Raw genomic sequence first — 144,179 nt, forward strand, 5'->3', positions numbered from 1 at the left:
AATGGCTGAGGAATGAAAAAATGCAGTTGATTTAGAAAAGCCTCCTCTGAAGGCAGGAAAGAACTGTCACTTCCATTCTACAGACCGAACCACACAAGCTCTCTTTTGTGGGGATAGTCATTAGAAGAGGGGAAGAAACAGTGCTTAGATTTAGCAGAGAGTCTTTGCCTTGTTTCGTTTCATTTCGTTGAGAAGGGCCCAGGTTGTCAGAGCATAAAAGATGGATGGACTCCTGAGATGGACCGAGTGGGAAAACAGTGACTCTGCAGCTCTTTGGATCAAGATGTTTGCTGTTTGGAAGTACATCAAAGGGAGAGACGTGGACGATTCTGTCTGTGGGTTACTTAAGATCCAGAACATCCTTTAGGGTTTTGTTTTTTTCAAAGATTGATAGAAAGTCTCGCATTATGTGTCTCCAATCACATTGTGAGTTCACTAAAATGAGACAGACAAATATTTCTTAAATTGTGTTCCCTACATAAGAGGCAGTGCTTTGGGAATCTATTACCTTTAAAAGAAAGCAGAGTTCTTACAAATGCTAAGAGCCATCTGGCACATCACCTCAGCATGCTGCTTGAATAAAAGTTAGTTCCAACAACATTGATAGGATCACAAACTTAGTTTTTATCTAAAAACACATAACCTTTAAGCAAAGTTTACATAGTTTCAAAAAGTTAAATCAAAAACACAAATTTTCTTTTCTTCCCCAATCAATTCAATTCAACAGACATTTACCAAACATTATATATGTGCAAGACATCATTAAATTGAAAATCAAACTCAACCTACTTAACTTAATTTTTTAAGCAGGGTTTTCTAGTATATACTACCCTCATCATCTTTCTAACAAAGACTTTAAAGAAGATCCTCTTTAATATTTCATTTGTCTTCCTCTTCATTAATACATCATTTTTATCATTGTTATGCATAGTTTAAGCATTGTGGATAAGAGAAAGTAAAGAAGGAAGAAAAGGAGGGAGGGAGGAAAGAAAGGCCCTTAGCTTCCAGAAGTTAGCAGCCTAACAGGGAGCTAGGAAAAGTATGAATGGCACAAGCAGAAAGCAATTAATTATTCTCTCACTAGCTGAGCTTTGCGTGCACACAGACACACACACACACAATTTGTTTGCTATGGCAGAAACCATCTTGGCAAATAACTGAACTTTATTGTATCTCAGTTTTCTCTCTGTATAATGAGGAAGTTGGATTAGATGATTGCTGAGATTCTTTATAGCTCTAACCTCCGATAGGTCATTCAACATTTATTGAGCATTTGTTGTGTGTGAAATGGGAAGTATTTCACTAGGAGAAACGGGATATACAGCCTGAGTAAAACTCATTTGGCTTTAAAGTGATTATCATTTATTGGCCAAATGCAAACAACTACCTGTACTAGAAGATGGCACGAATAAAGGTGCTGGGAACATGCGAAGAAGGAAGACTTGATGCAAATGCAGGACGGAAGGGGATGGAAAAATGAGGGACCAAACTAATTAGTTTAAGGACAGCAGACAGATGAGGCTACCCTAGTATGAAGGGCAAGTGATGTTAAAGGAAAGAGCAAGAAAGGTAGGGAGAGAACCTCAGAAAGGACTGGCTATTTTAAAAGGTCAATAACAAGCTGATCTAGCTGGGTTCTTGGAAGGAGATGAAAAAGATGACTTTGGGATGAGCTAAACCAAACAGCCCAAGGTCTTGGGAAATGGCCTAAAAGTCAATTTCACATTGAACTCAGAAACTGGCTATCATAAACTCATAAAAGGATCCTTGTTTTAGTGCAGAAGAAATGGGTCAAGAGAGATTGTATGGCTGACGTTGGCGTGTTGAAAATGAGGATCACTAAGGAAGCTAGAAGGTTGTAATGTGCTCAGTGTGGACAGATGGATATAGAAAAGCCAGAAATGAGGAAATCTCAACATGGTCATCCAGACAACTTAAGTATGCTCCAAAGGAGTCATTTCCTAACCTACGGGCTGTTTCTATTTCCAAGGCTTCTCACAATGTAGCAAAGCAGTTCATTTCATCTTGAAAGGGCAGGTTGATTGGGATGTTCTGGATGATTCTCTCCAGAGGAGGAATTGTGAAGAGGATTCAGGGATTATCTCATATCACTGAGGCTAGAAAAACCCAATGAAAGAATCCACTTTAAAATCTGAGTAGTGTCAGCCACCAGGAAGACAGGGGGCATAAGTTTGAGGTTAGCCTCTGATGTCATCAGCTAACACACCCCCTTACAGATAAAGAATGGGAAGATGGGGTTGGGATAGGGGTGGTGAGCCAAGCCTTGGTAGGGGAAGGCTGAGATTTAGATTGACAGGAAGAGGATGATGGTGGTGGTAGAAGCAGATTCAGAGAAGGAGGGGTAATGGCGTGGAAGATGGAACCAACAGGATTTACTAGTGAGATGACACAGAAGACAGTCCAAAGAGCAAAGATACCTCCCGGGCAGGTAGGAATCAGGAGCATTGATGACATAAGAGACAATGGCTGACCTTCAATTCTGAAGCACAGGATTTTTTTTTTTTTAAACACACACGAGAAAAAGCCTTTATTTTTTTCTACAAAGGACATCAGAGGCTAAAAACACAGGACCCAGAGACCACGTGTGGAGCACCAAGACTCCTGTCGTAGCCAGTACTTCTTAGATACATTGTCTCCAACCTAGCCCTCTGATGCATACAATTTTGGGGGGCAAGTGCAATCATTTCCAACAACAGGGCCATTCAGAAACACTTCATTTATCCAAAAGCTCTTCAGAGAGGATCTCTGCTTGACTGCTTCAAGGAGCTGTCTGCCAGTGACAGCTTTTCTGTGGTTGTAAAAGGATGGTCTAGTTGCCTCCAGGCTAATCTGTTCCAGTCGCCAATCCCCCAGAGAGCCCAGAGCATCCAAGACCCAGGAGCATCCATTGAAGTCTGGGTGGGTTTGCTTTAGGATTTCCCCCATATAACTAAAATAAGCCTCATTTTTCCTCCTCTTCTTCCCAAGGGCTGAACTGGTACACTCATACTTCTTTGTGTCTAGACTATACATTTTAGTCTTCTTCCTAGGGAAGACCATGTAAGCACATGAAGTACATGTGGAGGTTTAAATCCTTTGGAGTGCACAAAAAAGGTGCCTCTCCAGGTGGAGACACCACAACAATACTTACTAAGAAATGGTAAGTGGCCCCTCCTTTTATGGGTCTTGAACTACTTACAGGAGTTCCTGTACCTATTTTAGGGGACATTTATAGGACTAAGATTTTTTTTTTAACCTCTTTATTGGAGTATAATGGCTTTACAATGTTGTGTTAGTTTCTGCTGTATAACAAAGTGAATCAGCTATATGTCTACATATATCCCCATATCCCCTCCCTCTTGCACCTCCCTCCAACCCTCCCTATCCCACCGCTCTAGGTGGTCACAAAGCACCGAGCTGATCTCCCTGTGCTATGCAGCTGCTTCCCATTAGCTATCTATTTTGCATTTGGTATTGTATATATGTCCATGCCACTCTCTCACTTCATCCCAGCTTGCCCTTCCCCCTCCCTGTGTCCTCAAATCCATTCTCTGCATCTGTGTCTTTATTCCCTTCCTGCCCCTAGGTTTGGCAGAACCAGTTTTTTTTTTTAGATTCCATATATATGTGTTAGCATACGGTGTTTGTTTTTCTCTTTCTGACTTACTTCACTCTGTATGACAGACTCTAGGTCTACCCACCTCACTACAAATAACTCAATTTCGTTTCTTTTTATGGCTGAGTAATATTCCATTGTATAGATGTGCCACATCTTCTTTATCCATTCACCTGTTGATGGACACTTAGGTTGCTTCCACGTATAGGACTAAGATTTTTTTTTTTTTTTTGGCTACACTGTGCAGCATGCAGGATCTTAGTTCCCCAGCCAGGGATCGAACCCAGGTTCCCTGCATTGGGAGCACGGAGTCTTAACCATTGGACCACCAAGGAAATCCCAAGGACTAAGATTTTTAAAAATTGTTTTCTCTAATAAATTTTAAAACATATATAACAAAAGATTAATCCCGTGTTTTACCCAGATCATAGCTCTAGAAACTAGACCGAGACACGTATTTGGTAGGCAACAGTGACTGAACAGCAGAGTACGTCAAGCGCGTGGACTCTGGAGAACCAGGATGCCTGCATTCAAATTCCACCTCTAGCACTTTCTACCAGCCATGAGAGCTTCAGAAAGCTACTCAAATTCTGTGTCTTGGTTTCTCATGTGTGAAACTGGCACCATAATATATTACCTTCCTCATGGAGTTGTGGAAATTAAATGGGTTAACACACATGGATCTCTTCGAATAGAGATCAGCACCTAGTAAGCACTTAGTAAGTGCCAGTAGTTACTGGTGGTTGTTACTGGTTGTTGTTTGTTGTTGTTCTAGTTGTTATTTGATTATGAATCCTAGGGGCAGGTGCATCCCCACAGCAGGTGGAACCACTTTTCTCAGCCACAATACGGAGTGAGTCATAATAAAATCATGCTGCCAGCTTCCTGAACTATTGAAATACTTGAGCTTCTACATACAATCCCTATTTTTTTTTTAAAAAGTTACCCTTTCTTTTTGAAGTTTACAGATTACAGAGGCTCTTTCCTCAACTCCACCTTTCCTTTTCAAGGACATTAAAACCCAAAGAAAGGGATTTGGAAGTGATTTCTTTTACTGCCACATTTTTGTAGCTCCTTTTTCCCCATTCATTCTCCCACCTCATTTGTACCTAAAGAAAAATGATACTTCATTCATTATATTGTCACACCTGGCAGCTTATAACTGCTTTGTATAAATGTACCTGCCTTTCATATCAAAGACTTAATGTGTACTATCCCTTCCCTTCACTTACAATGGGGGTCACCCTACATTAGGGGAATAGTGAACATTTGGTGAGCAGCATATGAGCTAATGGGCACTTTCTTCATAGTCCTAGAAAAAAGGTCTTGGATACACACAATCAGCCTCTAAGCTTAACTTTTGTCTCATCCTTGGTATTATCTTAATTACGCGCACTTTCATCAATGTTCAAACTCCCTGTTGGTTGGCAAAATAAAGCCCTCTCCTCCCAAAGACATCCACGTTCTAATCCCTGGAACCTGTGAATATGTTAGATTACATGGCAAAGGGGAATTAAGGCTACAGACAGAATTAAGGTCATTACTCAACTGATCTTCAAATAGGGATATTATCCTGGTGGGCCCAATGTAATCCCAAGGGTACTTCAAATTGGAAGAGGGAGGCAGAAGTTAGAGATCAGAGTGATGCAATGTGAGGACTCAACCTGCCATTGCTGGCTTTGAAGATGGAGGAACGGGACCATGAGCCAGGGAATGGGGGTCGCTTCTAGAAGTTGGAAAGGGCTGGGAAACAGAGCCTCCCCTATAGCCTCCAAAAAGGAACACAGCCTTGTTGACATCTTAATTTTAGCCCAGTGAGACCTGTGTTAGACTTCTGACCTACAGAACTGTAAGGTAATAAGTTTGTGTTGTTTAAGCCACTAAGTCTGTGGTAAGTTTTATGGTAGCAATGGGAAACATACACGTTCCATGTCTGGAGATCTGCCTGGCATCCTCATCTCATGGGACTCTGCATCCCTGCTTAGACTGCCCCCCTGCTCTGTTTTGTCTTTGCCTATTAATTCAATAGAAGTTATCGAGCACCTACCCTGTGCCAGGCTCTCTGCTAGATCTTGGAAATGCAAGATGAATAAGACATAGTCCATGCCTTTTCATTTACTCAACAAATATTTGTGTACCCGGGCTAAGTTAGATGTGGTAGAGATGAAAAGAAAATGGTCGCAGCCTTTCAAGAGGCTTTCAGACCGCTGAGAAGACAGTCAACATAAATTTAAAAATTATGATTTGGTGTAATAAATGCATGTTATTGGAGTGTAGAAGAGAGATCACCTAACCCAGCTTGATGAAGTCAGGAAAACTTCAGAGAGAGGAAGAAATGGAGCTTGGATGAATATGAGTTTGCCAGACAGACAGGATGGGGAGAGAGATTTAAGAGCTTTGAAGCAATGTGGCACTTGAAATCTGGCTAGTGGATATGAGAAACAGAATTTAAAATTGTATTTCATTTTAGTTACTTTTTTTAAATATAAATTTATTTATTTTTGGCTGCGTTGGGTCTTTGTTGCTGTGTGTGGGCTTTCTCTAGTTGCGGCGAGCAGGGCCTACTCTTCGTTGCAGTGCATGGGCTTCTTATTGCGGTGGCTTCTCTTGTTGCGGAGAGTGGGGTCTAGGCACGAGGGCTTCAGTAATTATGGCACACGGGCTCAGTAGTTGTGGCGCACGGGCTTAGTTGCTCTGCAGCATGTGGGATCTTCCAGGACCAGGGATAGAACCCGTGTCCCCTGCATTGGCAGGCGGATTCTTAACCACTGCGCCACCAGGTAAGTCCCATTTTAGTTACTTTTAATTGAAATGGAAATAGCCACGTGTGGCTGGTGGCTACCATATTGGACAGAGCAGATTACGCCAGATTATACCCTTGAAAGGAAGGCGATTGTCTTCTCTTTTCTTTTTTCCACTTCTTATGGACTGGAAAGCAGATGTTGGGGCAAGTCACCTTGGACCATGCAGACGGGGCATCAGGATGAAAGTAAGAAAGTAGAAGGCACTTGGGTCCCTGACCCCTTGCAGCCATCTTTCAGTTTGGCTCATGCTCAGATTGTCATGTGAGAGAGATATAACTTCCTATATTGCTTAAGCTAATGCTATTTTGGATCTTTGTAGATCAGACAAATCTGTATCCTAATACAATGTCTCTTAGACTAATGAAAAGCAATAGTCATAATCTTTGCTAAGATTTTTTTTTTTTTTGAGCTCTTTCTGTGTACCAGCCCCTATGTTAGCTGTTCTAAGTACACGGTCTCATTTAATCCCCACACATTCCAATAAGGGAGATAATCGTTTACCCCCATTCTGCAGATAAAATGGAGCCTTGCAGAGTGGCTCATTAGTGGTAGGATTAGGCCTGTTTGACAGGAAACTGTATTCTAGTGAGCAGATACATAATATCTTAACATTAAAGACCAGGCAAATTGAATGTAAACCAGAGTTTTAAAATGCAGAGATAATATTTATGTCTGTGGCAGACATTCTCAACTGTCTACCCGGCACCCACTCCCTCCCTCTTCCTGAAAACAGAAACTCAATTTGTTCAAATAGTGGGCAGAGATTCCTTGACATCAGGAAGGCTGTTTCTATCGCAGAACCCAGGAAAGAAGTCCTGACTGGTCTAAACTAGTCATGGTAGTCTCATTCCCCTTGGCCAATAATTGGTCTAAGGATAGGTATGTGGCACCGTTCTGGTCAACAAGATGTAAGCACAAGTTTGATAGGGAGGGTTCCAAACCAAAAGCCAAAACCAAAAGCCAAAACCCTGCCCAGAATGAAGATGCAATGCCGGAGATATGGCATCCATCTTGCAACCATGAAGACAAAAGTCTACATCGTAAAGAAGGCAGAGTGGAGAGCTAACTGAAGTTCTTGATGACATTATTGAACTGCTGCTCCTTGCCTGGACTCCAGACTTCTTGTAATATGAGAAAAACTAACCCCAGTTTACTTAGGTTACTATCAGTCGGGTTTCCAGTTACTTATAGCTGGAAGTCTTCCTAACTGATACACATATATGTATACGTATCTTTTGTTTTCTTAGGAAAGACAAGGAAAAGTCACACGGCTTACAGTGCTATTCTGCATGTTCTTGGCTGACGGCTGGAAAACAGTTCCCACTGGCTCACCCACAGTAAGCATCATTTGTCTCTCTCAAAACACACATTTTGGTGGGATATGAAAAATAACCTTAAGTAGGTAATAGAGCGCAGGCAAAATGCATATTTACCTCTTTCCCACTCTCCAACTGAAACTAAATTTCCCCTCAATTGCAGATGTTTCTTGAGTAATGCTAAGGTGTGAAAAGCACTTATATTCTGTTGTTTTAGACTGTTAATATTCTGAAATTTTAAAAGAAATCTCTGGGGACTTCCCTGGTGGTCCGGTGGGTAAGACCCTGCGCTCCCAAGGCAGGGGGCCCGGGTTCAATCCCTGGTCGTGGAACTAGATCCCGCATGCCTCAACTAACACCTGGCGCGGCCAAAATAAATAAATAAATAATAAATGAATGAATTTTTAAAAAACTATTTAAAAAATAAAAATAAAAAATCTCTGTAATCTTTCTTAACCTCTGAAGTTTTAGAGAAAAGCAGAAACACTAAACCTAATGCACAAAAAGGATTCATTCAATGGGTATGCCTATCCACACCAAAGATATATGAAGAATTGAGGCATGTTGCAGGATGATGAAGGTTTAAAAATTGGCTTAAATACATAGATAAACAGAAGAGGCAGAAATGCTGTTTTGCCCTTGGATTATATTGAAAGCTGATTTAATTCTCCTGAGTGTGCAAAAAGCAATAAATAATATTTATGCAATCAATTATCCAGAATTGCAAACAAATTCTAAAATATTTCGGAACGCTAGATACTTCCAGTTGAAAGGAGAAAGAACAGATAGTTTTCTAGCCATAAAGGCACTCATACACAAATACACACCATGCCACTACATTAACTATGCTGTTAATCTCTAATCTGATTCATAACTGAAAAGATCATGTGGTAGCTGGTTTTATACTATTTCATTCACAAAAAGAGATTATCCATTAAACAAGCACATTTTTCCCTGGGATTTCACAGAATAAATGCGCGAGACACATTTTTCTTTCAAACACCAAGCTATGTAAAATATTTCCCGATATAATCAGAAAGGTATGAAACAGCAAATTAAGCAATATCTGGGCAATCCTCGGCATTATTTTGTGTTCTTGACAGATCTGACAAAAGTAGAAAAAGCAATTTCAATAAAGACAATATTGGAAAAAGAAACATACCTTAGAGATGATTAATGGTTCTCCATGCTCCAGGCCACCTTTCAAAGTAAAACCCCAGGGAGCTCCTCCCTGCAGGAACGCTTCCAGATAAACGTACCTTCCCCTGGGGGTCCTGTTAGGGTTTAGGGTGGCACTGGTCTCATTGAAGTTCTCTGTGGTCCTCATCATGCCAAACACATGATCCCTCAAGTTAAATTTTAAATGCCTGCAGCAGATTCAAGAAAGCGGTGCTTGTATAGCACATTATCCCATCCTTCATGATCCACGCTGGCCGAAAAAGAGGTTTTCAGGAACAAATTCTTTCAGATGTAAAGGGTTCTTCCGAGCTTAACTCCAAGATGCTGAGCCAGGAGGATTTTTCACTTCAACATTTCTGAATGTAAACTCTCCTCCTGGAATTCCCGGTTCTCACTGAAGCCCCCGAGTGGTGTATATCTCTCTACTCTGTTCAAAAAGAAACTTCTTTCAATGTCACTCTCAAGACTGCCTTTATTTCACACACACCCACACCAAAACTCTTCCAGCAGATTTTACAGAGAAACTTCAAGTCATCTTACAATGTAGTAAGAAAATTGCAAAAACTCAACTGAATCCCTCAATTCTGATTGATTATCAACCCTTTCTTCCTCTCCGAGTGAAATTTACCATTACAATAGCCCCCCCCCTCTCCCCAGAAGTGGCTTTAAAAGAAAGAAAGCACTTACTATGCTTCTGCTCGCTTCAGGAGTTTCTAACTTGTCCCAAACTGAGAAGCTGTGCTAAAACTTTTTGCCTCTGTTTTTCAGCAATAAGTTCAGTTTGTTTCTTGTAAAAGAAAAAAAAAAGTTTTTTCCAGGATGTAGAGAAAAATGGAAAACAGCATGGTAAATTAACCTTCCCTGGAAAAAATATCCAGGAGGCAGCTCAGTGCTTTCTTTGGTCCTTTCAGTGATGATCAGCCACCGCAGCTGCCGAGGCAGCCACTTGCCTCCTCTGAGAGAAAGAGTAAGGAAGTGAGAGGAAAACGGATCAAGGCGAACAGAGGCACCGCAACCTTTCTGCACAGTAAGCGCTGCTATGCGGAATTCGGTTCGCCACAAAGACCTGACCAATCAAAACAGTCTTACAGCTGATAAAACGGAGACAGTTAAAAATACCATACAGATGGCTAATTAGCAAGGAGTAGAAAAATAGTTGATAGATTAGCCACACCTTGTTCCAGTTAAAGCAGAATCCCTGGGGGTGAGCACAGACATTGACATTTTTAAAAAAACTCTGGGCAGTTCTGCTGTGCAGCCAAGTTTGCAAAGAGGATTTGGTAAACATTTAAGTAAGTGTCAAGGTGGTAGCACAAGGGCTTTATTTTGTTCTTTGGAAAAAAATGCCAAGTAAAATATATGACCGGTCAGTCATCTTGAAATAGGGCTCTCCAGTCAAATTTCTCCTTATTTGATTCAATACAAATAGGAGGCAGGCTTTCTTCTGTATTTTAATTGTTATCTACTCCAAGACAGTTTGTTATCCATTCTTTAAATGAAAAGAAATACTTAATATCTGGCAAGTAATAGACACTCAAGGAGGAATGTTGTTCTGATTTCAGGTTAGCAATGGAATTTTGTAATAATGTTATATAAAATTTAACATTAATACTTTCTATTAACAATTTAAACAGTGCAAGGTAACTATATCTTTTACCCAGAAGCTTCAGTTATCAAGTTATTGGAACAATTTAGAATTATTTCCAAGAGATATTTTGCTAAAACTTTTTCTGTTTAAAAGTACTTGATAATGTGAATTATGTTGGAAACTGACATTTTGATATCAATTTAATTTGGGTGTTTGTACCTACAGTTAATGAAAAATTAATATAACAGAGAAGCAGATATAATATGCAAAGAAGTCTAGATGGTATTTAATGTACAACACATGTCAAGTGTTATTTGCTTTTCAGTAGTAACTTTATCTGCAGGGCTCAAAGACCAAAAAAAAGTAAAATCTCATTTTAATGTAATGATAGTACTTTAGTGGAAACAAAAGTTGTACAAAATGAAAGTAGATGGTAAATGTTGTCTGATTCTTAAGAGTAATTATGCAGTTTTTATTGGGGCTTCCTTTTCCAGCTTAATTTATAAATTAAGAATAAAAGGAGAAATGCTGGTTTTCCTTTCACTCCATCATTAAAATATATATGTATATACATTTAAATAAAATCCTAAGTAAATGAAGTGTTTTTCTGAAAATTATTTTTTATGGCACTTACGATCTTGCTCCTGATTCATTTTGTAAAATATGGGATTTCACAGAATCAACATTTAATATTAAAAGTAATACAGCCAAAATCAAAAGGCAAAGGAAAGAAGAACAAGGTAAACAGTGATGAATAGAACTCGGTGCTTGTGGACTAATGAAACCTCTATTTTACATTATCACCAAAAATATTTGACATAAATATTTAATGAAAATTTATATACAATCTGAAAAATAACCCTATAGAACTTCATTTGGTGGGCATTCATTGTAGCAACTGATAGATCAGACTTAGAATAACTTTTTCCCCATCTTCCATTGCTCACAATCAACGAACGTATCCTTTTTTAGAGGTAAGGACATAGAGGCCATGAAAAGCCTAAATAATCTGACCAGAGTCATCCTGCAAGCAGCATAGCAGCATAAGTGAGCATAAAATTAAAATTGTCAGACACTCAGGAATGGAATCTCAGTTTAAGGTAGGTCTCTTGCATAATTTATGTCTCTGCCAGCATTGCTAATTCATAAGAATAACTTCTGTTAGGGTATGTGATTTGGACTCAAACTCTAATTGGAGTATGAAATTGGACCCTCTCTCCTCACTAGAGAGAGAAAAACGACCCTATTGTCTCAAGGTGCTGACAGTGGAAGGCACTAAGACTCTGTCTTAGTATTATTATGAAAATGGCTTTGACCTTGCAGACCCAAAAGGGTCTCAGGGAACTCTCCAAGATCCCCAGACCACACTTTGAGAATTGCTTTCCTTAACCAGATACAGCCATATCTGAAGCTACCCCATTCTTACCAGTTTGGTGAGCCTATAAACACATGTGTACTTTTTCCTTAAATAGCTGGAGTTGGGTTTCTGTTACTTGCAACCGAAAGAGTTCCGAGTAAACACAATGAAACCCTTCATTGTTCTTCCTGGTTTAGGAAAAAGTTTAGGGAAACAGTGCAGTCTCAAAGAGGTAGCTTCCAATCTTGTTTTCTCTCTACTTCTTCCCTCCTTCCTTCTGCCACTAACTTAGGATTACTCCTACCTTCTTATCAAGTTCTTCCCTTCATGGTAAATAGATCCAATGTACCTCACAACTTTGCTTTCTGTCTCTATATGAAAAATTCCCAGTGTTGTAATTGAGTTCATGTTGCTCTGTTACTGTGAATATGGTCCCAAAGCAGAAAAATACTTCAATCTTATTGCCTCTCCTATTCTTCTGGCACGCCTATACCAAACACTGTTTTAGATGTCATTTGCCTAAACACTGTTTTGACTTCTTAGAAGTCACTCATCACTCTATTTGTTAACATCACCTAAGGAAAAATTAATTTGTTCTTTTCAAAATTCTCATTTCTTGATTTTAATTTTTCATAGCAACCTATGTGTCTTTACCTTTTTTAACATTTTAAATGTGATTTAACTTATTGGATTTTTTGGAATGCCTTTAAATTTAGTATTTCAAAGATTGAAAATGTCACTAGGTTGTCTCTGAAAATAAAAAATAATAAAGTCAGAGTGACATCTAGTGGCTCTTCTGGCTTACTAAATCATCATCAAAGTAACTAGACAATAAGTTGTTAAATTGTAGGTTTGGAAGTTTATTCAGTTTTTCTTAAAAGGAACGTCTCAGAACCATCCCCAATAGACAAAAATCAACCTTATTTTAAACTTTTCAAGTCTCTCTAGGCAACCTTTCAGAGGCAAAAAGAATTATCTCTTCATGTGTCTCCTTCTTAAGAGTGAGGAAAACTTCCAAGCCGACCTTCCCTCATCGCTAAATGCCAAGAAGCCTCACCTGAAAACAGTCACTTGATAGAGGACTGAAAGCCCAAAGATTAGTTTAAAAATCATCAGGATGCACCTGCTAGACCTTCCCCTGAAGCAATGTCATGGTTCTGTAGAATGCTGTGTTGAATATGCAAAGTGGGATTCTCCTAGAAAAGAGGAAGGGGAAATGCATGTTGGTTATGCAGTTTACAGCACCTGCTTCACTAACCATCCTGAGGGCTTTCATAAAATTATCAGAGCACGATCAATTCAGGTCTTTTGGGAATGATGAAAATGTTATGTCTTGATTGAGGTGGTAGTTTCACAGGTGTACACAGCTGAACAACATGAAGGTTAGGGGCACAGATTCCCCCCACCCACGCATTCGAAAAGCTGCGTTTAACTGTCTAGTCAGCCCTCTGTTTCCTCGATATTGCGCCGAGGATTCAACCAACCGCAGATCGTGTAGTACTGTAGAACTTACCATTGGAAAAAACTCCACGTATAAGTAGACCCGCGCAGGTCAAACCCTTGTTCAAGGGTCGAATGTGTATCTATGGAAACTCATCAAACGGTACACTTTAAATAAATGCAGTTTAATAAACAGAAATTATACCTCAATAAAATTAGTTTAAAAAAAACCTCAAGAACTCCATCAATGGATGAATGGATAAACAAAATGTGATATATGTGTGTATATATATATATATATATATATATATCTCACACAATAGTGGAATAGTATTCAGCCTTTAAAAGGAAGGCAATGCTGACACATATTACAACATAGATGAAACTTGTGGACATTATGCTAAGTGAAATGAGCCAGTCACAGAAGGACAAATATTGTATTATTACACTTATATGAGGTACCTAGAGTAGTCAATTTCACAGAGACAAAGTAGAATGGTGGTTGCCAGGGGCTGGGTCGAGGGCGAATGGACAGTTAGAGTTTAATGGGTACAGAGTTCAGTTGGGGGAAAAGTTCAAGAGATGGACGGTGGTGATGGTTGTCAAGCAATGTGCATATACTGAACTAAACACTTAAAATGGTCAATTTTATGTTACGTACATTTTACTGCAGTGAAAAGGTTTTTTAAAAGGTACTTGTAAAGGTGAAGAAAGATTATAAAATATGACACTATAATTAATTAGTTCATCACTTCACCATGCTGAGCATGGTTATGGGTGGATGTCCCCAAGACTGCCAAATGCATGAAGAACCAAAGAATAATAATACCTGATAGCATATACTACATGTTAGATACCTGGCAAAAAGTATAACTGTTCTAGGAATTAGTAGTAAGCTATTATTCTAAAAAACTGGTAGAAATATATCCATAAACTTATGAGAAGTAAAGGATTTTAATAAGAATATAGCTCAGCAGAAACAGCAGTATTAAAATCTTAAACAATAGATGGTTATGATAAAGCGCATACATTTATTTTGGAAGAACCGGAGCCAGCTTCAAAAACGCTAGTGACGGGCTTCCCTGGTGGCGCAGTGGTTGAGAGTCTGCCTGCAGGGTTCGTGCCCTGATCCGGGAAGATCCCACATGCCGCAGAGCGGCTGGGCCCGTGAGCCATGGCCGCTGAGCCTGCGCGTCCGGAGCCTGTGCTCCGCGGGAGTGGCCACAACAGTGAGAGGCCCGCATACAGCAAAAAAAAAAAAAAAAAAAACCAAACCCTAGTGACAACGGTGATTGACCACAACCACAACGGCAGAAACAGCCTAGAGGAGAAAAGGCAATCTGCCTTCATTTTATTAGTTATTTGGCTTCAATCTCCTACTTCTATCCCTTTTAATTCTTCTATAAAACAAAGTCTTTATCCTCAAAACTCAAGGACTTGCATTTTTAAAAAACTTAACTCATATCAGTGTTGGGGGGAGAGGCTGACTGCAAAGGGATGCAAAGGAAATTTCTGGGTCAATGGAAATGTTCCACATCTTGACTGGAGTGCTGTTTACTATGTATGTATATTTCTCAAAACACATCAATCTGTACACTTAAAATGAATGAATTTTATTGTAAGTGAAGTATATATCAATAAAGTTGATTTTAAAAACCTCAATCAACTCTAAAGAATAAATACATTCCTGCACTTAGGATGGTATATGAAAGTCTTCTTTTAAAACTCGTTTAGAAAATAACCACAAGTTAGAAATTGCTCATCTTCCAGTCCACCCCGTCAGGCAATATTTCTAGAAATCTAATCACAACCGCACCTGGGAAGCAGGTGGATCCTTCTCTGCTCTATCTGAATGTCCATACATCCCATGCTCCCTCTTCCCTGTCTCCATAGCACTCACCATGTTCTAATATGTTAATTAGGACAAGTGTTTATTTATGATCTGTTTCTCCCAACTAGAATAAGTTCCATGAGGGCAGGGTTTGTCTCTTTTGTTCACTGATGTTCTTGGCATATAGTTGGTGTTTAATAAATATTTGTTGAATGAGATCAAACTTTCTTTTTTAAAATATATTTTATGGAAGTATAGTTGATTTACAATGTGTTAATTTCTACTGTACAGCAAAGTGATTCAGTTATACATACATATATATATATATGCATTCTTTTTCATATTCTTTTCCACAGGTTTATTACAGGACACTGAATATACTTCCCTGTGCTATACAGTAGGATCTTGTTGTTTCAAACTTTCTTACTAAATACATTTCTTTTCTTGTAGTCTTAGTGGAAAGAAAGTGTTAGAACATTAACTATACAGTCTCTAATGTTTTATACCATGTCTACTTGAAAAAATTATTGGAGGTGATTTGCCATTTATTTCCTCCACAGTATTTATTGAGTCACTTCTATGTGTCTGCATTCTACCAGGCACTAGGGAAATATGGCTGTCAAATAGCACTTGAAATAGAAATTTTTAAACCATAATCAGGAGGAGAAAATATCTATATCAAAATTCAGACTACTCCGTAACTCTGGTTTAGCATTGCATTTAGTTTTGAAGACCTTTGGCAAAAAATCTTTAAGGTTGAAATTATAAAGCAAACACATGGTTAAAAATTTTTATATAGTCTACGCTATATTTTTTAAACTACCACTCCTTTACAAAACTGATTGTGTTGGTGAAACAAGGTTTTTTTTTTTAACTAAGCAAATCATGAATTAAATTTTAAGTGACCCTACATGTACATGATGTATGTGATGTCTGAAGTGCTTTCCTAGTACACTTTTAATCAGTGCTACTGTACGAACATAAAGTTCTATTTTTTGGTTTTATACAATCATAGTGGGGTTTTGGGGGGGCTTTTTGAGTTAGGAATATCTCTTCTGATAATTTCTACATCTAGCGTTTTGCAGATGGAAATACTAATGCTCCAACAGGTTGAATGGCTTGCCCAAGGCTGTATAGTTAGTGACAAAGCTCAGACCAGCTCTGGGTTCCTTATTCCTGAACCATCCTCTAATCAACCAACAGTCCTTAACTGCACCTCATAAAGGCCAGCAGCCATTCAACAATAAGAAGGACACTGGTTATTTGAGGGTGGAAACTGAAACTTCTTTGTATCTTCCCCCAGTGCCCAGCGTAGGGTCTGGTCCAGAGTAGAAACCCAAAGAAGGGAGGCAAATAACAACCCTGGATCGAGGCATGGACTCTTACTAACAAGCTCTTGTTGAGAGCTTACTAACAAGCTCTTGGTGACTTGGGCCCTATATGACCAGAACCCCCAACCTCCTCTGGCTGGTCCACTCTGCGCAGGCCAAGCTGGCTTTCTGGCTGATTCTTAAATACACCAAGCACACACTTGGGGAGCTGTGTTCTACAATATGGCTCCTCCCTCTAGGAGGAGGCCTCTGTTCAATGTCACTTTATCAATAAGCCCTTCTGAGACCACACTACGAAATTAACCTCCTTACATGTCTCATGAACACTTATCCCCATCTGATATATTTGAACTTGCCTCTCTGCACATTACTCATCTTCTTCTACAAGAATGTAAACTCCACAAGGATCGGGACTTTTTTTACATTCACAGCTATATTTTCAACACCTTTCCATCAGGTGCCCTGTGAATATATGTGAAATGACTGGATGAAGGGTAAATTAACTCTGGACCCCTTCCTTTATTTCTAAATTATTTTGAAAGCTAAGAAGCTCTTCTATATTCAATATCAGAAAAATACCATGAAGTAAAACTGCAAAGATACTTCAAAATGAAAAGAATGTTACAATGAAGTTATAATAAAATAATAAGAGAGGGCAGAAAGCAGAAGCAAGAAGAACTACAATCCTGCAGCCTGTGGAACAAAAAACACATTCACAGAAAGATAGACAAGATGAAAAGAAAGAGGGCTATGTACCAGATGAAGGAACAAGATAAAACCCCAGAGAAACAACTAAATGAAGTGGAGATAGGCAACCTTCCAGAAAACGAATTCAGAATAATGATAGTGAAGATGATCCAGGACCTCGGAAAAACATTGGAGGCAAAGATCGAGAAGACGCAAGAAATGTTTAACAAACACCTAGAAGAATTAAAGAACAAACAAACAGAGGTGAATAATACAATAACTGAAATGAAAACTACACTAGAAGGAGTCAATAGCAGACTGAGGCAGAAGAACGGATAAGTGACCTGGAAGACAGAATGGTGGAATTCACTGCTGCAGAACAGAATAAAGAAAAAAGAATGAAAAGAAATGAAGACAGCCTAAGAGACCTCTGGGACATTAAACGTAACAACATTCACATGATAGGGGTCCCAGAAGGAGAAGAGAGAGAGAAGGGACCCGAGAAAATATTTGAAGAGATAATAGTAGAAAACTTCCCTAACATGGGAAAGGAAATAGCCACCCAAGTCCAGGAAGCGCAGAGAGTCCCATACAGGATAAACCCAAGGAGAAACATGTTGAGATACATAATAATCAAATTGGCTAAAGACAAAGAAAAATTATTGAAAGCAGCAAGGGAAAAATGACAAATAACATACAAGGGAACTCCCATAAGGTTAACAGCTGATTTCTCAGCAGAAACTCTCCACGCCAGAAACTCTCCAAGCCAGAAACTCTCCAAGCCATGTGGCATGACATATTTAAAGTGATGAAAGGGAAGAACCTGAAACCAAGATTACTCTACCCAGCAAGGATTTCAATCAGATTTGATGGAGAAATCAAAAGCTTTACAGACAAGCAAACGTTAAGAGAATACAGCACCACTAAACCAGCTCTACAACAAATGCTAAAGGAACTTCTCTAAGTGGGAAACACAAGAGAAGAAAAGGACCTACAAAAACAAGCCCAAAACAATTAAGAAGATGGTCATAGGAACATACAAACCGATAATTAATTTAAACGTGAATGGATTAAATGCTCCAACGAAAAGACACAGGCTTGCTGAATGGATACTAAAACAAGACCCATATACACTGCTGTCTACAAGAGACCCACTTGAGAACTACGGACACATACAGACTGAAAGTGAGGGGATGGAAAAAGATATTCCATGCAAATGGAAAAGAAAGCTGGAGTAGCAACACTCATACCAGATAAAATGACTTTAAAATAAAGAATGTTACAAGAGACAAGGAGAGACACAACATAATGATCAAGGGATCAATCCAAGAAGAAGATATAACAATTATAAATATATATGCACCCAATATATGAGCACCTCAATACATAAGGCAACTGCTAACAGCTATAAAAGCGGAAATCGACAGTAACACAATAATAGTGGGGGACTTTAACACCTCACTTACACCAATGGACAGATCATCCAAACAGAAAATTAATAAGGAAACACAAGGTTTAAATGACACAATAGACCAGATAGATTTAATTGATATTTATAGGACATTCCATCCAAAAACAGCAGATTACACTTTCTTCTCAAGTGCACATGGAACATTCTCCAGGATAGATCACATCTTGGGTCACAAATCAAGCCTCAGTAAATTTAAGAAAATTGAAATCATATCAAGCATCTTTTCTGACCATGACACTATGAGATTAGAAATCAATTACAGGGGAAAAAACATAAAAAAACAAACACATGGAGGCTAAACAATACGTTACTAAATAACCAAGAGATCACTGAAGAAATCAGAGGATATCAAAAAATACCTAGAGACAAATGACAATGAAAACAAGACAATCCAAAACTTATGGGATGCAGAAAAAGCAGTTCTAAGAGGGAAGTTTATAGCAATACAATATTACCTCAACAAACAACAAACATCTCAAATAAACAAACTAACCTTACACCTAAAAGAACTAGAGAAAGAAGAACAAACCCCAAAGTTAGTAGAAGGAAAGAAATCATAAAGATCAGAGCAGAAATAAATGAAATAGAAACAAAGAAAACAATAGCAAAGATCAATGAAACTAAAAGCTGGTACTTTGAGAAGATAAATAAAATTGATAAACCATTAGCCAGACACATCAAGAAAAAAGAGGGAGAGGACTCAAATCAATAAAATGTAAAATGAAAAAGGAGAAGTTACAATGGACACTGCAGAAATACAAAGCATCCTAAGAGACTACTACAAGCAACTCTATGCCAATAAAATGGACAACCTGGAAGAAATGGACAAATTCTTAGAAAGGTATAACCTTCCAAGACTGAACCAGGAAGAAACAGAAAATATGAACAGACCAATCACAAGTAATGAAATTGAAACTGTGATTAAAAATTTTCCAACAAACAGAAGTCCAGGACCAGAGGGCTTCACAGGTGAATTCTATCAAACATTTAGAGAAGAGCTAACACCCATCCTTCTCAAACTCTTCCAAAAAATTGCAGAGGAAGGAATACTCCCAAACTCATTCTATGAGGCCACCATCACCCTGATACCAAAACCAGGCAAAGATACTACAAAAAAAGAAAATTAGAGACCAATATCACTGATGAATATAGATGCAAAAATCCTCAACAAAATACTAGCAAACAGAATCCAACAACACATTAAAAGGATCATACACCATGATCAAGTGGGATTTATCCCAGGGATGCAAGGATTCTTCAATATATGGAAATCAATCAATGTGATACACAATATTAACAAATTGAAGAAGAAAAACCATATGATCATCTCAACAGATGCAGAAAAAGCTTTTGACAAAATTCAACATCCATTTATGATAAAAACTCTCCAGAAAGTGGGCATAGAGGGAACCTACCTCAACATAATAAAGGCCATATGCAACAAACCCACAGCAAACATCATTCTCAATGGTGACAAACTGAAAGCATTTCCTCTAAGATCAGAAACGAGACAAGGATGTCCACTCTCACTACTATTATTCAACATAGTTTTGGAAGTCCTAGCCACAGCAATCAGAGAAGAAAAGAAATAAAAGGAATACAAATTGGAAAAGAAGAAGTAAAACTGTCACTGTTTGCAGATGACATGATACTATACATAGAGAATCCTAAAAATGCCACCAGAAAACTACTAGAGCTAAACAATGAATTTGGTAAAGTTGCAGGATACAAAATTAATGCACAGAAATCTCTTGCATTCCTATACACTAATGATGAAAAATCTGAAAGAGAAATTATGGAAACACTCCCATTTACCATTGCAACAAAAAGAATAAAATACCTAGGAATAAACGTACCTAGGGAAACAAAAGATCTGTATGCAGAAAACTATAAGACACCGAAGAAAGAAATTAAAGATGATTCCAACAGATGGAGAGGTATACCATGTTCTTGGATTGGAAGAATCAATATTGTGCAAATGACTATACTACCCAAAGCAATCTACAGATTCAATGCAATCCCTATCAAACTAACAATGGCATTTTTTTACAGAACTAGAACAAAAAAATCTTAAAATTTGTATGGAGACACAAAAGACCCCGAATAGCCAAAGCAGTCTTGAGGGAAAAAAATCGGAGCTGGAGGAATCAGACTCCCTGACTTCAGGCTATACTACAAAGCTACAGTAATCAAGACAATATGGTACTGGCACAAAAACAGAAATATAGATCAGTGCAACAGGATAGAAAGCCCAGAGATAAACCCCCGCACCTATAGTCAACTAATCTATGACAAAGGAGGCAAGGATATACAATGGAGAAAAGACAGTCTCTTCAATAAGTGGTGCTGGGAGAACTGGACAGCTACATGTAAAAGAATGAAATTAGAACACTCTCTAACACCATACACAAAAATAAACTGAAAATGGATTAGAGACCTAAATGTAAGACCAGGCACTATAAAACTCTTACAAGAAAACATAGGAAGAACACTCTTTTACATAAATCACAGCACGATCTTTTTTGATCCACCTCCTAGAGTAATGGAAATAAAAACACAAATAAACAAATGGGATGTAATGAAACTTAAAGGTTTTGCACAGCAAAGGAAACTACAAACAAGACGAAAACACAACCCTCAGAATGGGCGAAAATAGTTGCAAACGAATCAATGGACAAAGGATTAATCTCCAAAATATATAAACAGCTCATGCTGCTCAATATTAAGAAAACAACCCAATCCAAAAATAGGCAGAAGACCTAAATAGACATTTCTCCAAAGAAGACATACAGATGGCCAAGAAGCACATGAAAAGCTGCTCAACATCACTAATTATCAGAGAAATGCAAATCAAAACTGCAATGAGGTATCACCTCACACCAGTTAGAATGGGCAACATCAAAAAATCTACAAACAACAAATGCTGGAGAGGGTGTGGAGAAAAGGGAACCCTCTCGCACTGTTGGTGGGAATGTAAATTGATACAGCCACTATGGAGAACAGTATGGAGGTTCCTTAAAAAACTAAAAATAGAATTACCATATGACCCAGCAATCCCACTCCTGGGCATATACCCAGAGAAAACCATAATTCCAAAAGACACATGCACCCCAATGTTCATTACAGCACTGTTTACAATAGCCAGGACATGGAAGCAACCTAAATGCCCATCGACAGATGAATGGATAAAGGAAATGTGGTACATATATACAATGGAATATTACTCAGCCATAAAAAGGAACGAAATTGGGTCATTTCTAGAGACATGGATGGATCTAGAGACTGTCATACAGAGTGAAGTACGTCAGAAAGAGCAAAACAAATATCGTATATTAACACATACATGTGGAACCTAGAAAAATGGTACAGATGAACCAGTTTGAAGGGCAGAAATTGAGACACAGATGTAGAGAACAAACGTATGGACACCAAAGGTGGAAAGCCGGGGGTGGGGTGGTGGTGGTGGTATGAATTGGGAAATTGGGATTGACATGTATACACTGATGTGTATAAAATGGATAACTAATAAGAACCTGCTGTATAAAAAAATAAACAAAATAAAAAGAAAGTTATATAAAATAATTTTCATACATATATGCGGGTTTAAATAGTTTTATCGTGTTCTAATTAACATACTATTTCAATTAAAGACTTCAAAACGTAAAGAAAACAGAACTTTCTTTGTTCGTAGAGCCCAGGGTACAAACACGAGACACCAATGGAAATCACATATTAGGAACTAAAATATTTTCTTGCCACACTCATGCTTTCATAGAATAAAATTTGAAACAATTAAAAAATGCTTTCTGTCTCGCCACAAAACTTAAACCATTCATCCCTCCATTTAATACGATTTCATTCCCTATTAAAATACTTGATTCTATAGGCAATCTTAGCTCTCTCCCAGTCAATAAATGGAATAATTTATATCATAGGTACAATAAAAAGCAATCTTTAGTGGTATTTAATACTAATTTTATTAAAATTTATAACTACATTATATAATGTAGGATTTATTAACACTTCCAATAAACTTGCACATAAAAATTATTCACTGTAGGTGTCCGTATAACGCAGCAGCCAATAGCATTAACGCGACAGGTTGTATCTATCACACGCAGGCCTTTCTGGATTCCTTCCATCTGAGCACTAATTTAGGCAGCACCGAGAGGTCTAAGTGTGTAAATCACATTATGTGATAAGTTCTATATTAGGGATAACGACAAAGAGCAAGTGAAGCACAGCGGAAGAAACAACTCTCCGGAGGCAAGAGGGTCAGCTACCCCGAGAACACTTGTGAACCTTGAAAATCATTCCGTACAGAGGATCGGCGTAAGCGAAGGCAGAGCTGCAGAATGTGAATCGTTAAAGGAGATAGTCAAAGGGGAACTGAGGGGTGGGTTGGCGGAGGGGGGTACGGAGGCACTGTCAGAAGCCGGGCGGGGAGACCTGACTGGCAACGCCAAGATTGGGCTTGACGCTTAGATTGTGGGTAGAGATAGGATTTGTGAGGGTCGGTAAGAATTGGGGAAGATCATTTGCGGAACAACTTCGAGAATAGCCTGGGGCGTTCGGGTGCTGGGAGGTGGGGGAGGGGGGGGAAGAGTAGGATTTGGAAACCGGCTAAGTGCCCGTAGAAGAAGAGAGAGGCCTTGAGAGGCAGACAGTGTAAGTGGAGGCCCGAATCAGGGTCGTTTCTGGGGTAGGGCTGGCAGCATTTGACGCTTGCGGGGTGCAAGCAGCCTCCTTAGGGCTTCTGGGGTCGGAGAGGAGGGCGGGAGAGGGGGGGAATGGCGCTCGGTTGCCCGGGCGACGGCGTCTGGGGACGCAGTCCGGGTCTGGCGCCGGCCCCCGCGGAGTAGTCCAGCACCCCTTCCCCCTCCCCAGCCCGGCTGAGGTGCCCTACCGTTGCCCGCGCGGCTCGCTTGGAGCAAGCGGCGGCCGGAGCCCGAGCGCACGAGGAGAGGGCGCAGGGGTGGGCGGGGCAGCGTCCGCGCCCCCGCCGCCCCGCCCAGTCGACGCAGGTGCGGCCGCCGCGCCCGCCGGCGTCCCCCCGGCTGGGGTCGGACTCTTAGGATGAGGAGTTGGTCGCAGGTACAGGGGCGGGCGCAACCCTGGGACCGGGTGAGGGGGTGGGTCGTTTTCCTGAGGACCCGAAGCAGCGCGTCTTCATTTCTGGAACCTTCCAGACCTTTGTGTCTGTTTTGCACGTGGTGGTAGATGGCCGATAAATTGTTTATCAGAACGGACTGCCGTTGTTTTCGGGGATCGCAAGACCTCCGGGGACGGTGGCTGAACTCTGGGACCATACTATTCCTTTTGGTAGAAATAACAGGATCCTGTCCCAACATTACTGCTAACTCCTGTTCCTACCCCGCTTCCGGCGGACGGGGGGAGGGGTGGGGAAGACAGAGGTATGAAGAGGAATGTGTAGCCTTGGACAGTCTCATCCAGAATGAGATTGTATTAAGTGCTGTGCAGGGGCCCTTTCAGCTGGAGCCTTCCCTGTTAAGTGAGGAGTCTGGTTCTGCATCAGTTAGAAACAAGAAGTTCTCAGATGAGACCATCCTTTTCCACAAAACTGTGCTCCAAGTCCCCACTGAAGCTGTTCCAGGTTGTGTTCATTTATCTTGGTGTACTTTAAGGGCAAGGAAAAGTAGAAGAAAAGTGAAGTCGGCTATTTCTCAGGGTTTTTAGACTGGCAAAACCACTTCTTGCTTTCTCAGCAGCCGATTCGGGAAGGACAGGGCTAGCACTTTCCACTGTCCCAGAGACCAGCCGGGCAGGACTGTTTCCATGTGTGTAAAGTCGTGGGATGGAGGTGAGGGAGTGGTGGGAGACAGTCTGATCCTCCCAACTCTGTACCACATTTATTGTTTTAAAACTTATACAGTTATCTTTATTTGTGTTGTGGGTAAAGTGGTTTTTAGGCCGTAGAGATATTATTATACTCCTGAATTGAGGGCAGAAATTGACAAGTTATTTGGCATGTGCATAGGCCTTACTGTTGTGTTCTACAAAGAGGACTCAGTGTTGTCTATCTAGTATGTTAGGGCCACTCACTGTAATAATCCACAATTCATTAAATAGGGGCTCTGTGAACCACCTGTTTCCAAACTAGATGGCTCCAAATTATATGGTATAGTAGGCTGAATAAGGGCCACCCAAAAATATCAGGTCCTAATCCCTGGAACCTGTGAATGGGGTAAGGAAAGAGGGTAAAGTCAAAGATCTTGTTATGGGAGGTCATCTGGGTGGGTTCTAAATGCAAACACAAGTATCCTTGTAAGAAGGAGTCAGAGGAGATTAGATACAGAAGAAGAGAATGCAGTGCGATCACAGTGATGTAAATTGGAGTGATGCAGCCACAAGTCAAGTAATGCCAGCAGCTACCAGAAGCTAGAAGAGGCAAGGAATGGATTCTTTCTTAGAGCCTCTGAAGGGAGCACAGACCTGCCAATACTTGGATTTCAGCCCCGTGAGGCTGATTTTGAACTTCTGTCCCCAGAACTGTGAAAGAATAAATGGCTATGGTTTTAGGCCACCAAACTAGTGGTAACTTGTTATGGCAATTACAGGAAACTAATACACACAGTTATACTTATAAATCACATAGAATCAATCCTGTATTGATGAATACAGTAAGTCTTCTACATACGAACCTTCAAGTTACAGGCTTTCAAAGATGTGAACGTGCCCCTGGATGCCAGCTGTTGTACTGTACTACCGTACTTTTCAAGGTACTGTATTGTAAGATTAAAAATGTTTTATTTTTTATGTTTGTTTGTTTTTATGTATTATTTGTGTGAAAAGTATTACAAACCTAATACAGTACAGTACTATATAGCCGCTTGTGTTAGTTGGGTACCTAGGCTAACTTTGTTGGACTTACGAACAAATTGGACTTACAAACACGCCCAGAACGAAACTCGTTCATATGCAGGGGACTTACTGTATTTTAAAGCTCTCCAGCTGGGGCAGTGGCAGGTGTAGTAGTGGAGACCACTAAATATTTCCTGAACCCCGTAAATCCTAAGGAAAAGACTGAACAAAGAATTTGGTGAGAAAAGAAATTAAAAAGTGCATAAGAAAGAGGTGGTCTAGCACTTCAAAGCAATGTTTTAAACTTTTGTTGTATTCCTATTAATATATCACCGCATTTGTTCTGGTTAAGAGAATAAAGGTACAAAGTGAATTAGGCTTGGTCCTTAGCTAAGACATTGTTGGATAGCTGTCATGTGTATATCAAATAATAGTTGCAGACACTTGGGGATTGAGTTCCAGGCTCAATCCAGGGGAAAAGAGGTAATGCCAAAGTGCTTCCATGTGGCGGGGAGTTAAAAACAACCTCTAGTCATCTTGAAATAAAGACCCTTTGGAGTATTCAAGATGCAGGAAAAAGCCAGTGTTCAGGTTTAACTGATTGACTTCTGGGTCCCAGGCAGCTAATTAGCACCCCTATTCTTACCCCACAAAACATCACAAAAACGTACAAAGAGTAGCCAATCTGCTTTCTTTTTGAACTGCTGTTTTGAGGTATAATTTGCATACCATAAAATTCACCAATGTTAAGTGTAAAATCCAATGATATTTAGTAAATTTAGAGTTGTGCAATCATCACCACAAATCAGTTTTAGAACATTTCCATCACCCAAAAAAGATCCCTGGTACCCATTTGTAGTCAATCGCCATTCCCAATCCCAGCACCAATCCGCTCTAGATCACTGGCCTCCTTTCGAGTTAAGGTTTTAGTTCCTCTGCTGTACTGCTCCAGTGGCCTCATAACTGGCGCCTTCTACTCAGTATATTTCCCACCCAGCCGCTAGAGGTTTATATTCCCCTGGTTAAAATCCTCCAGTGGCTTTCCACTGCAATTATAGAATAAACCCCAAAGTCATTAGTATGACTTTTTCAAGGCCCCGTGAGCTCTACCACCAGCCAACCTCACCAGCAACTTCTCAGGATAATTTAGGAAAGGAACTGCTCATAAGCACAGAATTTCTTTGGGCACAGTACACAGTTGGCTGTCTATAAGCAGACCTCCCATTCTCCCTGGACTACATGCAGCTTCAGTAGCCTCCTTCCTGGCAGTCAGTGAACCCTTAGCCCTCTCATCTCAGGACCTTTGTATGTGGCACTTCCTCTGAAGATCTTCCCCAGTCCTCTGCAGGGCTGAATTTTTGTCGTTCAGCTCACATGTCACTTCAGGAAGTCTTTCCCTGACCTACCCTAACTAAGTAGTCTCAACTCCTTCTCTCTGTATATTATTACTACCCTGTGTTATTCTCATCATTGCACTTGACCCATCTCCAAAATTATGTTTTTGATTTGTTTTGTTGGTGTCTTTCTCCGTTAGAATATAAGATCCACGAGGGCAGAAACTTGATTGGGCATGATCTTCGAAAGTTCTATCTCCAATATTTACAGAAGCACTGTTCATAGCAGCAATACATTGTAAACCATCAAAATGCTAACAACAGTAATGAAATAATTACCAGAGGTCTACTTTGTACCAGGCCCTGTGCTAAGTGTTTTATATGCATGAATGATTTAATTAAAGCTTACTACTTTTGATGTGAGAAGAGTAAGGGGAGCATGTCCTCCAAATATAGTCCCCTACATTAAATTATATGTTTCAGAGGCATTGGGAAGTTTTTGTTCCCTTTTTATTAGAACACTGATTTTAAAGACTGGATCAGTGTACATTGCTACCAGCTACATAGTTTTGAACCTCTTTCTCCACATCCCTAAAAGCTAAACTGGAGAGGATTTTGCTGGGAAGAAAGGAGGAAGAAAAAGAAGAGTATAGATACAAGCAGGGTCCTGAAAGAGCAGGACACGCTCAGGACACAGCTAGTAAACATTGAATGGTGCACAGTGTGTGTCAAGGGAGTGAAGATGAGGCTGGGAGGTTGGTTAGGCCAGATGGTAAAGGGCATTGAGTGCTGGTCTTAGTTCAAAGCTTTGTTTTGGGGCAAGGTATGGCAAGATGGCTCTGATTTTAAAGGAAGATTGTAAGAAACTGAAACTAGAAGAATCATTTTGAGGTATTTTGTAACAGGTCTAGTAAGAGTTGATTAAAGCATGAAAGAATATGATAGGACTAAAATGAACTAAACTGCATATTCCAGGATTCCTTCCTTATAACTTTTGACCACACTTAAGTCTCCTTCACTGAGTTAAAAGGTATTACAGAGATAGACTCAACAGAATGTGGAGTTTGAATAGATGAAGAATGAAGACACTGAAATGTCTGACTTGGGAAGTTGGGTTTATGGTATCACTATCTGAGAACGCCCTAGAAAACAGGTTAGGTGGGAAGGAAAAGAGACCAGATTTGGGATAAGATGAATTTAAGGTGACTGTAAGCATATATGCAGAGGTGTTAAAGGAACAGATTTCATTAAAATTTATCTAGAGCCAAAATTTTTAAACAAAAGAGCATGAAACTTGCTGGAAGCAGTGGAATTGTCCCTATCTGGCTTTGCTGTTGGCTGAAATCACCTGTGAGAAGTCAGTGTATTCTTGGCCGTCTTTTTGATGAGTGTTCTCCTTACAAAATCATAGAATGTCCAGACTGGAGAAGATTTTACACTTCTTCTAGTCCAATACTCTGCCCAAGGGAGGACAGCCAGTGGCAAGTTGGCATCCCAACGAATGCTCATCCACCCTCAGTTTGAACACCTCACAAGGAAGTCCACCATGTAAATATCCAAGGTGCTCTAGTTTTTAGAATGTCCATTTCCACCCTGAGCTAGAACCTACCTCCCTTTACTTCTGTTCATTAGTCCTCATTCTGAACACAGAATATTGTCATTCTTTTTTCAAATGAGGTATAATTGCTATATAACATTATATTAGTTTCAGGTGTATTTCACAATGATTTGATACTTGTATTGTCATTCATTTTTCCAGTGAGGCATCTGCTTACTTAGATTCCACTGAGATAGTCCAAAAATCCTAGTTGTTTATCTCAGCTCCATTGCTTAAGATTTATAGACCCATTTCTGACCTATTTCTGATTTATAGACAGAAGTTCCTCTGCTCAGTAACTTTTCTAACCAAGCATAAGAGCTGTTACCTGGTCAAAGTATCTCCAGCAGTGAAAAGCAGTTTCAATGGTCAGAAGACATTCAGGGGGTCTATTTAAGTCAGTTTGGACAGTACCTGGAGAAAGGTCAGGTCTGGGAATGTAGACACGGGCCTATATGTTTACTTGCTGCGCTATCTTGATAATGTCAATGAGACCTATACCAACAAGATTAGCACTGGGCCAATAAATAGGGAGCATATAATTGAACATGTTCTGTTGTATAAACATAGCCTAGATAAGTGCCATAGGCTATAATTTTAAAGCATACTTTCATATACAAGATAAGCCCAAAGGAAAAAGAATTTAGTTTTGTTGCTGCTGTGTTGTTGTATGTGTGTGTTTTAGGTGTCGTCAAGATCTTAAGTGATGAAAATTAACTTGCAAATTGAACTTTTTGAAAATAATAAATTTCAGATAATGAAGTATTCTATATATTAATAAGCAGATTTAAAAAATTTTTTTTCAGGTGTTAATAGTATAAGTGAAAATAAGAATATCCAGATTTTAAGGTATTTCTTGTTTTACTTTGAGTTATATTTAAGAATTGTGACTAAATACAACTGATACACTAATTTATTATATCTGTATCTAATTTTAGAGCCTGAAGTCTTAAACTTGATGAATGCCTAGGCTGGAGTATCTAAGATAATAAAGTTATAAGGGGTTTATCTCTGTGGTTTTCAAACTCTGCTCCATGGAGCCTTCTGAATTCCATAAAGGTGTTTGGGAGGCAGAGAGGAGGGTGTGTAGTCGGGGTTACGGTTGGAAAACACAACCGTAACCTCACTTAGTAATGGTGGAAATTGAGGCTCAGAGATGTGAAAAGATTTGCCCAGGCTTTCACAGGTAACCAATGACAGAATTACGTGCCCTGATCCTAAGTTCTGTGCTTCTTATGTGCTGCCTCCCTACAAGATGGTTTTATGTAATGGTGAAGTAGGGTCTAAATAGCTTAATTCTACATTATATTATAATGGTCCCTGTGTTTACTCAATGCATTTTAAACTCACTCTCTTTTCTGTTAGTGGACCTATATGAAACTTATATCTTCTTTCTAGATATATAGAAAGATATAGCCATTTATTATGGGCAAGTGAGGGGGTATACACTGCCTAAATTTTAAAAACAATATTGTTATTCATGGCTTACTGTGGCACTATGTACCTATAGATTGAGGCAAGTACTGTATAGTAAGGCTGACATGAGTTATCTCAGTTAACTCTTATTCTTTTGAGGTATATACTCTATCTCCATCTTAGAGTCTTACAGAGGTTAAATATAGTTCTCAAGGTCACATAGGTGGTAGATCACAGAGCTAGGATTTGAACCCTAACAGTCAACGACAACATCTAGAGAGAAAGAATGTGATTGAGAAAGCAGACAGTAAGAGTGATGTGAAGTTATTGGTAACAACAATAACTCAGGCAATAAAGGGTTATTCAGTAATAATTGCTCTCCTCATTGCGTTTCTGAGACTGTACCAGCCCAGATATGTGGTATTTGGATCAATCTTAGAATTTTCTAGGGGAATCATACCTGCAGACTGGTTCTACAAGAGTATGGACCAGTTTTATAAAATCACCAGTCTCAGGCTTCTGTGAAAGGTGGCACTCTAGGGGCTTGAGTCATTAGTTGACGAATCCAGTAATCTAAATATAACACACATTATACATAATCTTTCCCAATCAAAATAGAGCATGGATTCTAAATCACCTTACTGTGGAGGTTGTCACATTTTATCACAGTCACATGAGAGGTCCACCTTACGTAGCCATAAGGAAAGAAATCAAGGTGAAGACTGGTCACATTGGGGAAAGTAGGTGTACAGTCACCACGGCCTTTTGGAAGCCAAGGAGAAGGTGTAAGAACCCAGGAGATAGTTTTAAGTCTTTTAGCTCAACTATGTAGCAAAAGCTAAAGCCTATAAACTGTTTTCCTCCAAAAGCCCTCTTTTTATGGTCTGTGGTTTCTAAGGCCTTTTCTGCGACATTCCAATTAAATAACAAGAGTAGAGTCTTTACCTAGCTATTATTCGTCAGAAATTTAAGGCTCCTTTCAATGTGAACCTGTTCATAATTTTAAACCAGGTAGAATTGTTCTTAATAAATCTTGAGCGTACTAGAAGAGGCCAAGATCTTATGTGTGTACTTTACCCAGAGATTTAAATCAGACACATGCAAGTTCATGTTTTGATCCCCAAATCAACAAAGTGCAGCGTTTTCACAATTTTATGACTTACTGAGGCAAAAAAAACTTTCTTTTCCCAGGAATCCTTAGTAATTTAATAAGTTGTATGCCTGAAAATAGGAATTATCTTTCAGTTCTTACAATTCAATGCAAGTAGAGAAACACTGAATGATTTGACCAGTTTAATGATTTGGTCAGTCTAAAATAGTGAAAATCTAGATTACAAATACTTTTTTAAAGACAGATTTCATTACGGTACATAAAACAGCTAGCAGCATTGACAATAGAAGTGCTAAGCATCTTTACAAATAAATGGTTTTAAAATTCTTGTTTAAGTAGATAAACCTGTGCTGTCTTCTTTATTAATTTTCTAAGACAAAAAATTTCCCTCTGAAGGACTGTGGCTCCTAATATCCTACCAACAGTCAGTGGATACTGAATTAATGAGTTTATGACCATCATCTTATGCCAAAGTAGAACATGGTTTCCATATCAGAATAATTTGAAGTCAGACCTTTTCCTTTCTTCTCGTTTCTCCAACTTCTAGTACCCGTTCTGCTTATCTTGCTTGTAGCTTCTGTTTCCTTCTTGATACCCAGAACTCTGGTGTCAAGCAGAGTGGATTAGTGTATGATCTCGCAAGTCTGGGCTTTGATTCATTCAGCCTGTCCTGCTCATTCCTTCATGCTTTCGATCTAACTGTAACTTATGATAATAACATTACTCAGTAATTCACATTTTCTTACTGTCTTTCATCATCCTGAAGAGTCCCCAAATGCATCACTTTAGTGTGTAAGCTAAATTATACAGCAAACATTCATGATAACACTTGTTTAAATGAGAGGTTTTCCCAAATAGCAATTCCTTCCGTTAGAACATTTAAATTGCCTAGCAATCTTGAGTAACAGTCCATTTGTTATAATTCTTTATGGAATGTCTCCCTACCTACTACGTATTTCCTAAAAATGATAGCACAAAACATACTAAGGTAGAATTTATCTAATTGTTGTTTTGACAGATGGCACCTCAGTAATCTAAAGGGAGAAACTGTGAGTGAAATAAAAAGGAATTCTGTTCAACAAAAATTCTTTTTAGCTCAGAAGTTTTTTTTTTTTAATTTAACACTATGCTTACATTGTGCATTAATGTAAAAATGGTAAGCAGTATGTTATAAGTGATCTTCCTCTTTCCATCATTTTGATGGTCCTTGCCTATATTTTTTTTAAGAATCAGGATTCTGATTCACTAATTTGATCTGTTGTTTTTCTGTTTTCTTCATTAATTTCTGCTTTTGTTTTTATTATTTCCTACCATGTGCTTTCTTTTGTTATACTTTTTCCCCCTACCTTTTTGTGTTAGAAATCTAATTCACTTATTATCATTCTTTTTTTAAAATTGAAATAGGTGTTTAAGGCTAGGAATTTTCCTCTTTGCATTTTTTTTTAAGTCTGTTGTTTATTTTATTTATTTTTTTTGGGGGGGGGCTCCGTTGGGTCTCCGTTGCTGTGCATGGGCTTTCTCTAGTTGCAGCGAGCAGGGGCTACTCTTCGTTGCGGTGCGCGGGCTTCTCGTTGCGGTGGCTTCTCTTGTTGCGGAGCATGGGCTCTAGGTGCGCGGGTTTCAGTAGTTGTGGCTCCCAGGCTCTAGAGCACAGGCTCAGTAGTTGTGGTGCATGGGCTTAGTTGCTCCGCGGCATATGGGATCTTCCTGGACGAGGGCTCGAACCCGTGTTCCCTGCATTGGCAGGCGGATTCTTAACCACTGCGCCACCAGGGAAGTCCCTGCATTGCTTTAATGTATCTCAGATTCTGATATGTAGTGCTTTCATTGTCATTATTTTTCAGAAATTTTTAAATTTCTGTTTATATTTCTCTTATCACATGAGTTATTTAATACAAGGCCTTTTAATTTCCAAGTGGAAAGGCCTTTTTGCTTTTGGGTTTTACTTTTATTTTTATTTTCTAGTTTTATTACATTGTGACCAGAGGTGGATGTTTGTAACATTTCTATTTATGGAAACTACTGATCTTTTATTTGTGCCCTAAAGTATGATTGGTTTTTGTGAATATTCCATGTGCACTTGAGAGGAAGGTATAGTCTCTATTATCAAAATGTAGTGTTCAATATATATCCAAAAAGTCTACCTTAGTGATTATTTCATCTAAATCTTTTATATCCTTACTTATTTTTTGGCCGCTTGACCTATCTCATACCGAGTGGCCTGTTAAAGTCTCTCATTATTACTGTGTTTCTAGTTCTTATTGCGTTTCCTGTAATTTATGTTTTATCTTAGTGGTTGCTGTGTTACATGGTACATGGAGTCAGAGGTATTATATCTTTACTGTGGAATGCAGCTTTTAACTTTAAGTGCCGTTTGTCTTATTTAATACTCTTTGGCTTGAGGACTACTTGGTCTGGTATCAGGATTTTAACCCATGCTTTTTAAAAAAATTTTATTGAAGTATATTTGTTTTACAGTGTTGTGTTAATTTCTGCTGTACAGCAAAGTGACTCAGTCATACACATATATATATATATATATATTCTTTTTCATATTCTTTTCCATTATGGTTTATCACAGAATATTGAGTATTGTGCTGTACAGTAGGACCTTGTTGTTTATCCATCCTATATATAATAGTTTGCATCTGCTTATCCCAAACTCTCAGTCCTTCCCTCCCCCACCTCCCTCCCCCTTGGCAACCAGGAGTCTGTTCTCTATTTCTGTGAGTCTGTTTCTGTTTCCTAGATATGTTCATTTGTGTCGTATTTTAGATTCCACATATAAGACATATGGTATTTGTCTTTCTCTTACTGACTTACTTTGCTTATTTGCTTATTATGATAAGCTTATTATGATAATCTCTAAGTCCATCCATGTTGCTACAAATGGCATTATTTCATTCTTTTTTATGGCTGAGTAATATTCCATTGTACATTGTATAGCATTGTATACCACGTCTTCTTTATCCATTCATCTGTCAAGGGACATTTAGGTTGTTTCCATGTTTCAGCTATTGTAAATAGTGCTGCTATGAACATAGGGGTGCAAGTATCTTTTTGAATTAGAATTTTGTCTGGGTACATGCCCGGGAGTAGGATTGCTGGATCATATGGCTACTCTATTTTTAGTTTTTTGAGGAACCTCTATACTGTTTTGCATAATGGCTGCACCAATTTACATCCCCACCAACAGCATAAGAGGGTTCCCTTTTCTCCACACCCTCTCCAACATTTATTATTTGTAGACTTTTTATTGATGGCTATTCTGACTGGTGTGAGGTGGTACCTCATTGTAGTTTAGATTTGTATATCTCTAATAATTAGCAATGATGAGCATCATTTCATGTGCATATTGGCCATCTGTATGTCTTCTGTGGAGAAATGTCTATTTAGGTCTTCTGCCCATTTTTCAATTGGGTTGTTTGTTTTTTTGTTATTGAATTGTATGAGCTGTTTATATATGTATTTTGAAAGTTAATCCCTTGTCTGTCGCATCATTTGCAAATATTTTCTCCCAGTCCATAGGTTGTCTTTTCGTTTTATTTGTGGTTTCATTTGCTGTGCAAAAGCTTATAAGTTTGATTAGGTCCCATTTGTTTATTTTTGCTTTTATTTCTATTGCTTTGGGAGACTGACCTAAGAAAACATTGGTACGATTTTTGTCAGAGAATGTTTTGCATATGTTCTCTTCTAGCAGTTTTATGATGTCATGTCTTATATTTAAGTCTTTAAGCCATTTTGAGTTTATTTTTGTGTATGGTGTGAAGATGTGTTCTAACTTCATTGATTTACCTGCAGTTGTCCAACTTTTCAACACCACTTGCTGAAGAGACTGTTTTTACCCCATTGTATATCCTTGCCTCCTTTGTCGAAGATTAATTGACCGTAGGTGTGTGGGTTTATTTCTGGGCTCTCTATTCTGTTCCATTGATCCATATGTTTGTTTGGCCAGTACCATGCTGTTTTGATTACTGTAGCTTTGTAGTATTGTCTGAAGTCAGGGTATGCCTCCTGCTTTGTTCTTTTTCCTCAGGATTGCTTGGGCAATTCTCTGTCTTTTATGGATCCATATAAATTTTTTGATTATTTGTTCTAGTTCTGTGAAAAATGCCATGGGTAATTTGATAGGGATCACATTAAATCTGCGGATTGCTTTGGGTAGTATGGCCAACCCATGCTTTCTTACTGCTTTAATTTGCCTAGCAAATCATTGTCCATCACTTTATTTGTAGTCTTTTTGAATCTATGCCTATTAGTGTCCTCTTGTGTACAGCACAGAGTTGAATTTTTTTAAGAGCCAATTTGAAAATACTTCTCTTTGAATAGGCAGGTTAAGTCCCTTCAGGTTTATTGATGTGACTGTTGTGTTTGGTCTAAATTCTGTCACAGTGTTATTATGTTACTATCTTCTGGTGTAATTACTGCAAGTATTATATTTACTGTGTTTATTTGGTGTTTCTTCTTTACTTTTTCTTTTTAAAATTCTTTTGTCACTTAAGAAGATTTGTATTTTTATTCTAGTGGTTACCTTTGCCTTAGTACTTTCTATACTGCACCTATAACCCCCTTTTTTTTCTTTCTTTACCTTTTGCTTTTTGTCAGTTTTAAATGGTACCTTTTACAACCAATGGCATTCTACTTTCCCTTTTTTTCTCTTTTCCCGTCTTTAGTTACATCTGTTCTCCATTGTCACACATATAATATTTATATGTTATTCTTCAGTGCCATTATCCCACCCATGTTTTAGTCTCAACTTTGCAACTGAATATTTAAATGTTCACCATCAGTCTTTTTTCAGTGCTCTGTCATCTTTTTTCTTTTTTTTCAAATGTTCATCTTTTTTCCCAAGTTTTATTTTGAAAAATTTAAAACCTAGAGAAAAACCAAGATTTTCACTAGTTGTTACCATTTGGCCACATTTGCTGGTCATCTGTTGGTTGGATGAAGCTTCACTCCCTCTAGTTGATTTCTCAGAAGGGGCACTTAATGTACAGTGTTCTGGTGCATTCAAAACTGCTTTTCTGTGCCTTTGAATCTTTTGAAGATCTTGGCTGGGTATAATATCCTTGGTTTAAATCGATGCTTTCTTTCCTTAGATTTCTTGAAAATGCTGCTCTTCTGTTGCCTTGCTTTGTATGTTGTTTTTGAATAATCTGATGCCATTCTAATCTTCTTGCCTTTGTATGTTATTTCATCTTTTTTGCCTGAAGGCCCTGAGGATTTTTTCATAATCTTTAAAGTCTTAACATGGTTTATTAGGATGTATTTCAGAGTTGATCATTCTTGGTCGATTTTCCCTAGTGTGAAAAATGTGTAGATTTGGATCTTCCTTTATTTATAGGAAGCTTCCTTAGATTATTTTAAATAATAGTTCTGTTTCATTTTTTTTTTGACTTTTTTCTTCAGGGACACCAATTATGTTCAACCTTCTTTGCCTGTCTTCCATTTCATTCACTTCCTCTCCCACCCTTTTTATTTCTTTATCTCAGTTTTCATTCTCTTGGTTGTTTTCCTGATTTTCTTCAATGCCTTTTATTAAGTTTACATTACAGTCTCTCCTCCCTGTGTACTTTGTAATTTGGTCTTCATTTCTGATATAATTTTGTCTTTTTCTTTTCTTTCTTTCCTTACTTTAATCAACTCTCATTTCATTTCTTCCTGATTTTTTGCTTTTTTCATTGTTTCTTGTCCACTTCTGTTCTTACATTTACAATTCTCATTCAAGGGTGACTTTTAATCACCCCCAAATGCTTGCTTGAGAATATTTAGTTCAGTTTGGAGTGTTGTGTTACAATTTTCTTTGACTTCATGTTTGTTGGCGGGGAGGGTATGGGGGGGACTCTTCATAGGCAAAAAAGAGTTTATCCACATTTTCTGACATTTTGTTGTAGTTTTGTATGGATGTGTTCTACTTTTATCTATTTTTATTCATTTAGTGGACAGGATTCCTTGTCTGAGAGAGCCGTCTTCTACGTGTTCCCTTTTATGGATGGTGGTGGGGGCGTTGGGTGGGAAGGGTAGAAGGAGCACTGGCATATCTTGCTTCTTTTTGTTTCTGCTGGTTCCTGAATTTTCCCCTCTCATTTCCTTCTTCCCTTTACTGCCATGTCTCCATATCTGATTGTCCCCCAGAAACATTCTTCTCTGAGGCTGACACTCCTGGCGCCCACCCACTTTCAAGCCCTTACTGCATAGCCAGGGCTACAGACTATCATGTTCCATCCTGTGCTTAGTAACCTGGCCTTTCTTCTTCACTTTCTAGGGTGACTCTGTGCTTCCTCTCAGTCCTCTACTCCTTTTCAGTCTTTTCAGGCTCTCCTTTCCTGTTGTCCATACTCATAGGCCTGCAGTACTGGTTGGTAGAACATGGGAGAACTTTTCGAAAAAAATTTCCCTCTCCTTACAGACAATTTGAAGGCTGTGGTATTCTCTGTCTTCTGGGAATGCTGAAGGCTTGGAGCCCATGTGCTTTTATTTATTTGTCGTTCTTGTTGACTTTATGGGTATTCAGAGGATGAGGAGGAGATTTGGAATCAGGCCCCCAGTGTTTTCCAAACCCAGAAGACCCCTCTTGGCCTAATCTAAAATTATGAGCACTGTTTGATATCAAAGAAGTTTTTACCTTTTATTAATGATTTCTAATTTGCTGATTTGTGATCTCTTTTCCTAATTTGTGGCTTTTTACTGAGGAATTGTCTTCTTCCATTATTTGACAATGTAACGTGATGAGAGAGACTTAAGAAGAGGAAAAACTCTGCCCCAAATCAGAGTGCTAATAATCATAATAATTAAAGTGTTAGTTTTTTATTTTTAGATTGTCTCTAATAAGCCACTTGGCCTTTAAAATCAATAAGTTTTACAGTAAGATTCTCTTTACTTATTAATGTTAGATAATACTAAAATATTTCTGTGTAAATATTTTCCTGGTGAAAAACTGCTATTAAATTTCAAATGTGAATATAGTCAGTTCCTCCTCTATGAACGTTTTTCATGTAATACCTTATTAATAAAGATCGAATCCCTGTCTTTTATAGATAAGAACTAAAAGAACTAAATAGGGAAGCATTCATATTTCAAGATCTCTAAGAAGAGGTAGCAAATATTTAATATGGAACAAAAACCTTGTGAATCAAATAATGAGGATCTTTTATCAAGTAGTGGCCTTACATCCAATGCAGGTACGTGTTTTTTATAAAACAAAATGGGAAAAAAATTAGAACTAAGCAGTCTTCGTAATATTCATTCAAGCTGCTATTTTTTCAGTATGTTTTGATGTTAACTGTGCAAGGCACAGACCTTGTTCATGAATGTTTACCAGATTATTTATAATTCTGCTTTATAAGGAAGAAATTGTTTAGTCTTTTAAAAATAGCATATCTATTTTTTAGCATGTGTTTACATTATTTTTTGGTTTGAAGATTGTTTTCAAGTTGAGGAACTTGAAAACAATGCCATGCACATTGCAATGCCATTGCACATGAAAACATGCACATGCCATGTTTCTCTAAATGCCTCCCTTCTCTTCCTCGGTCTGCTCTAAGCCCAAATTCTGCATCATTGTGACTTCTTTTCTCTCACACCCCCCGCCCCCCCATCCAGTCAGGTACCAAGTCCTGCTTTCTCTATTCTCAGAAATGTGTCTTGAGTGCATTTTCTCTCTCCATTCCCATGACTGCTGTCCTAGTTCAGGCCCCCCATCAACTCTGATGAAAATTATTTCAGTCAACAGATAGCAGGCAGGAAAACAGAAACAGTAGGAATAAATAGGTGACATTTAATACAGGGAATTGACAACACAGGTGTTGAAAGAGCTGAGAAGGCTCAGAGATGAGCCACTGTAGGAAGCTGCTACCAGCTTTGGGGCTAGAAGGACCCTGAGAATGGGAACTGTCATAAGGCGTAGGTACAAGCAGGAGCTAGAGCCATGGGGACGGCTGCCTGTGGGAGCTGAAGCCACCCCTCACTGCCACAAGCCTGTCAGAGGCAGGAGAGAGGAGCAGTCCCTTAGCTTCTCCCTTCCTCTGGCCTTCTGGTCTTTTGCCGGTACCTCCCACTGCGAACCGTCTTGGAAACAAGTTGGGAACGGGGCCTAGGAAAAAAAGTTCTCTACAACACACAGCAGAATAGGGGCAGGACAGAGAATGGATTATCTAGCAGTCAGGCAGGTGACCTGCACAGCCCTAACTGCTTTCCCTGTCACGTCTGTCTCATCTGAAAGAATGCAGCCAGAGTTTATTCTCAGTTACAGGTGTTGTTTCACCGTTTCTAAGCGCAGTGAAACAGTGCTGAAAAACTTTTATTTTGGCACCTTTATTTTGTAAAAGCTTCTGCTCCTTAGGATGCTTATGCCATTGTCACCTCCATCCTACTATACCCATCAACCCTGCTCACCTCCCCACCTACACGATATCGCTCATCCTCAGGGACATGGGCACTTAGCTCATGGGCTGTCTCTCCCTCCCCAGGCACATCATCATCCCGTAATACCATCGCCCTCATGGACGACCCATCTAAGATCTTAGACTCAGGGCTTCTCCACCTTTTTAGTTCTAATTGTTTTGACCTGTACTCTAGCTACTCACTTTCCTATCTTGGATCTTATTGCCAAGAACGGTTGGACTTCTGGAATCCAGCCTGCTATCTTCTAGCACTCTCACTCTCTTATTCCTGCAACACTTATTTTTCTGCCTCATGAAGGTAGTGGTTCTCAACCATGGCTCCACGTGAAAATCACTTTTTGAGACTTTAAACTTTTAAATGGCTTAGAACCACACCTAGAGAGGCTAATTCGGGAGATCTGGAATGGGGCTTGGGCACCACTGGTTTTGTTTTTTTTTTTTTAAAGCTCTCCTTGTGTTCCTGGTTTACAACAAGGGCTGAGAACAGCTGCTCTACCTTCTGCTATTTTCTCCTAAACTATCCACCTCTTCCTATCTTCACTTTCTTTATCGCTTGCCAGTATCCTCAACTTCCTCTTTCTCTTATTCTTCTTTGCACTCTTACAGGAGAATCCCAGTCCTTTCAGGCTGACTGCCTTTTCCATTTTTGTCCTGGGCTGCTGGAAGAAAATACACAAATGTGGATTTTCCACCAATTTGCCACTTGAGAGTCATAGTTTGCCACCTCAGCTGGGCCCCCGAGGCTGCTGAGGAATCTTTCTCTTAATCTTAGCCAGTTCTGTCTCTAATTTCTCACCACACTTGTTTCAAAATTACACCATCCTCAAGCCCCTCACTCTGCCACCGTCTTCCTCACTCTCAGATGACGTCATTTCCTGACTTGCAGAGAAAATACGCCATTCGGCTGGCATTCTCCTACCCTCTCCTCTGCTGCCCCTAAGACTCACTGTTCTTCACAGTCCGTGCCTCTTCATAGCTCCGTGGAGGAGGTACCCTCCTAATTTGCTACTCATGCTTTAATTCCCACCCCCGCTCGCAGCAGCTCAGTCTCCTCGGAGGTTTGGCTCCAGGATCTCTGCAGAGTCCTGGGCCCCACTCACTCCGATACCTTCAGTCCCTCTCTCTCCGTTTGCACTTATCCATCAAAGTAAACATGCTAAATCTCTCCAAGCCTAAAACCACTAACAAGGAAATATAACAAACCAAAACAACAAAAATGAAAACCTCTCCTCAACCTGCGCCTTCCGTGCCCCTTCTTCCTTCACAGCTGTGCCGTCTGAAAGACAAGTCTGTGTTCACGTGTCCACATCTTCACCATCCATTCACTCTGTGAACCACTGCCTTAGGACTTTTGAACCTAGTATTCCAATGAAAGCACTCTGGCCATAATGACTAGATTTTCTCTTTTTTGCCAAATGCAGTGAACTCTTCCCCCTGCCCAACATTTTATTTCGAATTTTTTCAAAATGGTCGAACAATTGAAAAAATAGTACGTTGAATACATTAAATACCCTTCAACTGATGCACCAGTTGTCAGCATTTTATCATATTTGCTTTATCTCTATGCCTACAATTTATATTTCGTTCTGCTGAAGTTGAAGGCATCATTATTCATGCCTCAAAACCAGAATGTGCATCTCCTTAGAAAAAGGATGATTTCCTACATTGCCACATCATTGTATCTGAGAAGATTACTGTCGATGCAGTTATCATCTAATTCATATTCATATTTAAATTTCCCCAGTTGTTCCAAAAAAAGTTTTACTTAGTGTTTTAAAAAAATCTAAGATCAAAGATCATGCACTGTATTTGGTTGTTTGGTCTCTTTATTCTCTTTAAATCTGTAACCATCCTCCCTCCTTTTGTTGTTGTTGTTTCTCATAGCATTTTCCTTAAGAGTCCAGACCAGTTGTATTGTAGAATGTTCCACATTCTAGATTTTTTCTGATTGTTGCTCATGTTTAGATTCAGATGAAACTCATTTGGCAAGAGTTTTACATAGGTGACAATTTATACTTTTACATCATACTTTAGGGAACACATAATGCCAGATCCTGCTAATTTAGAGTCATATTTTCTCCTTTACAATAAATAAGTAACCTATAGGATGGCCCTTTGAGACCTTGTGAATATCCTAGTACTAAATAACCTTCCATTCAGTGGTTTTAGCGTCAATTGAAGATCCTTGCCTGAATCAGTTATTACATTGATGATTTCTAATTTTTTTTTTTTTTTTTTTTTTTTTTTTGCGGTACGCGGACCTCTCACTGTTGTGGCCTCTCTCGCTGCGGAGCACAGGCTCCGGACGCGCAGGCTCAGCGGCCATGGCTCACGGGACCAGCCGCTCCGCGGCATGTGGGATCTTCCCGGACCGGGGCATGAACCCGGTCCCCTGTATCGGCAGGTGGACTCTCAACCACTGCGCCACCAGGGAAGCCCGATGATTTCTAATTTTACCATAGTTATTAGCATACATTTTTCAGGAAAGAAAAACTTTTATTATTATCACTCTAGATACATAGGTTGTTTTTAATTCACAGTGCTATAATGTATTGTTGTCACTGTTGTTTTGATGCTCAGTTGTACCAAATTTGGCCAGCCCCTTTAAGCCAATTCTGTGTCTTTTTAAAACATGGCCCACTTCATTACTTTCTGGCACATCAGAATGTTCCAGGCTGTACTTTTCCTCCTGTTCCAGCAGACCCGGAATCAGCTATTCACTAAAGAGCCCTGGTTCCTTCTAGTAGGAAATAGTATTCACACACCAAGATCTCGTGTGCTTATTGCTACTGAAGTGTCACTGTGTCTAGGAGTGCTCAGTGTCTAAAGCTTGGAATTAGATTTTTTTCCCTTAAGTTCACACCGGTAATTCTCAAATCCAGTACCACAGAGTTCTTCCTCATCTTCCCCCCATTCCATATCTGTATTTCCCTTACAGTGAAAACTCAAGTTTCCAACAACTTCAGTGTGTTTACTTGTTTTCTCTCTTACACGGTACACACAAAATTGTTTCAGAATTGTAACGACACCTGTTATATTAACAGCTTACCTGCTAAGTTAAGTTCATGTGCAGTCAGGGTACTGTGTTCTAAAGTTATTTGAAAGGAGCTATTTTCTCTGTGAGGTTATGTTATCAACTTACTGTACACTTAGGTTTATTGTTTTCTGTTAGTTTTCAATTTTATTTTTTGAATATGTATAACATGTATATGGCTCAAAAGTGAAAACTTTATAAAAAGGTGTATTCAGTAGAGTCTTGCTGCCATCCCTATCTTTTCCATTCTATTTCCACCCATCCCTGTACTCCTATAGATAGCTGTTTTCATGAGATTCTGTCTTATTGTTCCAGTGTTTCTTTTGTGCAAAATTAAGCAAATGCCACACATACACACATATCCATATATGTACATACATATACACGTACACATACACTCTTGTTTCTCCTTTCTTACAAAGAAGAGGGAAATTAACCTCCACCTATTTAAGGGAGGAGTAGCAAAGAATATGTGGACATATTTTAAAACCACTGCAAGTTTACTTTCTGGTCACAGATTATCTATATTTCTCTCACATGCAAAATATATTCACTTTCCTAAGAAAGCCCCTAATAGCCTGATCACACTACAGCACTCACTGAGAGGCCAGAATACCTTTACCTAAATTAGATTCAAGTATGGATGAAACTCCTTAATTGTAATCCCTTAAATACAGCTCCTTGAGTAGAGTTCCTCATTCTCTGAAGACTTGTGACACCCAACATGCAATGGTAGCCAGGCGCAAGATAACCACTGTCCACTCCTATTGAGGAAGCAGTAAACAGGAAGCACATATGTCTGGAAGCACATATGCACACAGTTCTGCAATCCAGCTGGGCACAGGCTGACCACTCAGGACTAGCTGATGGATTAGGACCCAGGCCTGGGGATAAGTCTCCATGGTTCCTGGCACCATCCACTGGACTCTTGGGTCTGACTCTGAGTTCTCCTCCCTTTTGCATGAAAGGTAGCATATGTTTCCAGCTGGGTGGCTTTTTTCAGCCTGCTTGTAGAAAAGCCTCTCTCCATCTCATACTGTCTCTGTCCCTCAGTTCAAGCCAGCGGTGGTTCTTGAAAATCTTCGTGTGTCTTCTGTGACTCTTACTGGGTTTTACCTCCTTTGTCTTCCTTTTAAATGTGAATATTTCCTCAGAGTGCTCTGCTTGATCCTCTTCTCTTTTCACTCTGTACGCTGCCCCTAGATGATCCCCTTGACTCCAGGGATTCATTAGAACTTATATGCTGATGATTGCCAGAAGCTTATCTCTAAAGTAAAACACTCTCCCAGACTTCAAGTCCATGTACAGTATTTGCAAATCAACATCGTTACTTGGACGTTGCTGAAGCCGGAAACTAAAGAGAAATCTTTGATGTCTCCCTCTCTCTTACTTACCACATATACTTCTTAAATTCATGCCCTTGTTTCTGTCTCTGCTGTCTCTGCTTTAGGGCAGACCCTTGCCATGTCTTGCCTGAACTGTTGAAAGCCGCCTTCTACTTTGAGTTTCTACCTTCATTTTTATCCCCATCCAATGCATTCTCTACACTGAAGCCAGAGAGCCTTTTCAGAACGCAAGTGTAGTTGTATTACCCCTATCTTCAAGTCCTTTAATGATTCCCTAGAGCTTTCACAGTGAAATCCAAATTTCTTGGCATGACCACAAGGCCCTTCGTGATATGTCCTACATTTTCATTCTCATATCTGGCCACTACTTCCTTTCACCCATAGTATGCCGCGCTGCTTCAAGACCCCTCGCCAATAATGATGGTGTTCCCACTGCCTGGAATGCTCTTCCTCTTCTCCTGTCTTCCAGACTAGTTACTTCTTACTCATAGACGCTTCAAGACTAATTCAAGTATCACTTGATCACTGTCAAGTAAAACTCCCCCTCCTCCCTAACCTGTTCCTCCTTTTTACCGTGTGCTCTTCTCTCTCAGAGACACTCTCACTTTTCTGTTTTCCCCATGAGACCTTGAGCTCCTTCAGGGTTCAATAAGGGAATCTACCTGGGATAATGTTTGCCACAAAATTATTTTATTATTAAGTTAATTAATTGGTTAATTAATTATTTAATATTTAGGCTCTTCAGGTTCATTTTTTATGTCATCTATTCGTGGATCAATAATTGAAAACACATCTTCAACTGGGACTTTGACACAAATCCCTTTTTTCCCTAAATATGAAGTGGAACTTGATTCTCACAGAAAAGTCATTCCTTACCCTGGAAAGGAACACATTGAACGTGTTTTGGAAGAATATTCACATCAAGTCAAAGATTTGCAGAGAAGACTAAATGAAGTGAGTTACATTCTTTTCCTCCAGTATCTGATACCATTTTGGGGAGACAGTGAGGCACAGAGCTTTGGAATAGAACCCAAACTTTCTGGAAAAAAAACTTAGTAATGGATTCATGGGACTTCCCTGGTGGTGCAGTAGTTAAGAATTCACCCCCCAATGTAGGGGACATGGGTTCGATCCCTGGTCAGGGAACTAAATCCCAAATGCATACCACAACTAAGAGTTTGCATGCCACAGCTAAGGAGCTCACCGGCCGCAGCTAACACCCAGCACAAAATCACCAAAAATAAATAAACAAAATTTAAAAAAATAATAATAATGGATTCATTGGTTAAACTTGTTAATTTGGCCTATGCCTTCTGTTTCACTATTAAAAATTGGACTGGTGAAAAGTCTGCACACCCATTTGTCTTTTGTTAATAATAAGTCATAATGCCTTGTCTTAATGGTGTAATTTTTTTCCAGTTTTATTGAGCTATAATCAACATACAGCACTGCATAAGTTTAAGGTGTACAACATAATGAATTGACTTACATATATCATGAAATCATGACCACAGTAAATCTACTTAACATTTATCATCTCATATAGATAAAAAGAAAAAACATTTTTTTCCTAGTCATAAGAACTCTTAGGATTACTCTCTTAACAACTTTCATATATACCATACAACAGTGTTAATTGTAGTCATCATGTTGTACATTACATCCCCGGTACTTACGTTGTACCTTTTGATCACCTTCATCCAGTTCCCCCTCTCCCCACATCCCTGTTTGGTAACCACAAGTCTGATCTCTTTCTGTGTAAGTTTTTTTGGTATTTTGTTTTTTAGATTCCACATGTAAGTGAGATCATATGATACTTGTGTTTCTCTGTCTGACGTATTTCACTTAGCATAATGCCCTCGGTGTCCATCCATGTTGTCGTAAATGGCAGGATTTCCTCCTTTTTGTGGCTGAATAATATTCCATTGTGTGTGTGTGTATATATACACACACATACATACCTCAACTTCTTTATCCATTCGTCTGTCAGGAGACACTTAGGTTGTTTCCATGTCTTGGCTATTATAAAGCATGCTGCTATGAACATGGGGGTATCACTTCGACATAGTGTTTTCATTTCCTTTGGCTATATTTCCAGAAGTGGAATTGCTGGATCATATGTTAGTTCTCTTCTTGACTTTTTGAGGATCCTCCATACTGTTTTCTGTAGTGGCTGCACCAGTTTTTTATAATCCCATCAGCAGTATACGAAGGTTCCCTTCTCTCCACATTCTCGCCAGCATTTGTTATCTCTTGCCTTTTTGATGTTAGCCATTCCAGCAGGTGTGAGGTGATATCTCATTGTGGTTTTGATTTGCATTTTCCTAGTGATTAGTGGTATTGAGCATCTTTTCATGTACCTGTTGGTCATTCGTGTATCTTCTTTGGAAAAATGTCTATTCGGATCCTTTGCCCATTTTTAGTTAGATTATTTGGATTTTTGCTATTGAGTTGTATGAGTTCTTTATATATTTTGGATGTTAACCCCTTATCAGATATAGGATGTGCAAATACCATTTTTTTCCCAATCCATAGGTTGTCGTTTTCATTTTGTTAATTGTTTCTTTTGCTGTGCTCTTGGTGTAATCTTAGTGAAACTTGAATTGCTCAAAATGTTATAATTAATGACATTCATCTATAATTATAATTAGTAATTGGTTCAGGCCTGCTGTCCTGCTTTCATGATACCTGGTTTTTCTTTACAAAGCAGTTGGTAGGGGGTCGGTTTTTAGATGTATGTGTATACACGATAGCTAAGTAGTGTATAGAAGTTATTTGATAAAAATTTCGAGTGGACCTTGTGTAGAATCAAGCTGGCTTTAGTCAGCTTTACAGCTGCATGTTGGATCCTGATAGTCTACAGCCTAGAAGTCAAACTTATACAAAGGGCTTTGTGATCGAATTTTTTTCGCTGTACATTTTAGCCTCTTCGGCTACCTGTTCCCTATATGTACCCTCCATTCTAGCCGTATCACTCTTCCCTGGATGTGCCATTCTGTTCTAGACCTTCATGCCTTTGCCCAAGTCATTTCCTCTTCTCTGCCTGTCTACCTGTTAAATTCTTATTATCCATCAAGACTCAGCTCAAGCATTTCCTTCTCTGAAGCCTCTCCTCTAGACACAAGTAGGTGTGTTCCCCTCTGTACACTTGCTGCTCTTCATACACACGTCTATTGTAGTATTTAGTACGTTTTATTATATTTATTAATGGACTGTTCTACTTCATCAGAATGTGTGAGCACTTAAAAAAAAACTACAAATTTATTAAGTGCTGAAAATGAGATACCATTGTATTATGTAGAGGGGATGCAAAGATGAATAAGATAGGACTCATAAGGAGTTCATAGTCTTGAAGGGGGCCTGGCATATAAACATGTAATGAGAATAGTTTATGAGAAGTGCACTAAAGAGATGGATTGATGATCGATAGATAGAAAGATAGATGAAGCACAGAGGTACCAATGAGGAAAAGAAGCAATGTCAGTTAATTTTCCAAGTCTATCCTCTGGCGGAGTATGTGACACTTGACTGGCTCCCAATAAATTAGTTAAATCAGTAAATAAATAACAGGGCTATTTGGGTACTTATAATATTTATCAGAAACCTCCTATGTAACAGATATTATGCTAGGTACTGGATATATAAAACTGGAAAAGGTGTGGTCCTTTTTATGTACACATTTACAGTCTTATAGCCGAGATATTTAAAATAGAAAATGATAGTAACAGGACATGTATGCTACAGTAGGGGTAAGCGGTGATGCTAAATCTAATCAATGCTTTACATTCCTTATCTTACTTGACTTTCCAACAACATTTGACACACATGACAATTCTCTTCCTCTTGAAGTGCTCTTTTCTCTTAGGTCTCATGGAAACACACTCTCCTGATGTTCCTCCAGCTCATTCTTTTTCAGTTTCTTATTCCAGCAAAACCCTCCATAGACAGTAATAGTGATTCCCATAGCTTCTGTTGCCATGTACATGTAAGTGAGTGTTCAGTTTACATTTCTGGTCAGACCTCTTAAGTGGTCTCCACACCAGTTAGTGTACCTGTGTTCCTACTGGATATTTCTACTTGAAATGTTTCTCAGGCTCCATAAACTCAACATACCTGATCTTTCCCCCAAACCTTTCTTCTAGCTGTATATGGTGCCACATTTATATTGTTGCACAGGGCAAAAACCTGATTCATTCCTGATACCTCTTCATTTTCCCTGACATCCAGCCACTTTACTACCAAGTCCATCCAGTGTACCACATATATATTTCTCAAATATGGAAATGTTTTCATTTCCACTGTTAACCATACAAAGTTCAGACTACTCCCGCCATTCACCTGGACTATTAGAAAAGAAGGTAAAGGATCTTACCTTATATTGACTATATAAACATTGTCAACTGCAGAATTAGGTAGTAACCTATTATATTTCCTTTCCTGTGTAATGTTTGTTTTTCCTGTGGTTCCTAATTGCCTTGCTTTTTCCTTATACTGTTGATATTTACCTTTATCATATCCTCATTAAAAAATTATTATATAGGTTTTCTATCAAACCTCCTTTAACCCAGGACCCTTTAGGAGTTCTTCTGTCTAGTCTCGATGAGTTTCTTCTTAGGTCTGCTGTATAGATACTTTCTTGGGATTCCTATCACTGCTTTCCTGGTTGAATTCATGATTTCCAGGATTCACTGTTTTCTCTTTTCCTCTTTCTTGATTTATTTCTTCATTTAGTCAAAACACATCTTTAGAAACTTTTAAGAAGAAGTATATGGGACATACATTATATGAATTTTTTCATTCTGATAATGACTTAAGCTGGATACAGCTGAAAGTTATTTTCTCTCAGTCCTTTGAAAATATTGTGTGCCCTTGCACAGACTGAGAAGATGTCTATCTGATTCTTGTTCCTTTGTAGATGATATGTTTTTACTTAATTGGGGTTCACCTTTGGAAACTTTAGGGTCTTTATCTCTGAAATTCCACCATGATGTTCTTAAGTGTGGATTTTTGTTTTTTCCTTCCCTGTGCTAGTACCAAAAGGGACTCAGTGGACCCATTTGGCCTGCAGATTTGTGCCCTTCAGCTTTGAGGAATTCAGGTTTTTTTGGTTTCTTTTTTCTTTGATAGTTTTTTTCTGTTTTCTCAATTCTCTCTTTCTGAAGCTCCTGTTAGTCAGATATTAGCTCCTAGCTTGAACCTCTAAATCTCTTACCTTTTCTTTCAAAATTTTTGTCTACTTTTTTACTTTTGGGGTGCATTTCAACCATATTTTTAATTTCCAAGAGCTCTCTCTTCTCCTCTGATCACTTCTCTGACACAGTGTCCTGTTCTTACTTTACAGCAAAAATGTCTTTCAAATTTCTCTGCAATACAAGTTTTTGGAAGTGTTCTTCCACTGTTGCATTATCTCTTTTTGTTTCTTTGGATCTTTTTTCCTGAGTATTTGCTCATTTGTTTAATCTTGGTCTCTTTTTTATTTTGTAATCTTCCTTCAAGTGTTCAGTGGTTTTTGGCTTTTTGTTCATACTCAAGAATGAACAGTAAAAAAACTGATGGCAGTCTCCCTGGGGGCAGAACTTGATGGCTTTACTTTGGTATAATTAGGTGGGGCATCAGCCATTGTGCTGGGAGATCTCTCAGTGCCTGATTTTGAGATCTTTGTGAATTTCTTTGTAGTAGAACACCTTGATTTTTGAATGGTAGTTGTCTGCTGCCAAGTTTTTTAAGTCAGTTGGAGGTAGAGGTTGACTTTTCTATATACACAATTTCCACCAATTCTCATGTCCTCGGGAATAGAGTTTATTTCTATCTCTGTCTTGAACCAGAGTCAGATTTGTTCTAGGAACGGTGTTTTGGTTGTAACGTGAATGGATTGAAAGAGGACAAGGTTGAGACAGTGAGACTAAGGTATTCAAAAAACCTAGGTGAGAAATGATTAATTAGGCCCCGAACAATGGTGAAGGGGGAAGGAAGTACACATAAAAATAAATCATTGATATATAGATTTTTGGAAATTATTAGCTATAAGGAAATACGTTCCTCTAATGAAAACTAATTTTCAGGACTTTTTTTTTTTTTTTCAGAGCAATGAATTGCATGAGAAACAAACATTTTACTTAAGACAGTCAGTCATTGGTTTGCAAACAAAACTTCAAGAGATGCAGATGGAGAGAGATGCCATGGCTGACATCAGGTTGGGATTCGTTACCTGAAATTATCTTAAGGTTTTACTCCTTGTAGTGTAAAATCACTTGTGTGAATCTGAGTTTTATCAGTATTATTTCTTCTCTTTCATTTATTTCCTAGACGAAGAGAGAGTCAGTCCCAGGAGGATTTAAGAAATCAGCTTCAAAATACCGTTCATGAACTTGAAGCTGCCAAATGCCTTAAGGATGATATGCTGAAAGATAGCAACACACAGATAGAGCAGCTAAGAAAGATGATGCTTAGTCATGAGGGAGTGCTTCAAGAAATTCGATCAGTCCTAGTTGACTTTGAAGAAGCCTCAGGCAAGAAAATATATGACCATGACAGCATGTCTACCATCCACTTCCGCAGCATGGGCTCAGCTATTAGTAAAATCCTAAGAGAATTAGACACAGAGATTTCTTATCTTAAAGGGAGGATATTTCCAGTAAGTGGTGAGAACACTACATCAATACTGTATTAAAATTCATTAAGACAATAGTATTAGGCATATAATTTTTGAAACTCTTCAAAGTAAGCCAAGTTCTCATTTTTGGTCTCTAAAATAGCAGAAGTTACTTCCACAATGATCTTTGTTAATAGTGGGAACTAACTCGACTTATCTGTATAGTTACGTGAGAGTATAGCCAGTGTAAAAGATCTAATAAAATACAGCGATAGAATGTATCTGATTTTAGCATTGCTTCTGTTTGCATCTTTCTAAGGCATTCCTTTTGTTGGAAAATCTCTAAATTTTCCAAGCTTTAGATTTACCAATTCCTAAATCAGTATCTCTTTTTTATAACCAGGTAGAGGATCAGCTTGAAACACTGAAATCTGAATCACAGAACAAAATAGAACTACTACTTCAACAACATCAAAATAGGTAGGTTTCTGAGGTATAGAACAGGGGTCTCCAACCCCTGGGCCACGGACTGATAGTGGTCTGTGGCCTGTTAGGAACTGGGCTGCACAGCAGGAGGTGAGTGGTTGTGAGCGAGTGAAGCTTCATTTGTATTTACAGCCGCTCCCCATGGCTCGCATTACCGCCTGAGCCCCACCTCCTGTCAGATCTGCCGTGGCATTAGATTCTCATGGGAGCGCAAACCCTGCTGTGAACTACGCATGCGAGAGATCTAGGTTGCATGCTCCTTGTGAGAATCTAATGCCTGATGATCTGAGGTGGAGCCGAGGCGGTGATGCTAGTGCTGGGGAGCGGCTGCAAATACAGATTATCATTAGCAGAGAGGTTTGACTGCACAGGGACCACAATAAATCAATTGGAAAACAAGCTCAGGGATCCCACTGATTCTGTATTATGGTGAGTTGTATAATTATTTCATTATATATTACAATGTAGTAATAATAGAAATAAAGTGCATAATAAATGTAATGCACTTGAATCATCCCCAAACCATTCCTCCCCCGCAGCCCCAGTCCATGGAAAAATTATCTTCCATGAAACCAGTCCCTGGTGCCAAAAAGGTTGGGGAACACTGGTATAGAAGATCGTAGTGAAACTATACCACAAGTCTATAATCTCTCATCAGCAATTCCAAAATCTGTAAAGCTCTGAAGCACAGAATCTTTTTTTCATAGATTTGTGGCAAACTCACGTTAAAGAAAAAATTATTCTGACACGTGTTTAAAAAGTAGGGAAGACTTTATTGAAGACTATTGCAACAGGAGTTTGCATTAGAGAGTGATGAGGCTCAACTCCCAATACAAGGGCAAATGGAGATTCATAGCCAAGAAGCAGGGCGAGGGGTTCAGTGGATAGAAAATTACTAGGAGGAGGCATCGAGGTGAGAGGCTTCTTACTAAACTGACCTAGCGAGATTCATACTAAGCCTAGGCTTCTTACTAAGTGGGGTGGAGGCGCAGACTGCTGAGAGGAGTCTGGCTAAAGTTTGGTCAAGGTTAGAGTCTTTGTCACTCATTTGTTGGGAAAACCTGAGCTAATGTAAAGCTTTTTATAGTCTTTATGAGTTACCGCGAATATTTAAAAACCTACTGTTGTGTTAGTAGTGTCTGGCTTCTAGGACACTTCCCTAGATCTCTCTGGGGGTGTCACATGATGCTCAGTACTGTTATTTATTACCATTGTAAAATTAAAAAAAAAAAATCTGAATCCTAAAACCTGACTGCCCCCAAAGGACTTGGATAAAGGATTCTGGATCTAATTTACATACTTGTTATAAAAAGAATAGCATATTCAAAGCTAAAACAAAATACTAAATTTGAGAGTGTTGAAAATCATTAATATTTAGAATAATTCATTGTCAGGCAACATCTGTATCAAATAACAATCACCACATTCTTTTTATAGGATTGAGCAGCTAATCAGTGAATATGAAATTGAAAAAGCAGGACTTACTGAGAAAGCTAGCAGTGCTCGGAGCCAAGCCAATAGTATCCAAAGTCAACTGGAAATCATTCAGTATGTGTGTCCTGGTGGTTTGAAATTGATAGTCATTTATCTTCATTTTATTTTTATCAATTTTTTGTTCTAAGATCTTTTAAAAAATTACTTAATAATTGATTCTACAGGAAAGTAAAACTTTTCTAACATTCAAAGAAACAGAAAAGATTACTTAACATGTAGATAATACTTTATAACCATATCAGAAGTATTAGGGCAAGTATTTGGGCCTCTTGGGACGGGATGTTTTAGATATTGTCTACATTTCAACTGATAGGATAAAACAAACACACACACTATATATGTGTGTGTATGTATAAATATACATAAATTATATATATATACATATAAATAACTTTATAGTTTGACCTCCTGTGTTGAAACTTTTTATATGGACATTTTCAGTCATACACAAAGGTATAGAGAAAATTGTATAATGAACTCCTACGTATACATCACCTACCTTTAACAGTTAACATTTTTGAACTTAATCTTTTAATAAGCAGTTTTGGAAAATAAAAGACTATTGGCCTAATAATGCCATATTAAATAATTAGTGGAAGTATCTAAAAGCTAGAGAACCCTTAGGTATCACACTTATTCTTAGTCCGCTATTTGCTGTTATTCCCCCTTTAAACCCTTTTTAGAGAACAAGCAAGAAACCAAAATTCAATGTATATGCGTCAACTCAGTGACCTGGAATCTACTGTTTCTCAGCTACGTTCTGAATTAAGGGAAGCCAAAAGGATGTATGAAGGCAAGGTGAGTTTAGATTTTGCTGCTCTGCTTCCAGCGACTGTTATACCCAGAATCAATTATATAGTTTTTAATGGTTTATTTGAAAATGAGGAATCAAAGCAATCATTTAAAATTAAAAGCAGTTTATAAGATGGGTGCTAAATAGCTACATGTTAAATTACTATAGAAAAACAGTTTTTAAGTTGTTTGCTCAAATTCATTCATTCTTAGAAAAGTTTTTTGCATCCTTCAAGTAAGTTTCTAAAAAGTGAATAATAAGGCCATTTTAATTACTTTTACAAGGCTTAGCTTTAGCAGGTACTTTGGTACCAGCTGGTCTCCCCGACCACTGAACGTTTTGGGGCCTAACCTCCTCTCTTACTTCAGCTCCTCCTTATTAATCATTGTGTGGCTAGCAAACTGAGTTCATTTCAAGATTAGGCCGAATAAAAAATAATTAGGAAGCTAAATCTTCATTTCTCATCACACAGTTCCTATTAAAACTAGATATTAATTGTAAATACTACAATATTCTGTTCTCTCCCTGTCTATAGCTAAAGACGAGCTATTCGTTATCATTATCAACCATTTTTCTGGAGCTTAGGTTTTTGTTAATTTCAAGGACACAAAATAGTGTCCTGTTTTGTGAATGCCACCTTTCATCTCCAAAATGTCCTAGTCTGGAAGATAAATTCTACGTATAATCATCCTGCCTATAAGAGAACCTACAGTTCTAACCACTTGTAGCTAATTTCCTACTCCTTAGTTGATTGGGAAGAAATAGAGTATAAGGAAGCTGCCAGATTTTCTTTATAAAATAATCCAGTTCTACAAGGTAACAGTACAAGAAAAAAGCTCCTTATGGGAAGAAGCAATTGAATATTGCAGCACTAACTCTTCCAGATACTTCCCTGCCTTTGAGCAACCCCTCCTGTAATTACCGCTGTCACCCATTTGCTGGCCACAGGAGGGGGCTGTTTCTCCTCGGTTCTCAACTTTAAAGACCTCAACTTTAATTCCTTGTGGCACGGCTGAAAGAAGAATGGAAAATTTAGACATGAATTTACTATAAAAGCCTAAACAATAAAGAGTAACATGAAACTATATAATCTCAGTTATGAGATTTGGATCCTCTACAGGGACTTTCAAACATTTTTGATCACTACCCACAGCAAGAAATATAGTTTACCATATTATCTAGTACACAGATACAACTGAAGCACACTTCACAAAACAATACTTACCCCTATTACTTAAGACGCTGGCTCTTTTCTGTTTTCTTCAGATACTGATTTGATGCTCACTAAGTTGACTTCATTTTTCACCGCTGGGTTGCAGTGTGAATAACACTGCTCTCCAAGACCTCTTCCTTAGCTCTTGGCCTAGATTCTTGTATCAAGGTCATTTCAACAACAGCCACCTGGAAGCAGCCTTGAGGAACCTTAGACTTCTTAAAGGCTAAACCCAAGAAACAAAAGCCCGGAGAGAAATATTTGCTCTTTACTGCTTCTCTGAGGCCTGCTTTTTGTGTTCTAGTTTCTCTTCTCAGGGTGAACTTTTCCCCTGAAGATTGATAGCGGGAATATCGATCGAACCCATTCTGGGCAGATCAAGCCTACACAAAAGGCCTTGATCTCACCCTATAGGTTATGGTAATGATTTCAATACAGCGTGGGGTAGAAAGATGCTGTACTTTACTACTCAGGTTGAGTGGAGGTAGGCACCTTGGCCGAGCTGAGCACTGACGATCCAACAGTGAGAAAGGCAATAGGAGAGCTGCTGTACTATAGTACAGTACAATAACCGATATTCATCATACTCAAACCATTTTGAAAAGACTGTTCATTGTTTATTGACAAATTAAACCCTTTGAAAAGCCACGAAGTACTAAATAAAACTCAACTCACCTGTTGGTCTTACATAATTTGAAATCGATACAGCTTTCCATTTGTAATGTCGCTTGGAAAGATGACCCCTTCATAAGCTATCACCCATCGCTAATCTGTACATGGTCTGATATATAGCATCATGCCGATCAACTCTAAATTTGGGCATGGTAGGAAACTTTAACAAATACTGGCATGTAAACAATACAAAAATAGTTTTGGTTTTTATAAACGTCTATCTCTTTAGCATTCTAGAAGCATAAGCATCCAGATGAATGACTGCAAACCTTTTATATGAGTGTTTTGAGGTCATATAGATACAAGCAGTACTAAAACCATTGTCTTACTTTGCTCTAATGTAAACAATGGATCACCAAGAATTTCGACAGTCTTAAACAGTCAACATTATTGGAAATAAGGGGGGCATATTAGTTTAATTAATTTTAATCCAGATCGTTGAGACTTATAATAAAGCATATTGAACCTAACTGAGTTGGCACCTAGATGATGGTTAACAAGGATCTCTTAACAGTAACTCCCTTTAGTGAAGGAACACTGAGAGATGATTACCCTGCCATGTAAATATAGATTTGAATATACTCCGACCTGAAAGGCATTAATAGTACATGACAGGGCTTCCCCGGTGGCGCAGTGGTTGAGAGCCCGCCTGCCGATGCAGGGAACACGGGTTCGTGCCCCGGTCCGGGAGGATCCCACATGCCGCGGAGCGGCTGGGCCCGTGAGTCATGGCCGCTGAGCCTGCGCGTCCGGAGCCTGTGCTCCGCAACGGCAGAGGCCACAACAGTGAGAGGCCAGCGTACCACAAAAAATAATAACAATAATAATAATAATACATGGCATAACTGAGCAAAGAAGATCAAGCAAGTTAACAAAAGTATTTCAGTTTGGGTTCATGAAAAATTCTATTGTTATGAAATGTTTTTGTTGTAATAAATCGAATATAGAATTTTTAAAGACAGATTCTTTTGTTAATTTCTTTTATTTTTCATGTACCTTGACTTTACATTGCTAAAGCCTATTAAAACTTTAAAATATATTTTATTTTCCACTGCTTCAGTGCACATTTTCGTATATACTGTCCAAATAACAATAAGGAAAAAATACTTAAAAGCTATGATTAAAAGTGAGGTTTGTGAGAAAAGAGACTTATAAGGGTATGTTGATATTATACATCAACATATTTTATGAGAGGCAGGCAGTATTACTATTTTCTCCTGAGGTCAGATTCCTTCAGAAAAAAAGTATTATTTTTAAAAAACTGATGACAGGTCTGAACAAAACTTTCCCAACTAAAATGCATAAGTTTAGAGAAAACTTGTTTAGGAGGGCAGTGTTTCTCTTCAGATCATATTGATGAAAATAGAAATTGTGTTTCAAAGAACATTTTAGACGTAGCCTTCAGACATACAAAAGTGTTTTACTGTAATGTTTTTTCTATTCTTCTCTTTCCATTTTAGGAGAACCTCCAGAATTCCCCTTTACGAAATTGGACCAGTAGAAGCTGTCACTATTGGCTCTGTAGATTTGGCTTTACTCTTAACTTTCGCTTTTTGACAACAAAAATATCTCATGATCTTGATTCTAAGTTTATTTTTCCTACTTTGAAAGCATTTGGGGCTGAATTTCATACTCAAAAAGTAAAGATTTAGTAGCACTGGCTGGAGCTATATACTCTGCGGGAAGATTCTGTGCAAACCTCTTTGCATAGTTCTGCCAATGCACCTCCATGCTCACCTGCAACATCCCTTATTACCCCATAACTGTGTCTTTTTGAGCACAGAAAACAAAAGATACAATTTGGCACGATTGGTGATAACCTAAAATCACTGTAAGATTAGAATGAGATCCCAGTACCGATTTGTCCAGTGATCCAAAACAAAAAGTAGATTCATAGATGGTGAAAGGGAAAACCAGTGCTGCTATTTAAAAAGAAAAAAAGAAAAAACCTTTACTATATCTCAGATGTCAGTATTTATTCTGGACATTTTAAAAGGCTTTTCTTTATAGTGTTTTTAACAGCTGTTTGTATCAGCTCAGCTGCTACTTCAATGGTTTTCCCTTTCACTCTCCATTTATCTTTTTGAATGATTAATTAATATAAATATTTTTACTCTAAAAAGTGAAAGGTAAAAGCAGAGCTATAGCAGTTGAGTCAGTACTGACAACTACAAAACAAGTGTTCCTGCAGGGGTCTGGAGGAACTTCTGATACTTAGAAAGATATGAGTTGACTCTTTTTCTTTTCTTTTTATTTTTTTGGCCTCATAGATTTTAACCTCAAATGGTTACCCAGGATTTCTTAAAAAGTGAAAACAGACATAAAATAGCAAGTCTTAATTGAAGCTTTTAAAGCACATATACAAATACTTTGCTCAAAGACAGAAATGGTTTTACACCAGACTAGGAGTAGAAGATGTTTGTTTTAGTCATATGAGTAACTTTTCAAGTTGAAAGTGTTCTTGTTAAATTTATAGCTCAGAATATGGTTCCTTTGACCATATTTTGTTTCCAAAGACAGGTGGAAAAGATGGAATTTCGGCTTCATTAATACTGTTCTTCTTGTGTTAAAAAGTATTAGTAGCAGAATTGAAAGGAATTTAAAAGATCATCTAGAATACTCTTTTCAAATTATTGGTGAAAAATGTGTAATTTAGACTCAAATTATAGACTCAGAGAGCTTATGTGACAGAAGCTGGTTCAGAACCCAAGGTGTTTGACTCTTAGTAAGATCGCGTTTCGTGTCTGATCACATTTGTCTACCCAAAGTGAAAGTTTATGGGTTTTTTCCTAACTATTCCTACTGTCTTTACTAAGTGTGCTGAGTTAGTCTTTCCCAATAATAAAAGAGCTGAAGAGGTTATATCAGCTGATATTATTCATTCATTTATCTTAGGAAGCTACTTGTGCCACAGAGGGTGAATTGTTGTAGGGCTTTTTTCTGTATATGCCCCCAAAGGAGCACAAGAGTGAAAGTACTTCTTTATAGGATTATGAGAATCTATGAGCACATTTCAGTCGGTCACCTAATGTTTTATTTTATCTAATTCCTGTGAAATACTTCTTTTATATATAACATGCAGTCAAATACAGAGTCAGTTTTAAAATATATCCAATGTATATATTAAAATTTATATTCCAGTCCCTATAGGCTGTAATACTACTCTGTTGAATTTGAAACTATTTGATAGTCCTGTGTTAGTATTTTCTTAAGTCATGTATGTATGTATGTAGATAAAGATATATATATATATATACACACACAGATAACTTCTAAGTGTTCATACTTACCACTTATCAAAGAGATAGTTGCATATATGTGTTTATATATAATGTGCTTAATAAGTGTGTGCTAAATTAATAAATGAAGGTCTTAAATGAACTTAGTCCAGTTTAAAATAGTCATTAAGAAAAAGTTAGTCTTGCTCATATGTTCTTTAAGAAGGTTTAATCACAGTTGCGTCCAAACCAATCGATCAGTTTTATCCTTGACAGTAGATTTGGAAGCCTGTTCAATAGATGCCTTAGCAGTAAGAAGGGATGTGTAACATTTATGCAGACATGAAAGATTTGTTATTACTGAAAAGTGGATGACGAAATATTATTGTAGATATCACGTGAAAGATCAGGGATTACTACATATCACTAAGTATCAGTAGTTTTTCATTATTTTAATATCTGTGTCTAAGTTATGAGTTTGTACAGCTGTGCCAGAATCTAAACCCAGAATCTGCATTGTCTGAGACCTTAACCTTTTAGCCTGCACTGCACCTCCAGGTTAAGAGCTGTAGGGATGCTGTTAACAGCTATGGCCCTTCTGGCATATGTCATAGAAATGCACAGTCACACAGATGAAACAGCTGCCCGTCTGTAAGAGAAAAGTACACCTATAACAATCCTTTAAAATTGGTATTCTTGTCCCATTTTATAGTCGTAGGAATTGAGGATTGTAATATAACTTCACTTATTCTTGCAAAATAGGGTGATTATATAATAATGACAGTAACTATAAACTTGTTGTTACCATTTATTCTTTTATATTCAATGCCTTTTATTACTGACACTGATATTCTGAAACAAAATAGCTCTTCTAAGTATAATATAGTTAATTTATGTGGGCTCTGCAGAATGTTATTTATGCTACATCAAGCTTCCTTAAATACCAAATTATAGAACACATATTCACAGAAGATAAATCTTGAATAGTGTGAAAATGAGAGTGATGCATTACAGACCATGGCTTAACCTAAAAGTACCAAGTATTTCATTTTGGTCAGTTTGTCTGGCTAAATTCTACATAGATCTTAAGTTTAGAAAACTTTGCAAAATACATCACAATAAACTTTATTTTTGCCCCCCAAATAATACCATTGCCCCAACATAATACCATTTGTTTTCCAAAGACTATATTTATTTTATATTACTCATTGACGTAGTCAGACTGATTTGTGCTTTCCTTTTAGATAGAAGAGCTGGAGAAGCAGTTAGTTCTTGCGAACTCAGAACTAATGGAAGCACGGACGGAACGTGATCAGTTCAGTCAGGAATCTGGAAATCTGGACGATCAACTTCAAAAGCTCTTGGCAAGTTGATGCTCTGAAATATGAATGAGATTAATTCTGGGAAATTTTTACCACAATAGTTCACAAAATTAGTTTTATTTGTAAAATTACAAATTTTACAACATAGTTGTACATTTATACACAGCACAATATCCTAGACACTACTCAAGTTTTACATATAAAATATAGTACTCTATAATTTAAGCGGAACTGTTAGGGCTTAAAAGTTAGGTGAAGCCAATCTTCAAACACCCGTAGTCTTTCAGTTAGGTACTGTGTTCTGCTAAATTGAAATCATGTTGAGTGTTCATTTCAAAGCCGAACAACATCCAGAACACATACAAATTATGTGTAAAGAAAATTTAAATGCAAGTTCAGGTAAAAAAAAATTTTTTTAGAAGGAAAGAAGAGAGGATTCTGAGAGTAGTGAACCAGATTCTGCCCTCTGTTTAGGGATACGACAGGCTGAGAAGTTTAGGAAAGGAGATATTAGTACCCCTTCGTGTGATATTTATTAGAGGTCCTATAGAATAGGGTTCTTTTCTCCCCACCCAACCTTATTCCAGGCTACAGCGCCCTCTGCTGGTAGAGGACAGGCCGACGGGGCTTGAAGAGCGCGCCGTAAAGGGAGAGCTGGCAACTGGGAGAGAAGCTCTAAACCTTGGGATGATCCTCACTTCTCTCCCTCCTATTGCGTGTATCCCAGTGTCCTCATATCTAATTTGAAAATCTTGGAGGTTAAATGTCTGAACCGTCCTCATAACCATCCCCTCCTTTTCATTCTTGCTACCACTACCCATTCATCCAAGCCCCTCATTATACCTGCAGTGTGGCAGCATCTCCTCACTCGGTTCCTAAATCTAGTTTCTTCCCTCTTCCGTCCAGCCTGTATTCATCTTTCTAAACTATAGCTCTGATTGTGTCTCTCTTCCACTCAGAAATTACTCTCCCCATAAAGTCAGACTCCCTGCCTTTCAGTTATTCTCTGGCCCCAGCTTACCTTTCCAGTCTCTTCTCTCCACATACACCCAGTGTTCCAAGCAAACCCCATGTGTGTCTTTCTAGTCCCTTCTTCCTAATCTCTGCATCTCCAAGCTGTTCTCAAGGTCCAACTTAGATGCCGTCTTGAAGCATTTGATCTCCTTTTCGATCATTTCTCTCTGCTGTTCATTAGCTCTGTCTCTTCAGTGAAAAGCCACTTCCAGTTATTTGTCCATTTATCTCTCTCTGGGTGAAAAGTTCTCTGAATATCTGTGTGTCTTTTTTTTCTCTTTCTCCGACTATGGAGTTTTTGCCAACAGTAAACACTCACTATATGTTTCTTGAGTAACTGAAGAGGGAGGTATTCTATTCACAACCCAGTTGCCCCTCCAATCCCAATACCAGACACTATTCTGCTATTTCTGAAGCAGTCAACCAAATTACTATTGCTTTTCCTTCAAGCTTTTCTTTATTACAGGAGTACACTTGATGTGAAGCATAATGCCTTTGTTAGAAAATTCAAAACTTAACAGGATGATTTGTAGTTTCCTCTTCATTATATACTATTTGGGGTCTAGTCCATTGAGGTGTAATGCTAGAAATTACACGTAAACAAAATGTTATTTTTCTAGGAAATATTGTTCTTTATCAAGCCATTAAAAGGGAATCAGATTCCAAAATCAAAGGCTTCTCAAATCCCATAGCAACTCCAAAAATGATGTAAGGAAGGAAAATAAGAATTTTACTTTAATTATTTAATACTAGGGAAAAAACTTATCTTCGTTTCTTGTAGGCTGATCTGCATAAACGAGAGAAGGAGCTGAGTCTCGAGAAGGAACAGAATAAGCGTCTGTGGGACCGGGACACAGGCAACAGCATCACCATCGACCACCTGCGGCGGGAGCTGGACAACAGGAACATGGAGGTGCAGCGCCTGGAGGCCCTCCTCAAGGCCATGAAGAGCGAGTGTCAGGGCCAGATGGAACGGCAGGTCAGGCAGGGCTGGGCGGCTCCTCCTTGGTCTCCCCCAAAGTAGAGTTGTGGATTCTGTGAGCAACTTATAAAAACCTGTTGTTTATGTCTATATTTTTGACGACTCGTTAAATTTAAAATGTTAAGCTTTATCTCGTTTTTGTCCATTGTTGTGTAATGAAACTCCCATCCAATTTTCCTTTTCATTTCCACCTAGAAATTGGTAACCTAGTAATTGCTTATTTCAGAAAAGCATCAAACCATAGGGAGATCTGAGGAACAGCAGGGTTGAAGGTTTCCAACAGAACCTGCCCCGGAATTAAGGGGCAGGTTGGAGGGAAATAGAAAGGGCAGTTTGTCTTCAATCCTACCACACTCTCCACTATTGCCAGTGTTATCCTAACTTAACTTGGTGTGGAAAACATCCTCAGAGGAAACTTGCCAAGCTCCTCCCAACGCTAGAAAACCACTCTAGAGGAGGAGCATTATTATTCAGTTAAGGCCTCTCCACCTTGGTCTAATTAACACATGTCAGTCTATGGTCTCTATGAGGTTCTGACAGCAGAACAATTTGAGACACTGTCAGATTCATGATTTCACGTTGTTGAGCTAACTTGTCATATCTCGAGACCTCTGTCTGTCTGCCTAAATTCATGAAATTCTTCTTTAACAATCAGATGGCAGCAATTCAGGGAAAGAATGAAAGTCTAGAAAAAGTGTCCTCCTTGACTGCTCAGCTTGAATCCACCAAAGAGATGCTCCGCAAAGTAGTAGAAGAGTTGACAGCCAAGAAGTTGAGCCTGGAGAGCTCCGAGAGGACTGTGTTGGACCTGACAGCTTCATTCCAGGAGAAAGAGAGAGCCATCGAGGCCACCAACTCGGAGATCATGAAGCTGCGCTCCCGGGTGGACTTGAAGCTGCAGGAGCTGCAGCATCTGAAGAATGAAGGGGCTCACCTCAGAAACGTGCAGACAGAATGCGAGGCCCTCAAGCTGCAGATGGCAGAGAAGGACAAAGTGATCGAGATCCTGCGGCAACAGATTGAAAACATGACGCAGCTGGTGGGCCAGCACGGACGGACGGCTGGCGCTATGCAAGTAGAGAAAGCCCAGCTGGAGAAAGAGATCAATGATAGGAGACTGGAGCTACAGGAAGTTAAGGTCTGTAGAGTGTTTTGGTGGTTTAGCTTCTGAAATATCTTTTTTCCCATGAGTAAGTATGACCTAATTGACTGGAAAGGGGTTTTGTAAGATGATTGTGGACACTCTGAAATTGTTTGAATGTATTTGTGTCAGTGTGCGTATATGTTTTTGTGAGAAAGTTTCCATACTTTTATCAGATTCCACAAGGAATGGCCCCAAAATGGTTCAGAACTGCTGACACAAAAGAGAAAATCCAGCTTCTTCGTGAAGCCTTTCCTGATCCCACAGTTTGAAGAAGTATTCTGTCCCTCTTCAAACAGACCTAAATTTGAACCCCATCTCTCACCACTCAATAACTGTAAAACACTGGACTGTTTGCTGAACGTTGGCTTCTATGTCTGTAAACCAAAAAGCAAACAAAGAAAACAAAACCCCCAAAACCTATTGGGTTATTTGAGGCTTACATGAGAAAATATGTATCAAGGATTTATTTAGCTTGGTTCCTGACCTGTGGAGGATGTTTAGAAAATATTAGTTCTCTTCCCCCATTCCGTTCTCTCTCTTCTGAACCTTATCATACTGCATTTGTACCTGTTATAGCCTGGATCACGTTCTGTATTGCAGTGTGTGTGTGTGTGTGTGTGTGTGTGTGTGTGTGTGTAAATAGCAATGTCTCCTCTTCCCGATAAGACTGCAGACTTCTTCAAGCAGGGTACACATCTCATTCATCTTTGTACCCCTGCCCCAAGACTTTGTGCCTTGCACCCAGCAGGTGCTCAGTAAATATTTATCAAAATTTAAAACTATTGAACCAATTTTTAAAAATTTGATTTCCTAAGCTTTATGTTACCTGTATCTGCCACGGTAAGTAGTAGGAGACAAGTCATGTACAATTAATTTTTTTCTTTTAGTTTTACTGAGATATAATTGACACAATACTGTATAAGTTTAAGGTATACAGCATAATGGCTTGATTTACATATATTGTGCAATGATTACCACAGTAAGTCAACATCCATCATCTCATATAGATACAAAAACAATTAAATAAAACAATGTTTCTTCCCTTATGATGAGAACTTTTAGGATCTACTCTCTTAGCAACTTTCAAGTATACCATACAGCAGTATTAATTATAGTCATAATGTTGTACATTACATCACAAGTGTAGTTATTTCTGTTATATCTGGAACGTTGTACCTTTTGACCACCTGATCCAATTTCCCCTCCCTATCCTTTCCCTGCCTCTGATAATCACAAATCTTTTTTTAATATTGATTTTCTTTTTTAAAAAATAATTTATTTATTTGTTTATATTTCTGGCTGCATCGGGTCTTGTTGCTGCGTGCGGGCTTTCTCTAGTTGCGGTGAGCGGGGGCTGCTCTTCCTTGTAGTGCGTGGGCTTCTCATTTCGGTGGATTCTCTTGTTGTGGAGCACAGGCTCTAGGCACACGGGCTTCAGTAGTTGTGGCATGCAGGCTCAGTAGTTGTGGCTCACAGGCTCTAGAACACAGGCTCAGCAGTTGTGGTCCACGGGCTCAGTTACTCCGTGGCATGTGGGATCCTCCTGGACCAGGGCTGTTCCTTGAACACATTACCCGTGCCTGGAGCTGTCCCCAGCCTGCCACATGCTTGCTCCTTTACCTCTTTGAGGTTTCTGCTCATCAGAGAAGCCTTTCCTGACCGACTGTGGCAGGGTCCTCAGGACCACTCACAGGGTGATCATTTACTAGGAGGACTCAAGCAGTACTCAGCAGATAGCCGTGCTCATGGGTAGGATTTATTACAATGAAAGGATCTAAAACAAAATCAGCCAAGGGAAAAAGCACACGGAGGAAACCAGGCACAAGCTTCCAAAAGTCCTCTCCGGCAGTCATGCAGGATATGCTTAATTCCCCCAGCAACAAGTTGTGACATGTGTCAAATGTTGCCAACCAGAGAAGGTCATTAGAGACTCAGTCTGCAGGGTTTTTATACTGGGGGCTGGTCATTTAGGTACTCCTTCCCGGACAGGTGAATACAGTCTTCCGAAAGGAAAACAGGTGTTCAGCATAAATCGTTTTGTTTGCAGAACAGTTTAGGCAGAGCGGGCCGCTTTTATTAGTTAGACTGGTGGGAACCCTCTCAAAATCCAAGTTTCCAGAACAGCCAACAGCCAGCCTGCCTAGCAGGCTTTCCTCCGGGTAGCCGGCAGGCTCTCTTCCACGTACCAACTTAGCTCACGTAGCAGCCCCCTCCCTGTGTTCATTCTCTACCCTCTCACCTTTTAAATTCTTTTTTGTCCTCATTATCTGGCTATTAAATATTTGTTTCATCTGTCTCCTCTCACTGGAATGTTAAAGCCCCACGAGGGCGAGGACACTGTTTGATTACTGCTGTACACGGCCAGGGCAGGGGAAGCCTCGCAGGCGAGGTGCTTTGGGAGTAAAACAAGGAGGTGCTCACCTAGGGCCTCCCCTACCTCCCCTGCTACGCTATCTCCAACAGATAAAGTGGAGCCTGGCACAAAGTAGGTGCTGGTGTTCAATACCTTTTTTTGAATGAATGAGTACAAAGAATAGGAATCATGAAGGGTTGCGGTCAGTGATACTGAGAATTAACATCTAAGGTTAAAAGGAAGTCAAATATTCCTTTTGTTTTCCAGCTTACTATTGCTGCTTTATATTTTATTTTTTTATTTCTTACTCTGTCCTTTGTGTTTATCCCTATATTTAGATTTTGAAAGATAAAAAAGATGCAAAGATACGGGAGCTTGAAGCCAGAGTGAGTGACCTGGAGCTGGAAAAGGTGAAGCTGGTGAATGCAGGCTCTGAGCGGCTCCGTGCAGTGAAGGACATCAGACAAGAGAGAGATCATTTATTAAGTGAGGTGAAAGCTAGTAGGAATGAGTTAAACAGTCTTACAGGTATGTTACTCCAATTCAAATTCTGCTAAAAAATAGGAGTGCTATCAGTGAAGTTCAATGAGGATCCTGGGACTATGTGAAAGAATGGTTCCTCATCCCAATTACAAACATGGATAATTATGCTGTCCCAGTGGACACCTGAAATCCTGATGCTTCTCCTTGAAGCCCTCCCACAGCTTGCACTTACTAACCACTAACTTTAGTCAGTCTTCAGTGTCCATAAAATTCTTCACTGAGTTTCCAAGAGGAGGGTGAGGGAAGCGGAAACCTTGAGTCCTTTGAGTCAGATAGCTTGATTAGATGTTTAATAACGAAGCAACACATGTAAACAGACTTATGCAAATTTCTTGAAACAGAAAAATCCAAGGCCTTAAATTTTAAAATGAAATACTCCTAGTTCACCAATAGTATGGTATAGGTATTATCTACTTCTCATACACACACACACACACACACACACACACACACACACACGCATACACGCATACATCTGTGATTCCTGAACACTTACTATGCTAGATGCTGAGACAGGCCCTAGAAACAACAGTGAGGCTCCTGGCTAGTTGAGAACCAGACCCGTATAGAACAGGTTACAGTACAGTGGGTGAGGCACAGTGGACGTGTGCTGGCTGCACATGTGGCAGAGGATAGAGAATCAGCCTCCCGTAGGAGGGAACATCTGTACTGGGCTTGATGGAGGAAAAGGAATTTGGCAGGTGAAAAAGAGGTAGAAGGGCAATCCAGGCAGAGAGAACATTATGGGCAGAAGCATGAAGGCATAAAATAACATAATGTGACCTCAGAAGTATTTATGGAAGTAAAAATACAAAGGAATGAGGACTAAGAAATGAGGCAGACAATGTGGAGCCAGCAAAAGATATTAAGTAAGAGATTGCTGTCATCAAATTTACATGTTAGAAGGACATTGTCGGCAGGTAAAGAGAGAAAGGCAAGCCTAAAGGAACAGAGGCCACCCAGTTAAGGAGGGTTTTGCTGTAGTCCCAGGGAAAGGTGATGATAACTTGAACCAAGGCAGTGGCAGTGAGAAGGAGAGGAGAGGGAAGAATTAAGAATATTTTTGGAGATTGGAGGGACTGTGTATGTGTTTCAGGTTTTAAATTTTCAGTATTGGGAGAACAATGATACCAACAGCTGAGAGAAGGAAACCAGGAGGGGTTGGCTTGCGGGCAGGAGGGTGAGACGCAGTCAGTGTGATACCGTTGGTCTGGGGGCACCAGGACATCCACGTGGAAGTGTCTAGTTAGACAGAGTTAGATCTTAGCAGAGAGGTCTTGGTTCTGTTTGTTCCCTATATATGTAAATCTATCTATCATATATAAATAGATAAATATAAATAAATAGATAGTTGAATAAGTGTGTGTGTGTATATGTGTGTGTGTGTGTGTGTGTGTGTATTCTTATGTATGAACAATGAATGCCGGGTATTTTGATAGTTACTGGAGATAAAAAATCAGATAAGACACATGGCGGCCTCAGGTTACTTACCATGTGGTGGACATTTCATCTACCTACAGCTGGAGGTTAAATCTGTTGTGGTAGATATGATTATCCAAGAAGGTTTAAGATGAAATAGATGTGAGCCAATTATACTGGCTGGGAAAAAGCAGTAAATAATAAGTGGGTAAAGGAGGAAGATCCACCCAAGCAGATTAAAAAGAGTCAGATGCCTGGAAATGTGTATGCACATCTAATTTCTGTAACAAATGATGTAACTAAATGGAATCTCTTTCAGCTCTAAAATTCTGTGATCATTAATTACAAATAAAATATACTTTATAACAATGGAGTAGAAAAAATTAATCAACTATTATTGATTATCACGTTGTACAGAGGACTATGAAGTCTTAAAAAGGAATTTTCGAAACAAAAGTGAAGAAATGGAAACTACTACAAATAAGCTGAAAATGCAATTAAAATCTGCACAGTCTGAGCTAGAACAAACAAGAAATACGTTAAAGTCAATGGAAGGATCTGATGGTCACGGTATGCTTTAGTAGCTTTTTTCCTTTTGTTTTTAATTCCCTTGGTCTAGATTTATTAAAACACAAACCTAGATACATTGCCTTTCACCTCTTCACAGGGCAGCATGCTGTGAGAGACATACAACAATAGGTAAATAGTATCACTGATGGGTGTTATATAGCAGTAGTTCTCAGGTTTTTGGGTTTTTTTTTTGAGGGAAATTGCCATTTACTTAATTTAATCTTTAAGTATCTGAATCTTTCTTTTTCTGTAGCTATTTCAATAATTTCTAACAGACCTCAATGTCCATAAATGCCAGTTAATTGTTTTTAAGGAAGTGTTGATATAAATACGGGTTACCAATAATTTTCATTCAACACCTTATTTTTCACACGGTTATTATCTACATAAACTGTGTACCTGTGGCTAATTGTCAGTTCCCAATTCCTTCTCTGAGATGAAGATGGGAGGGAGCCCTGGGAATTGAACTGCTAGGATGAGGGGTCCCTTCAACCACTTACTTGTTCCCTTTTCACCTTGCTGCCCATATTAATTCAGAGACAGAAGGTTAGTTGCTGTTTCATATTATTCATATCATTGTTTGTATGGCTATATTAGCTGACTGTAAGAATAAATATTTAACTAAAGGCTACAGTTTTTCTATTTCTCAGTATTTTTTCATGTTAAAAGACTTACGTTTGTGCTTACTTCAACAGCACATATACCAAAACTGGAAAGATACTGAAGGAGATTCCCATGGCCCCTGCACAAAGATGGCACGCAAATTCTTGACGCGTCCATATTTTGTGCGGTTCTTGGAGATTCAGCTCTTTCTTCGCTGGTTAACACCAAGAAAATGGTGGGGCTTGGAGAGATCACTCCAGAGGCCCATCTGGGGTCTGTTCCCTCGTCCCCTCCACCAGACAGAGTCTCGTCCTCAGTGTATTCCAGGCCTCTCCACAACTGTCCCAGTCACATTACCATTGTTAAATTAACTAGGTAATCCTGTATTTGCTCTCGAATGCCTATTTTCATTGATTAAGATCACCTTAAAACAAAAACTTTATTAAGAAAATTACCTTTGAAGGCCAACCATGATCCACTTAATCAGACCAAAATTCTTCAAAGTGGTGAGCAAATGATGCCAACCAATCAGCGCACTGTGCCTGTATTAACCCTGTCTTTGACAGCTTAGCTATAAGAACTGTATCTTGTTGGGAAGAAGTCACACCTTTCATCCTCCAATAGTTTGCTTTTAAAGAATGGCACATTTTCTTTTTCTTGTTAACCTCTAAGCTCTAGCTGGACCTAACTCAAAGCAGTGGCATTTCCAAACCTCTTTTCTCAGCTGACTCCAAGAAACAACATAAGGTCTCTGACTTTGAATTTCCAAACAAGGATGAGCTTTATTCATCTTTTCAGTGGCCTGCCATATCTTAAGTATTCAGTGCCTACTACCTGTCTAGAACATTCTCATCCTGTCATCAGTTTTAGTAAAATAATCACATATATGCTTGCATTGCCAGTTTGACTTCTGAAACAGCAGTGAGTTCCAAGCACATGACGGTAACCATGAGATTGGAAATGGAATCATTTGTGATATCACTGGGATCTTTTAAAAGATCACTTATAGTAGATGTCTTGCATGGTATTTTATACATCAGTTTCTAGAAAAATTATTTTAGTAAAAATACTATATACATTTTTCATTTTATGACTGTATATATTTTGTGTGTATATATTTCCTATATGTGTAAGTATGAACTTGGTCAGCATTATTTATTACTGTTGGAGATACAGCAAATTATGATGGCCAATGAAATTAATTCTAGCAAGGAATCACAAAACATCATCATTTATATACATTTCTGAGCTCAAAACCTCTGAGTAATTGCTGAAAATTGTTATATCCCAATATTGTGAAATCTGAAGACATTTTCTGTGAACACTTCCTTGAAACTGTCCACGTGCCTTAGAGGAATCTTACCTGTCACCTTCTCATAATGTTTGACCATCAAATTATAGTCACCTCTCAAAATTTAGAAACTTTAGAAACTAAGATACAGTTTAGCTCCTTTTTTTCCAGCTATGAAAGTGGCAATGGGGATGCAAAAACAAATTACGGCTAAAAGAGGTCAGATAGATGCCCTTCAGAGCAAGATACAATTTTTAGAAGAGGCCATGGCAAATGCAAATGAGGTAAGTCTCTGTCCTTGGAATGGGGGAAGCCAATATGTTCACTCATTAGTAAACTGCAACACAGAAGAAGATGTAGCAGAGATACAAACTACAGTGGAAGAAAGACAAGAGTTTATTCCTGACAGAGAGAATGAGGAGAAAGTTCCTGAAGGAACATTTGAGCAGGACCTTGAAAGAGCTAGTAATTTTTTTTTTTTGTAACTACTCTGGAATGAATTTTATTTTATTTTATTATTTTTTTCCTTGGTCCTCTTTTATTATTTTTTTGCATGTATCCATTTTTTAAAAATAAATATATTTATTTATTTATTTTTGGCTGTGTTGGTTCTTCATTGCTGCGCACGGGCTTTCTCTAGCTGTGGCGAGCAGGGGCTACCCTTCATTGAGGTGCATGGGCTTCTCACTGAGGTGGCTTTTCCTGTTGTGGAGCACAGGCTTAGTTTCCTGTTGTGGGCTCTAGGCGTGTGGGCTTCAGTAGTTGTGGTGCACGGACTTAGTTGCTCCGCGGTATGTGGGATCTTCCCAGACCAGGGCTCAAACTCGTGTCCCCTTCATTGGCAGGCGGATTCTTAACCACTGTGCCACCAGGGAAGTCCCCATGTATCTATTCTTTTTCAAATTCTTTTCCTATTTCGGTTGTTACAGATTATTGAGCAGAGTTCCCTGTGCTATGCAATAGGTCCTTGTTGGTTCTCTATTGTACTTTAAATACAGCAGTGTGTATATGTCAATCCCAAACTCCCAATCTATCCCTCCCCACGACCCTTCTCCCCAGTAACCCTAAGTTCATTCTCTAAGTCTGTGAGTCTGTTTCTGTTTTGTAAATAAGTTCATCTGTATCATTTCTTTAGATTCCGCATATAAGCGATATCATACGCTATTTGTCTTTCTCTGTCTGACTTACTTCACTTAGTATGATAATCTCCAGGTCCATCCTTGTTGCTGCAAATGACATTATTTCATTCTTTTTTATGGCTGAGTAATATTCCATTGTATAGACGTACCACATCTTCTTTATCCATTCATCTGTCAATAGACGTTTAGGTTGCTTCCATGTCCTGGCTATTATTAACAGTGCTGCAGTGAACATTGGGGCACATGTATCCTTTTGAACAATGATTTTCTTCGGATATATGCCCAGGAGCGGGATTGCTGGATCATATGGTAGCTCTATTTTCAGTTTTTTAAGGAACCTCCATACTGTTCTCCATAATGGCTGCACCAATTTACATTCCCACCAACAGTATAGGAGGGTTCTGTTTTCTCCACACCCTCTCCAGCATTTCATTGTTTGTAGATTTTTTGATGATGGCCATTCTGACTGGTGTGGGGTGATATCTCATTGTAGTTTTGATTTTTATTTCTCTAATAATTAGTGATGTTGAACATCTTTTCATGTGCCTCTTGGCCATCTGCATGTCCTCTCTGGAGAAATGTCTATTTAGGTCTTCTGCCCATTTTTTGATTGGGTTGTTTGTTTTTAGGATATTAAGCCGCATGAGCTGTTTGTAAATTTTGGAGACTAATCCTTTGTCGGTCACATCATTTGCAATATTTTCTCCCATTCTGTGGGTTGTTTTTTTTGTTTTGTTTATGGTTTCCTTTGCTGTGCAAAAGCTTTTGAGTCTAGTTAGGTCGCATTTGTTTATTTTTGTTTTTATTTCCTTTACTCTGGGAGATGGATCGAAAAAGATATTGCTGCAATTTATGTCAGAGTGTTCTTCCTATGTTTTCCTCTAAGAGTTTTATAGTGTCCGGTCTTACATTTAGGTCTTTAATCCATTTTGAGTTTATTTTTGCGTATAGTGTTAAAGAATGTTCTAATTTCATTTTTTTTACATGTAGCTGTCCAAGAGCTAATATTTTAACTGCAAGAAGTAGGCGAAAGGATATTCATGGTAGAGAGACGGAATGGTTATAAACAAAGCATATTTAGTTCTGCTCTAATGCAACATATGTGTTCCTGAAATCACCACGCTATGCAAAATTGTGCCATAAAAACCACCAGGGGGCTTATCAGAACAGTGGGATTAGGAGCACCACACTAACGAACTTCATCAGTGACAAAAGGAAAACAGGAACCTAATGAAAATAGAAGCACTGTTTTACACGTGTTAAATGGTTAAGAGATACATAAATACTACAGTTAGGATGGCCCTTTATCTTAAAAAAGACTGGAAGTTTGCTTGTGCCTTGAAGAATTGCAGCATGGGAGTTGTTAAGAAGGGGTAGAAGGTGGGTTTCCTGTAACACAGGATGTGCATGGACATAGCTCATAACCCAAGGTAAACTGAGGGAGCTGATAGTTGTTTGGAGAGTGTGTATGTATGTGCTTTGTGTGTATTTCTGTGCAGCTCTGTTTAGCTGGGTGCTGTTTTCTGCCTTGACCCCGTATTTCTCATAAATGAAACTGTGCATGAGTAAATGTGAAATTTGTGTCATATTCAAATGTCCCCTGATAACAGCAATCACTTTGGAACAAATTTGCACTTTTAGAAGAAGAGTTATAACAGAACTGACTGTAATGGAGATGAGAAGGTAAACAGCATAAGCAGAAAATAAGGGCATCTAAAATAATTGCTTTCCCCATACCGAAAATGCTGAAATACTTTTTTTAGAATGAGGCTAAGTATTAACAAATATATACATACATTTGTGCATACCCCTCATCATATGGACTTATTTATTTCCTGTGCTTTTGTTCTTTCCCACTTTTTTCTCCCCTCCATTTCTTATCCTAAATTTGTTCTTTTCTTTTTCTTCTTCCATTATTTGCCTATTTGGAACCTAAAGCAGGGCTTATCCTCGTCCTCCCCAAGGGTACTTAGGGCAGTAAGAGGTTACTGCCTGCTGTCACCAGAAACACCTGCACCTAGTAAAGGAAGGTGTTCATCAAAGCTCGATGACATTCCCCTCAAACAGGAAGGAGGCAGCTTGAAAAATTAATCCTTCTTTCTTTCTCATCAGAAAAGGAAAAACTATTTGTATCCAAAATGTGTATTACAGTGGTGATACCTACTACCTTGTTTACATTAAACATTTTCTCTATGAAAAAAATATACATATAGAAAGAAATATAGACTCAGTAAGTTCAGGTTTATATTTTAACTTGATTACTATGCATTTGTTCTTTTCTACCCATTTCATGATGTATTTTAAAGGAATGAACTAATTTTAATGAAACTTTGTTAGATACCAAAGATTCTCCATAAGTTTATCAGTAAGCTCATTCTCATCACTGGATCACAGTGACTTTGAGGACAGGAACTGTGTGTCCTATTTCTTTTTATGCCAGAGGGCCTATAGTAGGCATTTGTGAAATTAATATTTAACCATTTGTGAAATTAATATTCAACCTTGAAACAAAATAGAAAAACCATAAAGATTTCAAATACGTGTGTCTTCTTTAAATCTCTTGTGTCATTTTAAAGAAGTTTCAATTTGATTTGGTATATGATTACTCAATCTCAATTCACCACAACACTGTCTCTTTTTATGACAGCACAGTTATTACATAGTTCATAGGTTTTATCAAAGATTTAATAAGCCTAGAAAGAAGTAATAAACTAGTAGTGATAAAAATGAGAGAAAACATGGTAACATAATTCTAGCAGCTCCCAACTCCAATCCGTATACAGTTAAGCTATAGTTCAGATCTTTACATAATAGTTTTATATTTCCATCACATCTCAGCATCTACATCAGCATACTATTTCTGATATTTTCTCCTCTGTAATTGTAGGAAAACCATTTTCTAAAAGAAGAAAAGACAAAATTAAGCCAGGAATTGAGTACTGTTGCAACAGAGAAAAACAAGATGGCGGGAGAACTAGAAGTCCTACGATCTCAGGAACGCCGACTGAAAGAAAAGTTTGCTAATATGGAAGTTGCTCTTGATAAGGTGGTTATTAACTAAATATATAAAATAGTTATCAACTAAATAGTTATTAACCAAGTAGAATTGTTCTGAATGAAAGGTCCATGTTGATAGGAACCAAATCTGTCAAACTGTATTGTATCCCAGTCACCTCACACAAGAAAAAAACTGTATCCTGTACAGAAGGCTGAGCTTTAAAAACATAGTCATGATGCATACTTTTTACAAAAGTATCTTTTTTCTGGCTAACAGGTCACAAGAGCAGTCAGATATAAGATGTAAGATGCTCCTGGTATCCTTCGTGACCTGAATAACTAAAAATACCACCAATCTAACTTACTATCAAAGAAGGACTTGAATACTAGGTAGAATACAGTCTGTTAATAATATCCATACATAGATAAAGTAATGCTAACGTCTGGCACTTTGTGGAGTTCAAAAAGTGCAGGTGGGGAGCTTCCCTGGTGGCACAGTGGTTAAGAATCTGCCTGCCAATGCAAGGGAAACAGGTACGAGCCCTGGCCCGGGAAGATCCCACATGCCGCGGAGCAACTAAGCCCATGCGCCACAACTACTGAGCCTGAGCTCTAGAGCCCGCAAGCCACAACTACTGAGCCCACGTGCCACAACTACTGAAGCCTGCGCGCCTAGAGCCTGTGCTCTGCAACAACAGAAGGCACGACAGTGAGAAGCCCGCACACTGCAACGAAGAGTAGCCCCCGCTCACCGCAACTAGAGAAAGCCCACGCACAGCAACGATGACCCAACACAGCCAAAAATAAAATTTAAAAAAACAAATAAATTAATCAATTAAAAAAAAAAGAAAAGAAAGTGCAGGTGGGGAACACAGCTTAAATAATGAGAAGGATCAATGATGACACTGTATTTGTCATTGCCATTTATTGTAGAGAAGTAAATCTCTCTTTGTGTCACCTGAAAACTCTGGAAGCCTAAAAATATACCAAGACTAGTCATTGATTCTTGAGAAATCAGAGCCTTCATGGTGATAGAAAATGACCTGTGATCCCACCTATTCAAACTTAGGTCTTAGAACATGATATATTGACTCAATGAATTTCAGTTGTGGTTATTTTTATAGAAATGTTTTTACATTGCTAAAGCTGTTTGCTCATTTCATCCTTAGTTCATTCATTCTTTTGAGTGCCCTCCACATACTAAATGCCATGTAGATGCTGGGGCTACAGAGGATAAAGACATGGCCTCCAGTTACTCTCAAGTTTTCTGAATAAAACATAAATAAATAGATAAATGTAATACAGTGTGCCAAGAACAGGGGAAGTTTCCTTGAATAGATGGCAACTCTGCATTTATACATTAATAAAATAAAATTGCATAAAGAATGGAGGGTAAACCACATGTGGTTGCTTGATTGTAGGCATCTTTGCGGTTTGCAGAATGTCAAGATATAATACAGCATCAGGAACAAGAATCAGTGCGCCTAAAACTTCAACACACTTTGGATGTAAAAGTAAGATCTTTTTTCATCAAAAATAGTAATTTAAGCAAAAATTATGCCTTGGTTTGATATACTTTCATATTTTCCCCATGTACTTTAGATACATTCAAGTGTACTTTTAACATTATCTAATATTAGCAATTATAAAATCTGTGCATTGTACAGATTATACCTATCCTTTTCGTATATAGTAACAAATTGAAGCACCATGCTTTTTGTTAAGTCTATACTGAATGAGGGAAACATAGAAGTACCTACCTTGGGGAACCAGAGATTTGTATACCGGAGGTCAAGTATGTTTGGCTTGTTTGGAAAATTAAAAAAATGATGTAATTTGCATGACAAAACATGTCTTCTTTAAAAATAGTAGATTTTTCCACTGGAGTATATGTCTGGCTTTCGAGTATATTTTAAAGTTGCAGACATACTTTGAAGTCTCAATACTGGATATTTTCACAGGCAGGAGCACTCCATAGTTGGAGAGGGTCTTTCTCAGTCGTATGTCAGAAGTAGTGTGGAGTGTTTGGCAAAGTTAGAAACCAACGTAGTAGCGTCCCATCCGAGATATGTTTTCACATCTGGAATGATTTTATCCATCAGAAGTGTGAAGGCATCTTCCTAAGCCCATGATTAGTCCCCAAAGAGTAATATACACCCGAATCATCTTGCTTAATACTTTGGCTTAAAACTTTGTAGAAGTTCAACAGGTAAGACTGAAATTATATTTGCAAAAATACATTTTGATTTCACAATTCTCACTGTAGGTTGACAGTTATTTTGCTCACATGTATATTGTCTTCCAGGAACTTAAGGGCCCTGGATACACCTCCAATTCTTCTGTGAAACCACGCCTTCTACACCCACCATCTGCTGCCCAGTCTGCAGCCAGCTTCCTATCTCATGTAAGTAGTCTTATAGTCTAATCACACACGAAATCACACATGAAAATCAATTTCATTAGTTAATAGTCCTGTTGTACATACAGCAACAGGGTTGCTAGTAACCTACCAGTTATCCTGCTTATGCATTTCAATGAAAAGCATGCACTGCAAAATGAAAAAGTTGAAATGGACTATTTTCACACACATGAGTTATGTGCACTGATAAACTAGCTATCACACAGCAAGTAACACTCTATCAAACAAAAGAATATTATTAATATTAGAAGTTAACATGGTTCTCTCTGGAGACTGGAACTTGGAGGTGGGCAGAGGAAGGAAAGGAGACTGCTGCTTTTTGTTTTAAATGTTATAAAGTCATTTTACCTTTAAAACTATATGCACGTTACATTGATAAAAATTAAATTAAACCCCTCTCCCCGTGAAGAAAACAACAAACACAACAAAGAACATTTGACCAGGAGTCATTGGGACTTAAGATGTGTCTCTAACTACTTTGTGTGACCTTGGAAACTGAGTTAAATATATTGTTCCTTTTCATCTCTAATGAGGAGTCTGGACTATAGATCATCTCTGGGGTTTTCTAGAAGATCAGCTCTGAAATGCCATGACTCTTCATTACCCAAAAGCCAGCCTAGTACTTAGGCTCTTTAATACATAGACTGTACTTGATTATAAAGAATCTCATCCATCACTGAAAAAGTACTAGTCATAAGTCTATTAAATTTAACACTTTAATTGTAATTCTAACAGCAGTAATGAAGTGTATTATCTAAATAGACTGTTAAGCATGTTTTATACAATTTCTTCCCTTAGAAGTGTTTATTATATAATTTTACACATTAAATGTAACATACATTCTTTGTTTTATTCACTGATGTGTTCTAAGCACCTGGAACAGTATCTAGCATGTGGTAGGTATTCAGTACATATTTGTCTAATCGGTGAATGAATTCATTGTAAAATATTGTGTTCAGGTTTTCATTGTTTCTACTGACAAGTCAGTCTTAAGTCTTATTGTCGCTTTTTGGGAGGCACTTTTTTTCTCTAACCACTTTAAAGATTTTCTCTTTGTTTTGGTTTAAGCAGTTTGACTGTGATGTGCCTGTGTGTAGTCTTCTTTGCATTTATCTTTCTTGGGGCTCACTGATCTTCCTGGATGTGTGGATTGATATCTTTCATTGATTTTGGAAAATTTTTACCTTTTATATTCTTGACTATTTTTTCTGCCCCATTCTCTGGTTTCCTTCTGCGACTTGTACTATTAAGTAACTTTATTTCTTAAAGTGGTATGTGATAACTCCATTGTCTGAATCCCCTATGAACTTCTGACCATTGTTTCTCTTGGTTTCTGGTCATATTTTTGTCTGCTCTTTTTACTGCATTTTTTTCAAGACTATTTTTTAGAGCAGTTTTAGATTCACACCAAAATTGAAAAGAAGATACAGAGATTTCCCTTATCCTCCCTGCCCTCACACATGCACAGCCTCCCCATTATAAACATCATTCACCAGAATGATGTGTTATCAGGGATGAACCTACATCGGCACATCATAATCACCCAAAGTCCATAGTTTACCTTGGGGTTTGCTCTTGGCGTGGTACATTCTATGGATTTGGACAGATGTTTATACATATGTCATAATTGACAAATATCCATCATCATCATATCATACAAAGTATTTTCACTTTACTAAAAGTTCTGCCTCCCCTGCATCCACCCCTGGCAACCATTGATCTTTTCGTTGTCTCCCAGTTTTACCTTTTCCAGAATGTCATTGAGTTGGAATCATACAGTATGTAGCCTTTTCAGATTGGCTTCTTTCACTTAGTAATATGTATTTAAGATTCCTCCATGTCTTTTCATGGCTTGATAGTTCATTTCTTTTTAGCACTGGATTTTCATTGTCTGGATGTACCACAGTTTATCTGTTCATCTACTAAAGGGCACCTTGGTTGCTTCCAAAGTTTGGTAATTGTGAATAAAGCTGCTATAAACATCCATGTGCAGTTTTTTGTGTGGACATGTTTTCAACTCCTTTGGGCAGATATCAAGAGCATGATTGCTGGGTCATATGGTAAGAATCTGTTTAGTTTTGTAAGAAACTACCAAACTGTCTTCCAAGGTGGCTGTACCATTTTACACTCCCACTAGCAGTGAATGAGAGTTCCTCTTGTTCCACAGCCTTGCCAGCATTTGGCAGAGATTATATAATCCAGTGGTTTCCTGAGAATGGGTGCATTTCATTCATTAAGTGTTTTAAAACCTTGCATGTCTGAAAATACCTTTATTCCTCACTTACATTTGATTGATGTGCAAAATGTTGTTGCTATTGTGTCATTTTGATTCCAGGGCTTTTGTATGTGACCTGTTTGTTTGTTTCTCAAAGATTTTAGAGTCTTTTCTCTACCTCTGGTATTCATTTCAGGGTGATCTCTGCTGGGGGTCTTTTTCCCTTCATTGTGCAGGCTCTTATGTTCTTTCTTCTCTGAAATTTTCTTGTGTCATTTATTTGATCATTTTCTTCCTTCATTTGTTCAGTTCTCTCTTTCTAGAATTCCTGTTAAGTCACCTATTAAGCCTTCTGGATTTATTCTCTAATCTCCTTTAATTTTGACTTCCAATCATCTCCTCATATTTTATTCCCACCTTCTGGGAAAACTCCTCAACTCTATCTTCCAAACATCTATTGAATTTTTTTTCTGATATCATGTATTTTTAAAAATTTCCAGGAGGCTTTTCTTGTTTTTTAAATCTTCTCTTTATATAGTTTTATGTTCTTTTGTGGATGCGGTACTTCCTCATTTCCGTCTAAGGATATTAGTATCAGTTTTTCAGTAATTTCTTCTGTTACGTGAATTATTGCTGTTTCTTTAAATTCATTTTTTTTCTGTTTGTTTTGATGTCTGTCTTTCATGTTGGAGATTTTCCTTCACTGTTTGGCAATCATTGGCTGTCCATTCATATTTAAGACTGAGGCCCTAAAAAACCAATGAAAAGCACTTTGTAAGGTTCACAGGATTTGTTAGCTAGTAGATGGTTAGATATTACTTTTTAACCGAGGGATCCAAAAATGATCTTAGTTTTTTTTCTTGGTCCTGTTAATTCCCTTAAAGAGCGATTGTCTTACTACAGACTTGTAGATATAAATCTATCTGCCAGTATTCTGAGAGGTGAGTGGGGCAGGGAATCTGGGGTATCTATATATCTGTAAATCTTACTTTATGCTTATATTTTCAGTTTGCAACCTTCCTCCTGCCATGCCAGATATCCTTTTGGAGCCTAAAGTCCTTTGGTTCAACCTCACCCAGAGATTAAGCCTCTAAATGTATTTAGGGGAAAAGAACGAATTATTACCCGACTCCGTGGGGAGGACATCTGGTATTCTCACAGCTTCTACCATAAACTTTTAGCCAGTCCTCCCATTTTGCTGCCCTGTCCCTTACCCTGGCCTTTAGAAATACACAAGGCCTCCATTTCCTGAGTCTTTCTGGAATACTCTGATGCAGAGCAGCTTACTGCTTCCTGGCTACTTCTGTGCAGGTACTTGATGTTTTAGCTTTGCTTTGTTCTACTAAATTAATTATGAATTACCTATTTGCTTTCCATCTCCCCAAATTTGATCATCATTACTCATCTAATGTTATCTCTCCTTTCCTCTTTATCCTTGTTAATTTCTTGAGTGTCATTTTAGTGGGGCTTCAGATAGAGCAAAAATAAATGCCAAGTCTTATGTTTAAAAGTAGAATATTTCTATGTGCATTGTTCTCCATTGCCCCTTCATTTATCTCGTTTCATTTTCATCTTCTTGTTCCATGATTCTAATAATAGTCATTACTTACTGAACACCAGGCACTGTGCAGCATACTTTCTATAGATTATATCATTTATTCCTCACAACCACCCACACGAGATAAGTGCTGTTATTATACTTATTTTACAGAGGAGGAAACTGAGGCTTGGAGAAGCTAAGTGACTTACAGAGTTCACACTCCAAAAACCCAGTTGTGCCAACACTTAACCAAGGTAGCCTGAGCCTAGAACCTGTCTCCTTAGCCAGTTATACTTTACTCATTCTCTACACCACACTGTTGAATGCTGTTTATAAACAAAATAAACGGATGATGACGTTAATAGATACTCTGCCTGAACCAACAGTGTATTTCATTAGGTCTTTGCGGATGAGTATTATACCATTTTGGAGGTACAAAGGCATTAAAAATTATCCAATTGATTGCCCTAGTTTTAACAGGTGAGAAAATGGTAGAACCAGAAAAAGTATATTATGTGATTTGATCCAAGCTCAAACACCAAGAACATGTATATATGTATGTGTATCTAAATACATACCTACACAGACAGACACATACACACACATAATTGGTAGCTTGACATAGAAGATTTTAGATGAAAGTTTCAGATAAAGGCTATTGTAGCATATAAAAATAAAATATTTCCAGGATCGTATAATTTATTTTGTTTATATATGAGACTCTGTACACAGGCACTGTAATTTGTGCTAGCTGTGCTTGATCTTTGTCATTGAAGTACCCATGATGTGAGCAAGATTTTCAGCAAGGCTTTGTAACTTTTGTCTTATTTCCTACTCACCCATTTTTAGTAGACAATATAAATAATATATATATATATATATATTCTAAACAGTATATTTTTATCCCATTTTTATTACCGCCTTCTGACAGGAACATAAGTATTATAGGAGATGGATTTGGTCAGACATTCTCAAAATAGAATAGTCTAATTCAAACTGAATGAGATCAAGCTTTTATTTTTAGCTTTTACATTCATCTTCTATCTTTGGAAAATGGAGCTAGGAGGAGTTGAGAAGCACACATTCTCCCTAGACATTACTTATCTTACATTATAACTCATAAGTTTGCCTGTAATGGACTCAAGGCCATTAGAGAGAACAGTATTTGGGGAAGATGGAGGTACATTAGAGATATAATTTGCAAGGTATTTTGGAAACAAATTTAACATAAAATAATTTCAGAGTCAAAATGTAATAGGAAGCTAATCAAATCACAAAACAAACCTTAAGTTTAACAACAACAGCATAAGCTTATATTCTTCCCTTGAAACCGAAAAAGCTTGTAGAAGTTTTAACCTGAAAATGTATGTCCCCTAGCAATAGCCTTGATGTGTATCCTAAGGGTCAGAGATTGGAGTGGGAGAGAGCAAGATTCTTTGACGGGCTCCAGTAACTTCAGGAAGAGCTTATATGTAGCTATTTCTTTACCAGCCAGACAGGAGTCATATGTAAAGAATGTTTTTAAATTGTTCATTTCCTAGCTATTTTCTAATTTTTAAAAGTGTATTTTGCTCATGTTATAAATCAAAATATGTTCCATATGAATCAAACAGCATACAAAAGTATTAAAAATGAATCAGTGAAAATATTACAAGATTTATAAACATTAAAAGGAACAATTGGGACTTCCCTGGTGACACAGAGGTTAAGAATCCACCTGCCAATGCAAGGGACATGGGTTCGAGCCCTGGTCTGGGAAGATCCCATGTGCCGCAGAGCAACTAAGCCTGTGTGCCACAACTACTGAGCCCGCTCGCCTAGAGCCCCTGCTCTGCAACAAGAGAAGCCACCGCAATGAGAAGCCTGCGCACCGCAATGAAGGTTAGCCCCCACTTGCCGCAACTAAAGAAAGCCTGTGCACAGCAACAAAGACCCAACACAGCCAAAAATAAATAATAAATTAACTAATTTAAAAAAGGAACGATTATTTTGAGTAAATAAAACTTAAATCACAAAACCACCATAAACAAAATGAAATCACAAACTAGAAAAATATTTCTAATAAATAAAGGGTTAATGTATATAATATAGAGAGTTTTTACATACCCAGATGAAGATAGCATATACTCTAAAAGAAAAGTGTACTAAAGATATGGATACAAAATTCACATAAGAAATGCATATAGTCAATAAACATGAAAAATGTTCAAATTCATTTATAAACAAATAATTATTACTGCATATTAAAGCAAAAACAAACTAACAATTTTGCATATAAAATGGTAATGGGAAGGGTGCAGCATAATGGCCACTCTTGTATCATACCTTACTGATAAAGATATAAATTGATATGATTTTGTCATTTTTGCTTCCAAAGTTCACTGTTTCTTTTTTTTTTTCTTTTTAAATTAATAGACTATTTTTTTAGGATAGTTTTAGCAGAAACTAGAGAATTGAGCAGAAAGTTTAGAGAGCTCCCATAGACTCCCTTTGCCCTCCCCCTCCCTCCCCCCAGTTTCTCCTATTACCAATGTCTTGCATTAGTGTGGTACGTTTGTTACAATTGATAAGCCAATATTGATACATTATTATTAACTAAAGTCTATAATTTACATTGGGGTTCACTCCTTGTATTGTACATTCTGTGGGTTTTGACATATGTATGATGGTATATATCGACCATTATAGTATCATACAAAATAGTTTCACTGCTCTAAAAATGCCCTGTGCTTCACCTGTTCATCTCTTCCCCGCCTTCCCCTGAACCCCTGGCAACCAGTGATCTTTTTACTCTCTTTGTAGTTTTGTCTTTTCCAGAATATCATATAATTGGAATCATATAGTATATAGTCTTTTCACATTGGCTTCTTTCACTTAGCAATATGCTTGCAAGATTCCTTCATATCTTTTCATCCCTTAGTAGCTAATTTCTTTTTCACTGAATAATATTCCATAGTATGGGTGTACCACAGTTTGTTTATCCATTCACCTGTTGAAGGATATCTTGATTGCTTCCAAGTTTTGGCAGATTATGAATAAGTCTATGTGCAGATAAACATCTATGTGCAGGTTTTGCACAGACATAAGTTTTCAACTCTGTTAGGTAAATACTACAGAGCATGATTGCTGCATTGTATAGTAAGAGCATGTTTAGTTTTGTAAGAAACAATGGAACTGTCTTCCAAAGAGGCTGTACCATTTTGTAATCTCACCAGCAGTGAATAAGAGTTCCTGTTGCTCCCCATCCTTGACAATATTTGGTGTTGTCAGTGTTTGGATTTTAGCCATTCTAATAGGAGTGTGGTGTAGTATGATATCTTGTTGTTTGACTTTGAAATTCCTTAATGAAATACAATGTTGAGCCTATTTTCATATGTTTATTTACCATATACATATTTTCTATGGTGAGATGTCTGTTCCAAACTTCTACCCATTTTTTAAAGGGCATTTAAAATTTTTTATTATTGTTGAATTTTAAGAGGTTCTTTTTTGGGGTGTATTTTAGTTACCAGTCTTTTATCAGTTATCTGTTTTGAAAAGATTTTCTGCCAGTCTGTTGTTTATATTTCCATTTTTTAAACATTATCTTTCACAAAGAAAAGTTTTTAAGGTTAATAAAGTACAATTTACTGATATTTTTCTTTCATGGATCATGCTTTTGACGTTGTATCTAAAAAGTCATCACTAAACCTAAGGTCATCTAAATTTTCTCCTATATTATCCTCTAGGAGTTTTATAGTCTGGAATTTTACATTTAGGTCTGTGATTCACTTTGAGTTAATTTTTGTGGAGGATATAAGGTCTGCATCTAGATTCATTTTTTTCTGCATGTGGATGTCAAGTTTTTCCAGCACCACTAGTTGAAAATAGTGCCCTTTCTCTATTGAATTACCTTTGCTCTTTTGTTGAAGATCAGTTGGCTATATTTGTGTGGGACTATTTCTGGGATCTTTATTTTATTCTGTTCCATCAGTCTATTTGTCTGTTCTTTTACCAGTACCACACTGTCTTATTACAGTAAATCTTGAACTTGGATAGTGTCAATTCTCCAACTTTGTTCACCTTCACTATTGTCTTAGCTCTTCTGGGGTTTTTGCCTTCCCATATAAACATTAAAATCAGTTTGTCAATATCAACAAAATTTAAAGAATTATTGGGGTTTTGATTAAGATTGTATTTAATTCATAAATCAGGTTGGAAAAAACTGATATCTTAACAATATTGGGTCTTCTTATCCATGAACATGGAATATCTCTCCATTTATTTAGCTCTTCTTTGATTTCTTACATCAGAATTTTTTAGTGTTACTCATGTAGATCTTGTACATATTTTGTTAGACTTATACCTAAGAATTCTATATCTTTGGTACTAATGTGAATGGTATTGTGTTTTTAATTTTAAAATCCAATTGTTCATTGCTCTTATACAGCAATTGACTTTTGTTTATTAACCTTGTTTCCTGACACCTTGCAATAATCTCTTATTTGTTCCGGGAGTTTTCTTGTTACTGTTGTTGATTCTTTGGGATTTTCTACATAGCGAATCATGTCATTTGTGAAGAAAGACAGTCATTTCTTCCTTTGCAAATCTGTACACCTTTTTTTTCCTTTTTGTTCTTTTTATTTCATTAACTATGACTTCCAATATGATGTTGAACAGAAGTGATGAGAAGGGACATTCTTGCCTAGTTTTTTTTTTTTTTTTTTTTCGGTATGCAGGCCTCTCACTGCTGTGGCCTCTCCCGTTGTGGAGCACGGGCTCCGGACGCGCAGGCTCAGCGTCCATGGCTCACGGGACCAGCCGCTCCACGGCATGTGGGATCTTCCCGGACCGGGTTACGAACCTGCGTCCCCTGCATCAGCAGGCGGACTCTCAACCACTGCGCCACCAGGGAAGCCCCTTGCCTAGTTTTTGACGTTAGCAAGATAGTATCTAGCTTCTCCCCATTAAGTGTGATGTTAGCTGTAGGGTTTTTATAGGTGTTCTTTATCAAATTGAGGAAGTTCCCCACTATTCCTAGTTTACTGAGAGGTTTTTCCCCTTTCAAGACTAGAAATAATTATTTTTTAATTGAAATATAGTTGATTTACAATATTGTGTTACTTTCAGATGTACAGCATAGTGATTCAGTATTTTTGAAGATTATATTCCATTATAGGTTGTTATAAGATAATGGGTATAATTCCCTCTGCTATACAGTATATCCTTGTTGCTTATCTATTTTACATATAGTAGATAATCTCATACCCATGATTTGTCCCTTCCCCATCCCTCTCCTCTTTGGTAACCACAAGTTTGTTTTCTATATCTGTGAGTCTGTTTCTGTTCTGCATATATATTCATTTGTATTATATTTTTAGATTTCACATATAAGTGATATCTTACGTGGAATCTAAACAATTTCTCTGTCTGACTTATTTCACTAAACATAATGTTCTCTATGTCCATCCACATTGCTGCAACTGGCAGTATTACAATTCCTTTTTATGGCTGAGTAGTATCCATTGTGTGTGTGTGTGTATGTGTGTGTGTGTATATATATGCGTCACATCTTCTTAATCCAGTTGTCTGTTCATAGGCACTTGGGCTGCTTCCATGTCTTGGCTATTGTAAATATTACTTGCTGTGAGCATTGGGGTACCTGTATCTTTTCAAATTAGTGTTTTTGTTTTTTCTGGATACTTACCCAGGAGTGGAATTACTGGATCATATAGTAGTTCAATTTTTTGTTTTTTAAAGAACCTTCATATTGTTATCCATAGTGGCTGCACCAATTTATGTTCCCACCAACAGTGTATGAGAGTTCCCTTTTCTCCACATCCTTGCCAACATTTGTTTTTGTAGACTTTTTTTTTTTTTTTTTTTTGGCTGCACTGCATGGCTTGCAGGATCTTAGTTCCCCAACCAGGGACTGAATCTGGGCCCGCAGTGAAAGCAGCAAGTGCTAACCCTGGACCACCAGGGAATTCTCTATTTGTAGACTTTTTGATGATAGCCATTCTGACAGGTATGAGGTGATACCTCTTTGTGGCTTTGATTTGTATTTCTCTAATAATTAGTGATGTTGAGCATCTTTCCATTTGCCTGTTAGCCATCTGTATGCCTTCTTTGGAAAAATATCTATTCAAGACTTCTGCTCATTTTTTTGATTGGATTGTTTGTTTGTTTGATATTGAGTTATATGCTCTGTTTGTGTATTTTGGATATTAACCCCTTGTCAGTCACATAATTTGCAAATATGTTCTCCCACTCTGTAAGTAGTCTTTTCATTTTGTTGATGGAAAGTTTCCTCTGCTGTTCAAAAACTTTTAAATTTAATTAGGTCCCATTTGTTTATTTTTGCTTTTATTTCCTTTGCCTTAGGAGACTGATACAAGAAAATATGTCAAAGAATGTTCCACCTATGTTCTCTTATGGGAGTTTTATTGTTTCAGGTTTTACGTTTAGGTCTTCAAACCATTTTGAGTTTATTTTTGTATATGGTGTGAGGAAATGTTCTAATCTCATTGTTTTACATGTGGCCATCCAGTTTTCCCAGCATCACTTATTGAAGAAACTGTCTTTTCTCCACTGTATATTCTTGCCTCCTTTGTCATAGATTAATTGACTGAAGGTGCCTGGGTTTATTTCTGGGCTCTCCATTCTGTTCCATTGATCTATGTGTTTGTTTTTGTGCCAGTACTACACTATTTTGATTACTGTAGCTTTATAGGATAGTCTGAAGTCTGGGAGGGTTATACCTCCAGCTTTGTTCTTTTTTCTCAGGATTGCTTTGGCAATTTTGTGGTCCCATATAAATTTTAGGATTATTTGTTCTAGTTCTGTGAAAAATGTCATGGGGTATTTTGATAGGGATTGTGTTAAATCTGTAGATTGCTTTGGATAGTATGGCCATTTTAATGAGATTATTTCTTACAATCCAAGAGCATGAGATATCTTTCCATTTCTTTGAATCATCTTTAGTTTCCTTTATCAGTGTTTTATAGTTTTCAGAGTACAGGTCTTTCACATCCTTGGTTAAGTTTATTCCTAGGTATTTTATATTTTTGGATGCAATTTTAAGTGGGATTTTGTTTTACTTTCTCTTTCTGATATTTCATTATTAGTGTACAGGAATGGACCAGATTTCTGTATGTTAATCTTGTATCCTGCAACCTTGCTGAATTCATTTATTCTAGTAGTTTTTGGGTAGAGACTTTAGGGTTCTCTATATAGAGTATCACGTCATCTGCAAATGTTTTACCTCTTCCCTTCCAATTTGGACACCTTTTATTTCTTTTTCTTGTCTGATAGCTGTGGCTAGGACTTCCACTACTGTGTTAAATGGAAGCAGCAAGAGCAGACATCCTTGTCTTGTTACTGAATTTAGTGGGAAGGCATTCAGCTTTTCACTGTTGAGTATTATGTTGGCTATGGGTTGGTTGTAAATGGCCTTTTGCTGAGATACTTTATCATGGGTGGATGTTGGATTTTGTCAGATACATTTTCTGCATCTATTAATTTAATCATGAGATTTTTTCCTCTTTAGCCTGTTGATGGTGATAGATTATATTAATTGATTTTTGAATGTTGAAGTAGCTTTATATAACTGGGATAATTCCCACTTGATTGTGGGGTGTAGTTCTTAAAATAGATTGTTGTATTATACTTAGTAATATTTTGTCGAATATTTTTATATCTATGTTCATGAGAGATATTAGTCTATAGTTTTCTTTTCTTCTAGTGTTTTTGGTTTTGGTATCTGGGTAATGCTGGTCTCATAGAATGACTTAGGAAATATTCTGTCTACATCTATTTTCTGGAAGAGATTGTAGAGAGTTGGTGTAATCTTTTCCTTAAATGTTTGTTAGAGTTCAGCAGTAAACCCATTTAGGCCTGGTGCTTTCTGTTTTGAAAGGTTATTAATTATTGATTTAATTTCTTTAGTAGATATAGGCCTATTCAGATTCTCTATTTCTTCTTATGTAAGTTCTGACAGATTATGTCTTTCAGGGAATTGGTCCATTTCATCTAGGTTATCAAATTTGTGGGTACAGAGTTGTTCATAATATTCCTTTATTATGTTTTTAATGTCCATGGGATCTGTGGTGATGTCACCTCTTTCTGATAGAAATTTTTGTATCCTCTCTTTTTTTCTTAGTTAGCCTGGCTAGAGACTTACTAATTTTATTGATCTTTAATAAAAAGCAGGTTTAAGAACCTGCTTTTGGGTCATTGATTATCTCTATTGGTTTCCTGTTTTTAATTCCATTGATTTCAGCTTTAAATTTTATTTGTATTTTCTTTGCTTGCTTTGGATCTAATTTGCTCTTTTTTCCCCTAAATTCCCAAAGAAGCTTAGATTATTGGTTTTAGATCTTTCTTTTTTTCTAATATGTGCATTCAGTGCTATAAATTTCCCTCTAAGCCCCACTTTTGCTATATCACACACATTTTGGTAAGTTTTATTTTCATTTCATTCAAACTATTTTAAAATTTTTCTTGATATACCTTCTTTGACACATGTGTTATTTAGGACTGTGCTGTTTAATCTTCAATTATTTGGGGATTTTCCAGCTGTCCTTCTGTTACTGATTTCAAGTTCAGTTCTATTGTGTTCCTAGAGAGACATTGTATGATTTTTATTCTTTAATAATTGTTAAGGTGTGTTTTATGGCCCCAAATTACATGTTCCATGTAAATTTGAGAAGAATATGTATTCTGCTGTTTTTAGATGAATTAGTCTTTAGGTATCAATTATATCCAGTTGGTTGATGGTGGTGTTAAGTTCAACTATATCCTTACTGAATTTCTGCCTGCTGAATGTTTCCATTTTTGAAAGAAGGTTATTAAAGTCTCCAACTAATTGTGAATTCATCTATTTCTCCATGCAGTTCTGTCAGGTTTTGCCTCACATATTTTGATGTTCCACTGTTAAGTGCATACACATTAAGGATTGTTACACCTTCTAAGAAAATTGACCTGTTTATCATTATATAATGCCCTTCTTTATCCCTGATCACTTTCCTTGCTCTAAAGTCTGCTCTGTCTGAAATTAATGCTACTCCAACTTTTTTTTTAATGAGGACCATTTTGAAAGTCTTTTAAAGAATTTGTTACAATATTGCTTGTTTTTTATGTTTTTTTTGGTTTTTTGACCACAAGGCATGTGAGATCTTGGCTCCCTGACCAGGGATCGAACCCACACCCCCTGCACTGGAAGGTGAAGTCCCAATTACTGGACCGCCAGAGAAGTCCCCCGATTTTTTAAAATTAGTGTTAGCATGGTGTAACTTTCTTCATCTCTTTACTTTCTTTTTATTGTTATTTATTTTTTATTTTTGGCTGCATTGGGTCTTCATTGCTGCATGCGGGCTTTCTCTAGTTGCGGTGAGTGGGGGCTACTCTTTGTTGCAGCGCGTGGGCTTCTCATTGCGGTGGCTTCTCTTGTTGCAGAGCACGGGCTCTTGGCACATGGGCTTCAGTAGTTGTGGCACGCGGGCTCAGTATTTATGGCACGCAGGCTCAGTATTTATGGCTTGAGGGCTCTAGAGCACAGGCTCAGTAGTTGTGGTGCACGGGCTTAGTTTCTCCGCGGCATGTGGGATCTTCCCAGACCAGGGCTCGAACGTGTGTCCCCTGCATTGGCAGGCGGATTCTTAACCAGTGCACCACCAGGGAAGTCCATCATCTCTTTACTCTTAATCTGTATGTGCTTTTATATTTGAAGTGGGTTTATTGTAGACAATATTTGGGTCTTATTTTTTTTTGATGCACGCTGACAATCTCTGTTTTTTAATTGGTATATTTAGACCATTAACATTTAAAGTGATTATTTATATAGCTGGATTAATATGTATCATATTTGTTACTGTTTTTTGTCATTGCCTTTGTTTTCTTTCCTATTTTTGTCTTTCACTCTTTTCCTGCCTTTTTTTTTAATTGAGCATTTTGTAAGATTTTATTTTTCTCTCCTTTTGCACATCAATTATGGGTTTTTTTCTGCTTTTTTTAGTGGTTTTCCTAGAGTTTGCAATATACATTTACAGATAATCCAGGTTCACTTTCATATAACACTATACTGTGTCATGGGTAGTACAAGTACCTGCTAACAACAAAATAGTACTAATTCCTCTCTCCTGCCCCTTGTATCATTGTTGTCATTCATTTCACTTATACATAAGCATATATTAGTAATACATATCGTAATGTATATTATATTATATATTTTATTAATATATATGATGTACGTACCTAATTGAATACATTATTGCTATTATTGTTTGAACAAACTTCTGTTAGAGCAATTAAGAAAAAGTTTTGTTCTTTACTTTCACTTATTCCTCCTTTAATACTCTTCCTTTCTTTATGTAGTTCTGGGTTTCTGACCTTATAATTTTCCTTCTCTCTAAAGAACTTTTAACATTTCTTGCAAAGCAAGTCTACTGGCAAAAAATTCCCTCAGTTTTTGTTTGAGAAAGTTGTTATTTCTCCTTCACTTTTGAAGGATAATTTTGCAGGGTTCATAATTCTAGGTTGGTAGGTGCTTTTCTCTCAGTACTTTAAATATTTCTCTCAGTACTTTAAATATTTCTCTCAGTACTTTAAATATTTCACTCAACTCTCTTTTCGCATGCATACATGGTTTGAAGAGAAATCTGATGTAATTCTTATCCTTGCTATTCTATAGGTAAGGGTCTTTTTTTCTGGCTTCTTTAAAATCTTTCTTTTTTTATTTTCTGCAGTTCAAATATAATATACTTATGCATAGGGAAGCCCTGGTTTTTGAAGTTTTATTCCACATTAGATATGATGTCCACCAGGGCTAGGACAGGAACAAAGCCAGTGTTTGTTTGGTGAAATTGGATCTGCTTAGGGACAAATGCTTTTATTTATGATTAAGAAACTTGTTCAGCATGTGTGCGATTAGCGGGTATATGGGAAATCTCTGTACCTAATACACATTTTTGCTGTGAACCTAAAACTGCTCTCAAAAATAAAGTCTATGAAAAATGGTTCAGGGCTTCCCTGGTGGCTCAGTGGTTGAGAGTTCGCCCGCCGATGCAGAGGACACGGGTTCGTGCCCCGGTCCGGGAAGATCCCCCATGCCGCGGAGCGGCTGGGCCTGTGAGCCATGGCCACTGAGCCTGTGCGTCCGGAGCCTGTGCTCCGCAACGGGAGAGGCCACAATAGTGAGAGGCCCGCGTACCGCAAAAAAACAAAAACAAAAAACAAACAAAAAAAACAAAAAAAAAATGGTTCACATCTTCATATATTTTAAATTAATGAAATAAAATTTCATAATTTAATGGAGTCTAATTTATGAAATTCTGAACTCATCATGGTAATTTCTAGGTAAGGTGACCATCAGTAAACTGGAAAGATCATAATTACCACACATTCAGTTAGAACTCTTGACACCTTATGTGGTTTATCAGTGGTGGTAGGAGGGGGAGGGGAATGTGAGGGTTATACCAGTAACATCAACACTCGGTTGACATGGACCCTAGAAAAGTAATGCCCAAAGAACAAAAATTTTGCAGTGTTCATCCTTCAGCAACCAATCCGTGTGGCAGGTGTAACTCTGCCTTGGGACAGACACTTCTGGCTAAAATAGCTTGATGATGCTTGATGCCTCTCTAGCCATGAACATCCTCCAACTAAGTCCACCTGCTCACCAGGGCAACTTCTGACTAATGTTCGGTTTCCTCTCTTTTTGTGCCAATTGGGAACCTCTGTACTTTTTCTTATATTATAAATATTCATTGAGGAATACTATCTATTTGAAAATCTTTTTTATATTATTCTCCAACTAACACAGTTTGAAAATACTGGATGTCTCTTTCCTCATCAGTAAAGTGTTGGGGGTAGATTGACTCATCGCTAGAGAGTTCCTTACTTGTAAAGTTCTGTAGCTTTATAAAATTAGTTCAGCCCTTAACAAAAGTATTGGAATTATTTTGCCTGGATGTAGTTGTAAATATTTAATGGCATGGTAAGATGTACTTACCACATTGTTAAAGTTAAAAAATAAAAAAGGATTTAAAAATAGATGTGTATAGTTTGATCCTGTGTTTACATATATGTATAAATAGGTATACACACATTTATAGACTAGATATAGCACTGTGTGGATTATTGATTGAATATTATTGATTATCCCTGAGTAGTAAGATTACAGGTTTTTTATTTCCTCTTCTTTCTCCTCCATAATTTCTGTTTACCAGTTGAATTAATTTTATAGTAGGAAATGGCATTTGAATCTGAAAAAAACAAAGTGTCCTTGTCTTGTAAATTGTTTTAATTCAGCACTCTACGAAACCTAATACAAAGGAAGATCCCACGAGGGACTTGAAACAGCTTCTCCAGGAGTTGAGAAGTGTGATCAACGAGGAGCCACCCGTGCGCCTGGGCAAGAGCGAGGAAGACGGGAGAGCACCATCTCTGGGGGTCTCCTATGTGGCTGTGTAAGACTGAGTGTACTTGACAGCGGGAAGCCTTCTCTAATCAGTGGGTGGCGATCACGGTGTCTATGTGGGACAACTTCTGGGGGGGTTGAAGTTTCAGTAACTTTGAGCGGTATCTGGACATTACCAGGGAAAACAAAAGTGGATGAGTTAGCAAAAGTAAAACACCTTGACATCAAGAGAAAATAATAGCGATAGTTTTCCTACTCAGAAATTAGTCAAGGTAACGTGTTACCCAAAGTTACATTCATACAGTAATTTATAGTTCCCAACAGATTTCACATTCATAATCTTATTTGATTGTCACAACAAGTCTGTTTGAGACAAGATAGAGCAGGATATATTTATCCCATTTTAAAAATGAGAAAAACACAAGTTCCAAAAGGTTGACTTACCTACAACCACACATGGTGAAGCTAAAGCTCAAACCCTGAGAACTGCATAACTCCCCAGGTATAAACTAATTGGAAAGCTTTGGTTCTCTAGGCATTAAGTCTAGGCAATGACTTAAATTAATAAAAGTCAGATCCAAAAAAGGATTCAACCAGTCCACCAGCCACTGCCTGCACGTACCTGCAGAAATCAATGAGATCCTCACACTCTTTTCAAAAGCGTTTTAAATTTTTAATGTGTGCTATTATTAAATTAGCTTAGAGCATTTTAATATGGTATATACTATATTCTTAGCATTATAATACTAATTATATGTTGTTCGTATTATAATAACCCATTGTAATTTTGTTTTCTGGTTATATGGCAAATATCTCAAAATAATACTTTCTGACATAATACTTTTATATAAACAATCTCCATTTTCTTAAGATGTTCAGTTAGTGTTTATTAACCTGAGGTAGCAAAATATTAATTGGATTTGTCTATTTTTTATTAATAATATTATTAATAGTAGTAGTAAAATATTAATAACAGTCCAGTTACCTAGCATAACATTGCATTCTCTGAGTCACATGTTAGAAACATTCTATTGTCACTCCATCTAAGAATACTTATATGTGCAGGACACTTTCATTTTTTTAAAATGTTCTCAAGCATTTTATTTTTTCTCAGCTTTTTTTATTGAAGTGTAGTTGATTTACAATTTTGTTAATTTCTGCTGTATAGCAAAGTGATTCAGTTATACACATATATACATTCTTTTTTTTTAATACTCCTTTCCATTATGGTTTATCATGGGGTATTGAATATAGTTCTCTGTGCTATACAGTGGGACCTTGTTGTTTATCCATTCTGTATATAAAAGCTTACATCTGCTAACCCCAACCTCCCCCTCCATCCCTCCCCCACACTCCCTCCCGCCTTGGCAACCACGAGTCTGTTCTCTCTATGTCCGTGATTCTGTCTGTTTCATAGATAGGTTCATTTGAGTCATATATTAGATTCCACATATAGGTGATATCATATGGTATTTGTCTTTCTCTTTCTGACGAGCTTCACTTAGTATGATAATCTCTAGTTGCATCCATGTTGCTACAAATGGCATTATTTTGTTCTTTTTTATGGCTGAGTAGTATTCCATTGTATGTATATACCACATCTTCTTTATCCATTCGTCTGTCGATGGACAGTTAGGTTATTTCCGTGTCTTGGCTGTTGTGAAGAGCAGAGCACTTTCATTTTTGTCATAACTCTATAATATGCCTTCTAAGCCAGGGCAGTATTATTCAGCTCATTTGACAGATGACTACATTTAGACAGATTAAGTTGCCTCCTCCTATGAGGCAAAGAGACAAAGTCAGAAGTAAACATTAGAGCCCCTGGCTTCCAGCACTAATCATTCCACAAGATTACCATGACTTCCCTGATCAAACTTCCATCACTTCAGCCACTAATGATGGGCTTGACTACATTGAACTGTATTCAACATGAATATATTTAGCCCCTGCCGTTAGAGAGTTTATGTTAATTTGCTGTAATCCTACAAATGACCTTGTCATTTTAGGCTTTGGCACCAAAGCCAGAACTCAGCCTCAAACTTTTAAGGGTTCAGGAACAAAAACATTTCTAAGTTGACAAATTCCAGGGGTAGCACTTTGCAAAATTTGCTTGGAGGCCTAAATTCTACTGTTGTGCCTTAAAGAAGAGTTAAATACATAGGAGCAATTGATTATTCTAAAAATACATGGAATCTAGAAATTATCCTTTGCATAATTAACTGAGAGTTACATTTATCTATACAGAGATGATAGAATAAGAGATTGCATTACTGAATCAAGCCTGAGATTAGAGATATGGCGTAGGTGAGAGGAATCTGAGATTCTGAATCTAATTAATTGTCCAGGAATTTTACATGTGACCAGGTAATTTGGGAAGTCTGGACACGTCACATGAGAATTGATGGAAAGCTGTGATAGTGTTTAACTGAAACCAAAAAGGATTTCGGTGAAATGTACTAAAGTAATTTACTTTCTAGAAATCAACTTAATAGGCATTTTTTAAACACCTTTATAAGAGTATAATTGCTTTACAATGGTGTGTTAGTTTCTGTTTTATAACAAAGTGAATCAGTTATATGTATGTCCCCATATCTCTTCCCTCTTGCATCTCCCTCCCTCCCTATCCCACCCCTCTAGGTGGTCACAAAGCACCAAGCTGATCTCCCTCTGCTATGCGGCTGCTTCCCACTAGCTATCTATTTTATATTTGGTAGTGTATATATGTTCATGCCACTCCCTCACTTTGTCCCAGCTTACCTTACCCCCTCCCCGTATCCTCAAGTCCATTCTCTAGTAGGTCTGCATCTTTATTCCCATCTTGCCCCTAGGTTCTTCTGACCACTTTTTTTCTTTTTTTTTTTTTTTTTAGATTCCATATATATGTGTTAGCATACGGTATTTGTTTTTCTCTTTCTGACTTACTTCACTGTATGACATCTCTAGGTCCATCTACCTCACTACAAATAACTCAGTTTTGTTCCTTTTTATGGCTGAGTAATATTCCATTGTATATATGTGCCACATCTTCTTTATCCATTCATCTGTTGTTGGACACCTAGGTTGCTTCCATGTCCTGGCTATTGTAAATAGAGCTGCAATGAACATTTTGGTACATGACTCTTTTTGAATTATGGTTTTCTCAGGGTATATGCCCAATAGTGGGATTGCTGGGTTGTATGGTAGTTCTATTTTTAGTTTTTTAAGGAACCTCCATACTGTTCCCCATAGTGGCTGTATCAATTTACATTCCCACTAACAGTGCAAGAGGGTTCCCTTTTCTCCACACCCTCTCCAGCATTTATTGTTTGTAGATTTTTTGATGATGGCCATTCTGACTGGTGTGAGATGATATCTCATTGTAGTTTTGATTTGCATTTCTCTAATGATTAATGAGGTTGAGCATTCTTTCATGTGTTTGTTGGCAATCTGTATATCTTCTTTGGAGAAATGTCTATTTAGGTCTTCTGCCCGTTTTTGGATCGGGTTGTTTGTTTTTTTTGATATTGAGCTGCATGAGTTGCTTGTATGTTTTGGAGATTAATCCTTTGTCAGTTGCTTCATTTGCAAATATTTTCTCCCATTCTGAGGGTTGTCTTCATCTTGTTTATGGTTTCCTTGGCTGTACAAAAGCTTTGAAGTTTCATTAGGTCCCATTTGTTTATTTATGTTTTTATTTCCATTTCTGTAGGAGGTGGGTCAAAAAGGATCTTGCTGTGATTTATGTCATAGAGTGTTCTGCCTATGTTTTCCTCTAAGAGTTTGATGGTGTCTGGCCTTACATTTAGGTCGTTAATCCATTTTCAATTTATTTTTGTGTATGGTGTTAGGGAGTGTCCTAATTTCATTCCTTTACAGGTAGCTGTCCAGTTTTCCCAGCACAACTTATTGAAGAGGCTGTCTTTTCTCCACTGTGTATTCTTGCCTCCTTTATCAAAGATAAGGTGACCATATGTGAGTGCGTTTGTCTCTGGGCTTTCTACCCTGTTCCATTGATCTCTATTTCTGTTTTTGTGCCAGTACCATACTGTCTTGATGACTGTAGCTTTGTAGTATAGTCTGAAGTCAGGGAGCCTGATTCCTCCAGCTCCGTTTTTCTTTCTCAAGATTGCTTTGGCTATTTGGGGTCTTCTGTGTTTCCATACAACTTGTGAAATTTTTTGTCCTAGTTCTGTGAAAAATGCCAGTGGTCGTTTGATAGGATTGCATTCAATCTGTAGATTGCTTTGGGTAGTATAGTCATTTTCACAATGTTGATTCTTCCAATCCAAGAACATGGTATATCTCTCCATCTATTTGTATCATCTTTAATTTCTTTCATCAGTGTCTTATAATTTTCTGCATACAGGTCTTTTGTCTCCTTAGGTAGGTTTATTCCTAGATATTTTATTCTTCTTGTTGCAATGGTAAAGGGGAGTGTTTTCTTAATTTCACTTTCAGATTTTTCATCATTAGTGTTTAGGAATGCAAGAGATTTCTGTGCATTAATTTTGTATCCTGCTACTATACCAAATTCATTGATTAGTAGTTTTCTGGTAGCATCTTTAGGATTCTGTATGTATAGTATCATGTCATCCGCAAACAGTGACAGCTTTACTTCTTCTTTTCCAATTTGGATTCCTTTTATTTCCTTTTCTTCTCTGAGTGCTGTGGCTAAAACTTCCCAAACTATGTTGAATAAGAGTGGTGAGAGTGGGCAACCTTGTCTTGTTCCTGATCTTAGTAGAAATGGTTTCAGTTTTTCACCTTTGAGGACAATGTTGGCTGTGGGTTTGTCATATATGGCCTTTATTATGTTGAGGAAAGTTCCCTCTGTGCCTACTTTACGGAGGGTTTTTATCATAAATGGGTGTTGAATTTTGTCGAAAGCTTTCTCTGCATCTATTGAGATGATCATATGGTTTTTCTCCTTCAGTTTGTTAATATGGTGTATCACGTTGATTGATTTGCATATATTGAAGAATCCTTGCATTCCTGTGATAAACCCCACTTGATCATAGTGTATGATCCTTCTAATGTGCTGTTGGATTCTGTTTGCTAGTATTTTGTTGAGGATATTTACATCTATGTTCATCAGTGATATTGGCCTGTAGTTTTCTTTCTTTGTGACATCTTTGTCTGGTTTTGGTATCAGAGTGATGGTGGCCTCGTAGAATGAGTTTGGGAGTGTTCCTCCCTCTGCTATATTTTGGAAGAGTTTGAGAAGGACAGGTGTTAGCTCTTCTCTAAATGTTTGATAGAATTCGCCTGTGAAGCCATCTGGTCCTGGGCTTTTGTTTGTTGGAAGATTTTTAATCACAGTTTCATTTTCAGTGCTTGTGATTGGTCTGTTCATATTTTCTAATTCTTCCTGGTTCAGCCTCAGAAGGTTGTGCATTTCTAAGAATTTGTCCGTTTCTTCCAGGTTGTCCATTTTATTGGCATATAGTTGCTTATAGTAATCTCTTATTATCCTTTGTATCTCTGCAGTGTCATTTGTTACTTCTCCTTTTTCATTTCTAATTCTATTGATTTGAGTCTTCTCTCTTTTTTTCTTGATAAGTCTGCCTAATGGTTTATCAATTTTGTTTATCTTCTCAAAAAACCAGGTTTTAGTTTTATTGATCTTTGCTATCGTTTCCTTCATTTCTTTTTCATTTATTTCTGATCTGATCTTTATACTTCTGCTAACTTTGGGGTTTTTTTCTTCTTCTTTCTCTAATTGCTTTAGGTGTAAGGTTAGGTTGTTTATTTGAGATGTTTCTTGTTTCTTAAGGTAGGATTGTATTGCTATAAACTTCCCCCTTAGAACTGCTTTTGCTGCATCCCATAGGTTTTGGGTCATCGTGTTTTCATTGTCATTTGTTTCTAGGTATTTTTTGATTTCCTCAGTGATCTCTTGGTTATTAAGTAGTGTGTTGTTTAGCCTCCATGTGTTTGTATTTCTTACAGACTTTTTCCTGTAATTGATATCTAGTCTCATAGCGTTGTGGTCGGAAAAGATACTTGATACGATTTCAACTTTCTTAAATTTACCAAGGCTTGATTTGTGACCCAAGATATGATCTATCCTGGAGAATGTCCCATGAGCACTTGAGAAGAGTGTGTATTCTGTTGTTTTTGGATGGAATGTCCTATAAATATCAATTAAGTCCATCTTGTTTAATGTATCATTTAAAGCTTGTGTTTACTTTCATTTTGGATGATCTGTGCATTGGTGAAAGTGGGGTGTTAAAGTCCCCTGCTCTGATTGTGTTACTGTCAATTTCCCCTTTTTTGGCTCTTAGTATTTTCCTTATGTATTGAGGTGCTCCTATGTTGGGTGCATAAATATTTACAATTGTTTTATCTTCTTCTTGGATTGATCCCTTGATCGTTATGTAGTGTCCTTCTTTGTCTCTTGTAATAGTCTTTGTTTTAAAGTCTATTTTGTTTGATATGAGAATTGCTACTCAAGCTTTCTTTTGATTTCCATTTGCATGGAATATCTTTTTCCATCCCCTCACTTTCAGTCTGTATGTGTCCCTAGGTCTGAAGTGGGTCTCTGATAGACAGCATATAAACAGGTCTTGTTTTTGTATCCATTCAGCCGGTCTGTGTCCTTTGGTTGGAGCATTTAATCCATTTACATTTAAGGTAATTATTGATATGTATGTGCCTATTACCATTTTCTTAACTGTTTTGGGTTTGTTATTGTAGGTCTTTTCCTTCTCTTGTGTTTCCTGCCTAGAGAAGTTCCTTTAGCATTTTTTGTAAAGCTGGTTTGGTGGTGTTGAATTCTCTCAGCTTTTGCTTGTCTGTAAAGCTTTTAATTTCTCCATCAAATCTGAATGAGATCCTTGCTCGGTAGAGTGATCTTGTATAGTATCATATCATCTGTAGGTTTTTCTCCTTAATCACTTTAAATATGTCCTGCCACTCCCTTCTGGCTGGCAGAGTTTCTGCTCAAAGGTCAGCTGTTAACCTTATGGGGATTCCCTTATGTGTTATTTGTTGTTTTTCCCTTGCTGCTTTTAATATTTGTTCTTTGTATTTAATTTTTGATAGTTTGATTAATGTGTCTTGGCATGTTTCTCCTTGGATTTATCCTGTATGGGACTCTCTGTGGTTTCTGGACTTGATTAACTATTTCCTTTCCCATATTAGGGAAGTTTTCAAGTCTAATCTCTTCAAATATTTTCTCAGTCCCTTTCTTTTTCTCTTCTTCTTCTGGGACCCCTATAATTCAAATGTTGGTGTGTTTAATGTTGTCCCAGAGGTCTGGGAGACTTGTCCTCAATTCTTTTCATTCTTTTTTCTCTATTCCGCTCTGCAGTAGTTATTTCCACTATTTTATCGTCAGGTCATTTATCCGTTCTTCTGCCTCAGTTATTCTGCTATTGATTCCATCTAGAGAATTTTTAATTTCATTTATTGTGTTGTTCATCATTGTTTGTTTCATCTTTAGTTCTTCTAGGTCCTTGTTAAATGTTTCTTGCATTTTGTCTATTCTATTTCCAAGATTTTGGATCATCTTTACCATCACTATTCTGAATTCTTTTTCAGGTAGACTGCCTATTTCCTCTTCATTTGTTAGGTCTGGTGGGTTTTTATCTTGCTCCTTCACCTGCTGTGTGGTTCTCTGTCTTCTCATTTTGCTTAGCTTACTGTGTTTGGGGTCTCCTTTTCACAGAGTGCAGGTTCTTAGTTTCCATTGTTTTTGGTGTCTGTCCCCAGTGGCTAAGGTTGGTTCAGTGGGTTGCGTATGCCTCCTGGTGGAGGGGACTGGTGCCTGTGTTCTGGTGGTTGAGCATGAATCTTATCTTTCTGGTGGGCAGGTCCATGTCTGGTGGTGTGTTTTGGGGTGTCTGTGGCCGTATTATGATTTTAGGCAGCCTCTGTGCTAATGGATGGGGTTGTGTTCCTGTCTTGCTAGTTGTTTGGCATAGGGTGTCCAGCACTGTAGCTTGCCGGTTGTTGAGTGAAGCTGGGTGTTGGTGTTGAGATGGAGATCTCTGGGAGATTTTCGCCGTTTGATATTACGTGGAGCTGGGAGGTCTCTTGTGGAACAGTGTCCTGAACTTGGCTTTCCCACCTCAGAGGAGAGGCTCTCCCACCTCTCCCACCTCAGTGGCACAGCCCTGACACCTGGCTGGTGCACCAAGAGCCTCTCCTCCACACGGAAAGCAACAGTTAAAAATGCAAAGATGACTCCTCCCAGTTATGACCCACAGCTGCTCTTGCACATCCTCTTGAGAGAAGCTCCTCAGGGATATCTGAGCTGCTGCCGCCTGTGCTAGAGTCCTCAGTAAGATCCCGGAGTACAGCTTAATTCGCAACTTTTAGGTTGTGAGTTTTCTTCAGTCAACATGTGTGTTCAACTGCTAGAGTTGGAGGGTCTCCTGCAGAGGCGGGGGGTGGCTGTGGCTCACAGTGGGTACAAGGACACTGGCAGCAGAAATTCTGGGAAGTACTCCTTGGTGTGAGCCCTCCCAGAGTCTGTCATTAGCCCCACCAAAGAGACAATAGGCATTTTTAAAAATTTACTTATTTTATTTATTTTATTTTTGGTTACGTTGCGTCTTTGTTGCTGCACACAGGCTTTCTCTAGTTGCGGTGAGCGGGGGCTACTCTTCATTGCGGTGCACGGGCTTCTCATTGCGGTGGCTTTTCTTTGTTTCGGAGCATGGGCTCTAGGTGCCTGGGCTTCAGTAGTTGTGGCGTGTGAGCTCAGTAGTTGTGGCTTGTGGGCTCTAGAGCACAAGCTCAGTAGTTGTGGCGCACAGGCTTAATTGCTCGGCGGCATGTGGGATCTTCCTGGACCAGGGCTCAAACCTGTGGCCCCTGCATTGGCAGGTGGATTCTTAACCACTGTGCTACCAGGGAAGACCCACCATTTTTTTTTTTTTTTTTGCTTATTTTACATTTTACTGCTGTTTAACCAGATGAAGATATTTATATGGTATGCCATTCCAAAATCGGAATACTTTTTCTACATTTACATGTATTTACAATAGCTTACATAACTTTTGAGAGAAAGGTAGTCTGAAAGGAAGTTACAACAACCTCAGTATAGGATTATAAGAACCTTACTGAAAACAGTTCTATTTTTATTAATAATTGAATAGCTGAATGTTTAAATGAAATCATAAAAGGATCATAAAGAAATGAAGTCCATAACCCCTAAACAAAGACAACTTCTGAGAACTGACTTTAGCCAAAAAGGAAAAAAAGCTAATATTAATTTGTTACTCATGTCAGACACAGAAGCCATTGCCTGCAGATCTGCTGCATTCAATACATGGTTCTCAGGCTGACACTGAAGAATCTCCCTAACTCGTCACCACCCTGCTCTCCTCCTGTATTGTGCTCTAACCAAGACAGACTACTCCTGATTCCCAAAAGGGGCTCATTTCCTTCTGTCTTCAAGCTTTTCTCCATACTGTTCTCTCCACTGGGAAGAGCCAGCGCCCCAGTCTCACTCTTTTGAATCTGCATTTGTCTAAAAGCAGTATCCAGAGGAACAATTTTGTTTGATCACTAAGTTAAAATTACGTCACGTAGTCTTTAACTTCTCCCACCCTCTGCCAACAGAAGCAACAACTCATTAAGGGAACGCACTGAAGGCAGCGAATCAAGTGAAACTCTTCGCAGGTAAGAAACTCTCTCTCCAGCCCCTGACTTGCAAAATGTCCCCTTTACTACTGTTCATTCATTAATTCAGAAGATCGTTAACTGCCCATGATGTGCCACACTCTGTGCTAGGCCCTTAGGATGTAACAGTGAGGAAGACAGATATGGGCTCTGTCCTCAAGTTGCTTATAGTCATAGGGTCTATTTATTGACTGACTGCCTGGAAAAAAGCTTTTATCTTTTCTATTTTTACCACTTGTAAAAAATAGAGATATCAGAGCCCTCTTTATATCATAAGAATATGAAAATGAATTCTAGGGTTTAAATTCCATTTAGGCAAAGAAAGGGTTCTTCATTACTGTATCTTCAGCACCAAGCATATTGCCTGTCATATAGTAGCTGTTCAGGAAATATTTGTTTAGTGAATGAATTAAGACAGATACTTTCTTACTGTCCCTGCCGTTTGATCAATATTCAGTGAACTTGAATCTTTCTAAATACAGCTTTCACATAGCCTAAAAGAAACAAGTTTTGATTTTCTTCTCACCTGAGTGTGTAACATTACATCGTTCCTGTTAATAGTATCTGCAGCTATCTACTGCATATTTTTATTTTTACTATTGTATGGGTGTTTTAGACTCATCTCATTTAGTCTGTCTAATCAAATCTATGATATAGGCATTATTACCCCTGTATATAGGTTAGAAATGGAGACTCAGCTTGCCAAGCAATTTGCCAAGTCATACAGCTTGTAAATAGAGGAGCCAGATTTGAACTCAGGTCTAGCTGGTTCCTGAGCTCAGGCTTGTAACTGCTCCTGTGTTCTGCCTCTGAGTACCTGAACAATCAAGATGATGGCAGGGCTGCACTCCTTGCAGAAGCCCTTGGGATTAATGCATTTCCTTACCTTTCTTTTTTAGAGCTTCTGGGCCTCTAGAGCCTCATTCTTTGCACTCTTTGCCTTGTGGCTCCTTTCTCCATCTTCACACCCTATGACATAGCATCCTCCAGTCTTTCTGCTGAGATTGTCACATCACCTTCTCTCTTCTGTGTGAAATCTCCCCCTGCCTTCCTCTTTGTACAGAGACTTGTGATGGCATTTAGATAATGTAGGTATATCTCCACATAATCCAGGATAATCTCCCCATCTCAAGATCCTTGACATAATCACATCTGCGAAGTCTCTTGTGCCATATAAGGTAACATTCATAGGTTCTTGGCATTTGGACACAGATATATTTGGCAGCCATTGTTCATCCTACCACATCCTACTTCTTAGGCCATTTTACCATTCGCATGTACCATTGTGGTGGACTCTACAGTGTTTAGTGTGGATGTTTTAAATCTCCAATCTCTTGCAAGTTCCAGTCGCTTCTGTGCATCAATTTCAGATTGATCGCCTGAAGTACACCTCAGACTATGTTCCCAGCCCCCAAACCTTCAAAGGCTCCCCATTGCCTACTTCAGCAAGAACAAACTGCTTTCCCTGATAATTAAAACTAGCCACAATATAGCCATGACCTTCCTTTCCAAGGCTTTTCTCCTAATGTTCTCAAACTTTTTGGTCTCAGGATCCCTTTGCACTCACAAATATCAGTGAGGATTCCAAAGAGCTTTTGTTTGTATAGGCCATTTCCATTTTTAGTATTGGAAAATAAAATTTAATTTTAAGCATTAAAAAATTAAAACATTTTGATATTTATTCACTTAAAAGTAACAAAGTACATTATATATTACCATAATAGCATATTTTATTATGAAAAATATGTCTTTCAAAAAAAGTCATTAAGACTTAATCGTTAAAAATCTTTAAATCATCAATTTAACGCATGGCTTAATAAAAGATAGCTGTATTCTCATATCTGCCTCTGCATTTATCTGCTGTGGTATCAGATATCATGGAGCCTCTGGGAAACTCCACTATACACTTGTTTGAGACTGAGAGTTAAAAAGAAAATAATACCTTAGTATTATAATAAAAATAGTGTTGACCTCACAAACCCTCTTTGCAAGGGCACCACCTTCAGAGCTGCTGTCATAATATTATCAAACTGGTACCCATCCTACAGAGAACTGTGTAGTTTAGTTCAACTTACTGATTTAAATAGGTCTGATAGTTTTGTAAAGCAATACTTATTGCTAAGAGAGGTGTTTTTTTCCTTTGGTTTTTAAAATTTTAAATGAGTCATTAAGATTGCATCTCTTAGAATCCATAAGAGAAACATTGGGTTTTATAGCTATTATTACACAAAAATGAATTTTCTAACCAAGATTATATATTATTACCTTTTCATTCTGCAAAATGTTCATGGGCACTGAATACATAGAGATGATGCAACTTTGGATCTCCCTCATAGGGTATTTTAGGACTTCTGCAGTTTTGGGTTATGGCTGCCATCCTGGGCTTTTTTTTTTTTTTGCAGTACGCGGGCCTCTCACTGTTGTGGCCTCTCGCGTTGCGGAGCACAGGCTCCAGACGCGCAGGCTCAGCGGCCATGGCTCACGGGCCCAGCCGCTCCGCGGCATGTGGGATCTTCCCGGACCGGGGCATGAACCCAGTCCCCTGTATCGGCAGGTGGACTCTCAACCACTGCGCCACCAGGGAAGCCCTGGGCTTATATTTTAAGCCATCACTTTTGCCTTCATTAGCTTGTTTCTGTCAATAAATCTTAACACTGACTTTTGAAATGGAATTTTTGCATGACCATTCTTATGCTTCCAGAGAGCCAGTCACATTACACACAGGAGAGTTGGAAGATCCACCTAGTTGCTTCGCATTCCCATCTTCAGGTGAGTTTTTAATGAAAGCACAGAAATGGAGCCTGCTTAAAACCCTGCAGTGGCTCCCCTTTCAATGGTTCCCTCCACACTGCTAGTCTCCTCACCACCTTTAAAGCCTTTGCTCAGATGTCACTTTCCCAGTGAGACCTACTCTCACCACCTTATGTAAAAATTATAACCCTCTCACAATCCCAGTCCCCCTTATCTTTTTCTTTTTTTAAATTACACTTAGCATTTTTTATACTATGTAACTTACTAATTCATGTTGTTGATTGTGTGTCACCTCCTGCTAGACAAAAGCTGCACAAGGGCATATGTCTTTAGTTGTTTGGTTCCCTGATATATCCAGTACCTAGAACTTTCCTGGCACATAGCAGGTCCTCAATAAATAATTACTGAATGGATGAAAAGAAAAGAAAAAGAAATGAGACGGATGGTTCTCTATATACTTTCCAAAGACAAAATGTTCTCTATAAAACAAGGAGATCAAGGAAGAGATTGAAAGATAACAGAATCTGTTGAAAAACAAAATGGCACAACTCGGGCTAGATATGGAAAAGAAAAAATAATAACATTACAGAGGAAAGCCTTAGAAAAATAAAAATTAGGATATGCATGACTGAAATCATAGTCAGGGACATGATGGACCCCAAGAGAAAATTACAGAAAAGGAATTTTTAAACCTAAGAAACATGAAAGATAATGATACAGAATATGTTAGATTTGGAAGGCGAAGGCAAATCAGCAGACACATTATCAGCCTTCTTATGGAAGAGAACAAAATAAATGGGAAAGAATGATACTGTGAAAATGATGGTTATTCAACAAACTGTAGCTATAAATCTGGACAGTAATAACGTAAATAGGGAAAATCGAGGTGTGAGGTGAAATAGATGGAAGAAGGTAAGTTTCCATATTTTCTTGTCTTTTGTAGAAGAGTATCTATGTATACCTAAAATAAAAACATAATATTCTTAAATAAAATAATTGCAAATTTTAATTTTTAAACCTTTAACTTGTGAGAAATCTTTGAGAACTAATATTTTGAAGAAAAGAGCATTTATTTGAAATTGAACAATTAATTCCTTCAGGTTTTACTTCACTTTATACTGTTGTTTCAATGTTTACCCAAGAGAATACAACATATATCCTTGTTTTATTAGATTAATATATGAGTGCCTTTGCCTTTTCTCATAAGTTGTGAGTACCTTAGAACATGTTAACTCTATTCACTTTCCTTCCAACTGTCATACAGTTGTTGTCACATGTAAAGGTAAAGGTAAATACCATAATGGATCATTTGCATTGTGTTGTACAGTTAAAATTCATTTAGATACACCCACATATTCACACTTTACTTTCTATCTGCTATCATTTTACTTATGCCATTAACGTTCCCTTTAATGTATTCTCCCAGTTTCTGTTTTCCTGAACTTGTCTTTATTTTGTCCCCATTTTTGAGGAATATTTTTGCTGAGTATAGAATCTAGGTTAACATTTTTCCTTCACTTTGAAAATATTCCACTGTTTTCTGGCTTCCAGTGTCTCTACTAAGAAGTCAGCTCTAAATTTAAGTGTTGCTCATTTAAATGTAATCTGCCATTTTTGCCCTTCTGGCAGCTTTAAGACTGTTTTTGTCTTTGGGTTTTTTGTGGGTTTTTTGTTTATTTGTTTGTTTTTTGCAGTTTTTATTGATATACCTAGGTATGATTTTCTTTATATAAGAAGAACTTGTTTGGGGTTTGGAGTAATGCTGTTGAATCTGTGGTAGCCTGCGCCTCCATTATCCAGACCTCGTGGGTCTATATCTATTACCTGTATTTTTTTTCTCTTGGTTTTCTGCCATGTTATTTTGTCTCCTCATATGCCTGGTTATTTTTATTGTGTGACAGACATATGTGAAAAATTGTACAGATGGTTTCAGACTTAGAATATGATCACCTTCCTCCAGAGAGCATTCATGCTTGCTTCTGGTACACAACCAAGGACACCAGCAATCCCAGATCAATTTAATCCAATCAGGAATTAAGATGATTTGAAGATGGACCTCAGGATCCCCAAGGGCAGGTCCAGTTCCTTATTCCTATGATGTAGCCCTTTTCTGTTCCAACACAAAGCCTTGGGGTTTTACCAGAACACACCCCAGCCCCATGATTGGTAACATAGTCTCGTGAGAGTTTGATTTTTTTGAGTGGTGCAGCATACTATTTTTAAGTAATTCTGTCCTTTTGCTTTTGTTCTTGTAAATTTTAGGAAGTCCATCTGTGAAAAATTCAGCTTCTCATTCATTCCATTCTTCTCCTAAGAAGTCTCCAATTCACTCATCCCTAACTAGTTCGGCTGAAGACTCTATAGGTTCCACACCACAGTATAGATCCACCAAGCCTGTTCATTCACCTGATTCTGTTAAAGGTAAGAATAACCTGATATAACTGATGAGATTAATTGATTTCCTACTCCAGTGACTTAAAAGTTCTATAATTGGAATTAATAAAGGTTCACAATGTGTTCTTAAACGTACACTCTAATTGATGCTGTGTGGTGGGTGTGTGCTTAAGTGGGTCTTCTTTATTTGTTTATTTATTGAGTCTTATTTAAATAGAATAGTTACTGTATACCACATACACACACACCCCTCAGTAAATATACATAGATATTATAGGTAAATATTATCTGTTTCTTTCTCTGACATGAATAATGACATTTTTTCTCTATTTTATTATAAGATTTTGAGTCTTCTTTTAAATGCTGAGAATGACTTTTCTTTCTTTTTTTTTTTCGGTTTGGAGGAAATTTTATACACCAGATTCTTATTAGTTATCTATTTTATACATACTAGTGTATATATGTCAATCCCAATCTCCCAATTCATCCCACCCCCACCCACCTTTCCCCCCTTGGTGTCCATACGTTTGTTCTCTACATCTCTGTCTCTATTTCTGCTTTGCAAACTGGTTCATCTGTAACATTTTTCTAGATTCCACATATATGTGTTAATATACGATATTTGTTTTTCTCTATCTGACTTACTTCACTCTGTATGACAGACTCTAAGTCCATCCACCTCACTATAAATAACTCAATTTTGTTTCCTTTTATGGCTGAGTAATATTCCATTGTATATATGTACCACATCTTCTTTATCCATTCACCTGTCGATGGACACTTTGGTTGCTTCCGTATCCTGGCTCTTGTAAATAGAGCTGCAATGAACATTGTGGTACATGACTCTTTTTGAATTATGGTTTTCTCAGGGTATATGCCCAGGAATGGGACTGCTGGATCATATGGTAGTTCCAGTTTTAGTTTTTTAAGGACCCTCCATACTGTTCTCTATAGTGGCTTAATCAATTTACCTTCCAACCAGCAGTGCGAGAGGGTTCCCTTTTCTCCACACCCTCTCCAGCATTTGTTGTTTGTAGATTTTCTGATGATGCCCATTCTACAATGAGGTGATACCTCATTGTAGTTTTGATTTGCATTTCTCTACTAATTAGTGATGTCGAGCAGCTTTTCATGTGCCTCGTGGCCATCTGTATGTCTTCTTTGGAGAAATGTCTGTTTAGGTCTTCTGCCCATTTTTTGATTGGGTTGTTTGTTTTTTTAATACTGAGCTGCATGAGCTGTTTATATATTTTGGAGATTAATCCCTTGTCAGTTGCTTTGCTTGCAAATATTTTCTCCCATTCGGAGGGTTGTCTTTTCATCTTGTTTATAGTTTCCTTTGCTGTGCAAAAGCTTTAATGTTTCATTAGATCCAGTGTGTTTATTTTTGTTTTTATTTCCATTACTTTAAGAGGTGCGTCAAAAAAAATCTTGCTGTGATTTATGTCAAAGGGTGTTCTTCCTACATTTTCCTCTAAGAGTTTTATAGTGTCCGGTCTTACATTAAGTCTCTAATCCATTTTGAGTTTATTTTTGTGTATGGTGTTAGGGAGTGTTCTAATTACATTCTTTTACATGTAGTTGTCCAGTTTTCCCAGCACCACTTATTGAGGAGACTGTGTTTTCTCCCTTATATATCCTTGCCTCCTTTGTCATAGATTAGTTGACCATAGGTGCATGGCTTTATCTCCGGGCTTTCTATCCTGTTCCACTAATCTATATTTCTGTTTTTATGCCAGTACCGTATGTCTTGATGACAGTAGCTTTGTAGTATAGTATGAAGTCAGGGAGTCTGAATCCTCCTGCTCTGTTTTTTTCCCTCAAGATTGCTTTGGCTATTTGGGGTCTTTTGTGTCTCCGTACAAATTTTAAGACTTTTTGTTCTAGTTCTGTAAACAGTGCCATTGGTAATTTGATAGGGATGGCATTGAATCTGTAGATGGCTTTGGGAAGTATAGTCATTTTCACAATATTGATTCTTCCAATCCAAGAGCATGGTATATCTCTCCACCTGTTTGTGTCATCTTTGATTTCTTTCATCAGTGTCTTATAGTTTTCTGAGTGCAGGTCTTTACCCTCCTTAGGTAGGTTTATCCCTAGGTATTTTACTCTTTTTGTTGCCATGGGGAATGGGATTATCTCCTTAATTTCTCTTTCTGATCTTTCATTTTTAGTGTATAGGAATGTAAGATATTTCTGTGCATTAATTTTTTATCCTGCAACTTTACCAAATTCATTGATTAGCTCTAGTAGTTTTCTGGTGGTATCTTTAGGATTTTCTGTGTATCATATCGTGTCATCTGCAAACAGTGACAGTCTTCCTTCTTCTTTTCCAATTTGGATTTCTTTTATATCTTTTTCTTCTCTGACTGCCTAGGACTTCCAAAACTATGTTGAATAAGAGTGGCAAGAGTGGACATCCTTGTCTTGTTCCTGATCTTAGAGGAAATGCTTTCAGTTTTTCAGCATTGAGAATGATGTTTGCTGTGGGTTGTCATATATGGCCTTTATTATGTTGAGGTAGGTTCCCTCTGTGCCCACTTTCTGGAGAGTTTTTATCATAAATGAGTATTGACTTTTGTCAAAAACTTTTTCTGCATCTATTGAGATGATCATACAGATTTATTCTTCAATTTGTTAATATGGTTTATCACATTGATTGATTTGCATATATTGAAGAATCCTTGCATCCCTGGGATAAATCCCACTTAATCATAGTGTATGATCCTTTTAATGTGTTGTTGGATTCTGTTTCCTAGTATTTTGTTGAGGATTTTTTCATCTATATCCATGAGTGATATTGGTCTCTAATTTTCTTTTTTTGTAGTATCTTTGTCTGGTTTTGGTATCAGGGTGATGGTGGCCTCATAGAATGAGTTTGGGAGTGTTCCTCCCTCTACAATTTTTTGGAAGAGTTTTAGAAGGATGGGTGTTAGCTCTTCTCTAAATGTTTGATAGAATTCCCCTGTGAAGCCATCTGGTCCTGGACTTCTGTTTGTTGGAAGATTTTTAATCACTGTTTCAATTTCATTACTTGTGATTGGGCTGTTCATATTTTCCATTTCTTCCTGGTTCAGTCTTGGAAGGTCATACCTTTCTAAGAATTTGTCCATTTCTTCCAGGTTGTCCATTTTATTGGCAGAGTTGCTTGTCATAGCCTCTTAGGATGCTTTGTATTTCTGCGGTGTCTGTTGTAACTTCTCCTTTTTCATTTCTAATTTTATTGATTTGAGTCCTCTCCCTCTTTTTCTTGATGAGTCTGGCTAATGGTTTATCAATTTTGTTTATCTTCTCAAAGAACCAGCTTTTAGTTTTATTGATCTTTGCTATTGTTTTCTTTGTTTCTGTTTCATTTATTTCTGCTCTGATCTTTATGATTTCTTTCCTTCCACTAACTTTGGGTTTTGTTTGTTCTACTTTCTCTAGTTCCTTTAGGTGTAAGGTTAGATTGTTTATTTGAGATGTTTCTTGAGGTAGTATTTCTGTAAACTTCCCTCTTAGAACTGCCTTTGCTGCATCATATAGGTTTTGGATTGTCATGTTTTCATTGTCATTTGTCTCTAGGTATTTTTTTATTTCCTCTTTGATTTCTTCAGTGATCTCTTGGTTATTTAGTAATGTATTGTTTAGCCTCCATGTGTTTGTGTTTTTTACGTTTTTTTCCCTGTAATTGATTTCTAATCTCATAGTGTTGTGGTCAGAAAAGATGCTTGATACGATTTCAATTTTCTTAAATTTACTGAGGCTTGATTTGTGACCCAAGATGTGATCTATCCTGGAGAATATTCTGTGCACACTTGAGAAGAAAGTGTAATCTGCTGTTTTTGGATGGGATGTCCTATAAATATCAATTAAATCTATGTGGTCTGTTGTGTCATTTAAAGCCTCTGTTTCCTTACTTATTTTCATTTTGGATGATCTGTCCATTGGTGTAAGTGAGGTTTTAAAGTCCCCCACTATTATTGTGTTACTGTCGATTTCCTCTTTTATAACTGTTAGCAGTTGCCTTATGTATTGCGGTGCTCCTATGTTGGGTGAATATATATTTATAATTGTTATATCTCCTTCTTGGATTGATCCCTTTATCATTATGTAGTGTCCTTCCTTGTCTCTTGTAACCTTCTTTATTTTAGAGTCTATTTTATCTGATATGAGTATTGCTGCTCCAACTTTCTTTTGATTTCCATTTGCATGGAATATCTTTTTCCGTCCCCTCACTTTCAGTCTGTATGTGACCCGAGGTCTGAAGTGGGTCTCTTGTAGAGCATATATAAGGGTCTTGTTTTTGTATCCATTCAGCAAGCCTGTGTCCTTTGGTTGGAGCATTTAATCCATTCACATTTAAGGTAATTATCAATATGTATGTTCCTATGACCATTTTCTTAATTGTTTTGGGTTTGTTTTTGTAGGTCCTTTTCTTCTCTGTGTTTCCCATTTAGAGAAGTTTTTTAGCATTTGTGTAAAGCTGGTTTGGTGGTGCTGAATTCTCTTAGCTTTTGTTTGTTTGTAAAACTTTTGATTTCTCCATTGAATCTGAATGAGATCCTTGCTGGGTAGAGTAATCTTGGTTGTAGTTTCTTCCCTTTCATCACTTTAAGTATATCATGCTGCTCCCTTCTGGCTTGTAGAGTTTCTGCTGAGAAATCAGCTGTTAACCTTATGGGAGTTCCCTTGTATGTTATTTGTTGTTTTTCCCTTGTTGCTCTGAATAATTTTTCTTTAATTTTTGATAGTTTGATTACTACGTGTCTTGGTGTGTTTCTCCTTGGGTTTATCCTGCCTGGGACTCTCTGCACTTCCTGGACTTGGGTGGCTATTTCCTTTCCCATGTTAGGGAAGTTTTCGACTGTAATCTCTTCAGATATTTTCTCGGGTCCTTTCTCTCTCTCTTCTCCTTCCAGGACCCCTATAATGCAAATTTTGGTGTGTTTAATGTTGTCCCAGAGGTCTCTTAGGCTGTCTTCATTTCTTTTCATTCTTTTTTCTTTTTTCTGTTTCATGGCAGTGAATTCCACCATTCTGTTTTCCAGGTCACTTATCCGTTCTTCTGCCTCAGTTATTCTGCCATTGATTCCTTCTTGTGTATTTTTCATTTCAGTTATTTTATTGTTCATCTCTGTTTGTTTGTTCTTTAATGCTTCCAGGTCTTTGTTAAACATTTCTTGCATCTTCTCGATCTTTGTCTCCGTTCTTTTTCCGACGTCCTGGATCATCTTCTCTATCATTATTCTGAATTATTTTTCTGAAAGATTGCCTATCTCCACCTCATTTAGTTGTTTTACCTTGTTCCTTCATCTGGTCATAGTCCTCTGCCTTTTCATTTTGTCTATCTTTCCACAAATGTGGTTTTCGTTCCACAGGCTGCAGGATTCTAGTTCTTGTTTCTGATGTGTCTGACTTTTCTTTCTTATTTACATTCTCTAAAATTATTTACATTCTCTTCAGTCTCTGCCTTTGTAAGTGCAAGTGTCTGTCATACAAACTTACCAAAATGTTCTCATTTTTAAAATTTTAAGTTCATTTGTTATTCACTAAGACAGATGGGGAAATGATTTGATTTAGAATAAGAGCCTGATAAATAAGTAGACATTAAATATGTATATGTTGAATTGAAATTGAAATGTTTTTCATCATATATGACAGTGATTCAAACAGCCCCAGTGCTCTGTGGTATCATTCTCTTTGATAAGGGATAAGTTAGGCAAGTTGTTGCATCATTGTTAAGTCAGTTCCTGGTCTTTTGAAATTCTATGCCTAACATATTTTTAGATCCTAAAGAAAAAGAAATCAGGACCTAATCACAGATTTTAGTACATTTTCTGTTTTACCATCTTTTTCTGCATTTGTGTCCTCCTTCATGTCTTATGCTTCTAAGTTATTCTTCAATATTTTAAAAAAATTTAGAGTAGCAAATTACTTCATTATTACAGCAGTGATTACTGCAAGAGTAGAACAGTGCTGTTGGTCACCCCATTATTAATTTGTGGTTACATAATAGCGTGGCATTTTCTTTTTTTACCCTGTTGTCAGATACTCATCAAACTTCATATGTTTTGTGTTACGTTAAAAATTTCTCAATGAGAAATTATTTTTTATTCTCTTGAACGAAAATAACTCCTAGATGATTGCCTTTAAAATTTAATATCTTGAAGTGAAAGAGTCTTTTGGTAGGAAAATGAGCCATCAAAAGTATTTTCAGAGTTATACAGCAAGTCAGAGGCTAAGCTCAAAATTAAAATCTTGTGATTGACAACCAGTATTTTTTAGAGGTTGACAAAACTTAGCGTACTTATTAGAGAATAGCTCAAATGCTTCTAGCCTCTCCTCAGTTGCTACTGCCACATTTACTCTAGGTTCACTGTGGCCATGTCAGCATCTGTACTCCCCTCTCCCATCATTTAATACTATCCTCATTCAGGTGTCAAGAACTGAAGTGGGCACTTGGCCTCACACACACTCAAAGCTGTTGCCAGCATCAGTATTAAATCTTGTGCTTCCAAACTCTAAGTTACTGGAACTACTCAGCTTTGGTATGAAAAGTTGTCATTTATAATGCAGAATGTATCATTAAACTTGAAGTGTTCTTCACACTCATCACATTTAATGCTACCTAGTTAAAATATAGTAAATCAGATTGGTTTGAAACAAAATCAAATAAGCTAGTATTGCAGTATCAGATAAAACATTTCTTTATTTTCAAATAGTGTTTTAAATTTTTCAGTATTTTAAAGGAAAGATTGTTTAACCTGTAAGAGAAAGATATCTAAGATGAAATACTGAATAGATTTTTAATACCACATCTAAGCAATTTTCTAATAGCTTCACAGTCTCAGCCGATAGAAACAACCGGAAAAACATGCAGGAAGCTTCAGAACAGACTGGAAAGCTTGCAGACTCTGGTAGAAGATTTACAGATGAAGAATGAAGGTACAGTGTACATTTTTGGAGAGGTCTTCCTTGTTCAAAAGAATACTCACCTTCCCTTCAGGTTAAGCCTCTTATCTGTAGTCCCACTGAAAAGGATCTTGAACAAGAAATTCAGAAAACCTTAGTCAAAATATGAGTGTCTTAACCATGCCTAATGCCTGGATTAATAGTGTGACCTTGGGCAGGTCACTTTAGCCCTGCTCTTCTCTTTCATCTAATAGGAATGATAATATGGCCGACTAGCCCTCAATAGAGCACGTGTTTTGAGTGGCTGATTTCACATGAGACTTTCCCATACGCTGTCTTTCTTGTCCCTGTTAGGTCTGTAGATGAGAATTTGTATGGCAGTAGCCAAGATAAGTTTGCAGTTAATAGCCAGAAAACAAAACAACAGTATTTAGCCTTATAGAGGATTTAAATTAGCATGGGTATAGGAGACTGTGCCGCCCCATGAATCACTCAATAAAAAGATAAACTGCATATAAATATACTGAAGCAAAAGTAAATAAATAATAAAAAATGGAAAAAAAATTAAATTTAAAAAATATATACTGAAGCTCTCCGGATGAGAAACGGTTGTACTCTGCAGATGGTAGACAACTTTGGGGGCATAAATTTTAAGTGGATGTTCCCATGGATTTGGGAGGCTGTCATGTTTTATGATTTGCTGACATGAATCCAGGAGCCTTTGTCAGAAAGAAATTAATTTTGGAGGATACATGTTATTCTCATTTCATCTTCCATCTCTAGAGAATATAAGTTGCTAGATGGAGGATAGTAAATAATTTTCTAAGAATAAATCCTTTTAAAATAAATTTAACCTTATTAATAATAATAGTTGTTATTAGCCTTTATTGAGCACTTATCAGCTATGTGCCAGGCCCTGTACTCAGTGTCTTACTAATTAGCTTCACAACACTGGGAGGCGGGTGCTAATATTATGTCATTTGGTGATGAGGAAGCTGTAGATCACCATCAGTCAATAAGTTTTAAGTCACACAATGAGTAGTAGAGCTGGGACTTGATCTCTGCAATTTATAACTCCAAAATGCACATTCTTTAATGTACTAAAGTTATTCCAAATTGTTACTAAAGAAAATTAACAAATTCTTTATGATAACTCCAGATGCCTGCATATATAAACATAAAGGAAAATGTTTGAGTTTAAGTTTATCATGACTTTTTTAAGGAAGATGCATTACCTTATTGGCCCCATTTTTATTCACACTTTGACTTATATTTCGGACTTTACCTGAGTCATCCTACCATGTAATAATCCAAATGGAAAACATGTTGTATTTGTTTTAAAAACTTTTAAAAAGTTTTTTTAGACGAATACTTTTTATTGGATGCATTGTCTGGGTGGAGTCTTGGAAATTCTGCAACAGCTATTTTGGAGAGAATTTGGGGAACATTTATCAAAATTTAAAGTGCATGTATTCTTTTACCCAGAAACTCTACTTCTAGCAATTTATTCTGCAAGGAGAAATTGTACATACAAAAGTCTGAAGTATTTCCTATAGCATGTTCATAAACAAAAATAAGAAACAACTTTTAAAAATTTATTTACTAACATGGTGCATCCACACAATGGAATACTGTGCAGTCATAACAAATCATGAGCTGAACTGGAAAGAGGTTGACGTTTTGTTAAGTGAAAAAAAGCAAGCTACAGAACAATTTCTACCACATATTTCCATTTGTGTAAAGAAGAAAACTCTGTGTGTGTGTGTGTGTGTGTGTGTGTGTACACATGTGAAGATACTCACTGACAGGTTTACAGTGATGACCTGGGATGGGGAAGTTCAACAGATTGAGGGAACAAAATCAATGACCTTTATCCCTCTTTGTACCCTTCTGAGGTGTTCAAATTATTTACAATTAGTATGTATTACTTCTATAACAATAATTATCATGTTCATTTATTTATTGGCTGTGCTGCACAGCTTGTGAGATCTTAGTTCCCTGACCAGGGATTGAACCCATACCCTCAGCAGTGAAAGGGCAGAGTCCTAACCACTGGACCACCAGGGAATTCTCTATCATGTTCATTTAAAGCAACTGAAAGAGCAAAGATTTACCGTTAGCTCTGTTTCATAATTTCAGTCTTTTAAAACATATGCTACTTTGCAGTTTTTGAGAACTTATTGAGCTCAGGATGTATCTATTCTGTGGTAGCAAGCTGACCTTTTAAGAAGTGCTTAATAGAATTTAAAGCCTGCGTAATGTTGCTTTTCTAACTTTGCTTTATCAACATTTTCAGCAATGTCTTCAATGATCAGAAATCAAGAAAAGAGGATACAGAAAGTGAAAGACCAGGAAAAAATGTTACTAAAATGATACATTGCTTGCCTATTCTTTACAGAGAGATGATGCCCAATTAATTGTGGTGTTACTTATAATTAGTGCCCTGTGTACTTTTTTCTTTTTATGTGAGAAGTTAATAAAAGATACCCTGTCCTGTAAACTCTATTTTGAAATAAACTAGTCTTGAGTGCTCTCTCAGTAAAACTTAAAAGCAGTACTAGCTAGATGCAAAAGTACCTAATAGGTGTTATTTTGTGCTAATACCAGCGTGTTGGAATAATCACGTGTTTTTTTGTCATCTTTAGTGGTGCTGAGGCAATAGTCTTCTCTTTTTTTCAGCTTAAAATGCTTCTTTCACATGAAATTGAAAGATGGGGTATAATGCCCAGAATGGGAGGACAAACTCCAAGGTACTGACCAGGATTCCTTATGTGACCCTGAACTCTCTGTTTGTTCTGTCAATATCGGTGAATGTAATCACATAACTAAACATTGTGGCCCGTAATCAAAACTCTTAGAAAAGTTTTCTTTTTACATATTAATGCAAGAGAGAAAAAGTTTGTTATTCTTCAGCCAGTGGGTAACTTCTGCAGATTGAATGGATTCAGTCTGCCTTAATTAGAGTTTAGTAAATTAGTGGGGTTTGTATGTGGAGTGTTTTCCAACGCCAATAACCAATTCTCTGTGGATACCAACTGGGTGTCTATGAGTCAATTCCATTCTGACACTACCTGGGGTTGGTGTCAGATTCTACAGATTTAAGGGCTCAGTCCCACAAGACTGCCCCTACTTCAGACACCAGTCACAAGTCCTGGGCCACCTATACTTTTTGACTGACAGGCTGTAAATTGGGGGTTCCCACATCCTCCTCTAAAGTTTCAATAATTTTCTAGAACTGATCATGGAATTCAGGAAATTGCTTTACTTACTATTACAGTTTATTATAAAGGCTATAACTCAGGAACAGCCAAATGGAAGAGATGCACAGAGCAAGGTATGGGGTGGAGGTGTGGAGCTTCCATGCCCTCTCAGGGCTCCCGGCACCTTGTGTTCGCCAACCCAGAAGCGCATTAAATCTCACCATTTGAGTCGTTATAGAGCTTCTTCTCCAGCCCCGCTCCCCTGGAGATCAGAGTGTGGCACTGGAAGTTGCAAGCCTCTGATCACTTGGTCTTTCCAGTGACCAGCCCCGGCCTGAGGCTATCTAGGGGCCCCATCTAAGTCACCTCACTAGCAGAAGCTCAGGCGTGATCTAAAGGGCCTCATTATGAATAACAAGATACTCCTATCTCTCAGGAAATTCCCAGGGTTTGAGGAGCTCTGTGCCAGGAACAAAGACCAAATATATTTATGACACTACAGGATGTGAACCAAATAAAAGAGCAGAAGAACAGATACAAAAATGTTTACATTGTGCCAAAGACAACAGGAAGGACTTCCCTGGTGGCGCAGTGGTTGAGAGTCCGCCTGCCGATGCAGAGGACACGGGTTCGTGCCCCGGTCCGGGAAGATCCCACATGCCGCGGAGCGGCTGGGCCCGTGAGCCATGGCCGCTGAGCATGCGCGTCCGGAGCCTGTGCTCCGCAACGGGAGAGGCCACAACAGTGAGAGGCCCGCGTACCGCAAAAAAAAAAAGACAATAGGAACAGTGTCAAAAAAGCCTGTACTCCCGTTCCACAGTACAGCTGTCACTGAGAAACTGCTGCCCAACTAGAGACTCTGTTTCCCAACCCCACTTCCCCTCTCCCTACCTGGGAACGCCTACCTGCCCAGTTCTCACTAATGACACGTGGACACAACAGTTTGTGGTGCTTTCTGGCCCAAAGTTTTAGTGGGGTCTTTCCTTACTTTATTTCCCCTTCCACAGGCTGCTTACAGAGGACAGTGAGGTCCTAGGGGATGGAGGAGCCACAGGACAGGAGCCTGGGTGATGACCTGCAAAGAAAGCTGCCCTCCCGCCAGAAGCACCCATTGCTGTTTAGTGAGGGAGAAGTAAGCTGCTGTCGTTGCAGCCTTCTTACACGCTGGGGTCTGTGACAGCGGGTGGCGCTCAGGGTAACCAGATGACACGCTAAGTAGGGCATAAGTTACCACCACAGCCTTCATGCTTCTCCCTCTAAGCACATCCGATTTTAAATAACAAGTTTTAAAAATATAAAGTTTAGTATTATATGTTATCTCTTAAATCAGTTGGCTTTACTGAAAAATTTTTATTTCATCAGGTAATGATAAAATGGCTAATGATAGAACTCTAAACAGATTTTGACTGTAAATTGTTTTACCTTTAGTTTGACCTAATAGAAATGCTTGGGCATTCTGTACGGTAATGGTGAATGCCTCTGAAGACCTCACTGGTAGAATATAAAATTCACTGTGAAGTCTGTAGAAAATATATGTGAATTTAACACAAAAGTGCTATGAGCCCAAAACAGTTCTTAAAGCACTTTCTAACACTATTTTCAGTTGGGTTTAGGCTCTTTTCAGCAAAGACCATCTATGACCAGGATTAAACGTTGTTTTGCCAATAGATGTTACACTTATTAAAAGTTGTTTTAATATAGAATTAATTTTCAAATACAGGCATGTATATATCCCTCCAAACAAAGGTAAAGTTTTAAAAGAAATATTCTAAAACTTTTTTCTCTAAAGGGAGAAGAACAGACTCTGTGCCTCTTGATGTTTGCTTTTTTTCTGTGTCATTAGTGGAGACAATATTAGTATTTTATTTTACATCTAAGTATCATGGTACTAAGATTTATACAAATAATTCAGACATTTGATAAAGATGTTAAAACTCAGGTTTTATTATTTTTTTCAGTTATAATGGCAAAGTTTAAATGTTTATTTCTTCCCAGAGCAAAGATGTACTTCCGTATCACTCTCCTGTTATAATTTTGTTACCTACTAGCATGAAGGGAGAGGGAAGAGGGTGAAATGATTGCTATGGGGCAGTCCATCTGTCAGCCCAGAGCTGCTGTGAGAGGAGGGGCCGTGGGGAGAGATGGTCCTGCAGGAGGCCCGTGAGGAAATGATGGGCGTGTCCCACCCTGCAGTCCGGCGGGGCCTGTAGCTCCCAGCTCTCTAAGAGGTGTCATTCAGACCACCTTGCTCAGCCTATACCCTATCCCCCTTCCTGTTCTTTCCTCTTGGGCTGCTCCTGCTAACAGGCTCTGATTAGGCCCCTTGTCTGTACACCAGCCGTTGATCATTAAGACAAAAACATACTTGCTACCCTCAAACCATACATGGCAAGTAAAATCAAGCAAAAAACATTGGGAAGTCTTAATGCATTACCTTATAGCCTGGCTAATCACATCTAGTGACCAGATATTTTCTAATCACAGTTCCATACGATGTTAACGATTTTTAAATATAAAGTGTGTATGATTAAAGAGAGCATTTCTCCAGCTGTACCAGTACAAAATCTTTTGAATAAGGCGTGTTTTACTCCCCTGCTTCAAGAATCACCCAAGGCTCAAGGCTGAACCCTCTGCAGCTGGTTAGGTTCTGTGCTCCGTGACCAGTGCACATCTGAAGTTTAGCCAAGCCCTCCTCAAGACCACCAAGCCCTAAAGTGAGGATGGATCAGCATAAATCCATCCATCAGTGCCACAGGAAAAAAAGTCCATGCTCACTGGAAGCATCATCTACACATTAGACAAAAGCCACTAGCAAATCTGAAACAACTCTGATGGCTAGATTGGAAGTTTCACTTCCTTTATTTTAAATTATCCAGGGTGCTCCACAACCTTAGCCTCTTCCATGTTCTGCAATAGCCTCTTCGCTACTTTGCAAATTGAATCAGTGAATCCCCCACCACTTGTGAACCACTTTATCCTCATGGCCAGTCTCTAAGGATCTATTGCTGCATTCTTCCCAACGGGTAACTTCCCCATTCTCTACTACCACGAACTTCCATTCCACCACTGTGTCTGCTGGCAGGGGCACAGAACGAGACCAGAGCCCGTCCTTGCTACACTGGAGTGGGATGTAAGTGTTCCATCTCCCAAGACTCTCATGGTCTCCAGTTACTGCAAGGCATTGCACACCAGCGCGTGTGATATAATGGACCTGGAAGCTGACACTAACCTGATGAGCCTCTGAAGACACTGCTCCTACCCTTTTTGGTTTCACATCCACTTCCTGACCTCTTGCCTCCACGAGAGTGCTTCTGTCATAGTCCTTTCCCTGCTTAGAGCTTAACACTGGAGACTCAAGACTGCCACCCAAACCAACATCGCCCCAGGATGAGTGCCGGGACACCATCTCCCAGTCCACGTGGTCAGCCCGGGCCCGACTGTCCAACTGTGCGAGGCTCACTCCTTCTTGCGCTCTGTCCAGGAGCAGGTTGCTAGAAGGCAACTTCTCTGCCAGACATGGAGCTGCTTTAGCAGTTTTCTCTTGGCCTTTTTGGAATCCCCATTCTCCTATAGGAGATCCAAGGCTTTCGTTTCTTGAAACGTCAGAGTAACTTCTAGAGTTACCAGTCTCAGAGGTAGCTAGAGATTGTGTGTCTGGAAGTTGTCCAGAGGGAACATGTGCTCTTGAATTGTCACGGTTACTGCCTTCTCCAGAAGGACTCTGCAGTCTCCATGCTGCTTCCTGCAGGTCACCAGGGCCTTTAGTCGTAGAAACCAAACATCCATTGCTTTCTTGAAGATGCTCTAAAAAACAAAAGGAAAAGTGTAATAGTGTTGTGCAGTTCATGTGAGAAAAAAGTTCAGTTAGGCTGAGAAAATAGTTTTAGTTTTTAAAGACTTGGCTACTAATCTATCTGCAGTTCACAAAATTTGCCTCTATTAAAATCAAGTACTTAATTACCTGGTGTGTTCCCAACTGTGCTCTAAGAATATACAGGCATATCCAGTAATAAAAGACACATCCAGGAGTGTCAGTATACCAGCACAAGGGTGTAAACGAGGTGGCAAGCTGTAGAGGCAGAAGTGTAACCCTGACATGGTCCTGGATCTCTGCAGCGCAGGCCGTACTGGCACGCAACCAAGTCAAGTTGCTTGGCTGCCATCATCGAAAAATGTCCAGCCTGTGTGACGAAGAGCTGCACGGTTACCCTGCAAACCAGATGAGTACACTTGTACTCCCAGGAACTGCGTGCAGGTCAGGGATTGGCTCTCACAGGTGCGGGCAGGTCAGCAGCAGCTGTCACTGTGGGAGAATACAAAGGACAGCGGTGCATGGCTGGGCAGGAGTTGGGGGTGAGGGTGGGGAGGGCGGCTGGATTCGCCTTGCACACCCCATGTGCATTAAGAACCTCTTCGAGAAAACACAGGCATCTTATATCCCCTCCCATTGCATACTTTAAAAATATATTTTCTTGGGACTTCCCTGGTGGCACAGTGGTTAAGAGTCTGCCTGCCAACGCAGGGGACACGGATTCGATCCCTGGTCCGGGAAGATCCCACATGCCGCGGAGCAACTAAACCCGTGCGCCACAACTACTGAGCCGGTGCTCTGCAACAAGAGAAGCCACCGCAATGAGAAGCCCGCGCACAGCAGTGAAGAGTAGCCCCCACTCGCCGCAACTGGAGGAAGCCCGCGCGAAGCAATGAAGACCCAACACGGCCCAAAAAAAATAAATAAATTACAAATAAATAAATAAAAATATTTTTTCTTAAGACTACACAATACAAGCTCTCTCAAGACTCAGTTTCCTTCTTGGCCACCTCATTGATAGTCCAAATAGCTCCCTACAACTGAGGTCCCCAACCCCCGGCCCAGACCTGTAGGTAGAGGTCAGTCCTCTGCCTGTTAGGCCCCCGCGGCACAGCAGGAGGTGAGAGGCGGGGAGCAAGCGAAGCTGCCTCTGCCGCTCCCCATCGCTCGCATCACCGCCTGCACCACCCTCCCACTCTGCCCCCTTCCGTGCAAAAATTGTCTTCCACGAAGCCTGTCCCTGGTGCGAAAAAGGTAGGGGACCGCTGCCCTACAAGATCTTATTCTCCAAAACCATACAATCAGCATATGGGGATTGGGGGGGATGGTGGTGGGAAGAGGGTGGTCTTGTTTAATTTTGTCTCTTTTTAATGGTGGTGTTGGAAGTGAGACGTAAACAAATATTACTCTGAATCCCCAATCTTTCGACCTGAAACATGAGTTAGGCTTTCAGGAAAAGAAGATAAATGAGCTCTCTGCAGGAGAGGCACAGGGGCAGATTTTCAAGTGGCTACACATGAACGCCACTCCACTAAAGTTTACAGATGTCATTTTCACCACTAGGCTGGAGTCCAGGCATGGGCAGCTTGCCAAGGGAGGGCGCTGGAAGGTAAGGTTCTCTGCCAGTGCTCTTAACTTTGCCTAGTATACAGGGTCTAAAATATAGAGATGGAAACCTAGATGTCAATTGTACTCGTCGGAGCAGAATTAAGTGTCTCTCCCCTGGGGTTTCAGACAACCGTGCACTGTTCGGGTGAGCGTGGGGGAGGGCCGATAGCTCCGAAATGGGCGGCCATCGAGCAGCCTCAGGGCTTCAGCCGAAGCCTTCAGGGCCAGAGTCCAACCTGAACTTTGCCTCCCCGACAGAAGCGTCCAGACATGGGAGGCTGCTCGCTGCGCCGGTGTTCCCAAACACAGCGCTTCCATGGGGTGAGGGATGGGAGGCCATGAGGCTATGGGATTGGGACCGAGACAGTGTCCCTGCTCGGACAGAAATTGGAGAGGGTCGTGGGATCTCCGAACTCTAAGCACCCCTTTCCGAAGGCCCGGAAGGGGCGCCGCCGCTGCAGCCGCCCGCACTGCACCAAGCTCCGCCAAGCAGAGGAGCCCATCCCCGCTGGAGGAGCAGGGGTAGGTTATCAGGGGCGAGCGCCGAAGGCAGCGACTCAGCGGGGCGCGGACCTGGGTCAAACCGCCTGGGCATCCCCAGGGCCTCGGTGTAGGGCGAGAACCCCACCCGGCGCGTGCGCACCAGCCGGGGAAAACGCGAGCCGCGGGGAGGGTCCTGCCCGGGCTAGGAGAAGCTAGTCCTCGGGAAACCTCCAGGTGGATTTCCGCCCCCTGCCCCCTCCCGCGGGTAACTTCAGAGCCCCCCGGCAGATATGCCCTCGAGACACAGGGAGGAAGAATACCTGGTTTGGTGACCAGCTCCCGCCTAGAAGGTCCAGGGCTCAGTCCGCCGCCACCACCCTGATCGCCTCCCGGAGCCGCAGCCTCCCCTGGAGAGGCGTCCTTCCCCTGCTCCGCATCGCCCTCCTTTCCCGTGTCCCGCAGCAGCCAAACGAAAAGCGCTCCGGCCAGACCCCCTCCGACCAGCAGGGCGGACCAGACAGCGCCCATGACTAAGAGGCCGCAGCTGCGGGAGACGACGGCGACCGAGACGGGGGCTCGGGTCACGCAGTCAGAGCCACACCTACCCAGCCCGCTGCAGCCTTTTACGGTCCCCGGTGGCGGGCGCTCCCGCGCGGGGCCCAGCCCTCCGCGGCCAAAACTCAACTTTCCCAGCCCCGCCCCATTCCCCGCCCCGGGGCTGCAGCCCCTGGTTCTGGCAAGGCGGACACGCGAGCGCCCTCCTTCTCCAACATTTTCCCTTCTCGACCCCGCCAGTCGCCGGCGGCGGGGAGCACCCGGCGCAGGGTTCCAAGTGCGTCCCACGCGCGTGAAGAGTCCAAGGGCGCACGGCTCCCGTGCGCAAACCCGCCGCCTTCTTTTCCTGCTCCGGCTGCAGCTCAGGTGCAGCCCTGCCTGGGACAGCGCCGGCCACCTCGGCGCCTCCTCCCCACAGACAATCAGTAGCAGTGCGGCCCGAGCTTCTGGCACTTAGACGCTGAAGAGGCCGATGTGCATCTGCGACACGCGAGGTTGCGGCGAGAGCGGAGGCGGGGCGGGAGAGGCAGCCGGGCCGGGTGGGTAGAGCCATACAGCCGGCGCGTTGGAAGCTCCATTCCTCCGCCAGTTAGCTGCGCTTAACGTCCGCAAGCCTCCGCCTCCCCGCCTGTAAAAGGAAAGGATTGGACTGAGATCCATCCATCTGTAAATGCCAATCACCTTAACCGCCTCCAGTCATTGCTGAGGGTGCGTGGTTGTCGCAAAGTGCGCGCCCTCCTTACTGGACTGCATGTTGTGCAGACGCAAGCTCCTCCGGATGGGTTATTAATTTAAAAAATTGCGGGCTTCCCTGGTGGCGCAGTGGTTGAGAGTCTGCCTGCCGATGCAGGGGACGCGGGTTCGTGCCCCAGTCCGGGAAGATCCCACATGCCGCGGAGCGGCTGAGCCCATGAGCCATGGCCGCTGAGCCTGCGCGTCCGGAGCCTGTGCTCCGCAACTGGAGAGGCCACAACAGTGAGAGGTCCGCGTACCGCAAAAAAAAAAAAAAAAAAAAAAAATTGCAACCGTCTTTGTTAAGTGCTGTCGGTGTGCCAGGTGTTTAATGTATGCATTTAATTTGATCCTCACAAAACAACAACAACAATCTGGGAACTAAGAATTATACACATTTCTTTCTAAATTCACTCCTCTGCTGATCTGATGGCTTTACACACCAACTTCAAGCTAACGGTTCCCATGTTTGTATCTGCAGGGTGAGCCTTTCCCTTGACCTACACGCTCCCACATCCAACTGCTAAGACCACAGCTGGAATGATTACTAAAATGGTTCCTCTGGTAAAACAAATCGTTCCAACGTGCCCCGGGCTCGAGCCTTGTTTGCAAAGTCAGGTACAGAAAGCAGCGGGAGTCCTTGGTGACTCTGCAGTGTTTGTGGGATGGGAGCTCGCTTCGGAAGGCTGGGCGGTGAACGTGGTGAAGGCTGTGAAGAAGGCTGACGTGGAGGGAGCCCTCTTCAGAGAAACTTGGAGGCCAAGGGGAGGAGAGGAATCGAAGTGTCGCTTGAGAAGAGAACAAGGCCTAAGGGAAGCTCTTTCAGACGGAGAGACGCGTGGGCACGTTTGTTCAGTTCTTCGGCAGGAGAGAGCCAGCCGAGACCTGGAGGAAGATGTGAGGAGGGCGCGAAATCCTGGACGGGGATTCCGCGGGAAGGAGGAAGTCAAGAACACCATTAGAAGGGGCGGAGTCGGAGGAATGGAGGGGAGGAAACAGGCGTGGAAAAGAAAAGAAGGCACAAAAGAAACATTTTGAGATACACAGGGGCCCGTGAGTGAGGTCAGCTATCAGCTGAGTGAGAGAAAGGAAATCCAGGTGAGTTTTTTTGTGTTTTTTTTTGCGGTACGCGGGCCTCTCACTGTTGCGGTCTCTCCCGTCGCGGAGCACGGGCTCCGGACGCGCATGCTCAGCGGCCATGGCTCACGGGCCCAGACGCTCCGCGGCATGTGGGATCTTCCCGGACCAGGGCACGAACCCGTGTCCCCTTCATTGGCAGGCGGACTCTCAACCACTGCGTCACCAGGGAAGCCCAGGTGAGCTTTTAAGGAAAGCAGAGCAGGTAGGAAGGAAATGGCCGCTAGGGGAAGAAGTTGCCTTGGGAAGTCCTGTGGGTCCTTCCATCACAGGCCGGTTGCATCGCTCCCTTCCTGCCTTTCCCAGTGACCGCGCCTCCGTTCACACCCCCCCTCACCTGTCCAGACCTTACCATCCTCCCGCAACTCCCTCCCCTCGGGCTGTGATCCAGTCTGCAACCACTCCTGATTTAATCCTCCTAAAGCACAGCCTGGGGTAGGGCATCTCCTCTGTCTACCAGACTAAATTCAACCCCATTTTAGCGTTCAAGGTCTCCCTGACACACCCCAACAACCTCTCCAGGCCTTTCTCTTATCGTTCACCTGAACTCCAGCCAAACGGGGACTCTCCTGCGGGAGCCTTCTCTCATTGGTTTAGACGTTTCCCAAAACCCACTTCCTTCCGTGAACTTTCCCCTAGCCCCCAATCCCACTCTTAGCCCCCAGCCCTCAAATTGATATGCCATTCTTTTCTTTGAACTCTGATTACGTACTGTAACTCTGTTAGAGAAAAATACAAGGTTTTCTCTTATGGTATAATTATTTTTGTCGTTTATCTCATCCCCATATTAGATCATAAATCCCTTGAGGGCCAGAGTTTGTTTATTCTTTGTATTCCCCAGAATACAAAGTTTGTTATGTAATAGGCCTTTTTATTGTCTTTGTTCATTGAACACCTAATATATACTGGCCCTAAGCTAAGTGCTTTATGAGGATTATCTCATGTTAAATCCCTGAGAGGAGTAATCTGCCCAAGGTCATACAGCTGGTGAGTGACCAAGCTGGGATTTGAACCCAGTGTTCTGACCTCCCAGGACTCCTGCTTGAAACTCTAGCTACATTGAATCCTAATGCTTTTAAACCATGTCCAAATTTCAAAGCATACATTTTAGAAGTGAGTGTGCAAATCTGGATGTGTGATACCAGCGTATCCCTCTGGTAGTATTCCAACATTTATGGTGAATTTCAGCCTTGCTCTCGGTTTGTAATTCCTCTCTCTGCAAGCCCTCACCTCATTAGGGAGATGTACTCACCACCAGCACCTGTCTGTTTCTGTCAAGCCTCTGGCTTCTGCTACTCCACATAATGTTAACCACAAGTCAAACCTTCTGCAAAGCAGTCACATTGGAGCTGCCCAGTTTCATATTTCATAGGGACATTTTCTAAGTGCAACTGTTTGCAAACCTCTGACTCATCTTAGTTCCAGAATAGACTCCAGGCTGAGATCTCTTACGCTGAATGATGAAACCTTTAGAGCAAAGGAAAATCTGTGTCAGGAGAACAAGTTCACTATGTAGAGAAGAATAAAGTTAGATTACTACTTTGTACCACGTAAAACGGTGGACTGCGGATAGAATGAAGTCCTTAATGTAAATGGTCAAACTACTACTAATAGAACAAAATCCAAGAGACTCTCATTGTGATATTGCATAATGTAAGAGGCAAAAAAATTTCTTGACTTCATTAAAATAAGGCTATCTTGTCAGTGAGGCTGCTATAGACAAAGTTAGCAGGTAGATCCAGATGGGGAGCAGATTTTCGTGTTGTTAAAACTGACAAGGCACTAATATGTAGATATAGGATGAACTCATACAAACTGATTCAAAAAACCCCACAAAACCTGACACGAGATCCAGTATAAAATGAACAAGGGATGCTTCTCCCCAGTGCCTGGAACATAATAGGCACTCAGGGTAATTTTTGGTTGAATAAATGAATGACTAGCAAAAGATGCAAAAATGCTCAAATTCACTGGTAGTTAGATAAATGCAAATTAAAACAAGGATGTTACACCATTTTACATCCACCAGAAAGGCAAATATTAGAGAGATGCAATGCTGCTGATGGGAGAGTAAACCGGTACAAACAATCTGGAGAACAATCTGGAAGAATTTTGTGAAATTAAGTATGCGTATACCCCATGACCCAGCAATCCCCCTCCTGAACATGTATGGCCAAGAGATTGCACAAGACTGTGAGGGGGCACATAGTGTTATTTGGGATAACCGTAAGTTCAAGGCCACCTGGCTGCCCATTATGGGCAAATAATAAGTAAACTATGGTGGATGCCGATGAAATGCTATGAAGCGGTTACGACAATGAACTTGATCTACACACAGCAATGTAATTAAATATTAAATACATATTGGCGGCTAAAAGGTAAGAAACTAATATCTCGCAAGTTGCACAGTGAGGCCAGAAAAAAAAAAAGAGAGAGAGAGATTTGTGGGTTTGGCTCTTGAATAATGACGTGGACCGTCTAAGATTCCAGGAAACCTGCAAGGTTTTTTGAAGAACTATAGTGCAATAAACACTGCCAGCTTGGACTAAAATGGGGGTTGTCTAGAAAGGGGATAAGTGTATTTTGCATATGAGAGCAACATAAATAATTTGTGGCTAAAAGACAGGCTGCACTGGTCTTATACTATGGCCACAAATTATTTGATATTCTTCCCTTCGAAGGAAATTTGGAGGAGTTCAGTTCTCCTCTTCTTGAAGGTGCGCTGTACTTAGCCACTTACTTCTAATGAATAGAATATGGCAGAAGTGGTGATGTGTGATTTCCAAGACTAGGTTATAAAAGGCATTGTGCTTCCTCCTTGCCTTCTCTTGGATCACATGCTATAGGGCCGACTTTTTCAACCTCAGCACTATCGCTATTTTAGACAGGATTATTCTTTGTTGTGAGGAGCTGCCTGTGCATTATGGGATGTTTAGCAGCATCCCTGGCCTCTACTCACTCAAAATTCCCAGAAATTGAATTGTTGTGTCAAAGGCTATATACATCTGTACATATGTACACACACACACACACACACAAAGTTGCTTATTTATTCTGTTGTGTTTTTTTTTAAGGCTTTGGATAGCCAAATTGCCCTTCAAAAAGTCTGTATCTTTTCCCACTTTCACAAGTTGAATATATGCACCTTTTTCTTAACATTTTTGCCAACATTAGTTTTGTCTTAAGAAAAGTCTTTGCCAGTTTGATAGACAAAAATTGATACCTTGTTTTAATTTTTTTTTTTATTGGTGACCTTGACCATTTAAGAAATGATTTTGGTCTGTTGTATTTTTTTATGACTTAGCCCATTTTTTTCCGGCAGCATGAGCAAAATCATAGAACCTACTTTCTATGCGAGCAGCGCAGGTGGCACTGTACATTCTGGTGTGGAGGACTGGGGAAGCCCTGCTTCCCTCGCCACCCCTCTGAGGCAGGAGCCCACTGTAGGAAATTCTTCCTTTAGAAATTCATTCCTTTGGTTCATTCTCCCTCTAGATTTTAAAATATCAAGCAAATCCACTCTAAGGTATTGGCGACACATCAACTTTCTTTTTGACACATTTTAACAGTTACCAATACTTACAGTGCCATGGTTGGGTAGGTGGGTGGGATTGGGAAGCAGTTAAAGAATAATACTGAAAAGAGGAAGAAGACAAGAAACAGGGGATAATGGTCACCTCAAACTTTGCCCTCATCATAGTTTTGCTTAGGTATGTCCTTTTCTAGTCTACCTCACTCTCTCCCAAGAAGATAACTGTCAATTCTTAAAAAAAATTTTTTCGGGAAATTTGCGTCTTATGTTTTGGTGCTTCACCATTCCTGATATTCATCCATTCATTCAATAAATGCATAGTTTGAGCCCCAACTATGTAGGACTCTAGGCACTCTGCAGGGCACTAGGAAAAACCTATACATTCCCTGCCCTCATGAGCTTATACTCTAGTGAGGGAAACACACCATTAATGAGTAATCAAAGAAGATAACATGATGAATGATGGGTGATATAATGGCTATCAGTGAGGTGCCAGAACTGGGAATAATCTGCAGCAGCTCTGCTGGCCTGTTGGTGCAGGAGTGGTGCAGGCATGACTCTGGAGGGGGAGGTTGAGAAAGAATTCTGACCTACATTCACTTCAGTAACAGTTTGCTCTCATATGCAAAATACACTTAGCCCCTTTCTAGACAACCCCCATTTTAGTCCAAGCTGGCAGTGTTTATTGTACTATAGTTCTTCAAAAAACTTTGCAGGTCTCCTGTGAATCTTAGACGGTCGACGTCATTATTCAAGAGCCAAAACCACAAATCTCTTTTATTTGGGGCCGCAGCTTACGGGATCTTAGCTCCCCAGCCAGGGATTGAACCTGGGCCCCGGGCAGTGGAAGCACAGAGTCCTAACTACTGGACCGCCAGGGAATTCCCCACAAATATCTTGAAGATAAGCCCTTCTCTACCTTGAGAGTATGCTGAAGAACAACGTCCTCCACTTCCTTAGACGCTCTATTGTTTGACTAAAACTGTGAGGCACACTTTTAAAAATTTCAGTAGAATTTTTGTCCGCCTGAATGTACTCTGAAGCATCACCTTTGAACTTTCTGAGGCCTTAACAAGGGATTTAACAATTACATCCTTGGATTCATCTTTAGACCATGTTTTCCTGGCATGTCCTTTGATGTGTTCTTTTGGATTTGATCTTTGCTACAAACCATTTCTTAATTTAAACATCATTTGTCATCTGAGAGGCTAGGAGTTTACAAAACCATCAAGTCCTGGTTGCTTTGGGTTAAACTGTCCCTTTGGCTTATCGATCTCCTCTTGCATTTTACTATAAGCAGCAAGAAACCAGGCGGTACCTTCAACACTGTATAAAAATCTCCTTAGTCACATCACCAGTTCATTAGGTAGTTTTTCTACTTTCCATGTTACTTCAGGTGACAGTATGGATAAACTTCCTGCTATTACATAACAAGGAGACCACTTCTCCCAATTTCCAACTGCATTTACCTCATTTTCCTGCCAGCCTTCACCCACAGCCTCTTCACAGTCTATGAGACTTCTGCCAACAGTTTCTTCGAAGTTCTTCCAGTTTCAACCCACTTCTCAATCCTGTTCCCTTTCACATTTTACATTCTTGTTATAGCATCCCACTTCCAGGCACAAAAATCTATTAGTTATCTATTGCTGCATAACAAATAATCAGTAAATTTAATGGTTTAAAACAACAAACATTAGAGTCATTTTTATGGGTTAGGAATTCAGAAGTATCTTCTCTGAGTGGTTCTGGCTCAGGATCTCTCATATGGTTGCAGTCAGGATGTCAGCAGTGGTCGCAATCTCATCTGAAGGCTTAATGGGGGCTGAAGGATCCACTTCCAAGACGGCTTTTCACATGGCTATTTGCAGAAGGCTTCAGTTCCTTGCCATGTGAGCCTTTCCATAGACAGCTTGGGTGTCCTCACAACACAGCAGCTAGTCTCTCCCAAGGGATTCAAGTGAGAACGAGGAAGCCACAATGTCTTTCATGCTTTAGTTTCAGAATGACACCTCATCACTTCTTCCACATTCTGTTCCTTAAAATCAGGTCTAGGTACAGCCCACATTCAGGGGAAAAGGGGTTAGACCCTGCATTTTGAAGACAGGTGCATCAAATAATTTGTGGACCTTTTTTTAAACAAACACAAACCTCCCAAATTAGGAAGTCCTTGGGATTGTCTAAAGTAATCTCATGTCTTGCAGCGATTGAACTGAGAAAGAAAAAGAAAAAAAAATGATCCTTTAATTTGCTGAATTAAAATATCATTTGAATCCACAGCTTTGTAAGATCTCGTAGGTGAAGACAGAGTATAGATTGGGAAAGAGCGAGACCCTGAATGCTGAACTGTGAACATATGGGAATGTTCAGATGGCTTCAAGTTCCCTAAACTCCAAACCCTATGAAAATATGCTGCTCAGATCTCCTGTTGCAAGGAGCACAAATGACTGATGGACCCAGCTTCTACCCCTCTGGATCTTTCACCCTCTCACTGAGGCCATACTCCCCTGGGCTGCTCCCAGCCAATGACAGAGCATGCAGAAGTGCCAAGGCAGGCCCATATTAGCAAAATGTGTGACTCCTCCTCTTGGCAACCTTGAAAGGTCTCCCTATTGGCCTGGCCAAACCTTCATTTGAACTGTGCTGCAGTTCAAGACCATATCTTCTTTTCCTCCCTCTGTCCTTCCGCAGGGATCACACACGCATTAGAATCTAAAGGCTCTCCCTATGTTCTGCCGCTCCCACCCCAATAAACCTCTCAAGCATCTAATGCCCTTTTGCCATTTGCTCCCTGGCAGACCCAAACCGCTGCAGCCTTCCTTGTCAGAGAAGTTCTCCCTACTCCCTCTGTGGTGAGGATTTTCCCACTTTGCGTGAGGACTCTGTAATGACCTTTGTGGAAATAGGCTGGCAGGAGGCCGGTGTAGCCAACTCTCTTTATTCTTCACCCCTAACATCCCTCACTGCCTTGAATGCTACCCATGTGCTAGAGGCAGTCTATCCTAGCTCACAAAAGCCAACTGCTAAATTTGCAGGAATTTAGCAAGTTGGTTGGTAGACACAGTCATTACTAAAACTTAAATAGACTTACAATTAAATTGAATTATATTAAAACCAAAGGTAACAAAACTCAAAACCTCATCTCTTCCTGGTTTTTAACACCTTTTTGTTAGCATCTATGCTCTTGAGGTTATTTACATCTATTATGTCTGGGTGTTGGAAATAATATGTAACGACGTGCTACTTGCACTTCTCTTTGGATTTTGGAGGCCAGATTTAGATGTGCTGTTTCAGCTCATTGCTTTAGTGATCTGAGAGGTTGCCGGCTTTGAGGGCAGCCTGAAGCAAGAGAAGGCTTTCAGCTGGTCCAGAAATCTCTGCCCTCTGATCCAATGTATCCAGCGTGCTCAAAGCACCTGTGGCACAGAGCGCTGCTGAATGGAGCTTTGGCATGTCCAGGAAGGCGAATCAGAGCACAGGCCCCCAGGGCTTTGCAGCTGAACCAGGAGCTCTGTGGCATGTAACTGTTCTCCTTTAGAGAAACCAATCTCCGTTTGTTGCTTGGCACCAGTTAATACAGCAGCCTGATCCTGAGACCTTAGGTAACCAAGCGACTGGTGCCCATCGTCAACCAAGGTCATCTGATCCACTAAGCCATAAAGTCAGCTAACATTTAGTGTGTGTGCACAGTGCCAGGCTGTGTTCTAAGCACTTTACTGGTAACATTCCCTTTAATCCCCACCACAATTCTGGGAGATAGTACTGTTATTATTGCTACTATCCTTACTTGAGATGAGAAAACTGAAGCAGAGAGAGGATAAGCAACTTGCCGCATAGTCATATAGCAAATAAGTAGGAGAGCTTGGTTTGTAACCAGGCCCTCCTGCTCCGAAGTCCACACACGTAATTACCAAATTATTTTGCTTGTCGTAATCAAGTGAAAGTTTTCTATTTAGGGCTGGGCTTGACCGGGAATTGAAGACAGAACAAATTGCATGGTGTGCCCGCTCCTACCACACTGTCATCTTCCTCAGCCTACACATTTGACCTGGGGACGTTCTCTAAGTCCAGGTGATGAAACAGACAACCTCCACTATATGACGGCAGCAGCCACAAGTGGACTGCCACAACACTGTAGCCCAACTCAAGGGTGGCCCTGAAGAGCAGCTGAGAAGGGGAATTTTCCAGTAGACAGAAATGTAAGCATTTCATCCTGTCGACCACTTTGTCTGAAAGGAGAAATGGGCTGAGGTGCATGTCACCAACTGACGGTCAGCAGCTGATAGCTTAGCTTAGTAGCCAGAGACTTGGAAGGATCAAGAATGCAGGGATAGTGACAAAGATTTGGGAGAAGAGGTATACAGGGGATCGCTCAGAATGGATCTCATGGGCAAAGTGGGCATGGAGGCAGAAATGCAGGCTCCACGTGGGTTCAGCAACTTGGATTTCCCCTCACGAAGGCTAACCTGGCTCCTCCTTCTGCGGAATAATTGTCCAGTAATTAAAACCAAACTTGAGTCCCTAATGTGAATTAGGCTTGAATGTAACAAAGCCAGGAACAATGTGTCCAGGGAAAGAAATGAATTCTCTCCAGACCACCGCCAACACCATCTTGGCTCAGCACTTGAATGTCAGAATCCTGCCCCAGCTTGCCTGGTAGAACTGGATGCCTCCTCTGGGCTCTCAGGCTTTGGGGCTCCCATGGGCTACCATGCGGGCATGTATGACAAGTTGAAACAGCAAGGGAGTCAGAGGAAAGTGGCCTGACTAGAATAGCAACCTATTCTGCAATCGGATTTGCTTTCCTGCTTAACAAATTTCTGCCCACACCAACGTTTCTACACTTCCTGCATGCTCATTCACCACCACGGTATGCCACTCAACACTGAAACTCCTTTCACAGCAATGGGCTGACACTATGCGTTCATTGCTTCTGTCATGTACTCCATCACCCTAACGTGTCCAGATGCATAGAGTGTATAGTAAAGACTCACTTACAGCCTACAGATTATTGAAATGGGATCGTGACAGACCCAGAGGATGAAAGGTCATCCATCACCCAGAGATTCTGTATTTGAAGACAAATACTATAACTGATAAAACTTTGGGATCCAATATCCTTTAAATAAATTCCTTTGATTAAATTATCCAGAGTGTATTTCAGAGGGAAAGATCTGGAAGGATGCATTCCAATGAGTAAAGAGTGGTTACTGCTGACTCTATAGGAAGTATTTGTATTTTCTGCGTTCTTTTTGTTAGTCTATATTTTCTAATTTTCCTAACATGAGCATTAACATGTTAAATAAAATAATTTTTAAAAATTTAATGTAAAAATATGTCATCTTGAGTTTCCATTAAACTTTATGACCCATGACATTATATTACAGGTACACATGTATTATCAAGATTAACATGCCAAAAAACCCTCAGTGAGCTTAATTCAAAATGAAAGAAAATTATATTGTAAAGAAAGAGTAAAGGAGCTATTCACTCAAAACCAGGGAAAATAATACTCTGGGAAAATGAAATAGAGCAATTCTGCTTTTTTATGGTTTTATTTATTTTTACAACTAGTTGATATAACTATGTAATATTGACAATGCTACCAACATGTTAGAATACCAAATATGAAATTGATCTCATGGTTGATAAATATATAAAATATTGATTAACTGAGGCAGAAGACTATTCTGAAATGTTTGTAAGTATTAGTTATAAATTTTACGGATGTTGCCAAGTCAAAATTGTACAACTATGGTGGGACATTCATTATAAATTTTGTTTAATGTTTAAAGAGAGAGAGAAATAGCCAAGTATATAGTAAATGAAATCTGTCTAGTCATCTTCCCAGGATTCTTCCATGCTTGAGTTATTTTACAGAAGTCTTGTTACATTCACATTGACATTCCTTCCTCATACACATCTTCTCAAGGAACTAAAAAAAAAAAACAAAAAAGATGAGAGAAACTCCTTTAAATTGGCAAACGAAAATTGTACAGTCTAGTCACAGCCACTACCATACCCGAATTCACAGTCTCACACTCTGATGTATATCCTGATAGGACCCAAAATCTGATGTCGATGATAGACCATGTGAGATGGTGGACTTTGGAAGGTAGTGGCACACCATCACAAATAGCTAGATATAATTCACACTTTTTCTGTGGCCAAGTCCAGCCCGGGCCAGCTCGGCACAGCCTTGTGCTGCTCATCTCTGCTATTAAAGGCCTGGGGCTTCTGTGTAGCCGAGGGAATGAAGCTGTAGGTAATGCACAGAGCAGTTAATCCAGCAGCAGATACTGGAATGTGTATGTTAAGTATGTGTGCTCATGTAACATACATAAACATGTATGTATACAAGGTGCACATAGACATTTAAGGGAGTAAAAAGAGAATGAATGTTCACATATAAATTTAAATAAGTAATGATTTTATATATAGATAGATAGATAATTTACCATCATAGATTTCCCCCCCCCCTTTTAGTTGAAATCCTACCGATAAAATAGAGGATATAGGATGTAAGAATAAAGGGAGAAAATATTCCAGGGTTTTGAGTGACAGGTATTCTCAGGGGACTCAGCCATAGCCAGGGGCATCACCTCTCTTTAGTTGATGCAGCTAAAAGAGTAACTAGTGAGTCAGGCATGCTTCCTTTTGCCCAAAGTTGAACTAAATGTTCAGCAACAGAATGGATTAAACCAACAGGGGACAAATCAAAATAAATAAAACATCCTCTTTTGCCACCAAAGAAAAAACTATGAGTCACTATAATGTCAAGAGCAAATAGGGATATATATGTATATACATATATCTCCTTGGCAAGAAGAATATATATGTCTGTGTGTGTGTGTGTGTATATACACATATATATCACATAATTATATTTATGCTTAAGTATAATTTTGTGTTTATTATATAAATATATAATCATACAATTATGTTATATAAAATATATAAGCATATTTTATACATTATACATATAAATATATAAAATATACTTATGTAGGCCATATATGCAGGTGAGGCAGTTACTAAATACATAAGTACAAATATGTGTGTAAGTATATTAACTATACCTTATATATAAGTATCTTATATATAAGATATATACTTATATCTAAGTCTATAAAATATACTTATGTAGGCCCACTGTTGATGCTCAAAGCTATTGCAGAGATTTCATCCTAGTTCTAGAATGGAATCTTCTAGCCCATTAGTCTATTATCGTACTCTAGACTTTCCCTTCACATCGCCTGATTTAACTTTGAACAAGTCTGGATCTGAGATTGGTCAATATATCTATTTGCCAGTAAGTGTAAGATGTTGTTAGTTCTATCGCTCTTAGAAAAAAAGAAATCCAGTATCCTAGTTCCAGGAACTTCTACCATCTTGGCTGCATGTCCTCCTAAGGACTCCACGGGCCGTGAGCACAGGGGACTCTGGACAAACACAGAACTTATCAGCCACGACTTGGGCCCCAGGCCCAGCTGGCTTCCTGCCATGGTGACAGGGCTGGTCTGGAGACAGATCTTCAGGCTGCAGGCCCTCCTGCTAAACGGTCCGCTCTGCCAGCCTCCCACCCCACTCTTGTTATCTGTGGCCTCCCGGGGGAGCCCTCCACGTGGGAGGCGGGGGGACGACCAGCAGCACAAGCTCAGGGAGAGGGAAAGACAAAGTGGGAAAAAGACAGAAGAGGCTGCAGGGCTGTCCGGGAAGTGACCTTTGGCCCTAGTCTGCGTCCTCATGTACCCCACAAATAGCACAATAATAGGCCCAGCTCCACTCCCAGCTCCACTTCGTCCTGACCCCAGCATGGCTCCTTAGAAGTAGAAGTGAAGGAGACTGGACACTTCCTGGAGAATTCATTGTTTTAGTAGCAAGCTCACACCCTGCACATGGATCCCTTTCACTTTGGCCCCGTTAAGGCCAAACCCAAGGAAGGTGAGTCAGCAGAGAGACAGCAGGAGCCAAACAGGCTCCTGTCTACTCCTGAAAAGAGCAGAACGCCAAAGCCCATCTGTGGGCCCCCGTCTGGGGAAAGCACACCCCTTCTCCCAGGGCTGAGTCCTGGTGTGTCCCTGTAGAAGAAGTATTTTGATTTTGTCAGGGTGCTGACCCCTTCCCATCAACAACTGTGAGCCCCTCAGCAGGTCTTTCCGAGGTCTTTCCGACCCTTTACTCACACTCGGCATCCTGTAGCCCCTGCTCAGAATGAAATCCTTAAAGGCAACTGTTCCATGAAGGTCTGCAAGTAACTCCTCCTAAAAGAGGGTCCACACTTTAAAAAACTGGTCAGCTGTCAGAAGCTTGATTTCATTATTTGTCCTAATTAAAAGCACTTAGCCGTTTATCAAGTATGTTATTTTAAACAACTTCCTTCTCATTTAGGACTATGTGTGTAAATAACGTTCAGAAGTTGATGAATACAAAGGCTTTCAAAAAGATATCCAACCTTCTCTCCTTTCTCTGTTCTTTTTCTTACCCTTGTATCAAGGATAAGCAACACATTTTATCAATTAGATCATTATTGACCTAGGATGTCCGGAATCTAATCTATTTGAGATTAATAATTGTGATACTGTGATTTATAATAAGAGACAGATATTTGGTCTTCTTCCCATTCCTGGCACAGAGGCCTTAGAACCCTTGGAATTTCCTAAGTGATGAGAGCCACAACGGTGAGAGTCTTTCCTTATTCATAACAAGCCCCTTTCAACCACATTGCAATTTATCTTAATGAAGTGTTTTTTGGAAAGCCCCTAGATAGCTACTAGATGGGGGCTGGTTGCCAGGGAAACCAACCACGTGATTAGAGGGTTGGCACTTTCAGCTGAACCTCCCCAACTCCAGGGAGGGGAGAGGAGCTGGAGGTTGAATTAATCACTAATGGCCAATGATGTAATCAATGACACCAATGTAATGAAGCCTCTATACAAACCCAAAGGAGGGGGTTTGGAGAGCTTCCAAGTCGGTGAACATGTAAAGGTACCTGGAAAAGGCAAGGAAGCTCCAAGCCCCTCCCCACATGCCTTACCCTATGCATCTCCTCCATCTGGTTGCTCCGGAGTGTACCTCTTTATAATAAACTGGTAATCTTACTAGATTGGAAGTAAACTGTTTTCCTGAGTTCTGTGAGCTGTTCTAGCAGATGGTCAAACTCAAGGAGGGTGTCGTGTGAACCTCTGATTTATAGCCAGTCAGTCAGAAGCACAGGTGACAACCTGGACTTGAGACTGGCATTTGCAGTGGGGGCAGTTTTGTGGGACTGAGCCCTTAACCTGTGGGATCTGATGCTCTCTCCAGGTAGGTGGTATCAGAATTGAGTAAAATTGTAGGACATCCAGCTGGTGTCAGGGAATTAGAGAATTGCTTGGTGTGGGGAAAAAACCCCCGACACATTTGCTGACCAGAACTGAGAGTGGTAGAGGAAGAAACGGGAGTGTTTTCCTACTCAATATGTATCCACAAATTTTAGATCTTAACTCCAAAGGGCATGATAATCAAAAAAGATTTGACCCAGTCCCAACATCTTAGGGGTATTCATGCATTCATTTGGCTTTTCCTTTTATTTATTGGAATTTAAAATTTGGGATGTCGAAGTTTACATCATTGTAATTCAGTTCTTTAAGACCATTTCACCTTCCAAATGAACTCAATCAAGAATAGTCAAAAGTCATGTGTTTCCAGCAAGACAGCCATGTCATCATGGTGTCCCTTATCAGCACACGACTGCACCCATGTCTTGTGAACTGACTTCAGTATGAGGTGGCATTTGCACTGTGACAACCTTCAGCTCAGATGATCAAGTCTCAGCATATACACATACCTGTTCCCATAGCTCCTTTTTCATATTCTCATCTTGAGCTTTACGTAAGACCTTGGGGTCAACCAAAGGTTCATCGGCTCTTTGCTTTTTCCACAACTTGGTGTTCAGATACCATGCTCCGTACCTCATCTTCACCCACTTTGGTTTATAAGGATTCTGTAGAAATAACATAATTCCCAATTTCATTGGTTTGTTTGGTTTGTCATTTCAATAAAGCTAAGATTTAGCTTATGAAAGCAGTATCATTTATTTTTAATCTATGGTTATCCTTGCCAAAGTATTTTATGAAGTTTCGGTGTGCTTTGATTCACAAAGGTAACATGAAAAGTTCATGACTGAGAAAATAATGTGGTAGTTAAGCATGGCTTTTGGATTTAGACAAACCTGGGCTCAAATCCAGCCTTCCCCACTTAGTAGCTATGAGTCCATGGAAAAGTTAAATTCTTCATTTGTAAAATAGAGATAATAGCATCTACCCCATAGGGTTGTTGGGAAGACTAAAGGAGAGAACTATGTAAAGCAGCTAGAACTCATGTAAGAATCACATATTTCAGTGAAGGGTAATGACCTTCAACAATACTCAGTCAACCAAAATAATAAGTTATCAGCCTCTCTGTGAGCCCAGCTCTATACTCAGCTTTGTACATGGTTCACTACTTTTGATCCAAATGCTATTCGACACCAGTCTCTTGCCTCTTTATTTTTTAATTTTTAAAAAATATTTATGTATTTATTTATTTATTTGGCTGCACCACATCTGAGTTGCGGCACGTGGGATCTTCATGGCCGCCGTGTGTGGGATCTGCAGTTGTGGCATGAGGGATCTTTTTAGTTGCAGCATGCGAACTCTTAGTTGCAGCGTAAGGGATCTAGTTCCCTGACCAGAGATCGAACCCGGCCCCCGGCATTGGGAGCGTGGAGTCTCAACCACTGGACCGCCAGGGAAGTCCCTCTTGCCTCTTTAATTGGAAGAGAGAAAGAGGGGGAGGAAGAGATGTCTTTCCTTTCTTTCTCCCATTCCTCAGGAGTGCATCTGCTGGTTCACAGCCTGATGCTGTGATGCAATACCCGCTCCTTGTCTCATCATGAAAGGAGGTCTAACGCTTGTGTAGGACAAAGAAACATGAAACACAAAGACCCTGCTCCTCCTTCTTCTCACTCATATCTAAACTATGAGGTAGAGATGATGGGACAGAGCAGAGGGGAGGGAAATCCCTTCTCAGAGCTGGATTCAGCATTATGATCCCTCCATTCCAAGCAGACTGACCTCCTTGCTATTTCTAGAGGACCTATCACACTGCTGCCTCAGTGCCTTTGCACTCACTGTTCCCTCTCCATGATGCTCTTCCCCAAGACACCCACATGGCTCACTCTCTTACCTATTTCAGGTCATCTTTTCAGTTGTATGTTCCCTGACCACCCAGTTCAAAAACTGTAACGCCTCACAACACTGCTTGTCTTCTTTCCCTGCCTCATTTTTCTGAACAGCACTTATCGCCGCTTGATATGCTGTATATTTTTCTGATTGTTTGTTGTCTCACCTCTCACCTTCTAAAATGTAAGCTTCTGAGCTTGTTCCCCGCTACATCCCCCTGGCATCTAGAACAATACTTAGGACACAACAGGTGCTCAATAAATATTTGTTGGGTTAAAATCAGGTTTCTTAACTTCAGCGTTATTAACATTTTGAGCTGGATAATTCTTTGCTGGAGGTGGGGGGCGGCGGTGCTGTCCTATGCATTGTAAGATGTTGGGCAGCATTCCTGGTCTCCACCCACGAGATGCCAGTAGCACCTCCAAATTGTGACAACCAAAAACGTCATCTGCAACATTGCCAAATATCCCTGGTGGGGTGTGGGGGTGGGGAAGGGGACAAAATTGTCCTGGCTGAGAACCACTGAATTAAAGGAAGGAGGGTAGGAGAGGAAAGAGAGGAAAAAAGAAAGGAAGGGAGAGGAACGTGATCTACATACTGCTCCACTAAAGAACTTGAGCTCTGGAATACGTTAGGTTGCTGGGTACCTGGTGATCTTTCAAGATTCAGTACAAACATAATTTCTTCTGTGAAGTCTTAACCATACCCACCCTCAGCCCATGCCTGGTGGAACTGGTTACTTCTTCCTACAACCCGGATGAACCATGACATCATTTCATTATAGTCATTTCTCCATTGCCCTCACTAGACCGTAAGCTCCTTAAATGCAGGCAACAGTCCTTCATTTGCTCCCAGCACTTTTCGGCACATAGTAACAGATGCTCAGAAGTGTTTGTGGAATTAATGTATAAATAAATGGATGAATGAATATACAGGGCCAAGAGAAACATGCTACAATAGAGGCACAAACTGCTGTGAGAGATTAGAAGAATAAGTTAGTGTCAGCCGAAGGACCTGGAGAAAACTCCACGGAAGAATTGGCATCTGACCTGTGTTTAAAGGAAGATGTCAGAGTGTAGACATGAGAAGAGGGGCACGTCAGGCAGAGAGAATACTGTGAGCAAAGGTAAGGTAGTCGAAAAGCTCAGAGTTTTAAAGAACATCGAAGAGCAGAGGATAACACGCCTGAGAGTATGTGGAATAAGAAAATAAAGATGGAGATTCCATCCCCGGAATAGGGACCAGATTTATCCTTCCACCTGCAACAACCAAAAAACGAAATATAGATATATTTATAAGACACTGGACATCAAATAGCAAAGGACAGTGATCCCTGAGAGGCAAAAAGTGAATAAGCCCCCCAACTGCCCCAGTTCACTGTCTTCAGAGAGTTCCCAGGCCACAGAGCAGGAGAAGGAGCCCAGGAGGAACCTAGTGGACTTTCTGAGTTGAGAAGACAGAACTGAGAGTCCAGGAAGACCAAGGCAGCTAAAGTTTGCAGCCCAGAGTAACAGAAAGGAAAGAGCTGCACAGAGAGGGAACTACAGAGGTTTGCAGAGGGTCTCCATCTGTGTATGTTTGGGAGGAAACCACCTGAGGTCTGGGAAAGAACTAACCAAAAGGATTAGAGAGAACAGTGTCCTGCATGCACACAGGGCCAGGGCCAGGGCCTGTTCCCTCCTGGGAAACTCGAAGATTCACAGGATACTGGGTAGAATACACGAAGGGTCTTGCATCGGTAGTAGGGAGTTAGCCCTAGACTAAACATTATTTTGACCCTTCTCAACAGTTCTTAAAAGCAAGACCCAAAAGGATCAAACTTTTCCAGACACAAGAAACATGAAGACATATACACCAATGTGTATAATAATCACACCGCTCAAAACCAGTGACAAAGAGAAAGTATTAAAAGCAGCCAAGAAAAAACAGGTCCAGAAAAACAAAGATAAGGATGACATAAGATTTCTCGTCAGAAGCAACACAACCAAGAGGACGGTGGAGCAACATTTTTAAAGGACTAAAAACAAACAAACAAAAAACTTTGAACCTTAGAATTCTATACCCACAAAAATATCTTTAAAAATGAAGGAAGAACAAGGATATCTTCAGACATAGAAAAGGTGGAAGAATTCATTGCCAGCAGATCTACACTAGAACTATTAAAGGAAGTCCTTCAGGCGGAAGGAAAATGATACTCTGTGGAAATCTATTTGAACTTTTGCATAGTGATCCTCCATTGGCCAGTCAAAAGTTCGATTTTGGCAATAACCACCATGCTTTATAAAGCAGCATTTGTGCAATTATTTGTAAATACAGAGAATTGAGTAATTTCATTCAGCCCAGATTCAGAACAAGCAGTGGTTCAGGCCCCATGTGCCTGAACCACATGGATATAATTTGCCTGTCCAGCATCATTCTGCATTTTACCCTTTAGAAAGATGAGAGGAGAATGGAAAATTTAAAGTGCTGAATTAGTGATGGAATGCATAGTTTTCATAAACTTTATGCAACAGAATCAAAGACGGAAAACAGCATGAATGTAAAAATAGGTCAGCTGATCATGTTCAATTATGAAAGGACAAAGTTGGTATGTCACAAATATTGGAAATATAGTATCAAAGATTATGTGTAAAAGACAGAGGGAAATTATTATCTTCACTTCCAGAGAAACTAACTCTATAATCTCCCCACTTCCCACCCACACTTAGGCACGTAAATCTGTTGTTGGACTGGCACAATTTGACTTGTGTATATACATTTGCACTAACACATTGTGTAGAAAAGTACTCAGGGGCCCATAGTACTTCCCTTTAGAGCATAGCTTGTTTTTTCTCATCTCTGCTTCCTTGTTCTGTCTTCACAGGAAACTGGTGCTGGGAAACTGAGCGATTTGTTAATTATCAGGCAAGCATATGGTCAAGAATGATGGTCTGTGGTCGAAAAGACCGCCATAAAAATTCAAGAATTCTTTGGACATACACAGTGTTCACAACTGTTAACTGCAGCATCTTACTCTTGCAATAATAAACAATCACGTATATTTCTACTGACTATTAGAATTTCAACATGTAAAACACATAAAGAGATAGATTTCAACATATAAAACACACAAAGAGGTTGTCTCAACATGTAAAACACATAAAGAGGGAAATAATGACTGTTCAGATATTAATAATGCTGAATGGCCTGCCTTGTTTGTATAACCGACTTTTTAAGATGTATTAAATATTCATTCATTTAACAAATGTTTATTTATTGTATCTTTTTACAAATGTTAAACATCAAAAAAATTTCAAGAATTTTACTGGAAAAGGTCAGTGCCTTCTGAAGTACCAGAAGTCAAGAACATTTAATATTTGAATACAATTTCATTTCCTTTGATTCTCAGTTCTTCTCCCTTTTGGCAGTTACCTGTGGTTTCTGAAGTCTCTGCTCAGAGTGTAGTTTCTGGAAAAACTGTGGCTCCTGCAGTTTATTCAGCCCAATCCTTTTCTTTAGCTCCAGAGGAACCTGGCTGGGTCTCATTGCATGGAGCACATTATAGCTTGGTTTGCTCTGACAGTCAATGTCAAACTGTTTCAGGATGAACTCCTCATCAATGTTCAGGCCCCCCTGGAAGAATAGCACAGGGCATGAGTCAAGGACAAATGGTGAAATGCTCCTTCTTCCTTCTTTAATCTACAGGAGGTATTCGACCATGGCTGGAGGAGAGAGAGGTAGTTTAAAGGAGAGGTAGAAAGTGCTCAGTCACCATTTGTAGGAGACAAGAAGTATTTGGAGTCTGGAGAGCTTTGTCAGTGCATTAAGAGACAACTTAGGACCCACAAGAAGCCGTGAGTCCTGAGGGAGATAGTGGTGCTGAGGAAAATCCAGTCTGTTTGATCAAAAGCAAACATCTCCAACACTTTATAGTAGTAACATCTTTAGAGGTATTTTCCAGACATGTCTAGAAATGTTAGTGTGTGCTCTGCCCACAGCCCCTTATACAGGAAGCTGCCCTGTTCGGGGCTCCTGCTGAAGCCATGGGCTCCTTTTAGTCAGCCATGTTTTGTGCACAGAACAAACCCGCCTTCCGTCCCCCAGCCATAGCTGGCAGGAGTACAGATGGGCACATTAAGAGCCCCTAATCTGTAGACTGACCGTGGATCTATGATATGGCTGAAAGATAACTTAG

The 144,179-nt window shown here is 39.2% G+C and overlaps 3 protein-coding genes and 1 non-coding gene across 4 annotated transcripts in view; 2 read left to right on the forward strand and 2 right to left on the reverse strand.

The window, feature by feature from the left end:
- Positions 1 to 38,011: 38,011 nt before the first annotated feature.
- Positions 38,012 to 116,119, forward strand: CCDC158 (coiled-coil domain containing 158). The gene is made up of 23 exons (XM_029236081.1): positions 38,012 to 38,081; positions 44,419 to 44,636; positions 49,766 to 49,875; positions 49,989 to 50,316; positions 50,678 to 50,754; positions 52,198 to 52,308; positions 52,938 to 53,052; positions 59,395 to 59,514; positions 61,268 to 61,465; positions 62,124 to 62,606; positions 65,304 to 65,493; positions 67,345 to 67,497; positions 69,563 to 69,675; positions 73,418 to 73,576; positions 74,949 to 75,041; positions 75,833 to 75,931; positions 91,990 to 92,147; positions 94,343 to 94,402; positions 101,648 to 101,707; positions 104,409 to 104,476; positions 106,721 to 106,879; positions 113,672 to 113,779; positions 116,043 to 116,119. Exons 1-23 carry the CDS (start codon positions 38,012 to 38,014, stop codon positions 116,117 to 116,119), a joined length of 3,327 nt encoding a protein of 1,108 aa, XP_029091914.1.
- On the forward strand, positions 68,177 to 68,284 carry LOC114903330. Its single transcript, XR_003795714.1, has one exon. It is a non-coding gene; the product is annotated as a U6 spliceosomal RNA (small nuclear RNA).
- Positions 116,120 to 118,874: 2,755 nt separating the features above from the next.
- Positions 118,875 to 123,803, reverse strand: STBD1 (starch binding domain 1). Its single transcript, XM_029235683.1, has 2 exons — positions 123,169 to 123,803; positions 118,875 to 120,750 (listed from the first exon to the last, which is right to left on the reverse strand). Exons 1-2 carry the CDS (start codon positions 123,374 to 123,376, stop codon positions 119,888 to 119,890), a joined length of 1,071 nt encoding a protein of 356 aa, XP_029091516.1. The 5' UTR covers positions 123,377 to 123,803; the 3' UTR covers positions 118,875 to 119,887.
- A 10,653-nt stretch (positions 123,804 to 134,456) lies between these two features.
- FAM47E (family with sequence similarity 47 member E) overlaps positions 134,457 to 144,179 on the reverse strand; it is a 31,135-nt gene continuing 21,412 nt past the window's right edge. Inside the window, exons 5-8 of the mRNA XM_029234691.1 lie at positions 143,417 to 143,617; positions 138,631 to 138,786; positions 136,988 to 137,065; positions 134,457 to 134,736 (exon numbers count right to left, since the gene is read on the reverse strand). Of these exons, the coding sequence (XP_029090524.1) occupies positions 134,671 to 134,736; positions 136,988 to 137,065; positions 138,631 to 138,786; positions 143,417 to 143,617 (501 nt within the window). The 3' untranslated portion in view covers positions 134,457 to 134,670. The remainder of the gene's footprint in view (positions 134,737 to 136,987; positions 137,066 to 138,630; positions 138,787 to 143,416; positions 143,618 to 144,179) is intronic.

Source organism: Monodon monoceros, unplaced genomic scaffold (genome assembly GCF_005190385.1).
Source record: "Monodon monoceros isolate NGI ecotype Baffin Bay Population unplaced genomic scaffold, NGI_Narwhal_1 Super_Scaffold_20, whole genome shotgun sequence".
In the NCBI taxonomy this organism is placed as follows: Eukaryota; Metazoa; Chordata; class Mammalia; order Artiodactyla; family Monodontidae; genus Monodon; species Monodon monoceros.

Excerpts from the sequence above, each read along its gene's own strand:
- STBD1 (XM_029235683.1), bottom strand. The coding sequence starts at position 123,376 with ATGGGCGCTGTCTGGTCCGCCCTGCTGGTCGGAGGGGGTCTGGCCGGA. Across the intron at positions 120,751-123,168 it reads GGAGCTGGTCACCAAACCAG|AGCATCTTCAAGAAAGCAAT; the intron begins GTATTCTTCCTC and ends TTTGTTTTTTAG.
- CCDC158 (XM_029236081.1), top strand. The coding sequence starts at position 38,012 with ATGGAACAAAAACCTTGTGAATCAAATAATGAGGATCTTTTATCAAGT. Across the intron at positions 101,708-104,408 it reads TCAAGTGAAACTCTTCGCAG|AGAGCCAGTCACATTACACA; the intron begins GTAAGAAACTCT and ends TTATGCTTCCAG. Across the intron at positions 113,780-116,042 it reads TTTACAGATGAAGAATGAAG|CAATGTCTTCAATGATCAGA; the intron begins GTACAGTGTACA and ends CAACATTTTCAG.